At 46.0% G+C, this 122,084-nt stretch overlaps 7 protein-coding genes across 9 annotated transcripts; 5 read left to right on the top strand and 2 right to left on the bottom strand.

The window, feature by feature from the left end:
- The first annotated feature begins 6,845 nt into the window (after positions 1-6,845).
- Anxa9 (annexin A9) lies at positions 6,846-16,909 on the top strand. Its single transcript, XM_051199127.1, has 13 exons — positions 6,846-6,962; positions 7,157-7,247; positions 7,591-7,687; positions 10,089-10,183; positions 10,385-10,498; positions 10,728-10,818; positions 12,154-12,233; positions 12,399-12,458; positions 12,972-13,056; positions 13,196-13,291; positions 13,397-13,455; positions 16,289-16,411; positions 16,742-16,909. The coding sequence occupies exons 2-13, from the start codon at positions 7,173-7,175 to the stop codon at positions 16,802-16,804; spliced, it is 1,038 nt and encodes a 345-aa protein (XP_051055084.1). The 5' UTR covers positions 6,846-6,962; positions 7,157-7,172; the 3' UTR covers positions 16,805-16,909.
- Positions 16,910-17,605: 696 nt separating this feature from the next.
- On the bottom strand, positions 17,606-28,471 carry Mindy1 (MINDY lysine 48 deubiquitinase 1). Its single transcript, XM_051199324.1, has 10 exons — positions 28,247-28,471; positions 23,076-23,820; positions 22,408-22,465; positions 21,909-21,973; positions 21,323-21,481; positions 20,864-20,966; positions 19,876-20,018; positions 18,698-18,889; positions 18,275-18,424; positions 17,606-18,101 (listed from the first exon to the last, which is right to left on the bottom strand). The coding sequence occupies exons 2-10, from the start codon at positions 23,526-23,528 to the stop codon at positions 18,021-18,023; spliced, it is 1,404 nt and encodes a 467-aa protein (XP_051055281.1). The 5' UTR covers positions 23,529-23,820; positions 28,247-28,471; the 3' UTR covers positions 17,606-18,020.
- Positions 28,472-28,755: 284 nt separating this feature from the next.
- On the top strand, positions 28,756-55,905 carry Prune1 (prune exopolyphosphatase 1). 2 transcript variants are annotated; one of them, XM_051199326.1, is made up of 8 exons: positions 28,756-28,866; positions 43,937-44,029; positions 45,878-46,080; positions 47,863-48,047; positions 49,491-49,649; positions 50,633-50,727; positions 51,463-51,621; positions 54,195-55,905. In XM_051199326.1, the coding sequence occupies exons 2-8, from the start codon at positions 43,991-43,993 to the stop codon at positions 54,621-54,623; spliced, it is 1,269 nt and encodes a 422-aa protein (XP_051055283.1). In that variant the 5' UTR covers positions 28,756-28,866; positions 43,937-43,990; the 3' UTR covers positions 54,624-55,905. The 2 variants fall into 2 exon arrangements, with proteins under 2 accessions (XP_051055283.1, XP_051055282.1); XM_051199325.1 differs by lacking the exon at positions 28,756-28,866 and adding an exon at positions 29,976-30,272.
- A 2,068-nt stretch (positions 55,906-57,973) lies between these two features.
- Bnipl (BCL2 interacting protein like) lies at positions 57,974-66,592 on the top strand. Its single transcript, XM_051198906.1, has 10 exons — positions 57,974-58,101; positions 58,815-58,910; positions 59,135-59,199; positions 60,111-60,335; positions 62,777-62,959; positions 63,563-63,665; positions 63,825-63,956; positions 65,523-65,609; positions 65,783-65,881; positions 66,447-66,592. The coding sequence occupies exons 1-10, from the start codon at positions 58,058-58,060 to the stop codon at positions 66,481-66,483; spliced, it is 1,071 nt and encodes a 356-aa protein (XP_051054863.1). The 5' UTR covers positions 57,974-58,057; the 3' UTR covers positions 66,484-66,592.
- Positions 66,593-66,620: 28 nt separating this feature from the next.
- Positions 66,621-71,490, top strand: CUNH1orf56 (chromosome unknown C1orf56 homolog). Its single transcript, XM_051198907.1, has 2 exons — positions 66,621-68,329; positions 71,379-71,490. The coding sequence occupies exons 1-2, from the start codon at positions 67,316-67,318 to the stop codon at positions 71,397-71,399; spliced, it is 1,035 nt and encodes a 344-aa protein (XP_051054864.1). The 5' UTR covers positions 66,621-67,315; the 3' UTR covers positions 71,400-71,490.
- Positions 71,491-76,121: 4,631 nt separating this feature from the next.
- Cdc42se1 (CDC42 small effector 1) lies at positions 76,122-80,641 on the bottom strand. Its single transcript, XM_051199272.1, has 6 exons — positions 80,614-80,641; positions 79,912-80,266; positions 79,606-79,696; positions 79,169-79,435; positions 76,248-76,358; positions 76,122-76,127 (listed from the first exon to the last, which is right to left on the bottom strand). The coding sequence occupies exons 1-6, from the start codon at positions 80,639-80,641 to the stop codon at positions 76,122-76,124; spliced, it is 858 nt and encodes a 285-aa protein (XP_051055229.1).
- Positions 80,642-88,966: 8,325 nt separating this feature from the next.
- Gabpb2 (GA binding protein transcription factor subunit beta 2) lies at positions 88,967-120,827 on the top strand. 2 transcript variants are annotated; one of them, XM_051198940.1, is made up of 8 exons: positions 88,967-89,069; positions 101,495-101,634; positions 103,929-104,096; positions 104,607-104,801; positions 109,591-109,741; positions 117,185-117,370; positions 119,334-119,464; positions 119,563-120,827. In XM_051198940.1, exons 2-8 carry the CDS (start codon positions 101,527-101,529, stop codon positions 119,860-119,862), a joined length of 1,239 nt encoding a protein of 412 aa, XP_051054897.1. In that variant the 5' UTR covers positions 88,967-89,069; positions 101,495-101,526; the 3' UTR covers positions 119,863-120,827. The 2 variants fall into 2 exon arrangements, with proteins under 2 accessions (XP_051054897.1, XP_051054896.1); XM_051198939.1 differs by lacking the exon at positions 88,967-89,069 and adding an exon at positions 89,191-89,342.
- The last annotated feature ends 1,257 nt before the right edge of the window (positions 120,828-122,084 follow it).

The following is a 122,084-nucleotide window of genomic DNA, read 5'->3' as shown; positions in this document are numbered from 1 at the left end:
ATCACTGAGCCTGTGCCAGAGGCTTGCTTCACAACATATACAGTCAAGTACCAGTGCTTGGCCAGTTGTGTTAAAAGAGGTGTGGCTGTTTGAGAGTTTGGCTGTGGAGCTTGTCTCTTTGGGTAGGTGTAAAAGGAGGCAGTAGATGACATCCAACCTGTCTACTTGCTCCCTGCCGGGAAACCCAGCACAGACTGACTATAAGCCACAAAAGCTTGGCTGTTCCCTGCAGGGTCCCCTGCACTTTGTTCTGTCTCCCTACAGTATTCTTCCCAGAGTCTTCTGCAGCGCACACCGTTTTCCCAGAAAGTTCTTGTGTCTGCTATTTGGGCCCCAGCTAACCCTCTTCAACACCCCACACCTATGGGTGGATTGTCCCTCTTCTTATAGTTTATGACTTTTTTTTCTTTGGTTTTGTTTAGTTGGTTGTTTCGTTTGTTTTTTCTTTTTTCCTTGCTTTCCCCTGATCCCCAACAGATTTTTTTTTTTTTTAATTCTTCAGCTGAGATAGGGAGAAAGATGGTTTGTTGTACACAGGTCACACTTGGTCACAGTGAGAACAGAATGAGTCCAGAATGCCACAGGCCCAGGGCAGAGGGCCAGCAGGACTGTTTTGGTTGTAATGAAAGCAGTGGAGTCTCTCAGGTGGTCCCTGCAAGCAGATGGTGAGGTTCCAGGTCCATTGAGACTTACACACACCCACAGTCCAACAATTTGTGCCAGGTCCCAGCCTCGGCATCTCTTACTTCTGCCCCTTCAGCCTTTGTGTGTGGACACGGTTTACTTGGACCTCTGCCTTTTCTTTTGCGCTTCAGCCTGCGCTTTTGCCTCTAGCTCCACTTCGCCCTCGCCGTGCAGGAAGGAGTTTCAAGGAAGATGGCGCTAAGGCCAAGAGCCAGATGTTTGTTGTTGTTTTGTTTTGTTTTGAGACAGGGTTTCTCTGTGTAACTTTGTAGCCTGTCCTGGAACTCACTCTGTAGACCAGGCTGGCTTTAGAACTCATAGAGATTCCCCTGCCTCTGCCTCCCCAAGTGCTGAAATTAAAGGCAAACCACCGCCACTGCCTGACTTTTGTTTGTTTGTTTGTTTGTTTTTCCAAGACAGGGTTTCTCTGTGGCTTTGGAGGCTGTCCTGGAACTAGCTCTTGTAGACCAGGCTGGTTTTCGAACTCATAGAGATCTGCCTGCCTTTGCCTCCCCAGTGCTGGGATCAAAGGCATGTGCCACCAATGCCTGGCTTGGCTTTTTTTAAACTTTTTATTTTATGTGTATTGTTGTTTTGCCTGCATGTATATCTGTGAACCACATTCATGCAGTACTCTTGAAGGCTAGAAGAGGCTGAAATATATGTGTGTGTGTGTGTGTGTGTGTGTGTGTGTGTGTGTGTGTATGCAACCAACTGGTATTACAGATGATTGTGAGCCATCATGTGGGTGTTGGGAATTGAACTCAAGCCCTCTGCAAGCACAACAAGTGCTCTTAATTCCTGAGTCAACTCTCCAGTCCCCCTGGATATTTATCCCTGATCCCTGTTTTTTTGTTTTTGTTTTGTTTTGTTTTGTTTTTGAGACAGTATCTCACTGTGAAGCCCAACCTGGTTTTAAAGTCCTGAGTTCTAGATTTGCAGGTCTGAACTATCACACTCAGCCCCATCAGACTTTTTAAATGGTTCCTCTAAATAAATGAAGTTAAGTTTAAAAGCAAGAAAGAGAGAAGGAAAAAGTAGGGGGGAAAGCAGTGGGGAGTTTTATGGGCAAAAGGTGGATATCGAGGGCCTGAGAAATGTAGATAAGAAGGTAGACAAAGAAGAAAATGGAAAGAGGAGGAACTTGGCCTCAGCCAGCACCAGGATGATGTCCTCACACACCCTCCCTTGGGTGGACCAGTAGATTAGAATCACCCGCCTTCCCAACCCATCCCCCGCCCTAAGCTGGCATTGCCATGCCCACAATGCCCCAAGCGTGCCCTGCTTGTGGTGATTCACTTCCTCTGCACAGGCTGCTGAGGTGTCTGTCCCAGAGCAGTGAACTGGCCATGGGGCCAGAGTTTAGGTATCTGAACGGGCTCCTGGCGAGACAGACACATGGACTCTAATGGCAAAAAGGATATCTTTCTAACTGTAACTGACCCATAAAACGCAGAACTTGCCCACCATGGTGACACACTGTTAATCCAAGCAGGGGCAGGTAGATCTTTGGGAGTTTGAGGCCAACCTGGTCTGCATAGCATAGAAAGTTCTGGAATAGCCAGAGCTGCATAGTAAGACCCTGTCTCAAATATACACATAAATATGTATTTTATATATTGCATATACGTATATAACATATATAACATGCACACACAAATCCACAGAAGCCACAGTGCCACATGGGGGCCAGTCTGAGGGCTTTGTGGTTAAAGGTAATTGCCCCTAAGCCTTATTATCAGAATAGAAGTCCCAAGATCCACATGGCAGGACAGAATGACTCCTACAAGTTGTCTTCTACGTGTATGCTGTGACACATACAGGCCCACACATGTGCACAAAAATAAATAAATAGTAAGTGTGGAGAGGGAGGAAGAAGTGCTCTCGAGTGAGGCGCTGGACAGCACTGCTATGCCCTAGTATGCTACTAAGTGCACCCGAGCCGCCTCTTCCTCAGCAAAAGATGAAACAAGCAGGCAATGAGATGCCTGGGTTCTAGTTCCCACTTCATGGGGGTGGGACCTCTACCCTCCTCAGTCTGTAATGATTGTGCAGAGTAAGTTCTCTCTGAGATGGCCTCCAAGTTTACAATCCTAAACTTGGAGCACATGCGTTGAGGGTGGCCAGTAAACCTGAAAACAGCCAGTCTGTCCCCAGTGTTAAACAAGACAAAACCAGCCTGAGAGTGGTGAGATCCCCCACGTTTCAGCAGAGCAGCTGTGGATACAGCACACTCAGTCCACAGGCTCACTGGAAGGGTTTGCTTCTGCCACATGACCGGATTCCTGTGTGACATCTACGAATTTAGAGTTCAGCTTGCAGGGTCTGGCCAGGAGTCCCTTGGGAAGCTTTGGTTAGGACAATCAGGTGCCCTTCCCTCCCTCCCTCCCTTCCTCCCTCCCTCCCTCCCTCCCATTCCCCACACTCTGCTTGGTACAGGTAGCCAGAATTGAAGACTCTGAAGAGTCTGAAGGAGGAGCTTTGTGGGCCCCGTGATACATAGCCGCCCCCAGCATCAGTGAAGCAACAGTCTCCAGCCTGTCTTCAGAGGTCACCCCATCTGCTGGTCCTAAGTAATTATCTCCCTGGGGCTCCTTCTTACCTTAGCTGCCACCAAGTTCACCCAGAACCTGATGTTCTCAAGATGCTGTACTTGTGACAAGCGGATTATGAAAACCCATTGAGGTAGAGCTAGGGACTTCACATGGCCCTAGGTGATTCATTAATAATACTCTCTCTCTCGATGGCTGTTGATGCCCTCTTGTGGCACTCTTGGGAATGGCAGGAAAGAAGTAGAAGCCAGACAAGATTGGATTTAACAGGAAGAAGCAAAGTTACTAGTATAAAATAAGATTGTAACAATACTTGTTGCCACATGCTACCTTTTCCGTCTTTCTTTTTTTCTTTTTGGTTTTTCCAGACAGGGTTTCTCTGTATTGGTTTTTTTTTTTTGACATGCATACATGCATACATAGTACTCTGATCAGCAGAGTATTTTCTAAGTATTTTATATGTATTTAGAGTTGGGCTGCTAAGGACAGAATGTGGGCCTCATCCTTGAGAGGCAGTGGCCACACCTCCATACCTCCATCTCTCCATATGTACCTAACTCTCACAAGTTATAACATAAATTCTTTTTAAATTTTTTATTTTATTTTATGGGTATGAGTGTTTCACCTGCATGTTTGTGTGCTTACTTGATGTTTGGATCTCCTGGTTCTGGAGTTATGGATGACGGTGGGTTTGGGGACTGAACCCAGGTCCTCTGCAGAGGCAGTAGCGCTGAGCTGAGTCTGCCGCCTTGCCCCCAGGCTCTGCTCTGAGGATAGGGAAACAGCACAGGACCATCAGACACCTGTCCAGCACCATGCAGGAAGTCAGAGTTCTGACTTTGGCTCAGTTTTAACCGTAATACAGAGATTAAGCCCTATTTGGGAGGTGTCAGGTAGAGCACAGGCTATCCCCTAGAGTAGAATTTCAGGCAAACAATAAATAAGTGTAACTATAAACAATAAATAAGTATAAGATTAGAATAAATAATCACATTAAATATTTGGGCCATACTTACACCAACAAATAGTCAATTTATATTCATTATTTATCTGAACTAGTTTAGCCTGGGGTTGTATGTTTTTATTTATTTAATCTAACACCCCTAATTCGCAAGGTGATTTTCACACTGCCTCATGCTGTCATACACATTGTCTCATTTATTCCTCCCAGCCGCTCCTCTCTTCTGCCCTACAGTGTCTCCCACCCTTTCCATTTAGCTAACATTACAGAATATAACAAGTGACAGACTGGGGGTGATGGCTCACATCTGTAAACCTCAGCACTTAAAGCTAAGACAAGAGACTTGAGAGCTCAAAGCCAGCTTGCGCTTCATTGTGAGTTCCAGGCTAGCCTGAGCTATAGAACAAATCCTGGTTCTTTCCCACAAACAAACACGCAAAAACAAAAAAGGCAAGCAAGAGAGCTCAGTAAGGGCACTGTCCTACAGGCCAGACCTTGGAACTAACATCCTTGGAACTCATGTCCTAGAAGGAGTGGATTGACTCCCATGAGTTTTCCTTTCACCTCTACACATGCTGTCACATGTATGTACACATGCTGTCACATGTATTTACACATGCACAAAGAAGAAAAATTTAAGGATCCAAGCATGGTGGTGCACACTTTTAATCCCAGCACTCAGGAGGCAGAGCAGGTGGATCTCCATGAATTTGAAGCCACCTGGTCTACAAAGTGAGTTCCAGGACAACCAAGGCTACACAGAGAAACCCTACCTCAAAAAACAAAAAATTATTTTCTTTGTGTGTGTGTGTGTGTTGTTGTTATTGTTGTTGTTGTTGTGTGAGACAGGGTTTCTTTGTGTAGCCTTGGTTGTCCTGGAACTCACTTTGTAGATCAGGCTGGCCTTGAAACCACAGAAATCCATCTGCCTCTGCCTCCTGAGTGCTGGGATTAAAGGTGTGGACCACCACTGCTCAGAAAGAAAAAAATTAGACATTGTTGGGCATGGTGCTATGCCTTTAATCCCAGCACTCAGGAGGCAAAGGCAAGGCCAGGCTGGTCTACATAGTGAATTCCAGGGCGGCCCAGACTATATAGAGAGACCGTGTTTCGAAACAAGTAAGTAAATAAAACAAAAATTAGAGATTGATCATGCTCTGATTCTAAAGCTGGAGTATGTTTTCCACTTTAATGAGGAAGAAAATCAGAATATGATTGCCATCGTGGAATTTCATTACCAGTATCCCCAAGCTTATTTCCCCGTGTTGGATAGCAGTGGCTGTATGCTGTAACTCTCCCCTTCGGGGGTTCTGGGAGATCGCAGAGGGCCATTCCTGGGTTTGGAGAGTGGTAGAGGACTAGAAGCAGGAAAAAGATGTCTCCCTGAGCCTTCAGGGGCCAGCCCCGCGGTTTAAGCAACTGTTTAGGCTCCCAGGGACTGAGCACCTGCTGCTCGGTCCTGAGGCTGTGTGCTGACAGCCTCCTCGGGCTCAGCTGTCGGGATTGCATCACTGGCAGCTAAAAGGCAGCGGCAGGAGACCGAGAAATCCGGGCCCTGGGATCCTCCTCCATCTGCTGGCTGCCTTTGGGAGCAAGGTGCTCCCACGGTGCCGGTCTGCAGGGAACACCCTCTGCATTTTTCTTTCTTGACTCTGACTCTGCCCTCACCCCTGATTACCTGTGCGCCCTTCCTTCCCCACAAATATAAACAATCGCCTTGCCTCCCCACCCATTCTGGCTGGCTTTCCTAAGGCATAATCACAGAAACTTCAGGGCTGGGACCCCCTGTGGGGAGCAGGCTGGGGTGCCCTAATGGTATGTGTCCCAACAGGTTTTTCTCTATCAACCTTGAAATCAGCCTGGAGTCTGCCTGACCTACATTCCCCTTACCGCCTCCCCCCTTTACCCCCAGGGAGCTGGAGCCTGTGGTAGAGCCAAGTCAGAAGCAAGACTCAAGAGACTAGGTTTCCGTGGTCCCAACCTGGCCCCGCAGGGAAAGCAACACACAAAGCCTCCTGTGTCCTCCTCGGCTGAGTTGAGAGGCTGAGCGGAGTTCGCTTGCGTGGGTTAAGGGCCAGGTCCTGGGAGGAGAGATGCTAGGCAGGGAGGTGTTTGCTTGTAGACCCTGTACAGCCTGGTCCTCTCCCACGTCTGGGAGGGGCCGAGTCAGAGACAGCTGGACTGGTCTGCAAGAGAGGTCATCTGACTGGCTGTTCAGCCTGGGCTCCTCACTCCTCCTCTCCACCACCAGGCTACACAGGAGCTGGTGCCTACACAGGCAAACCACCAGGCCTCAACACCCACCTCACCTTAGCACCTTTGGGGTAAGTCCTGCAACCGAGCCCTTATCTGGGGGAGGGAGAATTTACCGACTGAGGGAGGAGTAGATTATTCTTTTTCCCAGCATCATGCTGGGAGAGTCTAGTCAATCCAGGTACCCATGTTCCTACAAGGACACATACAGGTTACACCTGGTGATCTAGAGACCCCATCTGAGACTCCTGGGGGGGGCAGATAGGCAGGAAGCCTTGCTATAGGCAGGGTTGCAGGAGGAGGGGTGATAAGGAGCTGTCTCCCACCCTGCCCATCACCTCAGCTGCCTGAGAATCCAGGCCGGGGAAGGCAGGGATCTGAGCCTCAGAAGGGGGCATCATCTCAGACCAGGGTTCAGGGGCCTTGGGTGGAGGGAATCCATTGGTGGATGCTGGCTCCCACAGTCTCCCCAGCCAAATCTGGCTTGCAAAAGAAAGGCCAGAACAGAGAAGGTAGTCTCTTCCTTCTTATTGCCCTCATCTTCCATTCTCACACCTGCAAAGAAGTTTGATAGTCTATCATTCATTCATTTATTTTCTGCACCAAAGGAAAGGGATGGGTTGAGAGAGTCCAGGCTGCAGATTAGAGGCCATCAACAGGCCGAAATGGGACACTCCCCTCAGCTAACCTCTGTTTCCTCCCACAGGGAAGCCAGCAGAACCATGTCTGTGAGCAGGGGAACCTTGGGAGCATCCCTGACCCAGGAGATCCTCAGCTCCCTGGGCCTTGCCAACAAGGTACAGGCTGTTGGGACAGAAACATTGATTTATTCAGTAGGGCTGGTGATTGGGCTTGCCTTCCACCTGCCCAGTTAGTGCCCTGCCACTGAGCCACATCACCAGCCCCAACAATAAATTTCAATTCGTCCACTCAAGAGGAAAGTGGAAATGGCATTGGAGAGAACTCTGCTGGGTGAAAGCCTTGGTGACCCGAGTTTGTCCTTAGAACCCATCTGGGAGCAGACAACGCAGTCCCTTGGACTGTCCTCTGACCTCCCATGCACACACAATAAATGAACAAAACAGAAGTAGGAGGAGGCAGGCTCCCTCCTTCTGACGCCACACTCTCATGCTCTTGCAGACTGCAGCCTGGGGGACCCTGGGCACCCTCAGGACTTTCTTGAGCTTCAGTGTGGACAAAGATGTACAGAAGCTGCTGAAGGCCATTACAGGCCAAGGTAAGCCCCTGCCCTGGGTGTTGAGGGTCTACCTTTCCTTCTTGATATGATTTTTATTTTACTTTATTTTGAGATAGGGTCTCTTGTTTGTAACACTAGCTAGCCTGGAACTCGCTGTGGAGACCAGGCTAGCCTCCAACTCAGACCCACCTGCCTCTGCTTCTCAAGTGCTAGGATCCAGGGTGTGCACCACCACACCTGACAGGGCCTCACTCTATCTCAAACTGGCTTCAGATTTGCAGAAATCCCCTACAGCAGTTCCCCAAAGGATGGAATTACAGGCAAGAGCCATCATGCCCCGTTACAGGTCTATCTGCCTTTCTTTTTCGCTCTTTAAAAAAATATTATTTATTTTATTTTATATATATGGGCATTTAGCCTGTATATATGTCTGTGCACCACAAGCAAGCCTGGTGTCCATGGAAGCCAAAAGAGGGGGTGAGAGCCCCTGGAACTGTACTTTCAGAGGTTTGTGAATCACCATGTGGGTGCTGGGAATTGAACTAGGGTTCCCTGGAAGAACAGCTGATGTTCTACTCTCCACCACTACACACTTATTAAATAAGTGTTTAATTTTTTTTTTTTTTTTGCAAAACAGAGTTTCTCTGTCTGTCTGTCTGTCTGTCCTGGAACTCAGTCTGTAGACCAGGCTAGCCTCAAACTCACAGAACTGCCTGCCTCTGTCTCATGAGTGCTTAGATTAAAGGTATGAGCCACCACCACATGGCTTTAAAAAAATCTTTCTAAGGAGCAAGGAAGGTAGAGTTAAGGATGTTCTGGGAGTATCGGTGAGCTATTTGATTCTAGCATGTCAAGTTCTGTGATGGTGTGTCATACCCAGTCTCACAACACCTTGTGAGGTCAGGCTTATTATTTCCATTCTGCACAGGAGGAAACTGGGGCTCAGAGAGATTATGAGGCTTGCCCAACGTCACATAGCTCATAACAGAATATTCGGGGTTCTAAGCCAAATTAATGTGTCCCACCCCAAAAAAAAACTTTTTATTTAAAAAATTTTATTTCCTTTATGTTTTGTTTTTCTTTCCTTTTTGAAACCACTATACTAGGCGACTTTTGTCTGAATGAGGATTTGAGTCATATTTATTTATTTCCTTCCTTTTTGTTTGTTTGTTTCAAGACAGGGTTTCTGTGTATAGTCCTATCTGTCCTGGAATTTGCTTCAAACTCATGGAGATCCATCTACCTTTACCTCCCAAGCATTAGGATAAAAGGAATGTGCCACCACCTCCTGGCTCTATATGCCTTCCTTCCTTCCTTCCTTCCATAACCCAGGCTAGAATCAAACTCACTCTGTCCCTCAACATGACTGAACTCCAGATTCTCCTTCCTCTATCTCCCTGGTGCTGGGATTACAGGCGTGATTTATCACATCCAGTGTCTCATGCAATACATTTTCTTCCCAATTTTATTTTATTTTATTGGTGTTTTGCCTGCATGTATGTCTGTATGAAGGTGTTAGATCCCATAGAACTGGAGTTACAGACAGCTGTGGGCACTGGGAATTGCACTGGGGTTCCTCTGTAAGAGCAGCCAGTGCTGACTGATGAGCCATCTGTGCAGTCATTATTTAAGCCAGTGTGTGTATGGACACATGTTGTTTTGTCTTTGGCACAGTGGCTGCACTTTACTGATATCTCAGCCAGCAGTTGCAATCCGGTTAGTGGCCTCCCGTTCTGGCAGTGTTCTGGCTGCTCAGGCTCCAGCCTGGTGGGAATTCCTCCCTCCCTCCCTCCCTCCCTCCCTCCCTCCCTCCCTCCCTCCCTCCCTCCCTCCCTCCCTCCCTCCCTTCCGTTCCTGCAGCAGCTCTGTCACTGCTGCTAAAGGCAGCTTTAACTAAATCCTTATCATTCTATTTATAAATAAAACTTGAGATTCAAAGGCTGGGGTGAAAACTTGCTAGCTCAGAGAGGTTGAGTAGCAACTAGCTAATCTTCTCTCCCTTGCTGGCATCTCCCAAAAAGCCTGTCCTTCCTTTCCACCAAAACAACACCTAAATCCCTGCCTGCTACTTCCTGTCCCTCTGCTGCTCTGTGATTACTTTCCGTTACTAACTCAGCCTCCTGACCCAAGGTTAATTTTATTTAATGAAAATGCTAACTTGGGGTTCACAGCATTATCAAATATCCCCCAACATCTGCATATGTGAGTGCAGTGCCCATGGAGGCCAGAAGATACTGGATTCCCTGGAGCTGGAGTTACAGGTGCTTATGAGTCACCTGACCCTGGACTCAGGCCCTCTGAGAAAACAGAACGTGTTCTTAACCTCGGGGCCCTCTGAATGGGTCTTCCCTTCCCTACACTTAGGTCTCTTCCTGGGGGAGTCAGGAATTATTCACGGCTGTGAATTCCCTGGTTGCAGCCCAGGTTTGTCTTGCTTCAGGTGTGACCCACAGCGCCATTGTGGATGTACTGACCAATCGGAGCAGAGAGCAAAGACAGCTCATTTCTCGAGCCTTCCAAGAGCGAACCAAACAGGTGGGACCGATGACTTTCCAGGAGCTGTGCACAGGGCAGTCTCCCTCGAGGACTTGAGGCCTAGCCATGGCCAGCCCCTCCTTCCTGGCTAATCAGGGACTTGGTAGCCAGGCCTGGGATAAAAGTCAGCCAAAGTTTCCCATGATTTAGGGCCTCCCTTGACCTATGTCTGTCTGCCTGCCTGTCTGGGACCTACTGCAGGATCTACTGAAGTCCTTACAGGCAGCACTCTCTGGCAACCTGGAGAAAATTGTGGTGGCTCTCCTACAGCCTGCAGCCCAATTCGATGCCCAGGAATTGAGGACAGCCTTGAAGGTACCAGGAGAGGACAACTGCTGTGCTGTCTGGGGGAAAAGGATACCAACTGAGAGGAAGGACAGTTAACTGGCCTAGACCTCTCCAGACAGTGGACCTAGAGATTTCTATACCCCATTGTGACCGATAGATGGAGAAAGGTCTTGTGCCTCCCCTCCAGCCCTCTGTGGGCCATCATGCTGGGCTAATGATATGGCCCAGTGTCAAGTGGCTTCACAATTTCTTGTAGGCCTCAGGTTCTGCTGAGGACGTGGCCTTGGAAATCCTTGCCACCCGAGCAGCGCCCAGACTGCAGGAGTGCCTGGCAGTATATAAGCATGGTAAGAATGTATGAAGGCATCGGGACAATCCTCTCCTCTCTTATAGTCCTTGAAGATTGGGAACCCTGACTGACCAAATTCTATCTCCTTAAGGTCTCTGCTCCCAGACTCTGCCCTCCCCCCCACTACTGCCAGTGCCTCAGTCTCCCCAGGGGATAGAGCTGTATGCAATCATTAAGGGAAGAGAAACAATGATTAACATAGTCTGGCGCCCCAGGGCAAATTTCGCAGTAATGACATTAGGCACTGTAACAGTCCCAAAGGGCCCCTTGTTACCTTCCCAGGTCTCGCTGCTGCCTGGGGGACAGGTGGTAACCTTTTTTTAAGTCATGCTGTCCCCTATCAGACCCTGCCTCACCTACTAATTTGTGAGCAGCCTTTCCCACCCTCACCTTGCCACAGGCATGTCCTCGTGACCACGTGTACCTCTTTTCCTTCAGTTCTCATTAGATGCCTAATGCCGGTCTGTGTTCTTCACCCTCTCCCTCCTCCTTTCATCTTCTCTTGATTCTGTTTTCATCTTCCTTTTACCCCTTCTCCTGAGACATTATAGTTTCATGTAGACGAATACTTGGAATTCATGATCCTCAAGACAGCCCCCAAGTGCTTGGCTTGCAGCCTCCATGGCTGACATGTTTTGGTTTCTCTCTTCCTCTCTCCCTTCTCCCCCACACCCCTGCCTTTCTTTCTGCACTTGAGATTGAACCCAGGGTTTCAGCACATGCTAGACAAGTGCTTTAGTCCAGACTCTTCTGTCTCTCCCACGCCTGCTCTCTCTGCTTCACACCCTACCTCATCCATCACCTCTTGAATATGGGATACAGGGCTAGGCCCTAACCATCTTGCTTCATAATCAGGGATTCCCTAACTCTAGTTACTGCTGGTTGTCTAACAATGGATGGAATTCCCAGTGGGAAGTTCTGGAGATGAAGTAATTTTCACTACTTGCTGCTTAGGAACATTTTCAGGGTGACCATGATGGCACCCATCCTGGGGACCATCAACCATCAAGCTTCTCTGCATAGGAGATAGATGGATGATTAGGGGGCTGGGGAGACAGCTCAGCAGCTAAGAGCATAAGGAAGACCTGAGTTCAGATCCAGCATGCACATTGGATGGCTCACAACTCCAGCTCCAGGGGATCTGATACCTATTGTCCTCTAGCCTCCTTGGGCACCTCCCCCCCCCCAATACACATAAATAAAAACATAAATCTTTGAGGGAAAAAAGAAAGAAGACTCTTAGGGTCCAGTTGGTCAAGCACTTGGTAAGTCCTAAAGCTATCTACCTCGGGAAAATTCAGAAGGAGTCAAAAGGCCCCTGCTCCTGCCCCAGATTTCCAGGTGGAGGCTGAGGAAGATATCAGGACTGAGACCAATGGCATCTTGCAGGACCTGCTTCTCACCTTAAGCAAGGTGAGGCTTGGCCTGCCAGGGAAGGGAGTTGTGCTCCTCAGGTTGGGGACCGACCAGAGTAGGGAGTTTTGTTGTCTTGTGACAAGGGAGAGCTTGAGAGAGACCAGGGTCTGGACAAAACTCTGCCCCTCCATGGAACCCCCTAAGAACAGTGTCTCCTCTTAGGGGGGCCGTGAGAGATATTCTGGAGTCATTGACTACAACTTGGAAGAGCAAGATGTGCAGGTGAGGACTTCAGTGTGCATAGCCATGCAGTTGGTACAGACTCCCTCCTGGACCATATCTTAGGGCCCAGATCCCGTACACCCATCTGTGCTGGAGACCTGCTCCTGCCTTCTTTGCCTTTGCCTCCTGAGTTCTCAGAATATAACGACATCTGCTGGCAAATTCTCCTCCTGTGGGCACTGGATCAAGCAACACTCCCAAGACCTTATCTTAGGGATTAGCTCCTTGTGGGAGCAGTTGAGTAGAGCCCCTTTCTTAATCCTTCTTAATCCTGCCTTTTTATTATTACTATTATTATTTGAGTCAGGGTCTGTATGGCTCATTATGTAGACCAGGCTGACCTCCAACTTAGAGATTGGCCTGCCTCCACCTCCCAAGTGCACAGAATAAATTATCCCTTTTCACCCTCAGTCCAGTTCCCTTCACCACAGATTTTTGGGGACATTAGAACCAAGGCTTCCAGGCTCCAAACAATGCTACCCCACTCCTCACTGATCCCTTCCTCTTCCCTAGGCACTCCAGCAGACCAGAGGATCCAGTATGGCAGGTCAATGGGTCCGGATCTTTACACAACGAAGTCCTGAACACCTCATCCGAGGTACCCAAGCTTCCTTATCCCCACCCAGCTTGCTCTACTGATGAGTGTGGCAGCCAGGGGTGGAGAGGGCCCTCTTCCCTGTGCTAACAGCCCCACACACCAACTTACCTTTCTAACCACTCCCTATACATACCAAAAGTATTTGATCAGTATCGGAGATGCACTGGGCAAGAATTAGAGGATGCTGTCCAGAACCGTTTCCATGGAGATGCTCAGCAGGCTCTGCTCAGCCTAGGTAGGTACCTACTCAGGATGTGTGGAGGGGTTTTACTGGGATGGGAAGCTGTAGCTCTAGACTTGGCTCTCTAACCCTTTTTATTTTGTTTGTTTTTGCTTCTAGTGTCCATAATGAGAAACACAGCACTATACTTTGCTGACAAACTTCACCAAGCCCTTCAGGTAAGAGGCACACTGCTTCCTCTTTAGCTGCAAAGCACACTCTTTAGATGCAAGCCTGGTGGAACCTATGTGGAACCTACAAGCTGCCATCTTCCCTGTGTTTACAGATTGTCTTGTCATGGGTAGTGAGCTCTGCTTAGAACTAAGTTAGTTACCCACGAAGCACTAAAGTTTGTTTGCCTTAATGTCTATGTACCAAAAGAAGAGCTTGCTTTGTCCAGTATTTGTCTGAGAGAAAGGAGGTAACTGTCACAGTGGTTCTCACCCTCCCCAATGCTGTTCCCCTTTAATACAGTGCCTCACGTCACAGTGACTCCAACCATAAAATTATTTCATTGCTACTTCATAACTATAATTTTGCTACTATTATGAATCATCATGTAAATATCTGATATGCAGAGTATTTGATATTTGACCCCTATGAAAGGGTCCATAGACCCCCAAAGTGGTCACAACCCACAGGTTGAGAACCAGTGCTGTATAAAGAATAATAGGTGGGCATGGTGGTGAAAACCTTAATCCCAAGACTCAGGAGGCAGAAGTAGGAGGGCATTGTGTAAGGCCCAGGTCAGCCAGGCCTTCCTGTCCTTTGGAGCTGTGTCCAGCGTATTACTTACATTTGAATTAGCCCTCACAACTATGCACTGTCCTTGTTCAATTAGATGAAAGACATGGTAAATGCCCCGAGCCCCACAGACCTTTCTCCACATTGGCTAGATTTATTCATTTACTTGGTTTTTCAGGACAAGGTTTCTCTGTGTTGCCCTGGCGTTCCTAAAACTATATAGATCAGGCTAGCCTCTAACACTGCCTTCCCCAAGTACTGAGTGGGATTAAAGGCGTGTCCCATCATGCCTGGCCACCTTGGCTGGATTTCATTCCTGCTATTTATCCTCAAGCTTCAGAGAGAGCTTGATGGTACAACCCTTGCTGCATATGTCCAAGGCCACAACTGTCATCTTCTCTTTTTTTAGTTTTATCTTATTTTTCTTTTTATTTCAGACTTTTTATGTATTGTATTTAACTTTATTTTTATGCATATTGGTGTGAAGGTGTCAGATCCCCTGGAACAGACAGTTATGAGCTGTCATGTGGTTGCTGGGAATTGAACCCAGGTCCTTTGGAAGAGCAGCCAGTGCTCTTTACCACTGAGCCATCTCTCCAGCCCCTAACAGCTGTCTTTGCACCACTATAAACGATGTCTGGTGAGCATGTTGGTGCACTCCTTTAATCCTAGCACACACAGGCAGAAGCAAGCAGATCTCTGTTTGATACCAGCTGGGTCTATATAGAAAGTTCCAAGACAGCCTGGGCTACATTGTGAGATCCTGTTTCAAAAAAGAAAAACAAAAAGTGCCCGGTATATAATTGATCTACAAAGTGATCACTTTGGTTTGAGTAATTAACCAACAGAATCTAGTAATTCTGCTAGAAGAACTATGTCTACTCTGAGAATATATGTGCATGTTTAAAGGAAGTGTAATAGCCAGGCAGTGGTGGCACATGTCTTTAATCCACTGGGAAGGCAGAGGCTGTCAGACCTGTGAATTCAAGGCCAGCCTGGTATACAGACCAAGTGCCAGGATAGCTAAGGCTACACAGAGAAACCCTGTGCTGAAAAAAACAAAAGATAAAAATAAAAAAGGAAGTGTAATATATAAAAGGTGGAGTTATCACATCTTGGTAGACAGAGAAGCCTTCAGCATCATGCTCAACTGATGACTATTCACAGGACAATCTATATACACGCCCTTGTTCAATCATCCAGAGATTTCCATCTTGACAACAGATTATTATACTTAACTGAGAAAGCCTGGTTCATTATAATGAGTCAACACCAGGATTCATTTGAAGACCTGTGGTTATCTGTCTGAGTTCCTGAGATAAAAACAAATCTGTGTGTTAGGAGTGGCTCGGTGGCAAAACACTTGCTTAGCCTATGAGCACACACATAAAAAGGAACAAACACACATCTTAGTGTACCGGGATTCTGCGGAGTCAGTAGAGTCAAGAGACATATACTTGCAGCCGGGTGGTAGTGGTGCTCACCTTTCATCTCCAGCAGATCTCTGTGAGTTCGAGGCCATCCTGGTCTACAGAGCTAGCCAGGACAGCTAGGGCTATTACACAGACAAACCCTGTTTTGAAAAACTAACCAGAGGCATACACTTGTAGTCCCAGAACCTGAGAAGTAGAAACAAGAGGATCAATAGTTCAGGGCTTCTCAAGCATGGTGGTCCACACCTTAAATCCAAACAGTCCAGAGGCAGAGAGGCAAGTGGATCTCTGTGAGTCTAAGGTCAGTCTAGGGTACACCAGACACTGTCTCAAAAACACAACCATGCAGCTGGAGAGATGGCTTGGTGGTTAAGAATTTCTTGGTCTTCCAGAGGATTCAGGTTTGGTTCCTGCCACACATGTCTAGCAGTTTGAAACTGCTCCAGGGGATGTAAGACCCTCTTCTGACCTTCACAGGCATCTGCATATGCGTGGAATACACTCACACAGACACACACATGGGCTGGGCACGATGGCTAGTACCCTAGTCCCAGCACCCTGAATTTAAGGCCAGCTGAGATCGGGGATGTAGCTCAGTGATAAGTAGCAAGCTCAAGGCCCTGGGTTTGATTCCCCAGAAAAAACAAAAAACAAAACATTTATTTGTTGTCTTTTTGTGAGTACAGACAGTGACTCTGGCTCTGAAATTATTGCTTCCCCTTAATTCTACCTTGCCTCTGCTTCCCACCCCCCCACCATGCCATTCTCCCCCTGCCCTCAATGAGAATATCCCCTAAGTACCTGCCACACACTCCCGGCTCTATTCCTTTAACAGGAAACTGAGCCCAATTTCCAAGTGCTGATGCGGATCCTTATCTCCCGAAGCGAGACCGATCTTCTGAGCATTCGGGCTGAGTTCAAGAAGAAATTTGGGAAATCTTTGTATTCTTCCCTGCAGGTGAAACTCTTTCTCTCTCAAGACAGGGTTTCTCTGTGTGGCCCTGGCTGTCCTAGAACTCACTCTATAGACCAGAGTGCCTCAAAATTACAAACCCACTTGCCTCTGCTTCCTGAGTGCTGAATGCACCACTATTACCAGACTAAACTTGGCTATTTCTTCATCTGGAGCCCTGACATCCTAGCTCTCCCCACCCCTAACGTTTCCTTTGGTTGAGCGTGGGACTTGGCAACAGAGAGGAGACTTTCCTTGATGATGAGCTGTTAGAATGCTTGGACCATGGTGGTGGAAATGAGTTTTTCTAACTAACACTGATTCCCTCACCTGCAGGATGCAGTGAGAGGGGATTGTCACTCAGCCCTACTGGCCCTGTGCAGAGCTGAAGACATTTAAGACCTTCCAGCCACACCCTGACATGATATCCAAGAATCTGAGATTCCCATATTTGGTTGAACACATGGGAGACTCCCAAAGGAACAGCATATATCCTAACTTCTTTGCTCTAAATTTCTTTGCTATCCTTATATTTCCCTCATCTCAAAGTGATGTCTTCTACCTCCATTTTGGGGAGGAGTATTAAGATGTCCTTGATAATGTCTGTCCCACTCATCAATCCATACCATGGCTATGACATCTCCATGGTAGTTGAACCTTTTGGCAAATTCACTGTCTTTTTGTTTCTGGGTTAATTTGGTTGGATCAGGACATGGGCCAAGAAGAGGCTTGGAGATGGCGGCATCTTTGAAGTGTACTTAGCCATTCAACAGGAGCCCTGGTTTTGCCCCAGCAGTCACTTTACCACTTATCAACAGGCCCCCACCCTGGCGCCTCCCTACTAATTTCATTATTCTCCCCAGGAAGTCTCAGGCAAGACAATTAAGGACACACACCAGGGCATCAGAACTAGCAAAGGGCCATCTAAGGGCCGTCTCCATGAACTCCTAGTCTTGGAAATCTCAGTAACATTCCCCTAGTTCATCTGTCCATGCAGGGATTTAGAAACTCACCTCCAACTAGAGTTGAGAACAGTACTTCTCACAAAACATCTACCAAAACCAGGGAAGAGGCGACGTTTGGGTTCCCCCTGCTGGCTCTGTGAGAAATGACAGGCAACTTCTCCCTGCCTTTCCCGGTCACATTCTTCAACTGGGTCAAATATTTAACCCCACTGCCCCAGGGTAGGAAAACAACAAATCTCAGTAAAGAAGTTTTTATTTCCAGCCCCCTAGGAAGGCATTACAAATAATAAAGATAGAAACCCAAATCAAACCCTAAAACAAACCGAGATGGGCCTGTGCGGTAGCCAGGGGCAACCTGGCAGGCAGGGACACAGACATTCATTCCAGTTATGTTTCTCAGCTATCAGCCTGGGTGGGTATAGTCGTTGGGAGTTGGGAACCAGAGACTATCCAGCCCCACATCCCATGTGGCCCTGGCTCGAAGAGAAGACAGCAACACAGAAAGGCAAGGACCGAACCAAGTTTGACCTTGGCATCTGTTGCCTGCTCTGACCCCCAGCGGCACATAAGTTACCCTGTATGCCTCAGGGGTTGAGGTGGGGGATCCTGCCTCTGAAAGAAGGGGTGGGTCAACGATGGGTGGGGCAGAGTTAGAGCAGAACACAGTCTGACTCAAGCTTCGACCTCTGTCTCCGCTCTCCAGCTGGGCGTCCAGATGTGGCTCCTCTCCCCTGTGTGGGATTTAGCAGCTAGTTATTCGATAACCTTGGTAGAGGTCAAAGACATCAGGGGTCAAGTAGCTCAGAAGGGTTTATGAGGGAAAACTTGCAGAGACCTGAAACCATATGCATCCTGCACCAAGCAAAGCCAATACACCCCTGCCTACCTAGAGAGGCAGGCTCACCTGGGGCGAAGGGGCCCTTGTTGGCACAGGTTGAACTGCTTGCTGCTGTTGATATTCTTCTTGTTGAAGTTGCTGGGCCAGTTCCAGGTCGCTAAGGCCCAGCATGCCTTGTGGCTGTTGCTGCTGCAGGGACAAGGCAATAAGATAGTCCTAGAGAGAAAAAAGTCACAAGATGGGCTAAGACCAAAGGATGCAGATTCAGGCTAAATTTCTAAAGCATGTTTCCTTTAAATTCTCCTCCCTCTAGTCAAACACAGTCAAGTCTATTATCTGTGGTGCCAGGAAATACACCCCAAACAAGGCCATGACCTAAGGTAACATGAAGAGGTGTGGCTGTGGGGCAGCCTTCAGCCAATAAAATGCATGCAGGTCACTTCTAGGAAACAGCTCAGGTGCCAATGGATTCTGAAGGGCCCCACACACCTGGTCCACCTGCAGCTGCTTCTCGGGAGAGCCACCCGCACCCTCTGCTCCATGGCTTTTGCCTAGGGAATGACTCAGGTGGAAGTCAGAGTCGCAAAAGCAACTGTCGCCATCCACATTATGTAGGCTCTCCCACACCACCTGCTCCTCCTGTAGAAAGCCCTGGTCAGTGACCAGTAGGTATAAGTGACTCTGCAAGAAAAAGACATTCAGGGCTAGTGCACTTGTCTCTCGGTAGCCTGGCAAGTCCAAGTTCCCTGGATTTGGTCCTCAGCATATATCCCCTTACATACCCCTCCCTCCCACAAGCCGAAAAGACTGAAAATTGATGGGACAGGTGATACAGAGGCAGTTTACAGCCAAGGGCAGTCAAGAGACCCTCTGAATCAGTGCTGACTGGAAATTTCTTAAGTATGTGTGGCTTTGGGAACCAGGGAAGGACGCCGGAATGTAGGTGAGTGTTCTGTAACACTCCTGGTTAAGGAATCCTCGGGGTATAGTAGCACACCAAATCCAGTTTCCTCCCCTCTTTCCTCTGCTTCTCTGTTTGCTGATGTCTCTAGAGATAAACCCTTTTGAGAGCCGGAAAAACTGGGCGTGATGACACGTGACTACAATCTTAGCCACCCCCCCCTCCCCCAGGAGGTAGAGGCAGGAAGATGAGAAGTTCAAGGAAAGGCTAGGTGCACACCTTTAATCCCAGCAGACCTCAGAGTCCCAGGCCAGCCAGGGCTGTATAATGAGAGTCTAGGTGCAGGTAGGGAAGCAGGACAGGACCAGCCTCTCCTACTCAATTCCTAGAGAGCTGCGGCTTCTAAGTCTAAAGCGCCACTGTCCCGTTTCTGTCCCTTGGCAGCAGGCTTACTCCTCATGGCCTGCTCTGGCCAGTGTCGTTCCCGGGCAGCACTGAGAAGGAGCGCACTGTATCGTTCTCTCTTCTTGCACATATTCCTACATATATAGATTTCTTTTTATCAACCTGAGTCCCACAGTGAGGACGGACTGAGGCAGGATGCAGCCAGTTGGCACTGGACATACATCATGAATTAGAAACAGACACTTGTGGTAAACCACAAGGATTTTGGGGGGTTATCTGTTACCGAGGCTTAACCCACTCTATCCTGCCTGACACAGGGAAATGACACTGTTCCTGCTCCCCTCCTCCAAAGCCCCATCACCTTGTGCTTAGTCATCGTGCTAAAGTGGTTGTTTCGAAAAAAGACACTGAGTTCATCTTCCTTAGCAGTGGCTGTAAGCTCACACAGGCCATGGTAGGTCAGCTGAGCCGCAGTGGTCTCCAGGAACTGCTCTGCAATCAAGCCTGCCAGAGGCATAAAGCTGGTGAACCTTGGATTAAATCCAAACCCATGATAGGAAAATGCAAAACAAGTAAGGGCTGGGGGTACTCTCAATCTTAGATGTTTTGGCAAGCATGTAAAGATCCCCACTGCAGCCTTGGGTGTGGTGGCTCACCCCTCTGGTCTCCTGGGGAGGCAGAGGTAGGCTAGGCTGATGTCTGTGAGTCTGAGGGCAGCATGCTCCACACAGCAATTCCAGGTTAGCCAAGGGTTAGCTACATAGAGACCCTGTGCCAAGACAACTAAAACCCCACAACCCCCAGCTTGGCCCCAACGCAAACAAAACAAGGTTTGTCCAAAAAGCCCCAGAAGCCTCCAGAGCCCCATTCTGAAAAGCCCGACCCCCACCCTGGGGTAAGGCTTCAGATTTAGATTCTATGCTTAGCATGTACAAGGCCCCAGGTTTGATTCCCAGCATGGCATACACATACAAGTTGAAGCTTGATAATGCTTGTGATCCTGGTACTCAGGGGCTGGAGGCAGGAGGATCAGAGGTTCAAAACCACCCTCAGCTACAAAGCCACCCTGAGCTATGAGAGATCTTATTGGCCCCAGTCCTCAGGGTTGTGATAAAACCCCTTCCTAAAGCCTGACTGTATTCACTCAATCACTCAATACAAGTGTACAGCTGTGATTTGAGCTCTCAGAAGGGCTATGTGGTGATTTCGAGGCCAGCATGAACAACATGAGCCCCTGTATCAGGAAAAAAGGAAAAAAGTCACCTCTCTGTATTAAAAAACAATACTAAGACTACTCAGCCGCCCTTCCCTTCACATGAGATCACAAGGAAAGAGAGCATCACCGTCACCTTCTGTCACGAGGTTGGGGTCACCGGAGTGTTTACAGGTGATGATTTTCTCTACCAGCTGGTTGTAACTCAGTTTCCCAACAGCACTCACAGCTTCGGGACTCTGGGGAGAAGGATGGGGTGGGGCAAAAACAAACTGATGTTTTTTTAAAGGAAGGAAATGCACCAAGCCCATTGGACTGCGACTCTATGATCAAAGATTCCTGAACTTCTGATGTTCAAAGACCTGATCTTATTTGTGTATGGTTTCCCTGTATTGGGATGAGACTCCACCCAACAATATTACAATGCAAGGAGCCCTGCATCAGTTCAGGCTCTAAGTCTTACTACTCCTCAAACTAATCAAACTAATCACACCCCTCCCTAGATGCCCCTGCCTTTTTTTTTTTTTTTTTTTTTTTTTCCCCTCATTCAGGCAAGCTTGAGCTAGTGGAGATTCACAGGACCTCCTGTCCTCACCTGTGGATCAACAAGCCAGCCATGGTACAAAGGTATGCCCAGCAAGTCAAAGATGCTGCATTCGGGTGTGTACTCAAAGTCAGAGACGCCTGTGAATCGCACATTGACATCCAGACCTGTGGCCAGTTTAGGGAGCACTGTCATTGCATCATCCACATTCTGGTGGGAGAAAAGACAAGGATGGCTAGTCTAGCCTTCCTACTTCTCACCCCCCACTCCAGACACAAATCAGAAATCCTCTTTCCATTGCTGGCTTTCTTACAGCCCATTTATTTCAATCCCCTCTATTTTCCCCCCAAGACAAGGTCTCACTATATAGCCTGGTTGTCTTATGTAGACCAGGCTGGCCTTGAACTCACAGAGATCCGCCTTCCTCTGCCTCCTAAGTGCTGGGATTAAAGGCATGCAATACTATGCTGGGCTGCCTGGATCCCTCTTTACCTAATTTCTTTTTTTCAGGACAGAGAGATGCCATTCCCCAGGGAGAAGACACCAAGGTTAAGGAATCACCCGCAAAGGCTTTTCAATAGGTTCAGGGTTCTCTTGCAAGTCTGCAGACCCTATGTCCACTGCCCTCTTGCCTCACCTGCTGAAAGTTAAGTTGAAGGCCCTCAGACTTCTCCTGGGGCTTGATGGATAGGAGGCAGTTTCCTGTAAGACAGGAAATGTATCAGCCTATCCTACCCTGCCAGTTGTCCCAGAAGCTCAGCTTCTTCCTCTTCTGGAGAATGGGGGAAATGTCTCAAGATCATGGATTTTCAAACTCTAATCCAGAACTTTAATGTCTCAGAGGAATAAATAGGTTTATAGAGGTGAAAGACCCACCCAACTGAAAGCTAGGGACAGAGGCCAGGGCTACTGTTTGGTGGTAGAGTGCTTACGCAGTGCAATCAAGGCTTATGTTTGATCCCCAGCACCAGGGGTGAGGTAGCAACTTCAGGCAGAATTGGTGCTATAACTCCAAGATCCTGATACCTTGATCTTTGCTCTTTACTCTACAACTTTACAGAAAAGACACAGGCTCTTCCTTACCCTCAATGCCATATCCCAGCTCCAATGAGCATCTCCCCCAGTGAGTCACCTACCAAGATGTGTCATGAGCTCATCTGATGTGATCATTTCCTTCTGAGGGGGCAGCTTCACCTGAAGGGAGAAGGGTGGTAAGGGAGCATTTACCTCTAGCAGCGAAGGAGGGACACATAGAGAGAGAAGGGTCCAAACTAGGCATGGGGGCTCATGACTGCAGTTCCAGTATTCAGGAGGCTGAAACATGAGGGGGTGAGGCCAGCCTGGCTTATAGTGTAAGACCTTGCCTCGCATCTCCCAAAAAGTCTGGCTTCAGAGTCCCTCAAGTTTTCGGTAACAATGCCCAGTTCACATATGCCCACCTATCAGTGCTAGCTGCTGGCCTGGCCAGTGCTCTTAAGGACCTCCTGGGACCGCCAACAAAGCCACCCTCCTGGCCTCCCACAGATGTGGGAGGACCCACCTCACGTCCAATGTACAAGCTTGAAAAAAGCTCCCAAAGTGCTCTTACTGGAGAGGAGTCCCCAGTGGAACCCTGCACCATTATCTGCCCAACCAACCATCCCCCACTTGGTTAGATGCCGTGTGAGACTGCAGTAACCGTTACATCGCATGGCATTGTAAGGAAGGGTGGTGTGAATAAACCAAGCACATCTGAGAGGCAAATCTGTGGACATCTTAATCGTCCAGTGCCTCACAGCTCACGGGCTGAGCTCTCTGGTCTTACCTTCCACTGAAGAAAGAGGATGTTCATGATGGCCAGGAGAGGACAAGGGCCATTGGTACTCTGGGTGATAATGGGGGTCCGTTCTCCCTTCCAGGGGATCCACTTGACACAGTAGAGATCCAGATCAGGCTGTTGGGTCCTGGGGGACTGGGGAAGTTCCTGTGGCTTAGAACACGGCTCTCTTGTCTCTACTTCAGGTGATGTTCCGCATGGACTTGAGCTAGCTTCAGGAGGAGGACACTCAAGATTGTCCGCATCCTGGGCTGGTGGCAAAGCCTGGTCTCCTCGCTCCTGTTGTCCAGCTGCCTCATCAGGCCCTACAACACCCTCGTCCTGAGGGTTGTCCTGTGGGTGTTTTTCTGGTCTGGACAGAGCCTCATGGTTTTCAGATTCAACAGCTTCTGCACTGCTGGCCTCACTGGGTGCTGGGGGCTCTGCCTGAGGTGGTTCCATAGTGAGGTTAGGTTGGTGAGGGGGATGAAGGTGTCCCTTGACCTCAGGGACCTTGCCTAGATAACTCTGATAGGCAGAAGAGAGACCTGGACAATAAGAAGGTCATTGAGTTACAGAGCAAAGGGACAAGAAAAGTCTGGAAGTGAGCAGTGCTGAAGGCCACTCTGGCTCCAGCTTCAGCTGTTCTCAGCGTGTGAAAACAGAAGGCTTCGGCTCATTCTCCCTCCAGCTTGCTGTGAGCAGATGGGATTGCCAGGGCAGGGATGGAAGACACTGGGTGGAACTGGCTTCCCTGAAACAGAAAATGATAGGGAATAAAGAAAGGTCAGAGGGGTTTGAAGAGATGCCTCAGAGCACTGGCTGATCTTCTAGAGGACCAGGTTCAATTCCCAGCAGCCACATGACCCTCACAACCATCTGTGACTTCACTTCCGGGGGACCTACTGCCCTCTTTGGCACAGACACACAGGCAAAACACCCACACACAAAACAGAATAAGATACTTGAAAGGTAAGCGCAACGCCCAAACACAGAAGGAAGAGGGCTGGAGAGAAAAATGTTAAAACTATCCTAAAGTAGGTTAGTGGCATAGTGTTTCCCAAGCATGTGTGAAACTCTGGGTTTGATCTCTAGCTTCTCCAACAAACAAACAAAACAATAAACAAAAACAATCCTTACGGTTACTACGTGATGCTTAGCCTGCCTTGTTAAAGGCACCCTGTGTCAGTTACAGATAACAAACCTTGACCCTTCCCAGAACACTCTAAGCATGTAGGCTGTTCGTGTCCTTGGGGATACCTTTTCTCTGATCACTCCAGGGACCAGAGAGTAATCATATGATTTGGGGATGAAGGTGCAAAAAGATTAACACCATGCTCCTAAATTATGTGCCAAGATGATAAGGTAGAAAAAAATCCTGTTCCTCAAATGACTGCATTTATTTAGTTTTGAGACAAGGTCTTACTATGCAGCCTTGGCTGGCCTAGAATTATGTATGTGGACCAGGCTGGCCCCAAATTCAGATCCACCTGACTCAGTGCTGGGATTAAAAGAGTGTACTACCTGTCTCGGGAAAACAAAAACAAAACAAACAAAAAAAGTGTGTACCACCACGCTAGGCTATTTCCTAGAATTTTCAGGGAGGTTCCTATGTCAGTTACCCATGTGCTGATATCAGAGGCGTGCACCATCATGCCCAGCTCTCGGAAGACGTGGTAGAACCTTACACAATCCCAAACCAAGTACAGCTAAAAGGCTAGGGAGGGGTTTCCTGTAGTAAAGGGAAATGTAGGTCACAGAGCTTGTCGAGTTAGATAAGCAACTCTGTAACCTGGGCATCCCTGAAAAGACTGAAAACATTCTACACCAGCGACCTTTAGAATAGTTCATCATGTAGTAGAGACCTCCAACCACAGGGTTATTTTTGATGCTACTTCATGACTATAATTTTGCTACTGCTGTGGATCATAAGGCAAATACATGTGCTTCCCTATGGTGTTAGGCGATATCTCTGAAAAGGTTATGTGACTCCGTCCCCAAGGGGTCGTGACTCACAGGTTGAGAAACACTGTTGTAAAGAGATGCTTTGTGCTCCATCTCATTGTCTGTTACATCACTGAAACAATGGACCCAAGGAATTGAAATTTCCCCCAGGAATGTCAAGCTGGGAGGAGAAAACACTGATGCTTGCAGCCAGACAGACAGACAGGAACTTGTATCCAGGAAAAGAGATTTCACAGACTTCTAACATGTGTCCAACAACCTTGCAAGATAAGGATAAGGCAGGAGCACACAGTGACCTACCGAGACTGTTTAGCTATGTACAACTGTGGCTCTACTTAAACTGTACCCTTGATTTAGGGCTCTGTAGATGGACTTAGGCGTGTACCCAAATCACTTTGTTGCTAGACCTAATAATGTGGTCACATTGAATACATCTCTGTAGTTGCTGTTGTTTTTTCTGCTTTTCATTACTATTATTATTTTATTACATTTATTTAGTGTGTGTGTATGTACACACTCGGTGGCCAGAAGGAAACTTTCAAAAATTTGTTCTCTATTCCACCATGAGGGACCTGGGATCAAACCCAGGTTATTGGGCAGCAAGAGCCTTTACCAGTTGAGCCCTACTCTTCACTATTAATTCAGCTCTTTTAATAGGCTTATTGAGGACAAGAGGCCAAACCTAGCTTATTAGGAATGCCCAAGGCACAGGCTCTGATCCTACCACCTTAGAATATTTTTTGTTTTGTTTTGAGACAGGGTTTCTCTATGTGACAGTCCTAGCTGTCCTGTTACTAGCTCTGTAGACCAGGCTGGCCTCGAACTCACAGAGATTCACCTGCCTCTGCCTCCTGAGTGCTGGGACTAAAGGCGTGCGCCACCACTGTCCATCTCAACACCACCTTTCCTTCCAGTAGATTGCTCTCTCCATCTAGAGTTGGCAAAACAACTCTTCAGTTCCTATTTGTTTCCAGCAGCACCTGCGCCCAGAGAGATCCTCTCGCTCGGATATTTATATAAAACAGGAAACTGCTGATTATTGACTTACATTTAAAATACCCTCGGGTTGGAGAGATTGCTCGGTGGTTAAGGGTATATACTATTATTCTAGACAATCAAGGTTCAATTCCCAGCACCCACAGAGGGGTTTACAAGGATCGATAACTCAAGTGGCAGGGGATTTGGTATCCTTTTCTGGCTTCTGAGGGAACCAAGAATATGTGGTATACATACATAAAGGGAAGCTGCTGTGGGCTATTTGTACACTGTGTGAAGGTATTGCTGTGATTGGTTTAATAAAGAGCTGAATGGACAATAACTAGGCAGGAGGGGATAGGTGGGACTCACAGGCTGAGAGAGGACTCTGGGTAGAAGAAAGGCAGAGTTGCCAGTCACAGGCAGAGGAAGCAGGATGAGCAGTATGGAGATGAGGTAACAAGCCTTGTGGGAGAACATAGATTTAAAAAGTAGTTAGAAACACACCTAAACTAAGACTGAGCTTTTATAATTAATAATAAGTCTCCATGTCATCATGTGCATGTTGGCAGTCCCAATGAGAAAGTACTACAGAACACAGAAAACACACACACACACAATGCTCATATATAACATGTTTGCAAGATATATTATGTATGCTCACATATTATATCTGTAAATAATATATATATGATCCACCCACTAGTTGTGTATAGTGACAAAGGCCTTTAATTTCACTACTAAGGGGGCTGAGGCAGGAGTATCTTTGAATACTGGACCTTTTTACTTGCTGCTATCAGCACTAAGCATCAAGTGACACACAGATGAGGCTACAGATAGAGACAAAAAGCCACAGTCTCTCTTCAGTCTCCTCACTCCCTTCCCTACTCATTATTGGAGATAAAAAAATGGGGAAGTCCTGGGGGTATAGCCTAGTAGCAGGTCACATGCTTTAACACGTACGTGCAAGGCCCTGGTTCCATCCCCAGCTCCCTAGCTGAAGAAAAAGAAAAACAGGGAGGAGTTAAGTCTATTAGGAATCTTGTCTTTTTTTCTTTTAAATGACATTTGAGATAGGTGTCATTGTGCATGCTTGCACACACCCTTGATTCCAGCACTTGGGGGACAGAGACAGGTGAGTTCTGGTTGCCCAGGCTAGCCTCAAGCTTTTGGTAATCTTCTCGCCTCAAGTTTCCCAAGTGAGTTTTAAGTGGTTTGTGACATGCCTGACCTGAACGCTGTGCTTTGTCTTAGCTTCTCCTTCACCTGCTTCTTATAAACCTTCAGGTCTCGGGGCTGGGAGAAACCCGGGGGGGACAGGAATGACATTAGCTGGTGGCATCTCGGGTTTGCCAATCCCTGCCACTGGGGGACTGAGGCAGGAGGGCATCTAGTTCAAGGTTTCCTGGGCTATGGGGAAACATCAAAGTTACTGAAAACAACCCAAGTTTTGTCACCCAAATCGGTCATTCTCCTGATCAAATGTAATTTGTGCTAGCTGCAGGTAATTTATATTTTATTAATTTAGAATCACACTAGCAAAATTTATCTGTTTTTTGTTCCTCTCTCTCCCATGGCACTTAGGGTGAGTATTGAGTATTGAAACAGAGGCCTCGCCTGGGAAATTTTTAAAAGCTTAAAGAGAAGAAGTGAGGCTCATTTTCTGCTCAAGGTTAGAAATGATCAATAATTAAGTGGGGGTTGGGAAAGCTAGCTGACCAAAGAAAGGAGTTACAAGAAACCACTGGAGGGGAATGGGGTCTCACAGAAAGTGGGATGGGCAGGGAGAGGATGCAAGGGAAGGCTCCACCTTGCAAGGCCCAGGGGTGGGAAAGTACCTGTGGGGGCAGGTGAGGGGGTTAGAACCCCAGGCCCCGTCCTAGTCAGCAGCAGAAATTACTACACAGTGGAAGCTGCATATTAAATAGGTACATACTCAGCTTCAAGAAGACATCACCCATTCTCAGGACCCTTCTCCCCTGAAGTCCTTTTCTGGTCTCACCCAGTCTCCTCAGCTGAAGGCAAACCTTCACGGAAACAATACTTTGAGATTTTCTCTAGAATAACTCTAACACTGCAATACTTGCTCCCCAGGAGAGGGAGAGACTTTGCAGGGATCCTATAAGCGACCGAGATGGAGACCACAGACTGGGAATCAGGTGTCAGCTCCCCCCAGCCGGAGAGGGAAAGGAGAGCTGCGGGAGGAGGTGAAGAAGACAGCTCGAGAACAAAGTTTTTACCTTAAGGAGGTGGATGCGGTCCCGGGAGTGGGCGAGGACTCAATTCTGGCGGGTCGACGCGGGAGGAGGGGACATCGTCGAGGGGCGCCGCCTGCGCCAGCTGCCTCCCAGCTGTCAGCCCGGGAGCTTACGCGGCTTGACACGGGTTGACTCGCGCGGCGTCCAGCCTGGGTCGTGGCCACTTCCGGACTCACGCCCGGCACCGGGGACGCCGGGGGGGGGCGGGGGGCGAGGGCCGGCGGCGCGCGGTGGGTGGGTGAGGGCGGGCGGGCGCAGCCCGGCGCTCCCAGGGCCTCCCGGCGTCTTCAGGATTCGCGAGCGACCGAGTCTCCGGCGTGCGCTCCAGGCCCTGCCTGCAAACTGGCTTTCAAAGGAAGTTTGTGGTTTTTCTTGTTCTTTTTTCCCCTCTCTCCTTTCCCTCCGTCGGGACAAAGACGCATCAGCCGAGGACGAGGTCCCTGGAGGAGGAGGGGGCCTGATCAGCCGCGGAGGGTTTCCATCAGGGCTGTCTGAGCTGGTCAGCAGCCCGGTGAGCGGCAGAAAGGAAGAGAGGAAAACAACAGACCCTTTCTCTTCCCTCCGCCTGCCGCGGGAAGGGACGGAGCGCGTGTGCCTCTCTGGTGAGAACCGGGAAAAGCAGGCGGCCTGGATGAGCGGGGAGGAGCCGGCGGGACGGCAGCAGCTGCTGGGACCTCCCTGGATGCCTGCCCCAGTCCCCTGCTCTGGAGCCAGGGAAGCAGGGAGAAGGAGCTTCGTGTTTGCATGTGTACTCGTTTAATATGAAAGGGGAGGGGAACTGCTTCTATTTTCCTGGAGCTCCCCCCCCCCGGACTCGTTTCCAAGTCTTTTTTTTTTTTGGCTAGAAATGGAAATGATTGAGCTGTGTACCTGGTTAATACATTCAGGGTGAAGAAGACGCCCCCTCGTCCCCGCTCACCTTCCTGAGGAGCAGGAAAAGCTGGGGATAATATTAAAAAGCGAGGGATCATGTTATGATGAAGGGACATGTCTCCCCTCCCCCCGCAGTAGTATGCGCTGGGGCACAAAAGTGGCAGTTAGGGAGGGGTGTTGGAACCTAGCCTTACATTCTGAAGGCTCCTCTATTGGCGTGGCTGCCACGGGATGACTTCAAACAATCCTGAAAGCTGAGCGAACAGTTGCAACAGAGGAAGCAAAATCGCGGTTGCAACAGTCCAAGAATGGCGTGAGGAGAAACTTGTCCAGGCTGTAACGGAAAGGAGGCTACAGAATGATGAAGTTAGAAAGAGTTGGCACGACTGTAGGTTTTAAGAAGACAGGTAAAAATTAAGCTAATGTTCTCCTAGCGTGAAGAAACACATCGCTGATCACAATTAGGTTAGTTTGGGAAAGGGGGAGAATTAAAAGCTGTTTTAATAAGATATAGAGATATGTTGTAATTTAAAGTCCCAACCATGAGGGTTGTGAATCCAGCATTCAGGAAGCTGAGAAGAAAGACTAGATTGGGCTACAAAGCAAGACCTTGTATTAAAAAAAAAAAAAAAAAAAAAAATTGAGGGATTAATTTACATTAATCTCAAACAGATCCTTGGTGTAATATATGGAAAGGTACTATACCTATCCCTATCTGAAAGAGCAAGTGGTGCCATAAAGGCGAGTTATTGTGACACATACACAATTTGTATGTCATAGCACTCAGAAAACTGCGCACTTGGGGGGGACACTTAGGAACTTCCGGACTACATTTCCCAGGAGGCATCACGACATGCTCCTCCTTGACCTCCCATGAGTCTCTGGGCTCAGAACTCAGCCTCCGCCGCTGGGGGCGGGGTAACGCCGGAGTGCCGGATTACGCACTTCCTCCTGGGGTTCGGAGGCCGAACCCTTGTGTGGCGGGTTCGAGTCCCGCCCCCTGACTCTCGGCGCTAGCCCCTGAGTCTGGGGCGGGGTGCACTCGGCCGGGTTACCTCTCCTAGCCGAGGGGCGACGGCACACCTCGGGCTTCACCATGGAGGACTACCTGCAGGATTGTCGAGCCGCTCTGCAGGTAACGGGTCCCAATCAGTGACCGAAAGGAATGCAGCGTGGGGTCCGGGAAGGACGAAGGTGTGGGCTCCGGGGAGGGATCACAGAGGTGGACGCGGGGGAGCTGGGGACCAAGCCCGTCGCCCATGGGTGGGAGAGCCGGAGAAGTGAGTCTCCTTTCGGTCTCCTGAGTCGGCTCCCTCAGCCGGACCAGCGAGGCGGCCGCCAGCCTCGCCGGGCGAGGTGTGTCTGTCCCTCTCTCCCCGCCCCTCTCAGTTCCCCACCGGCAAGCCCAGCTCCAGCCCACTGGCCTCCGGGTGGACCGCGGGGATGTAGAGGGTACCTGGGTGCACGGCGTTATGAATGGCGGTTTGCCTTCTTTTTCTAGATAGAGGCGTTCACAGTGTGTTTTACTTTAAATCTCTGTTTTTAAGCATCAGGCATATATGTTGACCCACAACTTACATTCCTTTGCCTCCAGGGTTTTCCTTTAGTCTTCTTCATACACAAATACGTAAAAATACCCGCTCCTTGCTTAGGGATAAACACAAAGTGTGTTTGGAATCTAAACCATAAGCTCGGCCCCTGAATGCTTTGTAGCTTATTTTTGGTGCTTCCTGAACCAGCTGGACTCACCCAGCCGCGCTGACAGGCCATGGCAGCTTTGGATTTATTCCCATTAGAGGCTCCAAGTCACCTGGCTCCCTGCTGTGAGCTTCTCTGCCCCTGTGGAAACCTAGACAGATGGCTGTCTTCCTTCAAAATAACTTAGCTGGGTGTGGTAGCCAGCCACATGCCTCTAGTTCCAGCACTTGGGGGGGAGGAGGCTGAAGGTTCACCAGTTCAGGCCAGCTTTGGGCTGGAAAAACAAACAAACAAACAAAAAACCCCACAAAAATAGAACAAAACTTAAAATTCCTGAGCAATAGATTTTCGCTTTCATAAACCCTGAGAGTCACCTAATTCGCTGTAGATTCAGCTGCTGGTATAAATGAATATTCTCAATTTGATTTTGGGGTGAGTTTCAATTTGATGCCAGCTACACTAAAATTTCCTTTTGAAAACATCTGACCAGTCTGAATATCTGTAATCTCAGTGCTCAGTAGGTGGAGGAAAAAGGCTTGTTAGCTTACGTGTAGCGTGGGCCACACACTGAGGTCTGAGGAAGCTTGGACTCCATGGTGAGGTGAGACTCACCCCTCTTCAAACCATAGAGTGGGGAGGGGAACCCGCCATATTTGGGGGAAGTTGTTTTAATGCAAAAGGCAAATTGGAACCAATTCTCTTTCTGAGCCTGTCCTGGAACGCACTCTGTAGATCAGCTTGCCTTTGCCTCCTGAGTGTTGGGACTAAAGATGTGGGCTACCACCACCTGCTTGTTTTACTTTATCATGTGCTTCTTTTTGAGATGATCTGTATGTAGCCCAGGCTGGCCTTAAAGTCCCAATATACCAAGGTTGACCTTGACTTCCGTTCCTCCTGGTTCTACTTCCCAAGTGTTGGGATTATAAGAGTCTACTGTGATGCCCAGTTTGGCTATCCTTTATTTGTTTAATTTTATTTATATGAGACAGGGTCTTACTAGGTAGCGCTGGCTAGCTTGGTACTAAGTAGACCAGACTAGTCTCAAACTCAGAGTTCTACTTGCCTCTACCTCAGAGTTCTGGGATTAAAGGCATGCACCACCTTTAAAGGACAGGCCCTTTAAAATCGTCAGGCAGTGGTGGCACACTCCCAGCATTCAGGAGGCAGAGGCAGGCAGATCTCTGTGAGTCTGAGGTCAGCCTGGTCTCCAGAACAAGTTCCAGGACAGGCTCCAAAGCTACAGAGAAACCCTGTCTACTGTCTACAAAAACAGTTTTTTTTTTTCTTTTTGGTGTGTGTGTGTGTGTGTGTGTGTGTGTGTGTGTGTGTGTGTTTAAGTGTACTGCCCATGGATTCCAGGAGAGGACATTGGATTCCCTGGGACTGGAGATAACAGGTGGTTTTGTGTCTGTCACCTGTGTGGGTGCAAAGTCCTTTGTAAGATCGGTACAAGTTCTTAAGCACTGAGCCATTTCTTTAACCCCTGAAAAATTGTTAAATTAAGTTTTATTTATGTTGGGGAGGAGGCTTATCCGTGCAATGGACACATGTGGAGATCCGAGGAAACATTGGGGAGTCTGTTCTCATTTCTCCATGTGGGGCCTAGGGATCACTTTCAGGTTATTATGCTTGGTGACAAATGCCTATATCTGCTGAATCTGCTGAATCATTTCATCCCCTTCTTCTCTCCCCTTCTTTCTATGTCTCTCTTTGCACAAAGCAATGGGGTTTCCATCATAGCATTTTCATGAGCGCACACACGCGCGCATACACACACACACACACACACACACACACACACACACACTTAAACTTTCCTCTCATTTGTTCCCCTACATTGCTGGCTCTTGTTTCTTGAGGTAGACTCTTTCTCTGTAGCTTAGGCTACTCTGGGACTCTTGGTCTTTTTTTCTCAGCCTTCCAAGTGCAAGAGGGCAGGCATCAGAACCCATTACAGATGGTTGTGAGCCACCATGTGGGTGCTGGGAATTGAACTCAGGACCTCTGGAAGAACAGACAGTTTTCTTAACCACTAAGCTATCTCTCCAGCCCTGAGAGTATCTTCTTGTTTGTTTGTTTAAAGACCTACTTTTGAAGATTTTGGAAAAGATTTATTTATTTTTGGTTTTTGAGACAGGGCTTCTTTCTGGGGATAGCCCTGGCTGTCCTGGAACTCACTGTAGACCAGGCTGGCTTCAAACTCACAGAGATCCACCTGCCTCTACCTCCAGAGTGCTGGGATTAAAGGTGTGTGCCACCACCACTTGACAAGATTTTTTTTAAATTTTTAATTGTGTGTGTACATGTGAGTGTTGGTGCCTTCAGAGATTAGAAATGGACTTGGTTCTTTGCAAGAGCATTAAGTACTTTAACTGATGTGCCATCCTTTTAGTTCCTAAATGTGTGTGTGTGTATGTGTGTGTGGGGGGGGTGTGGGTGGGTGGGTGGTGGGGGAGGGAGAGGAGGAGAGTGTGTATGTCTGTGCACATGCATGCAAGTATCCAAGGAAGCCAGAAGAGGGTGTTGGATCCCCTGGAACTGGAGTTACGCCAGTTGTGAGCCCCCCTGACTTGGGTCCTGGGAACAAAATTTCTGAACTCTGAAGTACAAGAACTTTTAGCTGCTGTGTCTCCAAACACTAGTGTACTTATGACATCATTTTAAGTGGAGGTTTTCCAGCTTCATGTAAATAACTGCTCTCGTTCCCACCACTTAGTGAAAAGCCCTTGGACCTGAAACCTCACCCAAAAGCAGGGATCTTCTTTCCAGCATTTACCCTTGTCTTAGTTAGGGTTTCTGTTGCTGTGAAGACACACTGTGGTCACTGGAACTCTTGTAAAGGAAAACATTTCATTGTTGTGGCTCACTTACTGTTAGAGGTTCAGTCCATTATCAGCGTGGTAGGACATGGTGGCCTGTAGGCAGACGTGGTGCTGGAGGAGTAGCTGACAGTCCTGCGTCTTGCAGGCAGCAGGAAGTGGTCTGTGACACTGGAAACAGCTTGAGCACAGAAGAACTCAGGGCCCACCCCCACTGTTATACACTTCCTTCAACAAGGTCACAACAAGGTCACACCTCCTAACAGTGCCATTCCCTTTGGTGACCACCAGAACCCTCCTTACCCATTCCCCCCCAGATGACAGCTCACCTACACTGTTAGATGTTTGGCAGTAGACTTGACTTTTCCAGTATCATTATCCCAGGGCTTCTCCATATTTCTCCTCTAAGGAGCAAGGTATAGCTCCTCTGTGAGCCTGTGTGCTCCCTCCTGAAGGTGACTGAGCCTTGGAACTTTCTCAGCACACAGGCTCACTAGGGCAGGGAGTAAATTGAGCGTGAGCCTCTAAGAATATTAGCTTATAAGCCAGTAGCAGTACATGCCAGGGGATGCCAGTAGTTTTAATTCTTTTTAATTATAGAAATATTACATAAGGAAAATATTGAAGCACAAAGCAGATATGAAGTGAAAAAGATAAAGGCCTTTTTTCCCCTTTCCATCCAGTTCCCCCAAGAACTGTTAATTTCCTTTTTTTTAGAAGTGTGTGTGTGTGTGTTTGTGAAAGTATTTTTAATTATGCTGGAGCTGGAATTACAAGCTGTTGTGGACCACTCCATGTGAGTGCTAGGAACTGCTGAGCTATCTCCAGCCTCCTGTTAATGTTTCTTATAGAGAGAGAGAGGGCCTAATCCCAGCCTGGTCTATGTAGCAAATTCCAGGACATTAAGGGCTACACAGAGAGACCCAGTGTCAAACAAACAAGAGCTTGTTTGAAGGGCCAAGCAGAGGAGGACAGCCACGTGTACATCCTTGACCAAAGAGCAGTCTTCTGATAGAGAGGCGTGTCCTCTTCGAGGGCCAGTGCATCTTCAGAGGGATGTATGAGAGGTGGAGAAGGAAGAAGCTGGACACTTCCTGGCAGAATTAGTCCTTGTGGTCAGTGGAATGACAGATGTGAATGCTTGGCTTTTGCACGGGCCAGAGACAGCTGACAATGCAGTCAGTTCTCCTGCAATACCATAGTTTTAGTGTGTGACACCAGAGAACTTTTACAACAGTGTGTTCCACTTTAAAGAATTCTACATGGCTGGGCTTGGTAACTGAGGTTGAGGTGGAAAGGCTAGGGGCTAGCCTGGATTACAGAGCAACTTCCAGGCCAGCCTGGGCTGTGTGAAACAAACAGAAAGAAGCTGGGTGTAGTGGCCCTCACCTTAAATCCCAGCACTTGGGAGGCAGAAACAGGTGATCTCTGAGTCTGAGGCCAGCCTGGTCTACCTAGAGAGTTCTAGGACAGCAAAAGCTACATAGTGAGACCTTGTCTTGAAAACAAAAACAAACCAACAAAAACAAGAAAGTAAGGGAAAGAGAGAGAATGGAGGCCTATTTTTGTTGTTTGTTTTGTTTTGTGTAATGGGTTCCTAGTCCTAGGGACTGATTCATCCAGTAGGAAAAACTCTTTCTTTGGGGTGGGGCTACTTCTCAGGCTGAGCTAGGAGCAAAGGTACACTTCTCAGGCATGAAGCTGGCTGAAGTTGGAAGTGACTGCTTGCTTGTTCTTATCAGAGTTCTCTCATTTTCTCTGGGTGAAGGGGGTAGGGAGTGAGGGTGTTGTCTGGCCTGCCCCTCCCTTTTGTTAATGTTGTCTAGAGTAGCTAGCAATCAGACCATCCATATTCAGCTTCAGAGGGGAAGTGCCTTCTTCCTTTCTTATGTTTTTGTTTGTTTGGGCTTGTGAGACAGGGTTTCTCTGTGTAGCCTTGGCTGTCCTGGAACTGGCTCTGTAGACCAGGCTGACCTGGAACTCACAGAGATTCACCTGCCCCTGCTCCCTGAGTGTTGGATTAAAGGCTTGTGCCACCACCACCACCCAGCTTGGAAGTGTTTTTTTCTCAGCCCTAAACCTTCTTCCTGCCTGCAATCCAGTCCATAAAACAAACAAAACATATTAGGATGTGTTCTTTTAACTAATGGGTATCTTAATATCCTTCCTCTCCCTTCTCTTTAAAAAAAAAAAAATCTTTTTAGATTCATGTACTTTATTTTATGTGGATGAGTGATGCCCTTAGAGGTTAAAGAGGGTGTCAGATATCTTGGAATAGATGCTATGGACAGTTGTGAGCTACTGTGTGGGTGCTGGGAACCAAACCTGGGTCCTCTGCAAGAACAAGTGCTCTTAACCACTGGGCATCTCTCCAGCCTTCCTCCTTTAAATTTTTTGTTCATATTACACTAATTTATTGAGTGTATGCACACACTTACATGCCACAGTGCACACTGTAAAAGGACAGTAATGCTCCATCGTGTGAATCCCAGTGATTGAACTGGGCAGACTGGACAGCATACACCTTTACCCAAGGAACCATAATCTGCCCCCCTTTCTTTCAGAAAGTTTTTTGGCTGGGTTTGGTGGCTCACACCTTTAGGACGAGCTGGAGGATCTCGGTGACTTCAAGACCAGCCTTGTCTGTAGCATGTCAAATTCTAGGACAGCCAGGGCTATATGTAGAGAGACTATGTCAAGACAACAAACTGGGCATGGTGGCACATGCTCTAATCCCGCACTTGGGAGGGACAAGTGGCAGAATTACCAGCAGTTCAATTACCAGTTTGGCCTACATAGTGAAAACTAGGTCAGCTAGGGATGCAGGGAATGTAGGTAGGTTTGGTGGCACATGCCTGTGGTCCCAGGTAAAGGCAAGCAAATCTGTGAGTTCAAGGCTAACCAGGTCAACATAGCTAGACCCTGTCCAAAAAAAAAAAAAAAAAAAAAAAAAATGTTTGTTTCGGGTGTCTCTCAGATTCTATTTCTTCCATTGGCAGGCAGCTCAGGTTTCTCATGCTGCTAAGTTTAGCTGTATTTCCTTGAACTCTTCCTCTAGTGAGAAAACAGACACTGTTTGGCCTGTGTATTCAGCTGGTGGAGAGGTGGGTTGGAGATGAGAGTTACATATTCTTCCTAATTGAAGAGGACGGTGCCTTCCAAGTCGGGGGCAGCCATGCACCCAGGAATCTTCATTTTCTGGAGCGTAATCATGAAGAGAACCCCTTTCCACTCTCGAGGATCTCCCAGTTTGGACCCTAAGCTGTCTCATGCATCAAGGGTACACATTCATGAAAACGTATTGAGCCCCTTACGGTTCATCTTTCCTGAGAACTGCAGCTGCAGGAAGCTGGAGAGGGAAGACCATGTGGGGACACCGGGGAAGGCTTCACAGAGAAGGGGGCTTTGTAAAAGGTGGCTCTGGTTTGAGCAGCAAGGAGCAGAGGAAGAAGTGCTCCGCTTACAGAGGAGCTCTCGGGTGGTGTCTCATTTAATCTGTACATGGCATGAAACAGGCACAGGGTTCCCTCCTGTTGCTTTTTGCAGTCTCATCTGTAGTCCAGACTGGCTTGCAGCCGTTTCGTAGTTCACATTGGCTTTAGAGTTGCTCCAGTCCCTCTACCTCAGCCCCAGAGTACTGGTATTAAAAATGTGCACCAACACACTCAACTTCTTCTCCTTAAAAAATATTAGCTGAAGCCAGGTAGTGATGGCACATGCCTTTAGTCCCAGCACTCAGAGGCAGGGGCAGGTGAACCTCTGAGTTCAAGGCTAGCCTGGTCTATAGCTTGAGGATAGCCAGGGCTACACAGAAAAACCCTGTTTTTGTTTTTTTTTTATTTAATTTTATTATTATTTTTGTTTTGTTTTGTTTTTCGAGACAGGGTTTCTCTATATTGCTTTGCAGCCTGTCCTGGAACAAGCTCTGTAGACCAGGCTGGCCTGCGAACTCACAGAGATCCACCTACCTGGAGTGCTGGGATTAAAGGCGTGCACCACCAACACTTGGTTCCTCTCTGTCTTTTTAAAAATTATTTTTAATTATATGTATATGTGTGTGTAGGCATGTACATATGAATACAGGTGCCCTCGGAAGCCAGAAGAGGGCAGCAAATCCCTTGGAGCTGGGGTTACTAGCCATTTTGAATCACCCAATGGTGGCTGAGAGCCAAACTTGGGTCTTCTTCAAAAACACTACCTAAGCCATCTCTCCAGCCCATAAAATAAAAATGTTTAATGCTTATTTGTATATTTTGTGGGGGTGGGGAAGCATGCCTCAGCATATCTGTAAAGGCCAGAAAACGGCTTGCAAGACTCCAAACTCTCCACCATGTTGGCTCTGGGGACTGAACTCAGGTTGCCACCGTGGCAGCCTTTGCCCTTGCCCACTGATCATCTTGCTAGCCCTGCCTTCATTTTCACATAGGAACCAGGACCCCATATCAAGTAAGGGCTGGACTAGGGCTGGACTCAACCCTAGTGTTGGATTGTCTACGTGGTCTGCTGCTCCCGAGGCTGAATAGAGGGTCTGGCGGGACACACACAGCATGGTTTGGGTGGTGCATAGTTCAGTCAGTCCTGGGTAACCAGGGTGGGGGGTGGGGGTGAGGGGTGGGGTGAGGAATTCCTGCTGCCCAGGGATGGGAAAAGGAGAAAGGGCTGTACATGTTTTGTCACCCCCGGTCCAGGATCTGCTCCAAGTGGCAGAGCATCCCTGCTGTCTGCTTCTTGCTTTGGCTGAGCACCAGAGTTCGTCTCGTGTTGGCGACCATTTCTCCTTCCCTCCTGATGAACTTTGGTCCCTTCCTTCTGCTTTTCTTTACCTTCCTTCCAGGCTGGGGACTTGACTGGCCATGGTTCACTGCACTGTTACGGGGATTGGAAACGGGTCTCTGATGTCTTCCTAGAACCCCTTACTCAGCCTGTCCCTTGTCCTCTTAGCCCTCTCTCCATGTTTACAAGCCCCTCCCTGCTTCAGTGAGCCAGTTTTCTCTGAGCCGCTTATCTCTAAGGCTTTCCTGTCGCTTTGGTCCACAGCCATCTGGATGATCCTTGGTGTCTAGGAGTCAGAGGGGTTTTTCTCTAGTCTCAGAAGTCAAAGGAGATACTATGTATGTCATATGGCAGGGTCTTGAGTTTAGAATTATCTTGTTTGTGTAGAGCTGGTGTTGCTATGTGGTGATCTACATATGGGATCCCAGCATCAGGGAGGCCGAGGATGGGTGAAGCCAGACTCTATCTTAAAAAACAAAACATTGGAAAGGGGTGGAGGGATACAGCGATGGCTCAGTGGTTAATGACACCAGCTGCTCTTCCAGAGAACTTGGTTCAATTAGCAGCACTCATTTAGTGGCAAACAATGGCATGTAACTGTGGTTCAGAGAGATACTACTTCCTCTTTGGTCTCTGTGGGCAATGCAGTGCACACATGTGGTACACATTCAAGCAAAATACCCAAGCACAAATAAAAACATCGGGGGCTGGAGAGATGGCTCTTCCAGAGGTACTGAGTTCAATTCCAAGCAACCACATGGTGGCTCACAACCACCTGTAATGAAATCTGATGCCCTCTTCTGGCCTGAGGGCATACATGCAGACAGAATACTGTGTACATGATAAAAAATAAAAATAAAAACATCTCCAAAAAACAATTTTAAAAAGAAAAAATTGTTTAAAAATAAAACAAAACTAGCCCTTCCATGGTGTTTTTTGATATAACTGGCCCACATTGTACACACACAGTGCACAGCCATCAAATCAGGCTAGTTGGCATATTGATTATTCAGACATTTATCATCTGCTCCTGTTTTTTGGTTTTGTTTTCTCACTATAGCTCAGGCTTCACTATGTAGACCAGGTTTGTCTCAAATTCTCAGAAATCAGCCTGCCTGTTGCACCCAAAAGCTGGAATTAAAGGTGTGTGTCCACTATACTCAGCTCTTTAGTTTTCTTTTGACACAGCATCTCATGTAGCCTAGGATGACCTTGAGCTTGCATTGTAGCTGAACTTCTGATCCTCTTGCTCCCACATCTCATATCTGGGACAGGCAGGTGCTACCACCCTTGGCTCACATAGTGTTGGTCATCTACAGGGCCAGGACTTCTTACAGGGGGCACTCTGTTAACTGAACTGCATCTCTAACCCTGATGTGTTTTGTTGTTTGTTTCTTTGTCTTTTGAGGCAAGAACCCTCACATCGCATAGGCTGGCCTCAAACTCACAATGCAGGGGAAACTTCTGGTCTTCCTGTCTCCATCCCTTGAGTGGAATGAGATTGCAGGCATGAAACACTACATCAGCTCATTGTGTTTTTCTGAAACACGGTTTTGCTATGCTGTCCTGGCAGGCCTGCAACTCTATGTAGTCCAGACTGGTCTCAAACTGGTGATTCTTTGTCTTCAGCTTCCTTAGTGCTGGGATTGTAGGTATAAACCACCACACCTGCCAACGGGTCCATACTTTTTTAAAAAAGTAATTAACTTGTTTTGTGTATATGTGTCATACATATTAAGGTCAGAGGACAATATGCAGGAGTCAGAATTAGTTCTCCTACCATATGACACCTGGAAACTGAACTCAGGTTTTTGCACTTGGCAGCAAAGGCCTTCACTTGCTAAGCCACTTCTCTGGCCCAAGGGCTCCATACTGTAAAGTAGGCCTACAGAAATGGGCATGGGCAGCTCTTGAAGGCAAGCATCCAAAGGCCTGACAAATAACCTCTACTTTTGGTATCTCTGGTGATACAATTAAGAAGTGGGGAAGAGGGTAGATTGAAAGAAGAAGGCTGTCTATGGTTTGGGAATTAGTTTATGGCTCAGTGCTAGAGTGCTTGTGTAGCATGCATGAGTCCCTGAGTTCAGTTCCCAGCACCACAGAACAAAAGCAGGAGCTGTTTAGTAACTGCATATGAGGCTGGAGAGAAGGCGCTATGTCAAGAGCATTGGCTGCTCCTGTAGAGGACTTGGGGTTGGCTCCCAGCACCCACGTGGCGGCTCACAGCCATCTGTAACTCCAGTTGCAGAGTTTCCAGTGCCCGCTGCAGGCACCAGGATCACACATGGTACATCTACATAACCAGGAAAACACCCATAATGTACAATATATAAATCTTTAAAAAGAACAAAGTTTCCCATGGCTGAGGATCCCCCTAGAAGTCTAAACTGTTCTGGCAGAGGAAGGAGGGTCACATAGCTAAGGAGAATCCTAAAGTCACATTTCTTGATAATTGTCCCTTGCTATGTCTTAGTCTTCTAAACCCCCTTTCTAGTTTATAAACTGTGCCTGGCAAACTCCCTGACAAGAAGCCACAGTGGCTTTCCACCTTGCTGGCACAGTTTATCAAGCGCAGAAACAGTTTTTGGTTGTTATGACTGCAGGGCTATCTGTATGGGTAGAGGCCAGAGATCCTGTCAAATGTTCTGTGCCGTGCTGGACAGCCCCTGTAGCAAAGGCCCCGCCAGCTAAAATACCAGCGCTGTAATGAAGGAAGCTTGCACTGACTGGGAGGCTTTGCTTGACCTCCTTCAAGCCTGATGACCCTCTTCGCTCCATGCACTCACAGAGTAGATGATGAGAGTGCTGATGGTGATAATGTTTTTTGAGGTAGGGTCTCTCTGTGAGCCTTGGCCAACCTGGAACTCGAGGTGAAGACCAGTCTCTAAAGCCACGGCCTGTCTCTGCCTCCCAAGTGCTGGGATGGAAGGCGTGTGCCACCATGCCCAGCCCCTCCACCTTTAAAAATAAGCTAGCTTAAAGACAGAAGATGTAGCTCAGTTGGTAGAGCTCTCACACAGCCCCAGGGCTCACTCTTCAGCAATACAGAAACTGGACAGTGCATGACTGTAACCCTAGCGCTTGGAAGGGTGAAGTGGGGCGATGAAATGTTGAGAACTGTTTGGATTATTTAGCAAACCCTACCTCAAGGGTAAGTGATGTAGCTCAGTAGTAGAGAGCTTGTTCAGTGTATTCAATTCTCTAGATGCAATCTCCAGCACCCAAAAAACATGATTATAGTAATCCTTTTTTTTTTTTTATTTTTATAGACAGGAATTCAAATAGCCTGAGCTGGCCTGAAACTTATTATTTAACTGAGGCTGGACTTCTCCTGCCTCTACCTCCCAAGTGCTGAAATGTGCCATAACATCCAGCTTGATAATGCTTGAAGTATGTGCATGTTTCATTTGGCTGTTATAGAGACTAAATGATCAGTTAATAGGTATAAAAGTATTAGAATAATGCATGGCACCCTCAAATGTTTAAAAAACAAAAAGTCTGTCTGCTGTTGTCCACACTGTTGTCCAAATGTGTTTGAAGATTCTGAGAGCTCAGCAGATGAATGGGAATAGTGTTAATGTTTTCCATTTTCTTTCCCTCTGCTTAGTCAGCAGCTGGACCTTTCAAAGTTCTGTGCCAGACATGGTGGCGCATGCCTTTAATCTCAGCACCAGGAAAGGAGGACAGAGGCAGGTAGATATCCATGAGTTCAAGGCCAGCTAGGGCTACATAGTGAGACTCCATCTCAAAACAAAACAAAACATAAAGTTCCTAGTTGAGGAGATGGCTGTCCTAGTTAGGGTTACTATTGCTATGGCAAAACATCATGACCAACGCAGTTTGGGGAGAAAAGGGTTTATTTGACTTAAAAGTTCTACACCACTGTTCATCACTGAAGGCAGTCAGGACAGGAGCTCTCATAGGGCTCCTGGAGGCAGGAGCTGACCCAGAGGCCATGGAAGGGGGCTCTTTACTGCTCTTGATGGCATGTTCAGTCTGCTTTCTCATAGAACCCAGGACCACCAGCCCAAAGAAGGCACCACCCACCGATCCACAATGGGCTGGGCCTGCTGTGTCAATCACCAATTAAGAAAATGCCCTACAGGCTATCCTAGAATTTGCTCTATAGATCAGGATGGTCCTGCCAGAGATCTGCTTGCCTCCGCGCCTCCTGAGTTCTGGGGTTAAAGGTGTTTTCTTAATCAAGGCTCCCTCCTCTCCAATGACTGTAGTTTGTGCCAAATTGACATAAAACTAGCCAGTACAATGGCTGAATGAATAAAGTACTTACCATGAAAGTGTGAACAGAAGTTCAAATTCCCAGAACCATGTAAAGCCAGATGGTACAACATGCATCTGTAATCTTAGTGCACCTACCGCAAAGCAAGATGGGTATCAGTGAAAGAGAACCCCTGGAAATGTGTTTACCTGCAGTAGTGAACAAGAGACCCTCCCTCAGAAGAGGAAGGAGAGGGCCAACAAATGAGGTTGTCCTCTGACCACTGACTGCATGGCACTGTGACTTATTCAGACATGTACACACTTGCATGCACACACAAATTCATTTAAATAAGTAAGTGTTCAAGCCAGGCCAGTCAGGGCTACAGAGTGAAACCTCTCTAAAACCAAAACAAAAATACAAAGTTCTAGCAGCAGCAACTCTTATTGTGGGTTACATATTTACCTTTTCTTTCTTTCTTTCTTTCTTTTTTTTTTTTTTTTTTGAGACAGGGTTTTCTCTGTGGCTTTGGAGGCTGGCCTCATACTCACAGAGATCCTCCTGCCTCCTGCCTGCTGGGATTAAAGGTGTGTGCCACTACTGCCCGACTGTATTTACTTTCTTAGGTTAGCATACAAAGTAATGATTGTGGCTGAAGGTAGCTAAGTGGGTGAAGGTGCTCGCCCCTAAGCCTGTAAGTTCAATTCCCTAGACCACACGGTATTGAGTTTGGAGACCAGCTTCCAAGTGTTGGTTGTCTCTTCCCGCCATGTGGATCCCAGGGGTCCAACTCAGGTTGTCAGGCTTGGTTAATGGCAAGCACCCCTATCCACTGAACCTCTTGCATGCTGTGGGTTTTATTTTTGCCTTTATATTCAATGCCTCTTTGCTTATTTTTGTAGTGTAGAAATGTGAAAGTTACTCTTTCATTTTTAAAATAGGGGCAATGAGTGGCAAACTAGGCCTGGTATCCTTGAGGGTATGGCATAACTGTCCATTACCAGAACATTCTGTCTCTGACTACAGTGAGAGCCTGAAGAAGCATAAGCAATCAGGTAATTGTTTAGTGTTCTGAGAGTTAACACTCAGGGACAAGGTTAGTGGAAAGGAGAAAGCACCTTTCTGCCAACTGGATGTATATAACTGTTTAAAGCCTAGCCAAGCCACTTGAACCCTCTCTGTCAGTGATATTGTACCCTCTGAAGGGCAGGGAGATTACGTAATGCCTTGCTTGAGTGTAAGGTGACTGAAGTACAGGCATGGTTTTATGAGTTTCTCCTTTCCCTCCAGGAGTCCAGGCCTCTACATGTTGTGCTGGGAAATGAAGCTTGTGACTTAGACTCCATGGTGTCTGCTCTTGCCCTGGCTTTTTACCTAACAAAGGTGAGTACCAAGAAATAGTCCCTTAAGAGTTAAAAGGGACAGCTCTGCCACTTATTAATATCTTAGCGTTAGTGCTGGGCAATGGTGGTGCGTGCCTTTAATCTCTACACTTAGGAGGCAGAAATAGGTGGATCTCTGTGAGTTCGAGACCAGCCTGGTCTACAGAGAGAGTTCCGGGACATCCAGGGCTGTCACACAGAGAAACCCTGTCTTGAAAACAAAACAAGTCAAATTTTAGCGTTGGCTAAATTGAAGTTAAGTACAGCTAGGTGTGATGATACATATCTGTAAGGCCTTGGAAGGGGGAGGCAAAAGGGTAAGGGTTAGCCTGTTTCATAAAAAAAAAAAAAAAAAAAAAATAAGGGCTGGAGAGATGAGTCAGAGGGCCAGAGTTCAATTCTCCAGTACCTAATGGTAGTTCACAACTATTTATACTTCCAGTTCTAGAGGATCACATGCCCTCTTCTGACCTTCACAGGCACTAAGCACACATGTGATACACATATAATACACAGGCCAAATACTCAAACATAAAATAAAGTGAATAAATCAATAAAAAGGAAAATAAAGTTGGAGAGCAGTCGGGATAGCTCAGTCAATAAAGGTCTTAATTTACAAGTATGAGGGTCTGAGTTTGATCCCCAGAACCCACATAAAATAGTCAAACATGGTGGCCCCCCCTCCTCATGCCAGCACTAGGGAGGCAGACAGGCAAGCCCCTGGGGCTCGGTGGCCAGACATGTAGCTAGCCTACCTGTTGAGTTTCAGGCACCCTTAGGAAGGGGGGTACTGGTGCCTTAGGAATGAATGACACCTGAGGTCCTTTGACTTCTACCCAGGCTTGTGCAGGCAGGTACACATGCACTGTGCACAACATGAGATAATAAAGATCCCTTTGCTGAGTACTGTGTTACTAACTGGAATGTATAAATATACTTTGAGGATTGTCTTTCTATTGTGTGAGGAGACACTTGATTAATGCAGCTCTTATAAAAGAAAGCAGTTAATTGGAGCTTGCTTGCACTTCCAGGTGTTTAGTCCATTTTCATCATGGCAGGGAGCATGGCAGCATGCAGTAGACATGATGCTGGAGAGGAGCTGAGAGTCCTACATCCAGATCCACAGGCAGCTGGAAGAAAGGGAGCCACTGCACCTGCCTTGGGCTCTTTGACGCCTCAAAGCCCACCCCTAGTGTGACACACTTCTTCCAATAAGGTCACACCTCGAAGCTCCTCCCAAGTAGTGCAGTTCCTTGATGACTAAGCATTCAAACATATGAGCCAAAGGGAGTAAGGGTGGGGTGAATCTCATTCAAACCACACCATGGGGTTTGCAAGACCATATTTAAATAGCTTATTATTGAATTTCTTATGGGTACCAATGATCTAGTAGTTGTCTTCCCAAATTAGCTTGCTTTCATTTTTGAGACAGGCTTTCATTTATTTCCCAGTGACTTTGAACTCATTAGGTAGCTGAGGATAATGTTGAATTGTTTTGTTTATTTGTTTTTTTGAGACAGGGTTTCTCTGTGTAACCGGCTGTCCCAGAACACTCTCTGTAGACCAGGCTGGTCTCGAATTCACAGAGATCCACCTACCTCTGCCTCCTGAGTGTAGGCATATCTCAACGAGTTCAAGGCCAGCCTGGTCTACAGAGTAAATTCCAGGAGAGCCAGGACTGTTACACAGAGAAACCCTGCCTCAGGGGAAAAAAAAGGATAGTAGTTACTTGTGATCATGTCTCCTTTGGACTTATGTATGTGTGGGAGTAAACTCAAAGCCCAATATTGTTACTTTTTCTTGCTGTTTCAAAAACCTTATGATGTCTTCTTTTCAATCTGTTAACTAGACGGCGGAAGCAGGAGAAATCTTTATACCAGTTTTAAACATAAATCGTTCTGAGCTTCCTCTACGAGGGGACAATGTCTTCTTCCTCCGGAAGGTTCAGATTCCAGAGCCTTTGCTGATTTTCCGGGATGAGATCGACCTCCACGCATTGCACCAGGCTGGCCAGCTCACCCTTATCCTTGTTGACCATCACATCTTACCCAAGTAAGTAGATGGAGATTAAGTCAATTAAGTGGATACTCATCCTACACTGTTAGATATGACGGATGACACAGAGAGGAAGATTTGCCTTCTGGAGTCTAAGAGGCTAATTTTTTGTTGTTGTTTTTGATTTTTTGTTTTGTTTGTTTGTGTGAGACAGGGTCTCACTGTACAGCATTGGCTGGCCTGGAAATCACTATGTATTCCAGCCTGGCCTCAAACTTAGAAATCCACCTACCTCAGAAACTAACTATAATTGATGGATTCCATCAGATATGAAAAACCTACTAAAAATAATGTCGTTTCACCAGGAGGTAGTGGTGCATGCCTTTAGTCCCAGCACTTGGGAGGCAGAGGCCAGACTGGTCTATAGAGTGAGTTCCAGGACAGGCTCCAAAACTACACAGAGAAACCATGTCTCAACCAAAAAGAAAGAAAAAAAAAAAAAAAAAAAGTATCATTTCTCTAGTTGTATTTATGATATAAAGAAAAATATATAGTGAGTTCAAACTAAATAATCATTCAAAATCACTTAAATCTGCCTTCACTGTCAGAACTTTTTGCTGTTTTGCAACATAGGAAGATGCTATAAATACCTCAGTAATGTCTGTTCAACAAATATGTACATCTATAATAATTCTGCTTCTAATTTAGGACTAGAAAAAGCTTCCAAAGAGCAATGTGAGTATGAGATTTGCCTACGTGTGTCTGGCTCCTGCTGTTCTTACAATTGTGTATTTTTCCCTTGAGCACCCTGTCCTTATAGCAAGAAATGGGTACCTGAGGGCATCCCTGAATTTACTCGTTAGAACCTTTTTCTGAAGTGGATGAAGGTGACAGTCCCCATGCATTTTTCAATCAGGAAGAGGGCAGTAAGCAGACAGATCATTGTAGCAGAGACACGTGATAGCTGTCACTCTAGAGGACAGTGGGACTTGATGGAGTGGACATGGACTAACCTCATCATACTGCAGGGAAGCTGATGGCATCAGGATTCTGTAGAGGAGTTGACCCTTGAGCCCAGTCGACAAAGAGAATGAGGTGTTTGTTCCCTGCAGGGGTGGGAAGGTGGTTGAGGGAGCCTTTCAGGCAGAGAGGAATTAATAGAAGCGAGCCAGGCAGGCATGAAAATGCACACTGAGTTGGGGAACTGGCACTTGTTTTGCACAACTGAGCATGAAATATGTGGGGAAGGTAAGGCATGAATTGATGAGACCGGGGTGGGCAGGGGTGGGTCGTGGTGGCCTTGTAGGGCCTTCTTAGGAGGATGGTCTTTACTGTTTATTATATTTATTCCAGGTCCTAACAGAATCAAGTTTTTTATTGTTTTATTTTTGTTTTCAAGTGATCACCCACAAAGCATTTGAAGGTTTTAATGAGCCTCTAGTTGAAAAGTAGATGACTGGTGAAGAGACTTGAAGCAGTCTAGAGAGGGGATACTGAGGGTGTAGCGTGGAACTGGACGGGAATGCATGGGTAAAAGCCCTAGCCTGGTGACCTACATGGGATTTGATTGTCAAGAGAACAAGGTTCTGTGTTGAGTATCAGAATTCAATTGGAGTGGCAACCCTAAAGACAATAACTATGTAGATATTTATAGTAGACACTCACAAAGTTCATTACATGCCATTTAGATACCACATTAAAGAGGAGTAAGGCAGGGGTTAAAGTAACCTCTATATATTTGCCTAAGACACTCACACTTTCTTTATGGTAGAGACTGGTCTTGCAGCTGGAGCACTTTTACGTACTTCTCTCTTTCTGTTTTCTGTTAACCCTCTCCAGAAGTGATGCTGCTCTGGAGGAGGCAGTAGTAGAGGTGCTGGACCATCGACCCATTGAGCAGAAATACTGTCCTCCCTGTCATGTTTCAGTTGAGCTGGTGGGGTCCTGTGCTACCCTGGTGGCAGAGAGAATCCTGCAGGGGGCACCAGAGATCTTGGACAGACAAACTGCCTCCCTACTGCATGGTAAGGGTCAGTTTGGGTTAGGGCCTGATTGGTTCCTTTGCTCCCATCTTTAAGGGGCAGTGAATGTCTAGAGGCCACCCGGTCGGTCGTCACAGAGGGCTAGTTGTTCACCGTAGTTGGATATTGTTTCGCTGCCTGGGGGTTTGTGTTGGAGAAAGTGGGAAGGAAGCACAGGGCAGCTGACCTTGGCAGTTCCCATTTGCAGCTCTGTTTAATAGGAGGAGGACTCTGAAGGAACAGGAAGCAGGCTCCGCTGTCAGTCCCAGCGGGAAATGGCTGTGTGTCTGAGCAGCTCTCTTCACCTTTCCTCTCATTCCTCCATGGGGTGTGTACGTGCTGAGACTAATTAGATTAGACGGTGCAGCCTCTTCCAATAGTAAGACTGATGGAAGACAAAATGCAAACAGAGGGAAGTAGGCGCAAAGCTTCATCAAGAAGCTATTTGAAATTCATAGCTGCTGGGAGAGGGGAATCAGTTTTTTTTTTAGTGGAGCGACACTAGTTATATCAAACACACTCCAGGACAGGCTCCATTCTTATGAGTAGTTGCCCAACAAAAACACCAAGTTGGTGTTTTGTTTTTGTCTTTTTTTTTTTTTAATTGAAAATTTTTATGTGGATGCATGTCTTGCCTGCATGTATGTGTGTGCACTAATTGTGTGCTTGGTAGCCTCATAAACCAGAAGAGGGTGTCAGAGTTGTGAGCTGCCATGTGGGTGCTGGAAATTGAACTCAGATCCTCTGGAAGAACAGCCAGTGCTCTTAACCTGAGCCATCTCTACAGCCCCTACCTTCTCATTTGAGAGAGAGAGAGAGAGCAAGCAAGAGAGAGAGCAGGCAGTTGGGTGGTTAGGGAGGTGGAGGCAGAGCTGAGGGAGGAAAAAGAATATGAAATTTTCAAAGAATAACTAAAAATGTAAAGGAAAAAAAGATCTGTGATGGAGTTTGGCTTACAGAAGAGCTGAGTTTTCTCTGAGGTTGTGAAATCCACAAGGCCCAGGATGCTAAGGCTTATTTTATTTATTTGCATTTATACGTTTGGGTGTCTTGTCTGTATGTCTGCAGAATGGACATTCCTGGTACCTAAGGAGGCCAGAAGAGGCTTCAGATCTCCTGGAGTATCAGTTGTAAACTGCCATGTTGGTTCTGCAACTCAAACCTGGGTCCTCTGCAAGAGCAGCCAGTGCTCTTAACTGCTGAGCCACCTCTCCAGCCCCAGGCTCAGGCTTCTTGGCCACCTTCCCATGCTCTTCATTGCATTTTACTTTGGGAGGTCTCACTTAGGACATGGTCAGGCCCAGGGTATTGTCTTGTCCTCATGGGTTTGCCCTGGATGTACCCTCCGGGTTGTGTCCATTGGGTGTGGAATTACGTGTGTGCATGCTAGTGGCTGGAGTGGAGGACTCGCTCGAAGGATTCCTGCTGTCCCTTATCCCTTCATAGGTACCATCATCCTGGACTGTGTCAACATGGATGCCAAAATTGGAAAGGCAACCCTAAAGGACAGCAAATATGTAGAAAAGCTAGAGGCCCTCTTCCCAGATCTTCCTCAGAGAAAGGACATCTTTGATTCTCTGCAAAAGGCAAAGTTTGACGTCTCAGGTATGATAGATTTTCCACATGAGAAAATCAGTGGGCGAGCTTTGAACATCCTATCTGGAAAGCCGCAGAACGATGTCAGCACATTAAAATGGCTTGCTTACTCTTTATACCAGAGAGAGATGAGTGGCATCCATGTCTTCTCATGAACGATCAGTTATCTGCTAGATGATTCCATCCTGAGTTTGGAAGAGGATCCAAAGGGCTGGGGGTGATAGATAGCCCATGCTGTAATCCCAGCGCTGGTGAAACCACGGCAGAAAGATAGGAAGTTCAGAGGAACCTGAGCTATAGAATGAGCTGAAGGACACCTTGCTCCTATCTCAAAAGGTGAAAGCCATGCAGAAAAACCAAATAACAAATTAATGGGCTTTAAAAAAATCCATAACTTGGGCTGGAGAGATGGCTCAGTGGTTAAGAGCACTGGCTGCTCTTCCAGAGGTCCTGAGTTCAATTCCCAGCAACCACATGGTGCACAGCCATCTATAGTGAATTCTGGTGCCCTCTTCTGGCCTGCAGGCATACATGCATACATAATAACTAAATAAATTTAAAAACAAGCTGTGGTGTCTGTGTTGGGAGTGTGTATATGAGTATAACTCAGCTCAGAAGAGGGTACCAGATTCACAGAGATGTAGTGACAAGTGGTTGTAAGCTGCTGATGTGGGAACTGTGTGCAGGTCTAGTGCCCGCAGAAAACAGAAGAGGGTCTCCGATCCCCTGGAACTACAGTTACACACAGTTTTGAGCTGCAGTGTAAGTGCTGGGGATTGAAACCTGGTCCTCTGAAAGAGCAGCCAGTGGTCTTAACTGCTGAGACATCTCTCTGGCTGGTGACTAGTACTCCTCTATAATAATTACATCTTCACTTACTGCCCCTGTTCACTGCCCCTAGGAGAAACTACTTTACTTTTCTCCTTGTCTTCGCCTTTGTGGTGTTGGGCCAAGTCCCCTGCTTGACTCCGGGTTTCCCGTCTATTTTCTAGGCCTGACCACTGAGCAGATGCTTAGAAAGGACCAGAAGACCATCTACAGACAAGGCACCAAGGTGGCCATCAGTGCAGTCTACATGGATTTGGAGGTAAGAGCATGTTGGCATGAATGTGAAGGGAACATGGATTTCATTCATACGCCTCTGTCCTGCATTCCTGCTCACTCTAGAGTACGTTGGGACCTCTCCACCGGTCTCCATCTCCTCTGGGATTCTCTGCACCCCACACCCCTCGCTGTGTCCTAGTATTCACCTGAGTACTAGTTTCTCTGTATCCACATCAGTTTTGCATCCCTACAAATCATTCTCCATAGAGTAATCAGTGGTTTTCTGTATATGTGATTTTTTAAAAATATTTTTTAGGCCAGGTGTTGTTGGTTTACACCTTTAATCCCAACACTTGGGAGGCAGAGGCAGGTGGATCTCTGTGAGTTTGAGGCCAGCCTGGTCTACAGAGCTAGTTCCAGGACAGCCAGAGCTATACAGAAAAACCCTGTCTCAAAAAACAAACAAATAAAGGAAAACAATTGTCTGGTAAATGCTGTCTTCTTACTTCATGGAGGAAACTTAGGCCCAGGGGTTAATACCACTTCTTGATCTTATTCCTAAGAGGCAATATAGTAGAGCAAATTTTTAAAACAACTGTGTTTTAATCCAAAGCCTATATTCTCCCCCATTCTATGCCAGTCTCCTGCGTAAATACTACATACTTACTGTTTTAGTGGTGCAAAAAGTGTGAGTTACATGCACAGAAAACCTTCACACTGGCTTGTTAGTAAGAAGACATATAGCTGTAAGCTTCCATTACTTATTTTTCCTTTCCAGGACTTTCTGCAGCGGCTTGACCTCTTGGAAGATCTCAGTGCTTTCTGCCATGAGCACAGCTATGATGCCCTGGTTGCCATGACTATCTTTTTTAACACTCACAATGAACCAGTCCGGCAGTTAGCTGTTTTCTGCCCCCACTCGGCACTTCGAATGACAGTGAGTTTCCTTCCCATCAATCTGAGGGTCAATGGCCCAAGTGTGCCTTTGTGTTCTATAGTTCTGTGCTGTTAAGCCCTTGCCTCAAGTTGTATCTTTATATATCTTTATACAGAAGGGGTGTGTGTGTGTGTGTGTGTGTGTGTTTTAAATTTTTATTTACTTTTGTGTCCATGTGAGTGGGTGCCCATGGATGCCAGAAGATCTAGTGTGTGCATGTGTGGAAGTTGGAGAAGAGCTTGCAGGATTTGTGCACTCCTGCTCCTGTAGATCCTGGGGTCAAACTCAGAAGGTCAGCCTGGCAGCAAGTACCTTTGTCTGTTGGCCCTATTTTTGTTTTTGAGACAGGGCCTCACCCTGTAGCCCAGGCTGCCCTAGAACTCACAACAATCTTCCTGCCTTAACCTCTTCAGTGCTGGATGTGAACCCCCATGCCCAGGTATCCAGAATCTCATAGATGTGGACCCAGGCGGGCCCCTTGCCTGTTTTTGTTTGTTTTAGCCACAGTCTCTACAAGGGACTAGCCTTAATCATACAGTTACTGAAAAAGGCTGTTCTAAAGATTAGAAACAATTTCTGCTTGACTCAAACTCTGCTTAGAAGGAAATATCAACCTGGAGTTGAAACTTGCTCTTAACTGGGCGTGCTGACCCTATCCCAGTGCTACCTAGTAACAGTAAAACTATTCCAAAAACCTAAGGGCTAAGGACAGATGTGTTGCACACAACTGCACAGCAATAGGTGTCAGGCAAGAGGATACCATGAATTTGAGTCTAGCCAGGTATGTGTAGTGTGAGGCCCTATCTCAGAAAAACATTGAGAGAGCCTGGGGATTAAAACCTAAAAGAAAATCAGTTCTTTCCATTGCTTCTCATTTATGGACAGAAGAGACCACTGGGGTGTGGCCCAGGGGTGAGGCCCCAGATTCAATCCCCAACACTACAAAAAGTAAAAAGGGGCCATGCTCTCCTCCTACACACACAGTAGGACTCCACTCCTGCATACACAGTGTGGAGCTTTTCAGCTGTGCTCCCTCTGGAAACCACGCGCCAGATAAATGTTCTCTGGGGACCAGGTCAGCTCCTTTCCTGACCTTCCTTTCTGTTTTTTGTTGTTAAAATGACATAAGATTCTGGGTTGCATGTGCTGTGAATATGCTAAGGACAGCCCAGCCAGAAGTTCTTTGCACTCAGGAGAGGCATGTCTGCCCTTTGCGGCCACTTCCTGTTTGCTTCCTCTCTTGGGGTAGTGGGTAGAGGGTAGCTGGCACTAAGGAGTGACGTACGTTTTATAATCAGGTAGACATGCTTTTCTGTCTCAGGTTCCTACCTGCTTGCCCTTTGAGCTAAGCCAGAGGACTTACAGAGTCGGTGACTCAAGTAAGAGTCGTGACTGCACAGTCTGCCGTGGTCATTACCATAAAGTGCATTTTGAGTCAGAGTCCATGTTCTGAACATGTGGCTCTTAGTAGCCATGTTAAGGGGAAGGTACTTGGGCTATATAAGAAAGTACCCTCCCGCCTTCTGGAATCTAGTGCCCCCTCCACCATGTTGTCTGATGACAGTAACTACCCATGTTCTTGGTGCTGGGAGGCCACTCAGCCATCTCTTCCTTGCCTTCTGTTAGGGGTAGTATAATATATTTAGAAACTGATGGTGACAGTCTGGGGTCCCAGTGTCAGTTTTGCTTCATGTAAACTGTGACTTATTCAATGTAAGCATCAGTTAACCATAAGTGAATGTAGTAGTTGTACCAAAATAATGAGATATTTGTAAACATCCAGATGGGCAGCCTGTTTGGCCTGTCCCCCTCCCTCATTCTGCTCTGTTTGTTTGGCCTCAGTCCTATGATGTCTATGTGGGTGCTAGTCCTGTCCTAGCTAAGAGTGTGGGTAGACAGACACATGGAGCCCACATTGTAGTTAGTGCCAGGGATCATGGCCATTATCCACATGATTCCACTCAAGAAAAACCTCGGGCAGGGTGGGGCAGTGGTGGTAGCACATGCCTTTAAAAACAGCACTCAAAAGGCAGAGGCAGGTGGATCTTTGAGTTCCAGGGCAGCCAGGGCTATACAGTAAAACCCTGTCTTGGGGGGAAAAACACGAAAGAAAACTTCTGTGCACTTTGATTTCTTCATTAATGAAACAAAATATGACATTAATTAAATGTTCCATCCATGCAGGGCATCTTATAATATCAGCACATGGGAAGCTGAGGCAGGGGGATTACAATGCACTCAAGGCCAACCTGAGCTACTTAGTAAATTCCAGGACTGCAGTAAGGGTTAAGACCTTGTGTCAAAAAAAGGTGGTGGGGAGGTGGTCTGGGAATGTAAATCTCAGCATGCTCGCTAGATTTGATCCCAAGCACCTCTTCGTGGTGGCACACAGTAATCTCAGCACTCAGGAGCATGAGGTGGGTGGATATCTGTGGGATCCAAGCCAGCCAGGCTACATAGTGAGACCCTGTCTCAACACACACACACACACAAACAACTTTTCACCTCTGTTGGAAACTTCAGCTCCTTGCTATGCTGCATTACACATCATCCCCTGTTCTTGTCTTCCATAGATCTGTGGGGTCCTGGAACAGTCCACCTCCCCACCCCTGAAGCTGACCCCTATTCCAAGCATCTCTCCTGACCTCCAAGCCTATCTTCAAGGCAACACCCAGATCTCTCGGAAGAAACTTCTGCCTGTGCTCCAGGAAGCCCTGTCAGCATATCTTGACTCAACAAAGATGCCTTCAGGGCAGCTTGGGGTAGTGGGTACGTCCAGAGAGCAGGTGGACAAGGAATTGAACAGGGCAGGTAACTCCCTGATTTCCGGACTGAGTCAAGATGAGGAGGAGCCTCCGCTGCCCCCCACGCCCATGAACAGCTTGGTGGATGAGTGCCCTCTGGATCAGGGGCTGCCTAAGCTTTCAGCCGAGGATGTCTTTGAGAAGTGCAGTCAGATCTCGCTGTCCCAGTCTAACAGAGCCTGCCCATCAAATAAGTGATCATTGGAAGGAGGGTGGGGAGGTGTGGAGGAGGTGATTGGCCACCTCAAGTGCATGTGTTTGACATGTTTGACCATTTCAACAGCTGTGTCTATTGCTCCAGGGTCTGGTGTACTGTTCTCATAAAACTGGGAGGAAAGAAAGCAGCTGCTGGAAGAATGGCTTTCTGCCTCTCCTACCCGTTCTCTACCAGGCAGACAAATTTATTTAATTTTATTATTTAATCTGCACTGACTTTCCTTATTCTGTTTGCAATGGGTATGGTGTGATATCACTGTCCCAGCAGAGCAGGACTAACAGAATGTAGACCCTTTCTAAGTGTCTTCAGAACGACTGTGAGCAGAGACAGTGTCTGTCATGAAACCAATTAACTACTTGTCTCCATGAATTCACCATTTCATTTTTTAAAAGTTCTTTTTGAGACAGAGACCCATGTAACCCAGACTGGCCTTGAACTCTGTGTGTGTTGGGCTAGTCATGAACTCCTAATCTTCCTGAGTGCTGAGAGTAGTCATGTATTACCATGCCTGGCTAGTCTCTTGTCTTGAACATGTGGCAGGACTTCCTAGTTCTTTGGCTCCTTCTGTCCCAGCGTCACAGGAAAACAGGAGAGACCCTGAGGATCTAAGGTAGAACCCAGACAGCTGATGCACCTCATAGGCGTTTTTTTGCCAAGAGGGCAGAACTTGGTTGGGCTATGGATGTCCCCTGCCTCAGTGGGTCTGGCAGGTTCTTGTGTTTTTCTGGTTTTGCTCATATTAAAGAAAGAAATGTCTTCTGGTGAGACATTTCGCTGTTCTAGGTCTCATTTTCCCCATCTGTAAATGAGGGTTAGGAGTAGATGTTCCCTGGTATTCTGTGACCTGCCTCTTCCTGTCATCCTTGCCCGCCTCTGCTTCTTTGTATTTTTCCTTTGGTCTTCCCTGGGAGTGCTCAGGGTCACTGGATTGTGTGTGTTTATGTGTGATTGTACCAAGGGGCTTAGCCTCATGTAGCATGTACAGAGCTACATGGTGACCCAGCAGGAGCTCTTTCCCAATGACTTGTCTGCATGTGTAGTCTCTCCCGCCCCCCTTTCCCTGTTCTTACCCCATATAAATTGGAAGCACTGTCAACAGACTGTAGGGTGTGTGGTGGTTTGGGGCAGTCTGACTTCACTTTAGGGTAGCTATCGGGAACGTGGAATATTGGTGCGATCACTGAACCAAAGGGAATATGTCCTGTGACTTTGGTACTTGGTTTTGCATTTTTGTTTTGTATTAAATACTTTATTCCTGTTTGAGGTCTTGTCTCTTTTTGAAAATCTAGTCGGATCTTCCCTCTCATAATGGCTGCACCTCCTACAGACTCTTCTCCCGTTCTCCCATTCCTGCTTAGTTAACTCAGCTGTCTCTGTTCATCCTCAACCTTTCCTTGATTCCTGTCCCCAGAGCTTTCCTTAAAATATTCAGTTGTAGTCTCAGCTTTTTTTTTGAGACAGGGTTTCTCTGGGTATCCCTGGCTGAGCCTGCTCTGTAGACCAGGCTGGCCTCCAACTCAGAGATCCGCCTGCCTCGGGCCTTCCCAGTGCTGAGATTAAAAGCATGCGCCACCACCGCCTGTTCTGTTTTGTTTCTTTTTTTGAGACAGTCTCCCAAATTGCCCTTGCTTATCAAGTAGCTAAAGCTAACCTCTAATGTCCATGCAGTAGCCTCTCCCATGTTGGAATTGCAGGTGTGGGATGTCTAGTCTCCCTTATGCTGGAGAAGGAGGCCCAACATGGACTTAAACTGAACTTGCAGTCCTGCCTCAGCCTCCTGAGTAGCTGAAATTACAGGCCCTCACCCGGACCAGCCTTTAAAAGCTAGCTGTTGGGGTTGCAAGATGATGTGGACAAAGGCACCTAGTACCAAGATGACCAACTGAAGTTGATCCCTAGGACCTACATGGTAGAAGGAGAGTACCAATTCTCAAAGATGTCATATACACACATTCAAAAATAAAATGTGGCACACCCCCTTTAATACCAGCAGGTGGATCTCTGTGACTGTGGGGCCATCCTGGTCTACAGAGTAAGTTCCAGGACAGCCAGAACTACACACAGAGAAACCCTATCTTGGAAAAAAATTACATTTTAAGGGCTGGACAGATGACTTGGTGGTTAAGAGTACTGGCTGCTCTTCTAGCAGACCTGGGTATGTTTCCCAGAACCTACAGGGCTCACAACTGTCCGTAACTCCAGTCCCAAGAGATCTAACACACTTTTCTATCTCCGGAGAGCACCAGGCACACACGGTGCGTAGACACATATGCAGATGACACTCATGCACACAAAATTAAAAACAATATTTTTAAAGCTTCCAAGGCTAAAAAGATGGCTCAGCAGTTAAAAGTGCTTTCTTCCCAAGCCAGGTGGTGGTGGCACGTGCCTTTAATCCCAGCACTCAGGTGGCAGAGGCAGGTGGATCCCTGTCAGTTCGAGGCCAGCCTGGTCTACAGAGGAGTTTCAGGACAGCCAGGGCTACACAGAGAAACCCTGTTAAAAGTGCTTTCTTCTCGATCCTTAAGCCTAGATTTCAGATCCCAGCACTGTTGCAGTTCTACAAAGGCCAGTATCCCCAGCTTCAAGAGAGACTAAAGAAAACTGCTGTAGGATTCCAGCTTAACCAATGCAAAAGCCAGGATCCAGGGTTACAGAAGAAGCCGCCCTCTCCTGGCCTCCTTGCACGTGCGAGGGTGCACACACCCACTCATACACTCAAAAACACACTGAGGTGAAAGATCACCCACACATTCCATATTAAACTGTTATAAAATGTAAGACACTGGAAAATAAAGGGTTGGGGGGTTGGCTTAATGGATAGGCACTTATTCAAGGAAGAAGACCTAAGTTTGGCTGGGTAGGTGGGGCATCCACCTGTAACCCCAGCTCTCAGGGAATCCCTGGAGTTAAAACTGACTAGCAAAAACTAGACTCGGTGAGCTCTGGGTTCAGTGAAGACACCCTGCCTCAGATTTCCTGAATAAGATATCCAATGTTAGCTCCGGACTTCTCCAGGAATGTGCGCACACGCACATGCACACGCACACACACACACACACACACACACACACACACACACTCACTATCTTGTAATTACCCCCACCCCCCTTAAAAGGGCAAAATAAAAGGCTTCCAGGTTATAAAGAATCTGGACTGGAGAACAAATCGCCACCTTAGAAATCTCACTCTCACACCCGAAAGCCCGCCCCCACACAAGAGGCTGGGCTTTTGGGCAAACCTGCTCCTTGGGAGGGGAGGTAGCAAAACCTGTTTGAAGATGAGGTTACCTCCCTTCCACACCTCCTGTTCCTTAGAGGCAAGAGCACAGCTGAGACAGGAGAGCAGTGGGGGCCAGGACCACAGCCTCCTACCCTGCGGAAAGTGTCCACAGAGCACAGGGCGACTGGTGAGGATGGGAACTATACAAGAAACAGGAAAAAAGACTTTAGAAGTAGGGTAAGTAAGGGCTTGGCCTGACAAGACGGAGAGAGGGCGTTTCCTACCACCCAAGCCTTCCCGGGTTCCTCAAGGAAGAGCATGAAGAGCAGGAATTTAGAGACAGGGTGGTTTGGGGCCGGGAAGTAATACAGTATGGAACAATTCCACGGTTTAAGGTTCCTATCTTATGTCTGACAGACCACCTTCTCTCTCTCTCTCTCTTTCTCTGTCTCCCTCTCCCTTTCTGTCTGTCTCTCCCCCTCTCTCTAATCTAAGCCCAAGCCCCACCCTCTAGAATGGCCACTAGGAAACCTGGCCCAGAACGGAATTTCTACCCCGGTTGCTTCCCAGTGGATCTCCTTTCTTTCTCCCCGGCTTTACCTGTGCCATATTTCCCCAGCACAGTAGAAAGGCAGGGCTGACTCGGTGCCATCTGCTACTGCTTTGCTCACGGCTAACTGGGCAGGTCTGTCTGGGTTCCAGCCAGTTGTCATGTGGGGTGCCTTCTGCTCCTACACTGTAGGTGAAGCCACACGCTGCCATAGAGGCCAAGGGATCACGTGATGGCCCTTCCCCTCAGCAGCAAGTGAGTGGGAAAGGTAGACATAGACAAGTGCCCTCTGTGACATGTTCTTCACTCCAGTGTCTGCCACCTACCGTCTGGCTCCCTCAGGATACTGTCTAGGTTGTCTCATGATCATTTCTTCTGGGGTGGGGGGCTCTGATGTCAGGGCTGGGGAGAAGGCAGGCGTCGCAGAGCCAGGAGCAGCCCTGAGACTTGGAGAGCTGGAACTGAGGGAAGAATGGCAGGATGAAGAGTTCCCCAGGTAAGGCCGAGAGCCCTTGTCTTCCAGAGCACAGGCTTTGACTCTCATAACCTACACGATGGCCCACACCGTCTCTTAGTCCAGTCCCAGGGGATCTGACACCTTCTGGCCTCCAAGGGCACTGGGCACACCACACACACACACACACACACACACACACACACACACACACACACACCTGTCTGGGTGCTTGTGTGTAAGTCCTGGTTCAATCCCTACTCTAGATTGCTTCCGGAGGAGGCTGGCCCAGCTGGAGATCCCGAAGACCCTCACACAGACTCACAGGCAGGTAGGAAGGAGAGGGGCAGCGCGGCCTGGAGCTTGAGTCTGCTTGTGGGCTGGTTTTAAGGCGAGAGCCTTCGCTGTAGCTTCTGTCCTTGGCAGTCCACTTTCTCCCTTTCCACTTGCCCTGTGTCACTTCCCTGTCTCAGAATGCACAGGTGTGATCTCCTTTAAAATTTTATTTTAGGTGTTGTTGTTACTATTGTTGCTTGGGTTTTCTGTTTGTTTGCTTGCTTGAAACAATGTCTCAGTCCAGGCCCTGGCTGGCCTGGAACTCATTTATAGACTAGACTGACTTTGAACTCAGAGAGCTCTACCTGTCTGCCTCCCTAGCACTGGGATTAAAAGTGTGCACCACCACACCTGAGGTATTTCTGACAGTCTCTACTCGGAACTCATATGTAGCCTGAATTGGCTCAAACTTGAAGTTATCAGGGCTGGAGAGATGGCTCAGCAGTTAAGAGTACTGGCTACTCTTCTGTTTGATTCCCAGAAGCCACATGGTGGCTCATAACCATGCTTCACCCCAGTCCCAGAGGATCTGACACTCCCTTCTGGGCTCTGACAGTACCAGGTACACATGTAGTACACAGACAAACATGTATGAGAAATAGCCATACACACAGAAAAAAAAAAAAAAACAAGCAAACAGACAAAACTTCATCTGTCCTCCTGCCTCTGCCTCAACGCTGTAATTGCAGATGTGAGCCCCCAAGCCTGGTTTCATGACTCCTTATACAGAAGTCCTTGTTTAATATAGAGGCTCATGTAGCCAGGCTGCCTGGTGGTCCTCTTGTGTCTTCCTTTGCAGTGGCAGGGGTGCAGGATTTGGTTCCACCCTACGCAGGCATGTTGAATCGCCATCAACTCACGTGGGTTTTCCGCTTGGGTATTTCCCCTCCTATCTCCCAACCTCAGGTACCCCCAGCACTCTGGCCCTGTGTGGCCAGCGCCCCATGCGAAAGCGTCTCTCTGCCCCAGAACTGAAGCTGAATCTGACTGAGGGAACAGGAGACACTGGAGCTTCTCCCACCCACTCCGAGTCTTCCTCTTCGGATGGCAGCTTGGACCTGGAGGTGGATGAACTGGAGACGCCTTCAGACTCTGAGCAGCTTGACAGTGGACATGAATTTGAATGGGAAGGTGTGAACAATCCCAAGGATGGGGCTGATAAAATAGAAGCTGATAGAAAATGCAGGGTGGATGGATGGGATGGGATAATAGGACAATAAGGGGAGGCAGAAGTGTTGGCTCAGTGGTTAGGAGCACTGGCTGCTCTTCCAGAGGAGCTGGGTTTGATTCCCAGCACCCACATGGCAGCTGTCTGTAACTCCAGTCCCAGGAAATCTGATGCCCTTTCTGACCTTCAAGGGTACCAGGCACACACATAGGGTGCACATGCATACATGCAGGCAAAACACCCAGGCATATCAAGTAATAAATCTAAAAGAATTAAGAATTAAAACCAGATGATGTAGTGGCTGAGAGAACAGACCAGAAACATTGATTTCCTTAGAAAGGAAAGGGACAGCCTCCACAGTGGACAGGAAATCAGCCACAGTCTGGGAGGGAGATTTATGAAGAAAAAGATAGAAGCTTGACATGGTGGTCAAGCTTCCCAGCATTTGGGAAGCAGAGGCAGGTGGACATCTGTGAGTGTGAGGCTAGTCTAGAATACATAGTGAGACTTATCTCAAAAATAAAAAGCAAACAGACAAAAGAGAAAAATATTGAGGTTAAAAAAAAAAAAAAAGAGCAGCTGGGTGGTGGTGGTGGTGCATGCCTTTAATCCCAGTATTTAGGAGGCAGAGACAAATGGATCTCTGTGAGTTCGAGGCCAACCTGGTCTGCAAATCAAGTTTCAGGACAGCTAGAGCTATTACACAGAAAAATCCTGTGTAAATGCCTGTCCATGCTTTCCTGAACTAGGATTGAATCTTATCACTGTTGTGTTTGGGACAGGGTCTCTCTTGTAACCCAGGCTGTTCTCAAACTCAAGATCTTTCTTGTCTTGACCTCCCAAGTGCTGCGACTACAGCCACCAGCTGTCACCTGACAGGCCTGAGGTTATAAGGACAAAAAGCTGAGGTGGTGTGTGTGTGTGTGTGTGTGTGTGTGTGTGTGTGTGTGTGTGTGTGTGTGTGTGTGTTGTAGCTCTTAGGCTAAAGACTCTGGGAAGATTGCCAGGAGTTTGAGAACAGTCTAGCCTACAAAAGGAAGCTGTCTCCCAAATGAACTAAATAAACAAACAGACACATAAAGTGCCCTGCTCTTAGGAAATAGTGTTTAGTAGGAAACAACTGCCTATAAATAATTGCAGCTGACGTCAGGCTCTCGGTGGATGTCAGGGATTCAGAGGAGATGCCAAGTCAAGTTCTGAAGTTAAGGGTTGTGTTCATCAGGTTTGAAGAGGAGGTGTTCTAGGTAGACATAGCAAGTCAGGCCTGGCACACGGGGAATTCAAGCACAAAGCTGACTAGACATGAAGGGCTGGGAGGCAGAGTATGAAAAGCTAGTGCTTGGTTACACTGGCAAAGTTTGTGTCATGGTGGCCGATATGCTAAGGTGTAGACTAGACAATGAGGAATAACTGAAGGCTTTTTCTCCTGGTTTTTTGAGCCAGGGTTTCTGTGTATAGCCCTGGCTGGTCTCTAGAGATCTTCCTGCTTCTGCCTCATGAGTGGTGGGATTAAAGGTGTGCGCCACCTCCACCTGGCAACATGAAGGTTTTAATCATGAGATGTCGGGTCACATTTAATGGCTATAAACTGAAAACAACTTGGGCTCATACCTCCTTTGGCAAAGCCCTTGCCACACAAGCAAGAGGCCCTGAGTTAGATCCCTATACACATGTTTTAAAAAGCCAGAACTGTACGTGAGCCTGTGTTAAGAAGAGGGAAAGAAGTAAGAGTGTGTGAGTTGGAAACTGTGAAGCAACTTGTAATCCCAGCTATGGGGGACCCTGGGGTGGAAGGACTGAGAGCTCAATAGCTACATGGGATGCAAACTGAGTTTAGTTCAGAGTGCTGCTTGCCTATCGTGCGTGGAGTCCTGGGTTTGATCCCTAGTAGAAATGGTTGTGCTTACCTATAACCATAGGGGTTGGGAGGTATGGACAGAAGTTCAAGGTCATCTTTGGTTACATAGTGAGTTGAAGACCAGTCCAGGCAGCTTGAGACTGGGGTGGGGGGAATGAGCACCCTAAGGGGAAAGGGGAAGGGAAAGTTAAGGAGTAGTAGAAGAAAGAGGCACAAATTGTTGAGTTAATTGGATAAACTGAGAGCCAATGGAAATATTGAAACACGAGAGATTAAATAGTAAATTCAGCCAGATGGAGTAGTGGACACCTGGCATCCTAGCACTCTGGCTGGGCAGTAGTGGTGCTGTGCATTTAATCCCAATACTCAGGAGGCAGAGGCAGGCGGGTCTCTGTGAGTTTCAGGCCAGCCTGGTCTACAGATTGAGTTCCAGGACAGGTAGGGCTACAGAAAGCAAGCTTGTGTCCAAAAGAAAAAAGAAAAAAAAATTCCTAGCACTCAGGAAGCTGAGGAAGAAGGACTGGATTCTTCCCTTCTATGTTTTAGATGATTTGCCTCGGGCAGAGGGCCTGGGGCCCAGTGAGGCAGCTGAAAGGCTGGGCCGGGGTTGTGTGTGGGATGTGGCTGGAGAAGATGGTCATCGCTGGAGAGTGTTCCGAACTGGACAGCGAGAGCAGCGAGTAGATATGACCATCATCGAGCCCTATAAAAGAGTGCTGTCTCATGGAGGTAATGGCAAAGGCAATACAAGAGTAAAAATTGTGGCATTCTAGGCCAGAGGGTAAAGGCACTTGCCATGTGTGCCTGGTAACCTGAGTTTGAACCCCAGAACCCACGGAGAGGTGCAAGGAGAGAACTAACTGCAAAAATTGTCCTCTGACCCCCACCCACATGGACTCATACAGGCACATACACAATAATAATAAATGGAAACAGCAGCTATGGCAACAGTCATGCTGGAGAGATGGTTCAGCAGGCAAGAGTTCTTGTTGCTCTTGCAAAGCACCGGGGCTTGGTTTCTAGCAATCACATGACTACTCACAACTATCAGTAACCCTGTTCCCGGTGATCTCACAAGCTCTTCTCTTCTCCATGGTTTATATACATACTTGCAGGCAACACACTCATAAGAAACCACCCACCTACCCACCCACCCCCACACACAAAACCACTCTGACAGCTTGACTGACATCCCTTAGCTGGAAACTCAACAGGTTTAGCATCCTTTTTGTGACTTCCAAAGACCCTCTGTGTCCCTCATCCTAAATAGAAGTACTGTCTATTTACAGATTTGTAAGTAAGTGAATTTTCCTCATATTGGTTGGTCCCTAGGTTACCATGGTGATGGCCTCAATGCTGTCATCCTCTTTGCTTCCTGCTATCTACCCCGAAGCAGCATTCCCAACTACACCTATGTCATGGAACACTTGTTCAGGTGAGGTGGAAACACAAACAGGCTTGTAAAGGGGGTTAAGGGAGGAGAGTGGAAAAGACCCATGTCCAGAACCAGTAGCTGACTGGAGGATCTCTGTATTCATGTGTCTGAGCTCCCAAAACTCAGGGCACACACCTTCCCTGCAATATTGTTCTCCAGGTATATGGTGGGAACTTTGGAGCTGCTGGTAGCTGAGAATTATCTGCTTGTTCACTTGAGTGGAGGCACAAGCAGGGCCCAAGTGCCACCTCTGAGCTGGATACGCCAGTGTTACCGCACCTTGGATAGGAGGTGAGACCCAGGACAAGAGGGACACAGCTCTCTACTTCTTCCCCATTTTTCTATCTTTTTCTTCTTCCATTTGATTATTTTGTTGTTTCCTTTTTTCCTTTTCTGAGAATTAATTGCTATATAGCTCATGTTGTCCTCAAATGCAAGGTCCCCCTACCCTAGCCTCTTGAGTCCTGGGATCACTGGCCTGAGTTACCATGCCCATCTCCTTTCTTTGTCCATCTACCTCCCTTCAGAAGTGTGTCCTGTTGTATCTTGTTCAGTCAGGGACTATAGCCCTTAGGACTTAGTAGCTACAGTTTGGACACGTCACTTAGCTTTCCCGTTTAGATTCCTGTGAATTCCCATGGATGTTACCTGGTGCATGGAGTCACTTCCCTTTTCTCTAGGCTTGACACTTCCTTTCCATAGCTCTACTGCTTTCTCTTCCTCTTCCTACATCCCTGATGTATAAACCATTCCCTACTCCGGAGGCAGAGGCAGGCAGATCTCATTCCCCACATCATGTTCCTTTCTTTCTCTTTGTTTCCTCATCATTTGTTTGTTTCAAAGCAGGGTTTCTCTGTGTAACAGTCCTGTCTGTCCTGGAACTCACTCTGTAGACCAGGATGGCTTCAAACTCGCCTCTGCCTCCTTTGGGACTGAAGGCGTACACTACCACCACCCAGCCATTTACTTAATTATTCTATTGGAGATAGGATCTCATATAATCCAGGCTGGCCTTGAACTATCTATGTAGCCAAACAATCTTGAACTACTGGTCTTCCTGCCTCTCTAACTCCCCAATGCTAGGATAAAGGTGTTACCACCTTGCCTGCCTTGGGCCTTCTCGCCCTTGCTTAATTTTCTTTCATGCATCTTTTCCATTTTTTTATCCTTGCTGATCTTTTTCCTACTTAAGAGCTTTATTGTTTCTTGTTTGGGAGAGGGGCTTATTTTATATAGGGGCTCATGTAGTCTATGTTGACTTCAAACTCTCAATGTAGCCCCAGTTGGCCTTGAATTCCTGATTCACTTGGCTCTGCTGGGTTACAGAGTGCTGAGATCATAGGCATCACTACACCTGACTTCCTTGGAGGGGTTTTTTGTTTGTTTGTTTGTTTGGTTGGTTGGTTTTGGTTTTCCGAGACAGGGTTTCTCTGTGGTTTTGGAGGCTGTCCTGGAACTAGCTCTTGTAGACCAGGCTGGTCTTGAACTCACAGAGATATGACTGCCTCTGCCTCCCGAGTGCTGGAATTAAAGGCGTGCGCCACCAATGCCCGGCTCCACTGGGAGTTTTCTGTCACCAGGCTGCATAGTGGAAAAGGTGGAGAAGTTTGCAAAATGAATTTGTGTGGGCTGGAGGAAAATGAGTTGCAGAGACAGGGGAACTGTTAAATGAACATTCCCTAAACATGGAGTATAGAGAGCTAAATAAATTGGGACAAATTCAAGGCATGGGGATTAGGCACAGCTGCTGGAGAAATTTGGAAGAGAGAGACACCAAGGAGCCTGGAGCATAGAAGATAACCCACCTGCTCCCAATGGACAAAGGTGGAACAGGGATCATATTGGATTCTTCCTCAGGCTTCGGAAAAACCTTCGAGCTCTGGTGGTTGTCCATGCTACGTGGTATGTGAAGGCATTCCTGGCACTGGTTCGGCCCTTTATCAGGTACTAGTTCAAGGCACAAAGACATCTCTTTTTCTATTGTCACTACTGACATTAAGGAAGTGTTACTCTACTCTTTCTAGCCTTACCGTTCGGCTTGCTACATTTCCCTCTATGACATCCTCCAGGGTCACTCTCCAAATACAAAACATAATTGATTTGTTCTTTCTCCTCAGTTCCAAGTTCACACGAAAGATCCGATTTCTGGACAGCCTTGGGGAGCTGGCCCAACTCATCTCCCTAGATCAAGTCCACATACCTGAAGTTGTCAGACAGTGAGTCCTGCACTCAAAGATGCTGGTTTGGGATGAAATGTCTAAAGCCAATCCTGTTTCTTAATGTCTCTGGGGAGATACAAAGAACTAAGACACACAGGTCCTACTTTTGGTTCTCTTAGTGGGAAAACTACATACACCTGAAGCAGTAATTAAAGACACTATTAGACTTGTCAGTAACAAGTGAAGGGGGCCCAGTGATATGACTCAGTGGGAAAGTACTGGCTGACAAGGTTGACAACTTGAGTTTGACCCCCAGAACCTACAACCTACGTGGTGGAATAAACCCATGCCATGCATGTGTGCACATTCATAAATAGAATCAAACAAAATTTAAAGAACAAATGAGAAAATTATTCAAGACACCGAGAAAGACATCAAAGAGTAATCCCAGCACAGAAGATACAGGAGGTTCAGGATAGCCTTACAAGTTACAAAAAGTTAAGCCAGCAGCAAAGAGATAATGTCCAGTGGGGAGTGTTAGCCAGCAGACAATGGGAAGGGACTTAAGCACCCAATTTCTAGCTCCTCCAATTCACCTTGCTTCTTTCCCCCAACTCTGTAGGCTGGACCAGGATCTCCATGGCTCAAAAGGCACCTAATAGGAAACTGGGCAGAAGGCAATAGACTAGGGCCAAGATGGTGATGGCTCTGCACAGTGGAACTGTTATGTAAATCATCTCATCCTGACCCCAACTCCAGTCCCACCGGATCCTCTATTCTCCGTGTGATACTTCTGGACACTGTCTTCAAGCTGAGATTTGAAGATGGGAACCCTTATGTGGGTGGCTTGCACTTCCAGTAGGAAGACTGTGTAACATTGGAAATGCAGAACTCTGGGTTTTAATTCTCCTTTAGCTATAAAATATGTGGATCTCATTTTCCTTCTCTGTACTCTAAACCTTTGGGATCCTTCCCATCTTGGTTGCCTTAGCAGTTTTTTGAGGGAAGATGGAGGGAAAGTTAGGGCTTAACCAACAGCCACAGCCGGCCTGTCTGCTAGGAGCCCGGGAGTCAGCTTGCAAAATCTTGAAGAATCAACCCCTGTGATTCTGCTGCCTGTGATCCTGGGAAGGACTGCTGTCAAAACCTGTGTTTTCACCTTTGTTAGTAAATTCAGACCCGTGGCCTTTAATAAACCGATGAGAAATTTAAGTTGAACAACTTTACCCCCAAGCCCTTACATCATAATCTACCTTTCAGTTCTGGCACAGAATTCTTGCTTACCAGGGTTCCTCGGGATTTTCAGCTCAGCCCCTGGGGCTGCTGGCCCTTCGTGGGAAGAGCACTTAGGGGAGGGGCGTGCCACGCGCCTTGGAGCACCCTCCCGGTCAGTTCAAACGACCTCGAGACCTGGCGGGTTGGTGGAGAGCAGAAGGGAGGGAGAGAAGGTAGGAGCCTGGGCCTACCTCTCGACCCCAAGCTCCCAGCTCCATGGTCCCCGCCGCCTGCATGCTGCTCTGGGCCCTGCTGCTTAGTCTGGGGTCCCGGGCGGCGGGGGCCCAAGACCAGACGTCAAACCCAACCGCCACCCCGACTGGGGTGCAGCGGATCAGCTTCCGCTTTGGGGGCCCAGCCCGCAGCCTCCGGAGCACAGGCGTCACCAGCCGGAACAGTGTACTCCGGAAGACGAGGGTAACTCTGGAGGATGAGAATGACGCCCTAGCCACTGCTGACCGCCTGGCCGCCCCGGCAGCCGCTGAGCTCCTGTCCACTGTGACAGGCATTAGCCGGTCGTCATTGGCCACCTCCGATTATGAGGATGGCTCCTTGGAAGAGGGGGTTGTGGTTGATACCAAAAAACCCACTGTGTATTCGACCCCCAATACGATGGGAAGTATTAGCACCAGTAGGTTTACAGCCAATAGCCAGGAGCGAGAGATTAGGATGACCACCGATATGCCATTCGTCACTTCAAAGTCTACTACTGTGGACCTGACTTCTGAAACCACCCTGCACCAGTGGTCATCGACACCTGGGTCCACCCCAAACTCGTGGCCGTCATCCTCACCCACAGCCATGCCATCTCCCGAGGATCTACGGGTGGTGTTGTTGCCTTGGGGACCGTGGCACTGCCATTGTAAGTCGGGTACCATGAGCAGGAGCCGTGCTGGAAAGCTGCATGGCCTTTCTGGGCGCCTTCGAGTTGGGGCACTGAGCGAACTCCGCACAGAGCACCGGCCTTGCACCTACCAGCAATGTCCTTGCAACAAGCTCCGGGAGGAGTGCCCTCTGGACTCGAGTCTGTGTACTGAAAATAGCTGCAGCTCTCATACCACCGTGATCAGCACCGCCTCTCTTCGGGTCCCTGTTCACCTGAGACGCAGACCCATCCTCCCATCCACTAGCCCGAGCCCTAGCCCAGCTCTTGCATTTTGGAAACGTGTCAGAATCGGCCTAGAGGATATCTGGAATAGCCTTTCTTCAGTGTTCACAGAGATGCAACCAGTAAGTTGTTTTGCTTATGGGCCAGGACTTCCCTTGATGAATCTGAAAAGTCCCGATGTCCTAAATCCTGTTGCTAACATAGCCAATATACTTGTAGGAGGTGTTATGACTTTCCTGTTTAGTTACTGAGTCATAACTTGCACTGACTATCCTTGGCCCATTTTGTGTTTTGTTTGGTGTGTTTGAGGTGCACATGCCCATGGCACTGGGGCCTGAGTCCCTACCTCACTTACGGTAGGCAGTAGGCAGTATTCTACAGTTGAACTGTACCTCCATCTCCACCTTGCTTTTTCCCAAACCCTGACTGATTTTCTTGTTTTGGGGGTTTTTCTGTTTTTTTGTTTGTTTTATTTTGTTTTGAGACCAGGTCCCCACTATCTTGTCTACCCTGGGCTTTGACTCCTGGGCTGAGGTGATTCTACCAACACCTCAAACTTCAGTATAGTGGGAAGCTCAGCTAACTCACAGATATTCACCTGCCTCTGCCTTCTGAGTACAGGGGTTAAAGCTGTGATACCATGCCCAGCAAGACAGTTTCTTGGGGTTTTTTTGTTTGAGACAGTGTTTCTCTATGTAGCCCTGGCTGTCCTAGAACTCACTATGTAGACCAGGCTGGCCTTGAACTCAGTCAGATCCTCCTTCCTCTGCTGGAATTAAAGGTGTGTGCCTCTGTGTGTGTGTGTGTGTGTGTGTGTATGCCTAACCCTAACCCTACAAAGCACTTGAGGTCACAGGACAGCTTGTGGGAGTTAGTTCTCTCATTCCACCATGTGGTTTCAAGGGATCACACTCAGGTTGTCTGGCTTGGAGTTATCACACAGCCCAAGACAGTCTCTTATAGACTCACTGTGTAGCTAAGGATGTGACCACTTCTATAGTGCAGGGATTACAGGCCTTGTCTTACTACTTTTTGAACATATACTAGTCATTTAGCCATGTCTTACTGGTCATCAGATTATTACTCACCAAATAAAGTTGTCTTTTCCTTTTTGAGAGTCTACTTAGTAGAGTCCTGGCTGACCTCCCCAGTTTTCCCAACATTCATAGACAATGGACATGGGACTATTAACTGATTAATAATTAATGGAGTTTTAAAAACCATTGTGTAAGGGTATTTTGCTTGATATATGCCTGTGTACCATATATTCTTGGTGCCCATGGAAACCAACAAAGGGATGATTCCCTGGAACTGTTGTTACAGATGGTTGTGAGCCGCCATGTGAGTACTGGGAATTGAACCCAGATCCTCTGGAAGAGCAACCAATGCTCTTAACTGCTAAGCCATCTCTCCAATTCTAATAACACACTTTTGACTTAATGAACTGTAACAGTAACAGCCAGTATCTAAGGTCTCACTCCAGATAAGGCACTTGGGTCTGTGCTTAGCTTATAGGGTCCTGTTCACAGATGAATAGGCAGGTTTACAAGCTAGAAGGGCTGGGGTAGTTCAGTGGTCTTGCCTAGTACATGCAAAGGCAATAGGTTCAGTCGCATCACTGAAGAAACTTTTCTAGTTATACCCATGTTCCCAAAGGACTGCCCTTTTTTGGGACTCTATTCAGCAACTTAAAGTTTCACAAAGAATCTGGGTGTGGTGGTGCCACCTTTAATTCCAGTGTTTGGGAGGCAGAGACAGGCAGACCTTTGAGTTCAAGGCCAGCCTGGTCTACATAGTTCCAGCACAGCCAGAGCTACACAGTGAAACCCTGATTCAAACAAACAACAAACTTAATAAGGGTTCAGACTGACTCTGGTCTCAGTTGCTAGGGATGACGCAGGAGGAAAAGACAATCAACACAGGGCATACTTGGTGATTTAACTGGTTTCTATTTTTGTTTTCCTCCTGGTAAGTCCAATTCTATTTTTAATATAAAAACAAAGCACTTTGAGGCTGGAGCCGTATGTAGTTGGGTTAGTAGAGTGCTTGCCTAGTATTGGAGAAGTCATGGACTTGATTCCCTGCACCGCAGACTGGGCATGTGATGTACACTTATAAAGTCATGGGTTGGTAGGTGAAGGCAAGAGAGTAGGAGTCCCTGTCGTTGGACTGGAAACACGGCTCAGTGCTCAAGAGCATTTACCTCGATCATCCAAGGGACACTGGTTAAATTTCCAGCACAACTATCAGGCTCTCACAACCACCTGTATAACTCGTGCTTGAGGAGGGATTCAACACCCTGAACTCTGCAAGTACCTGCATTCACATGTATGTGCACTTGGACACACATGCAACTAAGAACAAGTTAAAACAAAAACCCAAAATCCAAAAAACAGTTCCAGGTCAGGCCAGGAACATGACTCAGCAAGTAAAAGTGCTGACTCAGCAAGTACTGCACCGGCCTAATGACCTGAGTTCAATTCCCAGAAGCCGTGTGAAAGCCCAGGCGTGGAGACACATCTGTAATCCCAGCACTCATATGGTGATGGAAGACAGAAATGAGATACTGCCTGAAAAAAACACCTGAGAAAATACTCCCAAAATGCTGACCCCTGAATCCACACGCGTGCCACTGTACAGCCAAGCCCCCATTCCCACAATTTTTTTTTTTCTGAGACTGGGTATATACAACCTTGTTTGGGCTGGAATTCACTATATAGACTGGGTTGGCCTCAAGCGCCCACTGCTGAGATTAAAGGTATGTGTTACCATACCTGACCAGCTCAAAAATCTTTAAAAAAGAAAAAAACTTCAAGATCAGCCTGGCCTACACGATATCCTGTTTAAAAAAAAAAAGGAAGAAAGAAACCTAAACAAAATAAAATGAAGAAACATAAAGCATAAAGAGAAAGCAGAGCTGGGGGTGGTTCAGTGGGTAAATGCTCGCTGGGCAACCATGAGGAAAGTTCAGATCCCCAAGCACCTCCATAAGTCATGCATGAGTATAGTGGTCAAGGAGACAACAGACAACTCCTGACACACACGAGGACGTGTGCACTCACACACGCACACCAGCAGGATTGAGGAAATGGTTTGTAGAGGGTAAAGCAAGGAAAAGAATGTAGATATGATTATAATCTCTCCTTTCCTCTATTTTCTTGTCCTCTCCAGATAGAAAGAACCCAGAGGTAATGGCCACATCGCCTTCAAGAGAAGATGTCTGCATTGTAACCTTCCTTTTCAACCCCAGCACCCACTACATATTTTTAATACAGAAAAAAAAAACATTAAAAATATATATATTTTGGTCTGATATTTCTTTTTGGTGGTGACTGAGCCAAAACCAAGGGCTCCGCACATGCTCAGCGACCGCTCTTCCACTGATCCTGTGTCTCTTTTGGTTTTTTCTAGACAGGTGACAGGGTTTCTGTGTAGCTCTAGCTGTCCTGGAACTTGCTCTGTAGATCCGGACGGCCTGGAACTCAAGAGATCCACCTGCCTCTGCCTCCCATGTGCTGGGATTAAAGGTGTGTACCACCACCTGGCAGGTTTTGTGTCCTGACAGAAGTACTTACTCAGGGAATTTAAAGCACTTGTTCCTCTACTCCCTGTCTTCCAAGATAAAAATGTTCACACTGCTCATTTTCCTCATTTCCAGCACTGTTTAAACAAATACATTGATTTTTTTGAGGCAGGGTCTTACTTTGTAGTCCCTGATAGCCTGAAACTTGCTGTAGAGATCAGAATAGCCTCAAACTCAGGGATCTTCCAGCCTCTTGAATACTGATTAAGGGTGTGTGCCATCACACCTGGTCAAAATAAATAGTTCTGAAACACCAAGGTGGAACTAGCAAGAACAAGGAGTTTGGCCTCTGAGAACTGGTGGCTTTCTTTATCTACCCAATACTCAGTCCTCTTCAGGAAAAGCCATGCTGGAAGAAAACTCCATCTCAGCCACTTTCAAAGTTTTTCATCAGCACCCCCTCCTCCCCCTTTGAGACAGGATTTCTCTGGGTAACAGCCCTGGCAGTCCTGAAACTCACAGGGATCCACCTGCCTCTGCCTCCCAAGTGCCTGGATTAAAGTGTGTGCCACCAGGCCCAGCTATTACTTTTTTTAATGCCCATCTTTTGATCTAACACACATTTGTAGTGATTACTCTGCAACTATTTTGCTTAAGTCTTTTATTGGAAAAATGTATCTTAAAAGTCCATCAAGTTTATAATATAAATTATGACTCTCAACCCTTTCCAATCACCTTGTTAAGTGGTGGTGGCATATACATTGGGGAAGGTAGCTCAAGGCAGGAGAGCATCAGAGAAGGCTGTGCCCAAATTAGTTAACAAAGACTCGGGGCTCGCCCATACCTCGTCCCCTCCTGGAAACTCCTGGGAGCCCACTGCCCAGTGGGCACAGGTCCACTATGCCTGCAAGTGTTCATTTGGCCCCCAACTAATTACACCTCCAGAGCAATGAGTTAAGCCCCTTCGAGGGGCAGGCCTGCCTGACAGGAGCTGCAAACTGTGGAATGGATGTCCACAACCAATGGTAGAGCCTGAAAAACCACAGGGAGCACACCAAGCTTTGTACAAATGAAAATCTCAGTCACTAGGTGAGGAGTAACTGGATGGAGTCAGCAGGAGTGGATCAGTTTCCACAGCCCTGACCCATTACCACACAACAAGCTTCCTATTACAGAGCTAATGAGACCCTAGCCCTCTTTTCTAGCATGGGCAGGAGCTCATCTGTCTTGTTCTGCCTTTCTAATCAGCCTGCAAAGAAAGGACCAGAACAAAAAGACCTGAGAAAACAAAGGACCCAAAGACTCTGCTCCCACAGAGCTTCCCATCTAAAGCAGGATGTTCAGCCACGTGGTGAGTGACACCCGATCTCCCAACTAAACTCCCTGAGTCTTATGCTGGGTTTAAGGACACAGAGGAGCTCAGCACACGGACAACATAACCCGTTCTCCTCAGCGTCTGGTCCCTCGTCTCATCCCAGCATACCCTGTCATGTCTATGCACTGTGGGAGGCCCTCTTACTGAGAATGTTTGCACAGACTTGAGCCCATGCAAGCACACGCAATGACATCTGGAGAGAAAGGTGTGCAGCTCTGCCGAGCCTGCCATGGCTCAGGATGAGTAACCAGACTAGGGGTGGGGGTAGGGACATGTGGAAATCACTTAAGAAAAACCTATCTTGACTCTCAAGGTGCGGCTCTCAACTGTGGGTAATTTGGTCCCTGGGAGACATTTGGCAATTTCCTGGAGCATTTTGGTTGCCACACTAGGGTGGGCCAGAGATACTGTAGTTTATTGTGTGCAGAACAGCCCTCCATCACAAAGAATTATGCAGCCCAAACTGTCTTCAACTAATTGAATTGAGAAGCTAGACTCCCATAAAGGATCCTAAGACCTGTGGGAAGGGCGCCTTCAACCTATTTACCTCACCACTGTTGAGTTCCTAACAGGAAGTCCATCCTGAGATATAGCTAATTTCGCTACATCCTGGCTTTTTATCTGAACCCTCCTCTTCCTTTCACCTGGCCTGCAGGGAGGCTGACAGAGGGTTAGCCAGGACTTCCAAGTCTTAAATGGAATGTGGTCAAATTAAGATCCATCCCTCACCTCTTATCAACAGGAAACAACAAGATTCTTAACAGGGATGAAGCAAGGACAGAGATAGCATCAGGATGGGGGTAATTAAAAGAACTCAAATTAAACTTTTAATTAATTAAAAAAAATATTTCTGGGACACTATTAACACTACTGAAGCATGGGATTAGAGGCCTAACTGGAGCAAGACCCTGGTGCCGGCAGAGACATGGAGCGTTGTGAGCTTAAGGTCTGAAATCCAGCGTGGACTGGGCAGTGCTAACCCTGCCCCTTGACCTCTGCATTGCTCATTCCAGAAGGACGAGAGGGCAGGGAGGCAGCTGAGGTCCCCTCACCTACCTGCCTCATTTAAAGAGTAAAGGCAAGAAGTTTAAACAGGTGGCACCCGACCTTCATTCAGGAGCAGGGAACTCATTCCAGGTTCCCAGAGAACCCCAGCTCAGATCTAAGGTGCCCAGGGTTGCAGCTGAGCTCCTCTGGCCCACCAGTAGTCACTTGGTCAGTCCTGCTGCCCTGACCCCATCTCCAGGAGGGGCAGAGGCCAGAGGGAGTAGAGGGAGTCCAGCCCCCATGCCTTTTGAGGCACTTGTTAGGAAGAGGGGAAGGAGAGGGGCTCTCGGGTCACTGGTTGTAGAAGGGATCTGGTGAGGGTGGCATTTCTTCTGGGCTGGACATAGAATGGGAACTTCAAGACTGCAGAACCTGAATTTAAATTAAAAAAAAAAAAAAAAAAAAAAAAAAAATCAACTGTTGGTCTCACACTGTAGCCCAGGCTGCTCTTAAATACACAGGAATCTTCCTGCCTCAATTTCTAAAATGCTAAAATTACAGAGCAAAGGAAGATCTAGAGACTGACACAATAGCACACGTGTAGTCCTAGCTCTTGGAAGTTTCTGGATGGAGGATACTGAATTTAAAGTCAGCCTGGGTTACAAAGTGAATTTAAGTCACTTCAGCTACTTATCAAAACCCTGTTGAACAAGAAGAAAAAAGCAGTCTGCCCTCAAAGAAAACAAATCCTGAAGAAGACACTATATAGTACACATCTTTGTGGGGGAGTACTAGGAGACAGTCTCACTTCACAGTCCTAACCTCAAATCTGCAGAGACCCCCCAAGTGCCGGGATAAAGTGTACACCACCACGCCCAGCCTATATATAGTGTACATTTACAATTTCCATAAGCCTCTTTCCTCAAATTTTGTTTTTGAGACTAGATACCATGTAGCCTTTACTGACCTTGACTTCATTATTTGTTAAAGAGAAGCTTGAACTATTCCTCTTGCCTTTACCTCCAGTGTGCCAGGACTATGGGTGCCACCATGCCGCCACCCCCAGCATTCCTGTAAAGATCCTACATCTTTTGATCCTGAGTTCCCAAACTTTCATTTTAATGCTTTGTTTCCACCAATTCACTTCTAGGTCTCACATGGAAGGAGTAAAGGTCTGAGGCAAGGCCTCAGGGTATGCTGGCACAGGCACAGGGTCAAATGGATTTCTCTTGTCACTTACCAGTCCCGTAGGAGCTACAAGGCCCTAGAATTGCTCCATGGTCTATCTCGGTTTCCCTTGGATCTCATCTGCTCCTGAACTGCACCTGTCTGTTGAAAAGCACGTATCACACAGTCGCCTAACTCTCCACATTGCACAACAAGCAACAATTAACCCAGTGCCCCCAGGAGGGGCTTGACCTCATCTCTCTTTTCTGACAACGACATCCGTCTAAGACTTTAAACCTGATCACCATTGTTCTCAGAGAAATCTCATGAAGACAAGGTAAAAATGAGTCATTTACTAATGAGATACACACACACAAACTCCACTATTTTTTCTGTGAGTTTTGTAACCAGTATTAAAAACTTTGTCCAGACCCATCTCCCTTACTGGGAACAGAAATGCATTTAGACATTTAGAACAGTCTCTTTCATGGTCCAAGACTCCCAGTCACAATATGACTCACTCTGACACTGATTCAACAGGTTTTCCTTTTCTATTCTGGGACAGGGTCTCCAGGCCAGGGTGGCCTCAAACTCCCTATGCAGGATGACCCTGAGCCTGTGATCCCTAATTCCTGAGTGCTGAAGTTACAGGTACGAGTCACCACACCCAGTTTCTGTAGTGCTGGAGATCAACCTAGGATTGTGCATTCGAGGAGAACACTCTACCAAATGAACTACAAGTCTAGCTCTGAGTAGTTCTTAATAAGGAGCCATGGTTTGAGAAGTTCTCCAACTATTACAACATATATACCCCTCACTCCAATGAAGAGCCATATGTTAACTGTGAAGAGGGGAGCTAGAGCTAGCCCTAAAGATAAAAAATGCACACCATTGGGAACCAGGCCCACAAGCTAATATTCTTGTTTCTCCATTGAGTATTGTTACTTGGCTACACCCCCAAATAAACACTCCTCCCTTCCCTTATTACCATGGCAAGTCCATCTCCAGCCCCCATCTCTCCTGAGCCGATGTGAGTCAAGTGGACAAAATTCATTGGTTCCCCGATCATGGTGCGGTCAATCCGTCTTCTCCTCTTCTTCTGCTTGGAGAAGACAGGGAGTCACATATGCAGCCATTCCACCATGGAGGATGGGGAAGGAGTTGTGAAAAACCAGTAAGAGTTAAAGGTTGATTTGGCAGCATAATGGGCAAACATCAGAGTAGGAAAGACAAAGTTGGAATAACAAATCAGAGACAATGTCACCGGAGTGGTAAGGACAGTGGCCTGCTGAGTGAACATACAAAGAAAGGCCAAAGTAAAGTCACCTCTGGATGACAAGGGGACAATGACAGGTCTTAAGTTCTATCTACAATCCCTGCCCACCTCAGAACAGGAGCAGGTGACAGCTAGAACCAGTCAACTCTTCTGTCACACAGTCTCCTTTATTGCACGTGAATACCTGTCCTCCACAGAAACTCCCAAGAGGTAAGCAAGAAAAGGGTTTTTCAGACAGCAGATCAGAGATGGCGTGCCCACTTCACAGCACATGGTAACTAATTCCTGTGTGTCGGGTGGGGACAGAAGACTTACCGGCTGAGGCTTCTCTACCACGCAGCAGCCCAGTTTGTGCCAAAATTCACTCATATTCCCTGATGGTTCCAGCTTCAGGCCTCTGCCAGAGGCCCCAGAGGGCTCTTGTTTTGTTGTTAACCACCCAGTTCTCACTCTCAGAGGTAATAATAACCTGGATTCACACAGCTGGATGGCTCTGGAAATGTGGGAATCCTAGAGACCCTTTGCCTTGCAGTGAAGGTTAGACTCTCAGACCCGAAGCCACTAAAAGCATCAGCAAGAAGCTTGGGCAGGCAGGCACAAGGTTCTGTCTTCTTTAGATGTGGACGCCTGAATTTTAGCAGAAAGAAAAAAAAAAATGGTTAGTGAGAAACCATCCCTCCCTATTCCCATTCCCCAGAGATCTGGTAAGCCTCCATCTTCTCATTTGGAGGCTCTGCTACTGTACCCCACTCCTGACCCCCTTCAAACACAGGAGGCTCACAATAAATAGTACAAAAAGATCATCAACAGGGAAGGGGCGACGAGCACTGGGACCAAGGAAGAGGGGAGCTAAAGGGACTTTGGATGAGACAGTGAGAGAAAACCAAAAACGACAGAAATGAACACAGGGTGCTACCAACTTCAGCTCCCCTTTTCCTGGGCTTAGGGCGGGAGGGGAGGGGCATGTAAGTAACCCTGAAGAGGAAATAGTGGTTTTTGTTCTCACAAACAAGGTCTCCACCCTGTCCCTCCCGTTCTCTTAACTTTCTTTAAGGACCACCTAGTTCCTAGGAGACTAACTGTAGTAGTGTGGACCTCAAATACTCCTGGAGTGAGGAATTTCTTCCTTCTCTCTCACTCCTCCCAGCTGAGGTCCAACGGCCTCCCAGAGCCCATTTAGAGTTAATATCTGACCTCGCCTTTCCCGAAAGCTATGTAGACTGTGTGCGTGCCTATCCGTGGCCCTAGCTCCACGGCTTGCACACGTAATGTGTGGGCTCACTTTCTGTTCTGAGGAATCACTTTGCAGCCTCCCCACCCGTGTCCCATCGTGTAAAGTTCTGCAGTTTGGTGTCTTACACCCACGTGAGGCCCCCCCCCCACAGGCTCTCTTCCTTCTCCACACTACTTCCAAGCTCCATCAGTGAACCAGACACAGGAACTTTCCAGTAGCACTTGTGTCCAAGCAAGAACCTTCTCCCCCTTCACTGCTGCCATCCTGGGGTGACGGCCCATCGGAGTTTCCTCTGTGCAAACTGTACTTCCCTCTATTGCACAGTCCAATAGGGCAGCTCATGAATATTAAAACATTAGCATGAATAGGAATGAGCCTTTCCCTCTAGGCTGGAGGCTGGGTGCTCCAATAGCCTAGACAGAAAAAAAAACAGTTTTGTTTTTTGAATGTTTTTCTTTGTTGTCTTTTAGAAGCCTTGAGATGAGATCACTCAAGCAATGGATACAGCTTCTGGGGAGGAAAGAACCCAAGAGTCTGGGCTTTCTTTCACTTCCCTTCCCACCCCTGGAAGGGAGGAGTAACCAGGACTGGTCAGAACATAGCTGCCCAGAGAGGGGAGGCTTGGTCAGTGGGAAAGTCAGTCACAAGGCTTGTCATGACGGTGGCCGGTGGTAAGGGTTGGGGGAAATGGAGAAAACAATAAAGAATCAGAGGAAACCCCCAACACTACCAGACAGTCCATGCTGAGGCTGGACTCTACCCAGGATTCTCCACCCTGCTCAAAGCTGAGTGGACAGAGGTGGCCAATGCCGGGAGCAGGGAAGAGGAGGGAGAGAGGAAAGGGGGCCTGGAGGGAACAAGGACGTTTCTGTTTCTCTTCCAGGGACCTGACCAAGCTGGGTGGAGGGAAAGTGTGTGTGGGACTTGGCATGAAACAACCAATGATGATGAGAAGTGACCAGGAAATTCCATTCCCCAGGACATCAGGGTCTCTGAAACTTGGAGGCGGCGTCAAGAGTGTGAAGACAGGCCAGGGTCACTGTGGTAGTGGGGGGCGGGGGAGGAACAAAGCCAGAAAAGGAAGTACTAGGCATTGGCTGTCACTCTGTTTAAAAGCGGCCAACGATTGGGATGGGGACAAATGAGGCCTTGGCTGGTTAGCTGAGGAAAAAGTAATGCTGACTGAATCCACTGCCCACTACTTCATCCCCACAGAAAAAAAAGGAAGGAGATGAGAAAAGAGAAGGGATCGATGGTTAGACAGCATAAAGCCACATCCTGACATCGGCCCCCACTCAGTTCCACAAGAAATCCAGAAGCTGGAATGAGAATCTCTACAAGCCATGGTCACGGTCACAGTGGACCTTGAGGACCTGAGAGCTGGGGGGGGGGGGGGCGCAAGCTGGAGAGGAGTAGGGAAAAGGAACCGGGGAAGGAAGGATGTACACAGGTAGTTCCCCGGTCCTGTGGTAGCCCCAAACCGGTTTTCCCAGTCCCGCTGCCTCAGCCCCAAGGCCTCCAACCCGCTGTCTGACAAGCCTTCACAAGAAGCAGCTGGAGAGAAAAGCGACTTGAGAATGGTGTGGGCAAAATCTGGCTGTAAGCCCAGCGATGCAGCTGGTCCCTGTGTGGAGACCCTCCAGACACCGCGGGCTGCTGAGGGGCCCTGGAGAGAGAAATGGCCCCATTTTCAGCCAAGTGACAAACATTTGTCCTAGCACCAACCCTGCCCTAACCCCAGGGAAGGGCTTCTGGGGACTTAGGAAACAGGAGACCCTAATTTGTTCCCCTCCCCCAATATTTTCCACCAGACTCCAGCTGTCCCCCCACCCACACCGAAGTAGGATGGGAACCTCGGTGGATCGTTCTGGCTCTGTCACGATTCTCCGTGGCTGCCTCGGTCTGGCTTAGTACCACTTCGTTTTGTCTGGGACAGCAGATCTCTGAGGTTAGTGAGCGGGCGAGGAGCCCCCGTCGCTTCGCACCTCCCACCCGGCCCCACGCTGCAATCTCCGCGCCCCTGCCTCTCCCCGGCTTGCGCCGCCCGCGCGTGGACCGTGACCGCGACCTCCTCCTCCCCGCCGCCCTCCCCTCCTTCCCCGCCGCCCGCACGCACGCAGCCGGCCCGCCCGGCGCTCTCACCTGCGGCTCCCCGGCGTCCAGGCGGTGGCCGCTGCGGGCGGGGGCTCCGCCACTCCGGGTTCCGGGGCTGCTGCTCGGCACGGCGGGGACTCGAGGGCGGGCCGGCAGAGGTGGGGCCGGCCGAGGGCGGAAACGCCGGCGACGCGATTACGAAACCCGCGGGCTGCGAGCCGAGCGCAGCGCTCCGCCCAGGCCTGCCGGGGCACACGGCGTGGCCCGCGGGGACAGCGGGAAGCACCGCGCTCCCGGACACCCGCAGGACCCCAAGTGTCTGCGCTCGGTCTGTCCACCTGCTGCAGGTGCAGAGGCGACCACGCGCGGGGCCCTTCCCGAGTCTCCCAAAGTCCCCTCGGTCCTTACGGTGGGGAAGAAGACTTATTAACCCAGACGGCTAAGTTAGAGGACAATTAACTGCTCAGCCATTGCGCCCCAGTCAGCACAAGGGTGCTGGAAAGGTGGGGGTGCCGTGCGTGCCCGTGGAGAGGCCCTAGGCTGGGTGGCGTGTTCCGGAACCTATCATTGGAATTAGCCGAGTCAGGGAGAGAGGGGGCGGGGAGCGCTTCCGCTCTTGCTAGGAGGGGCTGCATTGCAGGGGAGACCCAGCGGCCGACTCTGTCACAGACGAGGGAGAAGGCGTGAGGAGACAAAGCTGCTCATCCCCAACATCTTCAGCAGCCTCCTCCTGTCCAGTCCAGAGCTGACCCGCGAGCCCCTGAGGCATTCTCTCCATCTTCGGAACACGCTAGTCATTCATTGGTAACAGGTAACCTAGATGAGGGGCAGCTTCACAAGCTGCAAAGACCCCCATGTAAGACTAGGTGGGGGACAGTTTAAGAGGAGAGAAGGGGGCGCTATGAACAATGGGTAGCTGTTAGCTACCAGATTTTTATCTCTGTTAAGATCTCCATCTATGCCTTATCATGGACCTAAGCGTTCATTTCTGACACTTTACCTGTAATTATTTCTCGGCATTTAGCTCTTCATTTCATGTATCCATTTTCCTATAATTTTTGCCCTGTGCATCTAATGACTTCTGTCTAGCATCTAGTTATCTGTATCTTCCTTTTCAAGCTATATAATTTTTGCTACCAGTTATTTGGTGAATCTTTATTCCTACTGTAATTCCTGTAGCATGTATTTCGTTGTATCTCTACCTCCCTTTCTGTGTCTGTTGTAGGGAGTTTTGGGGAGTAGGGTACACCTTTTTAATTTTCTTTCTTTTAAAATATGGTATACTGTTGAGAGTGATTCGAACCTTTAACAATCCCCTCCCCTGTCTCAGATTTTTACTTCAAAGAGGCTTGAGGTAGGACAGGTGGGGTTATCTGTGGATTGCCCGATGGCATGTTGCAATCAGTGCACACACGGGAAATACTGATGACAGCGATATGTTCTTTGCAGCCCCTCCTGATTAGTGGGGAAGATTGTGGCTAATAGGAAAGTCATAGAGCAACATGAGAAATACCAGAAAGCTGCCATTGCTATCCTCCACCCCTCCTTAGGCTGCATGGTGGCAGCATGACACAGCAAGACCCTGTGGAGCAGGCCTTGGATGCTCCTGGGGGGGGGGGCTGTCTGCACAAAGGGTATTTGGGTGTGTCCATGTGACTTAGAGAAAGTGTCTCTTTTTAGTGTGTGTGGTGATTAATCATTGTATCTAAGAATTGACAATGAAATTTACAAGTCACTTTGTCTAAAATACCTGGATAGTTCAAAATGTATGGCACTGGGAAACATTTATAGAACATTATTATGACGTCAGTCACCATCTAGAGCCTTTAAGGTAAACAAAAATAGGCAAAAAGGTGGGTGAAGAGCATTTACCGAAGGAAAAGGGAAGCCAGTTTGAAAACAGCCTGTCTTTTTTAATTTTTTATTTTAACACCCATATGCCTATATGTCTGTTTTCTGGACAGAGGGCTGGAGATTTTCAGCTTTTTAATAATTCCACACAGTTTCCTTTAAATTGTTTTATTTCGAATTGGTTTTGTATTTTGTTCATGTTCTTTTTGTTATTTTGGTGAGGGGCCCTGGACTCATTATGCGTCTCCAGGCTAGGTTTGAATCCGCAGCCCTTCAGTCTCCTGAATGCTGGGATTGCAGATGTGTGATGTCATGCCTGATTCTAGCTTTTTCATTTGGATGATAGTTCTGCTAGTCTCTGATAAACTGTTTAGGCACCTTTTATACATTTACATTTGTAAGGAAAGGAGTTAGTCAATGCTGACTTAAATTCTAGCTTATTCTCTATTTTTCAAGACAGAGGTCCTTGTAGCAGGCTACATCAAACTCCTGATCCTCCTCCCTCTACCTGCCAGATGGTGGGGTTACAGAACTCAGCACCTTATCCAGCCCTCCTACTATTCAGATTAGAAACACAGAAAGTAGTCAACAGACTATACTAAGAAAGTAATTATTTTGAGGACTAAATTCTTAGCTGCGAGTCCCTACACATGCCTGTAACCCCAGGACTCAGGAGCAGAGGCAGGGGTTCCAAGTTAGAAGCCAGCACTTGAGCTACATGTCAAGACCTTGCTTAAGAAAGAAAAATAAAACCACAAATAAATGTCTTTTTTTAGACACTGTGTAACCCTGGTTGGCTTGGAACTCACAGAGATCTATCTGCCTGCCTCTGTATTCTGAGTGCTGGGATTAAAGGCATGCCCCACCACTGCTGGGTCAAGATTTTTTTTTTTTTTAATGATTAAAAATTTTTTTTTCTTTTAAAAGTTTTTATATGTATTGGTGTTTGGTGTTTAGCCTTGTGTCTGTGTGATGATGTCAGATCCCCTTGAACCAGACTTACAGACATTTGTGAGATGCCATGTGGGTGCTGGGAATTGAACCAAGGTCCTCTGGAAGAGCAACCAGTGCTCTTAACCTCTGAGTCATCTCTCCAGGGCCCCACCCCTTACCCCCACCCCTATTAAAATTCTTAACATGCTGGTACATGTTTATATATATTCCTGGCTCCTAGGAAGTTGAGGCGGATCTCTGAGAGTACCAGGCCAGGGCTGGGCAGAGAGATGGCTCCGTGGGAAAAGCCATCTTTACCCACCCAAGTGTGCGGACCTGAGTTGTAATCACCAGAACCCACATAAAGCCGGGTGTGGGAGTGTAGCTGTAACCCAGCAAGATAGAAGGCAGAGGGGGAGAAGCCCCAGGAGCTCCCAGCCCAGCTTGCCTGGTTTACAGGGCAAACAAGGGAGAAGGCAGGGACTGGCAGCTGGAATTGTCCTCTCACCTCTACATAGGCGGATATGGACCCCATATCAAAATTTAAAAAAAAAAAAATTTTTTTTCTCATTTTAAGCCAGGTGTGATGGTGATGCCTGTGATCTGAGCACCCGGAAGCTGGAAGCGGTGATTAGCTAGAACCTTGAGTTCCAGGCTAGCCCAAGTTATATAAGTTTCTACATAGCCTGGGTTACATGGCTAGACCCTAGCTTAAAAGAACAAAAACATTTTTTGTTTCTTTTTCCTAATGATTCTTCTTTTAAAGAGCATATTATATAATCTGGATGTCCAAAGGATCAGATGTTCAAGGCCAGCCTCTGCTACTTTGGTTCATGGGCTACCTAAGACATTGTCTCTGGAAAACAGTTTATTATATGCCCAGCATTATCCAGTGACTCTGTAGGAGACTTAAGAGAGGAGTTTTTTTTTTTTTTTTGTTTTGTTTTTTTTTGTTTTTAAAGTAAGCTAGCTAGGCAAAACGTGGTGATATAATAAACGTCCCTGCTAATCAGAAGACAGTAACAGCCTGAAGCCTAAGGCTTGCTCATTAGTCTCTTTGGTTCAAGACCTAAGCAGGGATTGGTTGGCTGAGAGGTGTTATAGGTGTAGTCATGTTTGCTGGCTCTCTGCAAGTTACTATGGAGATGATCAGAGCTGAGTTCATAGGGCAGTGACCTCACCTTTCTACAAGCTCTTTGCCCTGCTTCAGTCCCGGCATCACGCTCTTGTTAAACTGCTTCTCTGTTGAGTAATGTTGAGTTCCTGGGGGCTTATTTTGGAGTTTGATGAAAGATAGAGAAGGAGGGAGGGATGGATGGTGGGGAAAAGGAAGGAAAGGAGGGGGGAAGAAAGAGTAAGGGAGAGAGAGGATGGATGGATGGATGTGTGGGTGGGTGGATAAAAGAACCCAGAATTTGCTTTTTTAAGCCAGGTATCTTGAATCGTGCCTGTAATCTCAGCATTTGGGAGATGAAGGCAAGAGGATCAGTAATTTGAAGCTAGCCTGAGCTATAGGACCTTAACTAAAAAAATTTTCTTTTATTTATCATTATTATTTTGCTTGTTATGTTTGAGCCAGGGTCTTGCCCAGCCTGGGCCCAAACTCATACTCCTCAAACTCTTGCCTGTGTCTCTTGATTGCTGGGATTATAAAGTGGCTAGTGCTAGTATTTTTTTAAATTTGTTTCACTTTATTTTATGTGCATTGGTGTGAAGGTGTTAGATCCCCTGGAACTGAAGTTACAGACAGTTGTGAGCTGCCTGTGGGTGCTTGGCATTGAACCTGGGTCCTCTGGAAGAACAGCCAGTGCTCCTAACTATTGAGCCATTTCTCCAGTCCCACTAGTATTTTTTTAAATGTTATTAAAAGGTCGTGGGATGGCCTGAAGGTGGTTTCAAACCTTTAATCCCAGCATTCAGGAGGCAGAGGCAAATGGATCTCTGCGAGTTCGAGACCAGCCTGGTCTACAGAATGAGTTCTAAGGCAGCCAGAGCTATACGGAGAAAGACTGTCTGGAAAAATCAACTAACCAACCAAACAAGCAAAAGAACCTGAGTTCAAATCCCCAAATAAAAAGCTGAGTGTGGTTGCCTACATCTGTAGCCCCAGAAATAGGGGAGGTGGAGACAGGAGGTTCTCTGGACTTGTTGTCCACCAGCCTTGCTCCAGGTTCAGAGACCTGTCTCAAGGGAAGAGAGCACATACTGATAGATCAGGACACCTTCTGTCATCCCCTTACCTTCTTCCACATACTCACGGGTGTGATGCTCTTATGTACACCTGTGTCTGTTTATCCTTGCACAAGATTTAGGGGGGAAAGCAAAGTCTGAAACTGAGTGTGTGGTACTGAGCTGGAATCCCAGCTCTCTGGAGACTGAGACAAGAGGATTGCCAGAAGTTTGAGGCCCAGATGCACTCCACACTGAGTTGCAGCCAGGGTTACAGAGGAAGACCCTGTCTCAAAAAGACAGCTCAGAAGTCCCCACCTGGTGTGGTGATGCATTCCTGCAACCCCAGCACTAGGGATGCCTCCGAATGCACCATGGCTTTGTTCAAAGTTAGCCTGGAGACTCAATACTGAAAACCCACTTCCCTCTACCTGCCAACCCTTAACCCCTGCACTTCCTGCAGGTTGTGGTCAAGGCTAATTTTCCTGCTTTGGTAGAGACATTTCACATCATAGAGGGACACTTTGGGGCCTACTTAAGGCCACTTTTTTAGGAGTCATGGGCTGCTAAGAGCTGAGAGCTAAGACCTTCCAGAAAGGTCTTTTGAAACTCTGGCTTCTATTTTTGGTGGCAGTGGAATGTTCTTTTTGCTCCTTTGGGAACATTTCAACTAAAGTTTCTTGCCCTTTCCCTGGCTAGTAAGTAACCCATGGAGGCTCCAGAGAGCTCTACTAGTCATAGAGTCAGGAGGTGTGGGTTAAGAGGCAGAGGTACTACAACTGCTTGTTAAAACATGGAAAGAGTAGTTGGGCATAGTGGTATATGCCTTTAATCCCAGAACTCAGGAAGAAGAGACTGCCAGCTCTTGGTCAGTTTAAGGCTAGCCTGGTCTGCATAGTGAGACCCTGCCTTGAGAAAAAGCTGAGATTCTGTCAAGGTACCATTTCCTTCAGATACAAATTTTGTTTCCTTACATGGTTGGTCTCTGATGTCAGATTTACTCTCTAGCAATGCGGATCCTGGTTAGTTGAAGGAAGTTATTCTAGCATCTGGGTTTGTTTTGAGGAGAGGCCAGGAGACATAATGAAGATTGTCACTCTAGGGACAAATATGTGAGAGTAACAAAGTATCCACTGAGCTAGTAAGGGCAATTTAATGTTTATATGTAAGGCCTAGCTCCTGCCTTACCCCAAAGTAGATGTGCTTTTTGTTTTTGATTTTTGATCCTAGAACTGAAAGATCACCTGCCTCTGCCTACCAAGTGCTGGGATTCAAGGCATGAACCACCAAGCCCAATCTAGTAGGTGGGTTTTTTACCCAAAGAGGAATTTTTGGTCTCTTTAAGGAAATAATACATAAAACATATTCAGCCCATTGAGATCTGTAACCAAAACATGATGGAGTCAGGTAAAGCTGCAGGGTGCCAGGGAAGGGCACGGGGTGGGGGGGCAGCTGGGTAGATGGAGATCAACTGCTTTGGGTGGGGATGATGTCCTGGAAGAGGTGAGTTTGTAGTTGAGTTTAAAGGCAAGAAGAAAAATAGAACATGTTGTGGAAGACCTTTCCAGAAGCATAACTTTTTAAACAGACTTGAAGAAGCCAAATATTTAGTTCTGGGAATGTATAGGGTCTGGTACTTGTCTTAGAAAACTTGGCTTATTCACTAGAGCAAATAGAAAAGAGCAGCTTAAGCAAGGGACGGCTCTGGGCAAGGACCTTGCATTAGCATGAAGCTAACAAATGATTTGCTCTTCCCAGGGAATTATGAGGGACCCTGTGAGTAGCCAGTACAGCTCCTTTCTTTTCTGGAGGATGCCCATCCCAGAACTGGATCTCTCGGAGCTGGAAGACCTGGGCCTGTCAGATACACCTACCTACAAGAGCAAAGGCAGCAACATTGGCAAAATGGGTGGTCAAGCAACCAGAGCAGAGCAGAAGAACCCTGAAGGCGATCTTCTCCTTGAATACAGCACCTTCAACTTCTGGAGAACTCCCATTGCCAGCATCCACTCTGTCGACTTGGACTTGCTTTAAGGCCAAAACGTCTCTCTCCCACCCTTTATCCTCATTGCCTTCCCTTTTGAGTCCCTTCCTTTCTAAGCCTTTCCCACTTTAATCTTGTTCTCTTCCCTCTATTGTGCTGGTGGTGCTGATGAATCTGCCAATTGAATTGTATGTATGTTTGTACGTATTTATTTTTATTTATTTGTTTATTTATTTATTTATCTGCCTGCCTACTCCATTTCTCTCAAAAGCCTTCTAGGCACAAAGTTAAGGGTTTAGGCATTGAAATACTATCGCATAGGATTTCCACCCCCAACCCTGAGAATATTAACTAGTCCCAGAAAACCATCCTTAGTGGGGGCATTAGAGAGAAGTACAAAGTTGTGCGTAATGGAAACTTTTTTTTTTGGTTATATTTTAATCAGCCTCAAAGATTTCCTTGATCCTCCATAATTCCCTGCATGAAGCTAGTAAGCAAATATTTCTTCAAGAAGTAATGAGAACCTGGAAGTTTTGAGATGCTTTCTACAAAACAGGATTCCTAAAAGGCAAAGGTAGTTAAGTTCTGTTTCTTCTTGTAGCACAGTCTCTTCCCCAGAAACATGGGGTACAAGAGAAAATAACAAATCCTGGAGAATGAAAATGAGGAAAAGCATGGAACCATTTCAGAAATTGTTTTGTTTGATTTTGGCTTTTTGAGATAGGGTTTCTTTGGGTAGCTTTGGAGCCTGTCCTGGAACTAGCTCTTATAGATCAGGCTGGTCTCCAACTCACTGAGACCCTCCACCTCTGCTTCCCAATTAAAGGCATGTGCCACCACCCGCCTGGCTCAGAAATAGTTCTTTTAGCATCCACCTCAACTCTGCTCCCAGCTGTGGGTTAGAAACTTTTCAGAAAAATCCATCTTCATGTGGGAAACCTTAGTATTAGGATAATCCATAAAAGGTAAAAGATTTATATGATCTAAAGAGAAACCATATTAGGATAATTTATATAAAATTGTGATTCAGTCACGGAACAGGCAGAGTGTTTTGGTCTTTAGTATTTCAGCTTTGCCTTTCTGTAGTTGCAGTATGTGATAGGGATCGATGGTTCCTGGGCATAGTTCTTCGGCTACTATAAGACCATCAAATAAGCAATTATATTCAGACCCTACACCTGTCCTCATCCCTTCCAAAATTATTGCTGCTGATTTGTGCTGCCGTTTATTCATTTATTTAATAAAGATGTTGAATCCTGTCTGGGTTTTGGTTTTCTCTTCTCAGTTAGGTACTACAGATCTCAGAATCTGCTTGTGCTTTCACATCCAGCATTTTGTTTCATCTTCCTAATATTGACTTTGAGGAAGAAGGATTTGGGATGGATGTAGCTTGAGGTGTAAGTGCTTGTCAGGCATTTACAAGGCCCTGCTAGAGTTCCTCAATAACCAGCCAGTGCTCCTAAACCCTAAGCTACATCTCCAGACCATTTTTTTGTTTGCCACACCGGGTTTCTCTGTGTAATAGTACTGGCTGTCCTGGAACTTGCTTTGTAGACCAGGTTGGCCTCGAACTCAGAGATACATATGACCACACCTGGCACCCCAGCCCATTTTTAACTTTTATTTTTAACTTATTTGTGTTTTGCTTGTTTATTTATTTTTCTGTTGTTGGTTTATTTTTTTTGAGACAGGGTCTCATTAGTTGTCCTGGTACTCACTATGTAGACCAGACTGGCCTTGAACTCACAGAGATCCGCCTGCCTCTATAGGAGGTGTGCCTCCATGCCCAAATTGTTTGCAAGTTCATGCTCCATCCTCTTCCAGTCTCCCGCTCCCCCCCCCAAAAGAAAGGTTTGAGTGTGTCTTTCCTGAGATGAGAATGTCTTTATATTCAGGCTATAATTGGCAAAGTGTCTGGTCAGGCAGGTGTCCAATTCACGTGCATAGCCAGGAATGTCCTGAACAGTATCACTGGGGTTGAGTCATGGAGGCAAGAGTCTCCCACAACCCTAAGGCTAGCCCTGCGGAGGACCAGTGGAAAGGTAGAACGCAAACTCCAAAAAGACCCACCAGTAACCTAATTTCCTCTTAGCCCTGCACGCGTTGGCGCCAAAACCTCCACCTCGGTCCGTCCCCCTCCGGAACTATGCCTCACGTAAGCCACGTAATCAATGATCCTGCGCCTCGCAAAGTAGTCCCGTTCATGATGCTCTCAGTACACGCTTTTCCAGTTCAAGAGGTCTTCAGTAGGAAGAAATCAGCCTCACAGGTGCGTTGCGGTCGTGACCGAAGGGCAACGTGGGTTTTCTAACCCATTTCCTCCAGATTCCTCCGCCAGGAGGCATAGTCTCCGGGCCTTCACTTCCGGGTCCGCCATTTTATCGCCTCCATTTCTCCGCGAGGGGGGGTGAAGGCCCCCCAAATATGCATATGTGAAGGGGCCAAAAAGTGACGGCCACTGGCAAGGAGTCTTAACTAGAGAAAGAAACGGGACCAAACTGGCGGTCTCAGTGGCAGCGAAGCCGGCCGCGCTCCGGACGAGGTGAGGGGGAAGGAGCGTCCGCACCGCCGTGGAAGGTGCCGTGACAAGTGCCCAGCCCAGCCCGGACCTGTGGGCGCGGGCCAGGAGACTGCCGGAGCGGGGGTGGCAGCGGGGGGAGAGGGACAAAGAGGAAGGGGATGCTGTCGGGAGGAAGGGGAGGGGACTGGGAGGAGGTGAGGGGGTGGGTGGAAGACCTGGGGCTGGGGAGCCGGACTGCGGGAAGCCAAGGCCACAGGGGTGACCGCTAGGGGGCAGCGTGGGGCGGAAGCCCAGGCTGCTGCGAGCCTCAGACTTGGGGCTCCCGCTTGCAAATTGGTGTCCCTCTTTTTGGCAGACAGAGCGCTGGTGTGGAAAACTGAAGGATAATTGAGGAGGAAGCGAGCGGGCACTCTTAAGATATCTGGGTCTAGGAATAACGTCTAACTCATAATCTGAACAAGAGCAGTCATGGCCTTATATCCAATTCTTACAAAGATGTTTGAACAGCTGGCCGCCCAGTGGGGACGTGTGCATTAAAAAAAAAAAAAAAAGAATAAAATTATCCATAGACTATGCATTCTTTAAGTGCTGTTTGTTTCCTAATAAGTGTGCTCCTGGCATCACTCCACTTGCCTTCCCCGTCCGTAAAGGCTTTGAGCCTCACTAAGTAGCTCAGACAGACCACCTTGCAGCTGTCCTGAAGTATTGTGATTCCAGAGGTGAGCCACTATGACTGGCTAGTCATGAGGGTTTTTTTGTTTGTTTGTTTGTTTGTTTTTTGTTATTGTTTTTTAAAAAATGATTTCTCTGTGTAACAGCCCTGGCTCACATAGATCCACCTGCCTCTGCCTCCTGAAATCAAAGGCACATTCCACCATGAGCACTGCTAGCCCTGTTTTTATCCATGCTTTGATAAGGAAGAGCAAACCTCACATCCAAATTGTGAGATAAACAGAAGTGATTACTTTTGATTATTTGTTAGTGGGGGTCCTTTGTCAAGTGCCCAGGCACTCCATGCCTTTAAAACATTTATTGAAAGAACATTCTAAAACTAAGTATGATGCCATATACCTGTAATCCCAGAGCTCATTTGAGAAGAGGAGGTAAAAGGATCCAGGTGTTCAAGGCCAGCCTGACTTGAAAGAAAAGAAAAAGACAGTTTTCTGGTCTTGCTTTGTATTTTATTCAACTGCAGATGTCCTGGAGGCAGGACTGGGAGTGTAGCTCAGGGGTAGGTGTGTGTCTAGTATGCCCTTTCCCCTGGATTCAGTCCCTAGCACAGAGCAACTAGAAAGAAAAGAAAAGTTAGGCTACAGATTAGACCAGATTCTGTGCAGATTTTAATGTGGAGGCATACCCTATACAGGAGAGATGGTTCTTTGTAATGTTCAGAGTGTTAGAATTGTGTAGGTGGGGGCCAGTGAGATGATTTAGTAGGTAAAAGCTGCTCTGGGAATACCCACAGAAGTGCACACAAGGAAATAAGTTTGACTGCCTGCGGTATTTTCTAGACTTAGGATTCACATACCCTGATGTGGTGGTGCTGTTATTTTCCTTAAAATTGTATTACAATGTATGTATGTGTATGTGGAGGTCAGAGACTACTTCGAGTAGTCAGCTCCTCATGATGTGGAAACGAGCTCCAACTTAAGGTTATCAGGCTTAATAGCAGACCTTCACCCACTGAGCCATATATTGAACGGGCCCACAAGATACTGTTATCTACAGGTGCATTTTAATTCAAGTGGGTACTTCAGGTTAAATCAGGAGTGACAAGACAGGAAGGAGAGCCTCCAGAACAGATTTCTAGATCATTTTTCCCAGAATACAAGTAGGAATCAAGCTTAGAAGACATTCCCACATGGGTAACCAAATATAAGAACTGGTTTCCCAACTGGGTGTGGTGGCACACACATTTAATCCCAGCCATCGGGAGGCAGAGAAAGGTGGATCTCTGAGTTCGAGGCCAGCCTGATCTACAAAGTGAGTTCCAGGGCGGCCAGGGCTACACAAAGAAACTCTGTTTCAAAAAAAAAACCTGTTTTCCCATAATTTTTGTTACTGGTAACTTTTGGAAGGTCTGGCATAAGCAACTGCATTCCCTCGTTGGTTTGAAACAGGATTTTCTGATACTTAGGCCAGCCTCCAACTCACCATTATCCTCATTCAGGTTCCCAAAGTGCTGGGATTACAGGCAGCTGTCATCATGCCCAGCATGACTTTATTTTATTTTGACTCCCTCCTTTCACCATGCTTGCCTCTAAACGGTTTTCTCTGTATATCCCTCATTACCATGATGATCTGTTCAGATTAGTCTGATCTGATCCCATGTTGGGAGAGTGACAGATGTCGAGGAATTAGTACCGTCAGTTAATTTTAAGCTGAAGAGATGGCTCAGTGGTTAAGAGCACCGGCTGCTCTTCCAAAGGACCAGGGGTTCAATTCCCAGCACCCACATGGCAGCTCACAACTGCCTGTAACTCCAAGATCTGTCACCCTCACACAGACATGCATGCAGGCAAAACACCAGTGTTTATAAAATAAAAATAAATTTAAGCAGATAAGAGATATAGATGAAGTGGTTTTTAGGTCAGTTTGCATGAAGTCTACATGTTTGAATTCTGTTTCCCCTGTAGATGAAGCCCTAGCATCTCAGAAATGCTTCTCGCTTTTTTTTTTTTGTTGGAGGTTGTTGTTCTACAGAATATCAACAGGCAACAATTAAAAAGCTTCACAAAAACACCAGTAAAAACACCAGTAAGAGCAAATAATTAATGAGAACTAGCTTGAAAATTCAATGTTGTTTATAGGTATCTCACTTAAGTCATCAGTGTCCAATAGCTTTGAATTATTAGAAGCACTGCTTGGAGTGTGATGTTACAGTCTAATTATCTTTGTTTAAAGCAACTAACTAGTCAGTACAATTAGGAGCACATAACACAGACTTCAGAACAGGAAGTACCACTAACAATTTTAGCTTGACCCCTCCAAGCAGTTTGATCCTAAACTATGCATCTTAGCTTATACAATATAGCAGGCATGGAAATACATTTAACACGTAAAGGAGCCTGCAACATTAGGCATCATTACACAGAACCATACAGAAATCCTGTATATAGTCACTCAGCGTCTGCTCATTAAGCAAAAATTAAAATCTTTAGTTCTCTAGGTCTACCACACCAACAAAATCCAATGTTAGACCTCCACAAATTTAGCAATTTAGTGACAGTGACACAGACTTATTTCTGGTGTGTGTTTCATATGTACAAAACAAAATATTTTCATTCTGAGGCCAATAGATGGAGACCAAGGTTTGAAACAGCAGTATTACCCAAATGGCGTGCTTTTTTTTTTTTGACCAGTAGGGAGCTTTTTAAATTTATTGTTTAATGTAGGAGTGCTTTGTCTGCTTGTATGTCTGTAGACCAGAAAGGGGCAATCCCATTATAGATGGTTGTAAGCCACTATATAGGTGCTGGGAATTGAACTCAGGTCCTCTGAATGAGCAGCCAGTGCTCATAACAGTTAAGCCATCTCTCCAGCCCAAACAGTATTAGCATGCGTGTGTGTGTGTGTGTGTGTGTGTGTGTGTGTGTGTGTGTATGTAAATGCACACATAACTATGGTGCATGTGTGGAAGTCAAAGGACAGTCTTCCTGAGTCAGGTCTCTTCTACCATAGGGTTTCAAGAAATTGAACTCCAGTCCATCAAGTCTGTGGCAAGCGCTCTTACCCACTGAGCCTTCTTTTCTGCCAGTGAACAGTACTCATTACAAATACCAGAAATGGCTAGGCAGTGGTGGCGCCACTGTGAGTTTAACAAAAAACAGAAATGAACTGGCTTTGGGGACAATACTCTTAATACCAGCACTTGGAAAACAAAGGCAGGAGATCTCTGAATCCATGGCCATCAGGGGTTATTTAGTGAAACTTTGCCCTTATAAAATTAAACAAAAAAGCCCAGAAATGTCAAAGAATTTCATTGGCTATCCCACATGTTGACAATCCAGGTATAATGCACATTGCATAATACAAAACACTTAATAGTCACTTTGCATGTTCTAAATTTGCATTTATTTAACTCAAATGTCTACATAATATGTGTAGGTTACACGCTACATATTTTAGTCACAAATACATAGGGTGTTAAATGTACTAAGATTACCTTAGAATAGTTGCTTGCAAAGTAGTCATTTAAAAGACAAAAACAGAAACTTAAAGGAACTGACTGCCCTGGGACTCATAGTCCAGGCTGGTCTTGAATCCCAGAGACACCCCATCCCTCCAGGGCTGGGATTAAATACATGTGCCACCATTGCCAACAAGATTTTTTTTTTTCTTGGTTTTTCAAGATAGGGTTTCTCTGTGTAACAGCTCTGGCTGTTCTGGAACTAGTTCTGTAGACCAGGCTGGCCTTGAACTCACTAAGATCCGCCTGCCTTGGACTCCCTAGCTCTGGGACTAAAGTCACCACTGCTCAGCTTTTTTTTTTTTTTTTTTTTAAGACTTATTTTCAACTTTAATCCCAACACTCAGGAGACAGAGGCAGGTGGATCTGAGTTCAAGGCCAGCCTAATCTACAGAGCAAGTTCCAGGACAGTAAGGGTTACACAGAGAAACCCTGTCTAGGGGGTAAAAAAAATTAAGACAGGGTTTCACTTTGTAGTGACACTGAGATCCATCTGCCTCTGCCTATACATATGTCTGTATCTGCTTGTCTGTATGTATACTGTGTGTATGTGTTGCTCTTAAAGACCACAAAGAATGCATCAGATATCCTGGAACTCCAATTCCAAGGGGTTGTAAGATGTCTAATTGTGTGCTGGGAACTAAACCCAGGTTCTCTGCTAGAGCAGCAACTGTTCTTACTCTCCAAGCCATCTCTCCAGCACCAATATTTATATTACTTTAAATCATGTACATGTGTCTGTGTGTAGGTTTGTGCAAGTGACTGCAGAGTTAGGAGAGGGTGTCTGGTCCCATGGGACTAGAATTACAGGGTGCAAACTGGAGCCCTCTGAAAGAACAGAGCATACCCTTAGCTGCTGAGCCATCTCTTCATCACTGTAAAACAATTACATTAATTAACAGGTTGAGACGGGAGTATGCATGCGTACAGTATTCATGAAGAAGTCAGCAACTGCACTCTCCTTCACCATGTGAATCCTGGGGATAGTGCTGTAGTTGTCAGGCTTGGTGGCAAGTTCCTCTAAGTGCTGAACCATCTTGATCTCCCCAAGCAGTTAGCTTGATAAAATATAAAATTGTTGTTAATTTTATAATGAAAATACACACTTAATTGGACATTAAAATACCCACTTTCTGGACTGAAGAGATGGCTCAGTGGTTAAGGGTTTGTACTGTTTGCTGATTTTAGTTCCTGGCAACCAAATAAAACAACCCAAATCCTCCTGTAACTACAGTTCCAAGGGACAGACCCCTCTTCTGGCCTCCAAGAGCATATACCCACAGATACTAGAAACGCACACATACAATTTTTAAAGTAAATGTTAAAAAGATAAAAATAAAATATCCACCCTCATTACAACAAAATGTAGTTTTTATTAGCAGTTAGGCTAATAGCAAAATTAGCACACTTTGACATTCAGAAAATATATGTATATTCTATATGGATTAAAGCCCAGAAGTCATGCAAAGTAACTCTATATTGTATATTTAGAGCCAATCCTAAAATGTATGTTTTATGTTTACATTTTTAAATTTTCAAGCAAAGAGTTGTTTACAAGTTTTCTGACAGCCAGGCATAGTGGCACACACCTTTAATCCCAGCACTTGGGAGGCAGAGGCAGGTGGATCTCTGTGAGTTCAAGGCCAGCCTGCATAGAGAGGTGTAGGACACACAGAGCTAGATAATAGAGAGACCCCATGTCATAAACAAAAACAAAAAACCTTTTTTTCTGAGCAATTAACATTTTTTTAAAATGTAAGCATCCTTTAAACATAAGACATCAGAGCCTCCCCTCAGATAAAATAACAGACATTTTTTTTGTTACATCCAGCATATGCAGATGCTCATTGTTACTGATCATAGGGATTGTAGCTCCCATAGTTCCCTTCATGAAATTTATGAGCTGAGAAAACACTCTGCAGGTAAATTGCTTGTAACTAAAACTGAGGACCTGAGTTCTGTTTCTGAGACCCACATGATGGAAGGAGAAAATTGACTTCAAGTTGTTCTCTGACCTACACACACACATGCACGCAAGCGCGTGTGCGCGCACGCACGCGCACACACACACACACACACACACACACACACACACACACGTAAATATAAAAAGATGAAATAGTCCTGAAAAAGGAAGTCATAGCAATAATCCCACAAAAGCATTTTTTATGTGCATTATTTATAGGTATTTCTATCAACACAAATATTTTTTTATGAGGCTAAGGATGTGGCTGGGAAGGTAGCTTTTAATTATGTCCTTTTAAGTACCTTTCAGGTACTCTTGACACCAAAGTGTAAAACTTAATTTCTTCTCAAATTTGTTTTGAAAGGAAATCCTAATCAAAATCTGTTTATCTAATAGAAATTTTATAATTTTAAACTTTTGTGTCTCAAATGAATGTTATTTTAAATACATAATTTGTACTTTCTGTATTTCAAATGTCTCTCTATAGCATTTCTTTTAGAAGATCATCTATTTCTTGTAAATCCTGTAACAATATCTTTTTTCTTAGTCTATTCCAAGAATTAACATTTGGAAATATCAGGTTCAAACCATTCCCATAGGGAGGACATTCTAAGTAATATTTCAGTTAGTTAACACTTTAATTAGGTCTGACAGAAGTGTAGTCCTTTATAAATTTGATTTTTAAGATCTAGTGCCCACCGGGCTGGAGAGATGACTCAGTGGTTGAGAGCACTGGCTGCTCTTCCAGAGGTCTTGAGTTCAATTCCCAGCAACCACATGGTGGCTCACAACCATCTATAAAGAGATCGGTGCCCTCTTCTGGCCTGTAGGCATACATACTGGCAGAATACTACATAATGAATAAATAAATCTTAAACAAATCATTAAAAAATAATAATTGCTAATTTTTAAAAAATCGAGTGCTCATTTAGGAGTCAGGCAGATGAATTTCTGTGATTTCAAGAGCAGCCTGGTCTATAGTGAGTTCCAGGCTAGCCAGGTCTACACAATGAGAACTTGGGGGAAGGAGGGGCATCATCTAGTCCCAATTTATATGGTTAGCTACTTAGTCCTGTATTTTAGTTTACTAACCAGAGGGAGTAGCTCCCAAATCTGTCCTCAGATAGGCCAGGGAGAGTAGCTCCCAAATCTGTCCTCAGATAGTATTATGGATACCCACCTTTTAAAGCAGGGATGTCACAGATACAAAGTTCAAAAGAAAAGTGCATAATGAAGGGGCCAGGGCCATGCTACTGTTATTTTTCGGGAACTCTGCAGAAAGATTAAGTTCTGTGCCATGAGTTTACAAAAGACTAATCAGCTAGAATTTCCCAAGGGCCATGAAGGTAGAGTTCTCAGCATGCTTGCTTGGCCAGCAAAGAATAGCCACAAAATACTGACACATTTTAACCATCATGTGTGAATTTCCAGATCCTTCTACCAAACTACTGATTCCGTCACAAGAGCTTTGAAATTGCCAAAGCCTCAGGCTAGAGAGGTGGCTCAATGGTTAAGAGCACTAGCTGTTCTCTTAGAGGACCAAGGTTTGAGTCTAGCACCTACATGGTGGCTCACAACCATGAACCTATTTCCAGGAGATCCAATGCCTTCTTTGCCTTCTTGGGTTCCAGACACACATGTGGGCACAGACATACACAGACAAAACATACACACAGTTGACAAGGCCCCTAATGTACAAACAGTATAATAACTCAAATAGTTCGAAAGAAACAAAATAGTTCAGAACTACAAAAGATAAAGCCTTGGAAAAAATTTCCAAGGGCCAGGCCAGTCCAAGTGCAACTCATTTCTCTGTTTCACTAAATAGAGGTAAAAGAACAACAGCAGATGAAAGCTGAAGTGAGAAGACAGAATTCGCTATCTGTTGAGGCATGGTAGCACATGCCTTTTAATCCTAGCACTCAGGAGGCAGCACAGGCAGGTGGATCAATGAGTTTGAAGCCAGCCTGGTCCTTTTAGTGAGTTTCAGGGCAGCCAGAGCTTTGTAAAGAGACGCTGTCTTGAAAGGAAGAAGTCTCTGGAATAAAGTGACTCTAGCAGCTGCTGTACCATTCAGCCTTTCCTCTCCATTGGGAGAGAGTGGCTGACTGTTTTCTCCTTGCCATAGTTTGCTAAAATTGTTACCATACACATTAAGTTCAGAGCTTGGGCCCTGACATCTCTAGCAAGCTGGGCTTGGCCACCCATCATCAAATATGTCAATTAAATGCACCATTAATGATGAAAAGCAGAAAAGGATTTATTCAGTGTGGTCACACTGGAAAGAGATCCATTCCGCACACCCCTGTCTGTTTTGGGGTTCTGAAATACATGAATTTTAGGATGATAGAAGATGTGTATGAGTAGGATGGTGGTGGTGCCTGCCTTTAATCCCTGCACTCAGGAGGAAGAGGAAGGTGGATCTCTCTGAGTTTGAGGCCAGCCTGGTCTACTGATGAATTTCCAAGACAGCCTTCAAAGCTACAAAGAAACCCTTTCCCCCCCTCCCCCAAAAAAGGTGTGTTCGAATAACTAACCATTCCTGGTCAAGGTATGACTACTATCATTAGCTTCAGTCTCCTGCAAGGTGGTCTGACAAATTGTTAGAACTTTGAGATCTTTCTGAGGTGACAATTTTCTCTGCCTGTCTTCATTCCTGTGAGGATAGTTACACAGGAGTTACAGGCATGAGCCAGCAGGTCTGGCCACACCTAGATTTTTAATACCTTTTCTACCTGATGGTAGGTATTCTTTGATGCTACACCAAAGCTTGGCAAGTGGTAATTTATTTTGTGGTTCATATGGCCTCATGCATGGTAGACAAGCACTCTGCCATTGTATTGCATCGCTCACAAGATAGGTGGTAATTTCTTAAAAGCTAGCTGCAAGATTGATAATTTAGCACAGAAATACCCTGGGTTTGGTCCTCTGCACTGGCGTGGAGGTAGGGGGGGATAGTTGCAAGGGCTGAAGATATGGCTCAGCAGTTAAAAGTATTGGGTGTTCTTTCCAAGAGCCTAGGTTCAATTCCCATCACCCACTTTACAGCTCACACCACCTGTAACTTCTATTCCAGGGGATCTGATGCTCTTTTCTGGCCTGCATTGCATGAAGGCAGTACACAGACATACATCTGGGCAAAAATAGTCATACACACAAGTAATATAAAAATAATAAAATTAGTTGAAAAGATAAATCTAAAACTATATCAAAAGAATTTTTGTTCTGTGTACCTAAAAAAACAACTGTATGTCTTATATTTCTGGTTGTGAGCCTAGCCTTTAACGGCTGAGCCATCTCTCCAGCCCCAGCTGTCTGTCTTATACTTTATTTTTGGCTGTACTGGGACTTGAATCCAGAGCCTTGCACATAGTAAAGAAGTTCTACTACTGAGCTGGTTTTTACTATTCTTTAATTTGAGGCAAGTCTCACTAAATTACCCACGCTATGCTTGAATTCATATTATAGTCCAGACAGGCCTTGAACTTTTGCACCATCATTCTCAGATCAAGCCCCTCGCTTTGGCACTAAGCAACCCTCTACAAAGTGAGCCTTTGATTAGTTTTTTATGGCCTAGGTTGGTCTCAAACTTGGAATCTTCCTGTTTCAATCTTCAAGAAACTGAAATTACTGAGATTATAGGCCTTTGCCACAAGGCCCTACTTTGAGATTCTTACTAATTTCTTGGAGGGGTGATTCTGAGCACTAATGGTGCATATGTAGAGGTCAGAGGGCAACTTTCTGGAGCTACTCTTGTGCTTTTACTGTGTGGATCCTAGGATTAAGTTCAGGTGGTCAGACTGGAGAGGTGAAGCCAGATGACCTGAGTTCAATCCCTAGAGCGGAATGGTAGGCGGGGAGCACCAACTCATGTAAACTGTTCTCTGATGCACACACACAAGAGAGAGTCGGGAGAAAGAATGGAAAAAGAAAATTGAGACTGGCCCTCATATAGCCCGGGTCCGTGTAGAACTTAGTGTAGCTGGCTTTGTGTTTCTCATCATCCTACCTCCACTCCTGAGTACTGGTGTTACAGGTATGTACCTCCTGACAGGGCAAGGGCTTTTGTTTTTCAAGACAGGGTTTCTTTGTGTAGCTTTGGAGCCTGTCCTGGAACTCACTGTAGACCACACTGGCCTCAGACTCCCAGAGATCCACTTGCCTCTGCCTCCCAAGTGCTGGGACTAAAGGTGTGCACCACCACCACCCTAAAGTACATGGCACTGAATACAGTAAGTTTATTTCACAATGTGATTTGGGCAAAGGCAATAGCAATTATACACTCCGTGCTAGTCTCACTATCATTGAAAATGATAAGCTGCTTAAATAAAACAAATAAAATGTCAAATGATGCCTTAGTATTATAGCAAAAATAGCTTGAACCACATGAATTCCTGTAAGGTTATTAATATGGCTCAGGAGCCATAAACCACACTTATGAACTGCTGTCCTAAGCAAATCATTGGCCAGTGGGAGTTTATTCTTGCCATGCTGGCTAAGGTATCACTTGCCCCTAATCTCAGTACCTGGGAAGTGAAGACAGAGGACAGTCAGGAGTTAAAAGTTATCCTCATCTACATGGTAAATTAAAGGTCATCTTGGGGTGCCAGAGTTCCTTCTCAAAAAAAAAAAAAAAAAAAAAAAAAAAAAAAATCTGTTTGCTCTCTGTAAACTTTGATTAGCATTGCAACATTTTGCCATAGCTAGAAAACAAAAAGATTAATAGTTGTAATTCATTTTAGAAAAGATGCTTCTTAGTAGGAAAAATGAAAAACTCCCAAGAGTTTATTGTTGCTTGGGTATGATGGGTACAGGGGTTGAACTCCACTGTATGCATACAGAGGACAATTCTGTCCTTCTACCAAGAATTCTAGGGGATAGGACTCAGGTTATCCAGCTTTTGTAGAAGGCACTTTGGGGCTGGAGAGATGGCTCAGTGGTTGAGAGCACTGGCTGTTCTTCCAGAGGTTCTGAGTTCAATTCTCAGCAACCACCTGGTGACTCACAACCATCTATAATAAGATCTGGTGCCCTCTTCTGGCATGTAGGCAGACATGTAGGCAGACATGTAGACAGAACACTCATACCTTTAAAAAAAAATGTACAAATACATAAAATTTTTAAAAAATTAATTAAAAAGAAAAGAATCACTTTGGCCTGCCACGCCATCTCACAGGCCCTGCCTGGTGGCCTTTTATATTTTACAAAGGAATTGGGTTGAAACGGGGCAGTCGTTATTGAAATTGGTCAGTTTTTGAGCTCATCAAAGGCTGGGTCATGAGTCTCCACACCCTATACAGGTTCTCTTGGCCCAACCAGAGAAATAATCATGCATTTCTCATCCAATCCAGTCATGAGCTACAGGACTAGCTCATGGCCCTCCAAGGCCATGCCTAAGGGTGATTATTAACTCAAAATTTCTGTCAAGCAGCATTTTCAGGTAGGTATCCTTGTGCCTTGCCTGGAAACCAGGGTGCATGTTTTGAACTGTACACTTTAAAATTATATTTCATCACTGGGTCTGGTAATGAAAACCTGTGATCCTAGCTGCTTGGGAAGTTGAGGTGGAAAGATCACAGGCTTCCTGAGCTGTGGCGTAAGTTTCACACCAGCCTGAGCAATGTAGCTAGATCCTCTCTCAAAATAAAAAACGGAAAGGGCAGGTGTGGTGACATTAGGCTGTAATCCTAGCACTTGGGAGGTGGAATCAGAAAGATCAAAAGTTTCAGGGCCATCTTTAGCTACATAGCAAACTTGAGGTCCATGTAGGCTACATGAGCTCCTGTCCCCCAAACAAAAACATCCAGTGAACACATTTCATTGTGATTATGGTGGCACATGTCTATATCTTAGCATTTGGTGGGTGGGGGAAGAAAGATTTTGAGTTTGCTGCTTTCATGACTGTGTAGTGAGTTACAGGATAGCCTGAACTGAATGGCAAAACCATGACTTAGAGAAAACAAACAAAAAGCAAGGGAACATTTATTGACAACTGCTTCCCTTGTGTTGGAATTGCAGCTACCTGGGTACTTTTGTTCCTATGTATAAAGATGTCTCTGGTGGATTTGGGGAAGAGGCTGCTAGAAGCTGCAAGAAAAGGCCAAGATGATGAAGTGAGAACGCTGATGGCCAACGGGGCCCCATTCACCACAGACTGGGTAAGTTGAGCAGGAGGCCCCAATCGTTTCCAAGTGTGCCTTAACCTGCCCTAAGGCTAACCAGGCCTCACCTGTTGGTTGCAGTTCCCCTCGTTAGTTTTCCATTAAAAGTTGCCTGTCAATATATAGGTAGTAACCGTGAGCTGTTAAATACTGGGAAATTTTTCCTTTCTTTATTTTTTATATTTTTATTTGCACCTGTGATTGTATATGCCTTTAATCCTAGAATTTGGGAGGCAAAACTTGGTGAGTTTGAGATCATCCTGGTCTACATAGCAAGGGCCAAGACAGCCAAAGCTACATAATGAAATCTTGCTCAAAAAAAAAAAAAAAAAAAACTCCCAAAAGTTATCTTCTGACCTCCACACATATATACCTACCTGTGTGTACACATACATACATGCAAATAAATATTACAAATACCAGCCATAGTTGTATACATCTTTTTGTTTGTTTGTTTTTGTTTTTCAAGATAGGGTTTGTCTGTGTAGCAATCCTGGCTCTCCTGAAAATTGTAGACCAGGCTGGTCTCTCACAGAGATCCATCTGCCTCTGCCTCCCAAGTGCTGAGATTAAAGGTGTGCACTACCACTGCCAGCCAGTTGTATACATCCTTAATCCCAGCACTTGGGAGGCAGAATCAGGAGGATTAGCTATGAATTGAAGGCCAGCCTGGTCTACATAGTAAGCGTCTGTACAGAAAAAAGAGGGTGGGACAAGCAGAGGCGATGGTGCTTGATTTTAATCGCAGCAGTCAAAAGGCAGATAGAAGTGGATTTCTATGAGTTGGAGGCCAGCCTGGTCTACAGAGTGAGTTCCAGGACTACCATGACTACATAGAAAACCCTCTCTCAGAAGAAGAAAAAAGCAAGCAAGCAAAAAAGAAAGAAAGAAATAAGAGAAAAGGAAAGGAAGAAAGAAAGGTTTAATATAATGAGCCTGTCAACCAACTCAACTTGGAGACCAAAGTGTTTTAGAAGTTTCAGATCCATGTAATAATGTGAGACATCTTTTTTTGTTTGTTTGTTTTGTTTTTGAGACAGGTTTTCTCTGTAGCTTTTGGAACTTGTCCTGGAACTTACTCTATAGACCAGGCTGGCCTTGAACTCACAGAGATTCACCTGCCTCTGCCTCCCGAGGGCTGGGATTAAAGGCTTGTACGGCCACAGTCTGGCAATGTGGGGCATCTTAACATGCACAATTTTTTTTCTTTTTTTTAAAGATGTATTTATTTATTTATTGTGTATCCAGTGTTTTGCCTACATGCCAGAAGAGGGCACCATATCTAATTATAGGTGGTTGTACCCACTGTGTGGTTTCTGAGAATTGAACTTAGGACTCTAAGGCCAGTGCTCTTAGCCTCTGAGCCATCTCTCCAGCCTGCATTCACAGATTGTTCTAAGCATTTGACTGATGTTAACAATTTTATGATGAGGTGATGATTATTATAATATGATTAATTTATAACTTCAGGATCCAACTGGTTCTTTCTTCCTTTTTTTCTTTCTTTTTAGTTAGTTAGTTTGTTTAGAGACAGGGTCTCTCAATGACACTCTGGCTATCCTGAGCCTCTGTCTTACAGAGATCTGCCTAAGTCTGCCTTCCAAGTGCTAGGACTAAAGGCAAATGCCACATACACAGCTCAGAATACTGTTTTGTTTGTGTGTTTGTTTCAGGACAGGGTTTTTGTGCGTTGTCCTGGCTGTCCTGGAACTTACTGTTCTGGAACTCACAGATCCACCCACCTCTGCCTCCTGTGTGCTGGGACTAAAGGCATGAGCAATCACTGCTCAGCTTAGAATAATCTTTTTGATACAAAGCAAAACAAAACAGAGGACTGGTAAGCCCTGCTTAAAATCCTATACTTTAGTCTTACCCAGTAAATCTACCTGACTTAAAATGATTACATTTTATATTAAATTAATTTGTGGTCCCTTTGACTGCTCATTAACATATTAATTTTATTTATTTTATTATGTATATATGTGTATGTCTGTGTGGGGACATGTGAGTACAGGAAACTAGGGTATTGGATCACGTGCACCTGGAATATAGCTATGACTCACCTAACATTCGTGCTGGGAACTGAACTCAGTTCTCTTAACCACTGAGTTATTTCTCCAGGCCCATTTATTAATTTTTAAATTGTATTATTTCTTCAGTCTTATCTGCCCAGTAAGATTCTTTCTCCAAGGATGAATACTATAGGATTCATTTCTTGTTCATATACTTCTACCCAGAAATGATACAGTTCTACACAGAGTGGAAATCAATGAGTATTGTTTCTCCCACAGCTTGGAACATCACCTCTTCACCTTGCAGCCCAGTATGGTCATTATTCCACAGCGGAAGTACTCCTTCGAGCAGGTGTTAGCAGGGACGCCCGGACCAAAGTGGACAGGACCCCTTTGCATATGGCTGCTGCTGATGGACATGCGCACATCGTGGAGCTGCTTGTCAGGGTAAAGCGGGAGTGGTGATAGCAGTGATGGGAAGTGCTGTAAAGCAGGTGTTGTTTCTTACATAGTGGTAGGAAAGTGGGCTGGAAAGACTTAACAGTGGATGGTCATTAAGTTGTATCTCTATTTAGATTAATTTATTCATTACAACCATGTTTCAAGAGTTGGGAAGATGAGTTTGTTTTCTAATTTTTTTAAAGTTTAAACAGATTTTATTGATTTTTCTTCATTCCTTTTCTGTAGGTGTTCTCTGTATATATGCTTATTTTTTTTTTCAGGCCCTACTCAGCTTTCTGCTAATAAATGCAACAGAATCTGTTCCTTCCCTCCTTCCTCAACCATCTGTTAGAATTTCCCTGTGATGTCCTTAGCAGACCCACTCAGTGAAAGCATAATGTCTCAGCTTTCATTCAGACTTGAAAATGTTTTCCCTTTGACATCCCTTAAGTAATGGGATCTTACACCTGGGCTCCTATAGTCAGCGTCTTCTGAAAAGCTGCTTCTCTCTAACAGAGTGGTGCAGATGTGAATGCCAAGGACATGCTGAAGATGACAGCTTTGCACTGGGCCACAGAGCACCACCACCGAGATGTGGTTGAATTACTCATCAAATATGGTGCTGATGTCCATGCTTTCAGCAAGTTTGACAAGTCTGCTTTTGACATCGCACTGGAGAAAAACAACACTGAGATTCTGATCATCCTACAGGTATGTTCCTTTATATCCCCAAGTACACCTCAACTTCTAGATTATTGTGAGAGAGTTAGATTAAAAGAGAATTTCCCCCATTTTATCAGAGTAGCACCTTTAGCAAACCTCTCTCTATCACACATACACCCAGTAGCGGCAGGGTCTCAAGGATCCCAGGGTGATTTCAAATCTTAGCTAAAGAAGACTGTTGATCCTCCTGTCTCTACCTCACTTAAGCTAGGATTACAGACTGGACTACTGTACCTGGCCTTTGTTTTGAGATAGAGTCTCACTGTGAAGCCAAAAATAGTCTCTCCAACCAGGTCTGTATTTTGGTTTTCTTTTGTTTGTTTTATTTTTTATTTTTAAATTAGAACACTAGAAAGTCCTGTATCACTCATGGTGATTAAAGAACTATTCCAAAAATACTCATTGCTGACATTGCAGAACAGAACTCTATAAACCGTTTCTGGTTTGAGAGTTGCCCAATTTATGAATAATTTTTTTTCTTCTATAAATGTGTTAAATTGAAAAGAAAAGTGAAGTCAGAACAGAATTAACATTTATTTGACTGTCCATTACTTTCCTCTCCATTAAAGTTTCCATTTGTAGTTAACTAGACTTGGGACAATCTTAGAAGTCACAGGCTGGCCAAATGGTGGTGGCACATGCCTTTAATTGTAGCACTCAGGAGGCAGAGTCAGGCAGATCTCTGAGTTCGAGGATAACCTGGTCTACAAAGTGAATTCAGGGCAGGCTCCAAAGCTTGCACAGAGAAAACCTAGTTTAGGGGGGAAAAAAAGGCACTGGTACTCTTATTTGATCCTAGCATTCAGGAGGGAGAGACAAGAAGATCTTAATGAGTTTGAGTTCCAACCCTCCTTATTCTACATAGCAAGTTCCAGTCCAAACAGGGCTACATAGTGAGACCCTGGGTTAAGAAAAGAAAAATAAATTGTTGTTGCTGGAGATATGGCTCAGGGATCAAAAATTCTTACCAATGAGAACTGTGGTGCATAACTTTAGTCCCAGCACTTGGGAGGCACAGGCAGGTAGATCTCTGTGAGTTTGAGGCCAGCCTTGTCTGCAGAGTGATTTCTGGGATAGCCAGGGCTGTTTACCCAGAGAAACTAAAAATAGAGAAATAACAATACTTCCACACATTAAAAAGAAAATGATTTTAGATAAGAAAGAAAGTCGCTCTCCAGGGCTGGGATTTAGCTTAGTTGGGAAAGTGTGTCTTATAGACATGAGGAACTGAGTTTGAACCCCAGAACCCTACAGAAAAGCCAGGTGTGGGCAGGGAGGTGACTCTGTGGGTAAAGGCCCTTGCTGCCAATGTGATGGCCTGGTTTCAGTCCCCAGTATCCATCCACCTTTAAGGAGAAAATCAACTCCTGCAAGTGTCCTCTCACCTGCTGTTTGAGTGACAGATTTTTCCTGGGGAGACATAATTCATGTGTCTACCCAATCCAGAAAGGGAGCACATGGCAGAACAAAGTAACCATATATTGCACCAAAATCCAATTTGGTGAAGCAATGAATTTTTATTGGGGTTATTAATGGAAGTATGGGTGAGGGGATCTTACAAGGAGCAGGGATAACACAAAAGCAGCTTCAACGTGCATGGAAAACTGCAGCCTTGGAGCACAGTAGCCACTGTCAGGCAGCACCACATTCCTAAGGCCTTCCTCTTTGTACTTGGCTGGTCAGTCTTGATCCCCACAACTATTGCTCCCTTCTACATTGTCAGCAGCGCCCTCAAGAGTCTTCCAAGCTTCTCTCGTATGTAGCTTTTTGCTGGCCAGACTCTCCTTCCTTCCTGGAGCAGATGTTCCAGTTTAGAGGGAATGCTGCAAATACGAGGAATTCATGCCTTAGATCCATGCATGTGTGTGCCCTGGCAAATGTACACATACAACAAAAAATAATAATTAAAATAATTGTGAAACATCTGTGGAAACAATCTGTTTATAATCTCAAGGGGGGGAACAGAGACAGACCTCTGGTGCTTGCTGCCCAGCCAGCCTTGCCTTCTTGATAAACTCCAGAGCAGTGAAAGACCCTACCTACCTCAGAAAAACAAGGTAGATCGCATCTGAGGAACAATACTCAAGGTTGTCCTCAGGCTGCACTCTCCCACGCATACATATCCATACAAAGTCACTATCCAGTCAAAGTGGCAAGTGCCTATATAATCCCACCATTATAGAGTGTGTGGAAGTTGGAGGAATAGAAATTCAAATTCATCTTCAGCTACATAGTAAGTTTATGTGCCACCTGAATTACTTGAACTTGAGACACTGTCTCCAAAAAAAAAAAAAAAAAAACCTCTAAAAAAAAAAAAAAAAACCACAATCCTGAGCAATTGTGCAATGCCCCATACTCACACAAAGGGAAACAGATACCTGGACCTGAAAGGCAGAGGCCCCCACCTCTCTACAAACACACACACCTTTCATCTCCACAAAGACAGAACCTGAAGCCATCAAAAGCTAAGTTCCAATAAATTAAGCTTAGGGAATTACTTAGTGGGTAAGTGTTTGCTGCCAAGCCTGACAACCTGCATTTAGTCCCTGGAACCTCCCACATGCTGGAAAGTGAAAACTGACTCCTGACAGTTATCCTCTGACCCTCCCATACACACTGACTCAAAAAAAGCATGTAGAGCCAGTCATGGTGGTGCACACCTTTAATCCTACCACTCAGGAGGCAGAGGCAGGCGGATCTCTGAATTCAAGACTGGTTCAATCTATATACTGAGTTCCCAAACAGCTAAAGCTATACAGTCTTTGAGGGGTAGGTGTTTCAATACAGGTTTCTCTGTGTAACTTTGGTTGTCCTGGAACTTGCTCTATAGATCAGGCTTGCCTTGAACTCACAGAGATCCACCTAACTTTGCCCTCTGAGTGCTGGGATTAAAGTCATGTGCCACAACTGTCTTGTTTACCCAAAGAGTTTTGTGGGTTTTTTTTTTTTTAAAGATTTATTTATTTATTATGTATACAGTGTTCAGCCTGCATGTATCCCTGCAGGCCAGGAGAGGACACCAGATCTCATTACACATGGCTGTGAGCCACCACAGGGTTTTTGGGAATTGAACTCAGTGCTCTTAACCTCTGAGCATTCTCTTCAAGCCCCTACACACAGTCTTGAATAGATAAACAAATAAGTGTGAAAAAAAATAATTGGGTCAGTGAAATGGCTCTGGTAGAGGCACCTGTCAACCCTAATGCTCTGAGTTGGTTCCCTGGACCCACATGGTGCAAGGAGAGAAAACTGACTCTAGACAATTGTTTTCTGCTCTCCACATGCATATGCCAACAACCCCCCCAACACACACACACACACACACACACACACACACAAAGAAATATGATTGAAAACATTTAATTGTGTTTATTATCAGGAAAAAGTTATTCTATACTAGAATAAGCACAAACTAAAAACAGAGAGATGTGAAATAACATGGAATGTTTAAAGAAAAAAGTAGTTATGTATCTAGAGAATGAGCAATGGACCTGGCCTTTGGGGATAGCAGTGCTTGGGAGTTATGCATGTGATCTTGTTACATGCTTAGTGAGTTCTTACGTGGGTAGTGAAAACATAGTAGAAACTTTTTTTGTTTTGTGAGTTTTTAAGACTGTGGCTCCTTATATAGCCTAGCTAGCTTTTCTGGACATGGCTTTGTAAACCCAGCTGGCTGTCCTTAAATTTACAGAGATCAACCTGCCTCTCTTAACTCCTGAGTGCTGGGAGTTTTTTGTTTTGTTTTGTTTTGGTTTTTTTTGTGGGGATTGAAAAATAAACTTGCCATGTGTGGCTCTACTTCCTGGAGTGCTGGGATGACAGGTTTGAATTGCCACATGTGGTTTAGAAACTCGAATTCAGGATTGGTGTGATTGTTTTAAAAAGGTGATTGGAGTTGGTACTCACATTGGATGGAGAAGACAATGCTAAATAGCATATGATTATTTTCATCAGCCTGAGCTGGCCTGCCCGTGAGTGCTTCTGCTGTGGAAAGAGCAGATTGAAGAAAGAACCTAACAGTATCCGGAGAATGAATAATCTATTTCAATTGAAGTTCTCAGTCAAGGGGATAATTACATATGAAAAATAGCTGCTTGTGCATTTTCAGTTTTTGTTTGTTTTTCATGACAGATGGTTTTCCAAAGACTGGTTATTCTCAACTTTCAGTTATTGTCCAAAGTCCTTTCATAACTGGACGTTTTAGTAGTTATCATGTTTGTAGAAAACTTCTGAGAGTAAAAATAAAAGATAAGCATCTTTTCACCAAATTGAGCAGACATCCTTAGAAGAAAGGATGTAGCATATGGAACTAGACTTCAAAATCTGCCACTCATTTATCTGCTTGTTATATGCTCTCTGAGGAATTTCTTCAGTGGCAGAATAGGACAGGTTGTAGAATAAAACTCTAGAGAGTATTTTTCTCTGCAGGGATCTTCTGCTAGCACCTTGTCTTGTAGATAATTGATCACAGAATATCAGTGCTGCAAATTACCTTTTAGACTATCCAGACCAGTTCCTTCCCTTTTTTTTTTTTTTCTTTAATTTAAAAAAATGCCAAGAGGCTAAGTAAAGCATGTAGAAGGCTTTGTGACTAGTACACCTTTGCTTTTGTTGCTTTAGTTTGAGAAAAGCAGCAGTCTTAGCTCCCTGGACATTGATTGTATGCTAGACTAGTTCTGTCTGGCAGAGAGCTCTGTGGTGGGGAGGGGCTGTGCTGGTCAGTGACCGTATGACTTTGGAAAGTTCTGACTTTGGAATATCCTGCTTTGTTTGGTAGGAAGCAATGCAGAATCAGGTGAATGTTAACCCCGAGAGAGCCAACCCAGTGACTAACCCTGTGACTGTGACTGCGCCATTCATCTTCACCTCTGGAGAGGTCGTTAACCTCGCTAGCTTTGTTTCTTCCGCCAACACCAAAGCAACCTCAGGTAATACTCTCATAATGAGATGTCTATTTTAGGCTTAAAAATGAGCAGAATCCATTTCCTAGACATGAATGGACATTCTGATGCCCACTCTTATAAAAAACATTCCCTAAATGATGCTGGGATTAAAGTCCTGAGATAGAACACTTGCTGAGTGTATAAGACCATGGGCTGAATCTCCAATGCCACAAAAAGGTAAAGTGAAAACACTTCTCAGACTTGTTTTCCTGTATAGACATTGAACTTAGGTCCTCACACATGCTGCTCTGTGTTCACAGCCCATTCCTTTTCTTTTTCTGAGTGCTGCTTGTTTGATCTACTTAAGACAGAGTCTCACTGTAATGCAGGCTGGTCTTGGACTCAGTGTATAGTTAATGCTGGCCTTGAACTTCAGTCCTTCTGCATCAGCTTCCTAATTGCTGGGGTTGTAGGTCTATACCACAGCCAGATTTATAATAACTTTTAAAGCCATGGCATTTTTCTTTCTGGGAAAAGGAAGATTGTGGGGAATTATATCAAGGGATTATAAATGAACACTGTTGAAAGGTTTTAATCTGTCAAAAAGTTGTGCCTCCAAAAAATTTTTTTAAAGAAAGGAAAAAGTTACCCCTTGCCATGCATGGTGATACATGTCTAGAATCCCAGCACTCAGGAGGGGAAGTAGGAGGATCATGAGTTTAATGTCAGTATCTGTTACATTAGACCCTGTCTCTGAAATCTAGGTGAGATGGTGCAGGCCTTTAATCTCAGCATTTAGGAAGCAGAGGCAGGTGGATTTGTCAGTCCCAGGCTAGCCGGTCTACATAATAGACAAACAGTTCAACAAGCAGCAACCAAATAGTTATGGCTTGGGCTGAGACGTACTTTGGTTATTTAAGTGTTTGCCTAGCATGTATAAAGCCCTATTATTATTACATAAACAACTTGATAGCACACACATGTGATACCAACACAAAGAAGGCTGGACAACCAGAAGTTTAAGGTCATTCTCGGGAGTTCAAGGTTAATTTAAGGGGAAAAAATAGCTATACCTCACTCTAAAATGAAAATATGACAGTTTCACAGTGTGGTACTGAGGGAAATAATTATTCTTAATTAAAACAGTAACAATGCTGGGCATGGTGGCTCACACCTTTAACCCCACTCTCAGGCCAGCCTAGGTTACATAGTAAGTTCTAGGACAGCCAGGGCTATACAGAGAAACCCTGTCTTGAAAAACCAAAAAAAAGATAAAAAAAGAAACAGCAACAAAAAATGAAAATAGAATAAAAATTAGTGACTGTTGAAATACTAATATAAATGAGGCACAGGTGATTATTTGAATAAAGTAAACTTCATTTGTTCATGAGCATATATGATGCTCGTGTGTGTGTGTGTGTGTGTGTGTGTGTGTGTGTGTGTGTGTGTTTTAGTTTTTTAAAGCAGAGAAAAATACTTGGTGTTAACCATTTTACACTGGATGCTTTTGGGCGGGGGAATTGGGAAGTGCTGAGACAGGGTCTTGTAGCCCAGGTTGGTCTTGAATCTGTATTCCTGCTGCTTCCACCCTCCCCAGTATTAGGGTTGCAGGTGTGTGCCCTCAGTCTACACGCCTAGCCTGAGGACTGCATATTTAAACGCTCAAAAGGAGCAAATGAGTTTATTTTCACCCTTCCTTTTATAAATATGTGTTCTGTGGTAGGAAATTTCCAATTCTTGACTTTTTTCTGTTTCTGACTTTCAAAACTTTAATACAAGGTTGGGTGTGATGATGTGACTTATGGCTCCAATCAGAGCACTAGGGAGGCAAAGGCAAGATCTCTGAGACCAGTCTGGTCCACACAATGAGTTCCAGGCCAGCCAGAGCTACATAATGAGAGCCTGTCTCAAATAAATAGAAAATGTAGAAAACCAAATAAATAAAAATAAGTAACTGGGCTGGGAATGTAGCTTACTGATATAGAACTTGCCTACCATGTACGGAACACTGGATTCAATCCTAGTACTTAAGTGGAAAAAAGGAATAACTATATTCCCAAATAAGTTGTATAATATAAAAAGGAACGGTCTTCTTTTGTTGTTAATTTGGGTTTTTTTGGTTTTGGTTTTTTTTTTTTTTTTTTGATAATTTTTTAAATTTAAATTTGAAACAATCTTGTTTTATATGTCAATCCCAGTTCCCTCACTCTCCCATCCTCCCCTATCCCTCCCCCCACCAACCTTCATCCCATCCTCTTTCTGCTCTCCAGGGAGGCTGAGGCCTTCCATGGGGAGTCTTCAAAGTCTGTCATTCTGTCATATAATTTGGAGCAGGGCCTAGGCCCTCCCCGTGTGTCTAGACTAAGAGAGTATCCCTCTATGTGGAATGGACTACCAAAGTCCATTCATACTCTAGGGATAAATAATGTTCCATTACCAGAGGCCCCATAGACTGCCCAGGCCTCCTAACACACACCCTCATTCAGGGGGTCTAGGTCAGTCCTATGCTGGTTTCCCAGCTATCTGTCTGGGGTCCATGAGCTCCCCCTTGTTCAGGTCAGCAGATTCTGTGGATTTCTCCAGCCTGGTCTTGACCCCTTTACTCACCATTTCTCCTTCCTCTCTGTAAGTGGATTCCAGGAGTTCGGCTATAGTGTTTAGCTGTGAGTGTCTGCTTCTGTTTCCATCAGCTACTAGATGAAGACTCTAGGATGGCAGATAAGGTTGTTATCATCTCATTATCAGGGAAGAGCATTTAAGGTAGCCTCTCCACTATTGCTTAGCTTGTTAGTTGGGGTCATCCTTGTAGATCTCTGGACATTTCCCTAGTGCCAGATTTCTCTTTAAACCTATAATGGCTCCCTCTATTAAGGTATCTCTTTTCTTGTTCTCCTCTATTCTTCCCCGGACTCAATCTTCCTGCTCCCTCATGCCCACCTCTCCCCTCCTCTTCTCCCCTTCTTTTTCTCCTAACTCCCTCTCCCCTCCCCCCATGCTCCCAATTTGCTCTGGAGATCTTGTCCCTTTCTCCTTCTCAGGGGGACCATGTTTGTCTCTCTTAGGGTCCTCCTTGTTTCCTAGCTTTTCTGGCAGTGTGGATTGTAGGATGGTAATCCTTTGCCCTATGTCTAAAATCCATATAAGAGTAAGTACATACCGTGTTTGTCTTTTTGTGACTAGATTACCTCACTCAAAATAGATTCTTCTAGTTCCATCCATTTCCCTGCGAATTTCAGAATTCCCATTGTCCCCCCCACCCACTGAGTAGTACTCCATTGTGTAAATGTACCACATTTTTCTTCATCCGTTCTTCAGTTGAGGGACATCTAGGTTGCTTCCAGGTTCTGGCTATTACAAATAGTGCTGCTAATGAACATAGTTGAACAGAAGACCTTGTATGAATGCGCATCTTTTTGGTATATGCCTAAGAGTGGAACTACTGGATCTTGAGGTAGACTGATTCCCATTTTCCTGAGGAACCGCCATACTGATTTCCAAAGTGGCTGTACAAGTTTGCACTCCACAGAAGTGGAGGAGTGTTCCTCTTCAGCATAAACTGTCAATGATGTCTTTGATTTTAGCCATTCTGACAGGAGTAAGAGGTATCTCAGATTTGTTTTGATTTGCTTTTCCCTGATGGCTAAGGATGTTGAATAATCTCTTAAGTGTCTTTCAGCTATTTTAGATTCCTCTATTGAGAATACTCTATTTAGTTCTGTACCCCTCTTTTTAATTGGGTTATTTGGTGTTTTGTTGACTAGCTTCTTGAGTTCTTTGTATATTTTGGAAATCAGCCTTCTATCAGATCTGGGGTTGGTGAAGACCTTTTCTCATTCTGTGGGCTGCCGTTTTGTCTTGTTGACTGTGTCCTTTACCTTACAAAAGCTTCTCGGTTTCAGGGGGTCCCATTTATTAATTGTTGATCTCAGTGTCTGTGCTACTGGTGTTTTGTTCAGGAAATGGTCTCCTGTACCAGTTCATTCAAGGGTACCTCCCACTTTTTCTTCTGAGATTCAGTGTGGCTGGATTTAAGTTGAGGTCTTTGATCCATTTGGACATAAGTTTTGTTCATGACAATAAATATGTATCTGTCTGCAGTCTTCTACACACCAGTATCCAGTTATGTCATCACCATTTGTTGAAGTTGCTTTCTTTTTTCCATTGTATAATTTTAGTTTCTTTGTTTAAAAAAAAAAAAAATCAGGTGTTTGAAGGTGTATGGATTAATTATCACAGTTTCCAATTCGATTTCATTGGTCTACCTGTCTATTTTTGTGCCAATTTGATTTGTTTTTTTGAGACAGGATTTCTCTGTAGCTTTGGAGCCTATCCTGGAACTCATTCTGTAGACCAGGCTGGCCTTGAACTCACAGAGATCCATCCACACCTGTCTCTGCCTCCTGCCTGCTGGGATTAAATGCTTGCACCAACACTGCCCAGCTGAAAAGTGTTTTCAGTAATTCAAAAACCTTGATCAGACATATAAGATGAAGTCTGTAATCCTGTCTACTTAGGAGGCTGAGGCAGGTGGTTCAGAATTTCAAGAATAGGGCAACAAATGGCCCAGTGGGTAAGCATATGCCGTCTGAGCTTGATGACCTGAATTTGATTACCCAGAACCCACATGAAGGTGGGAGGACCCAGGTGCAGTGGCATAATCTCAGCTCTTGGGAGGCAGAGGCAACTTTTGTTAGTTTGAGGCCATCCTGGTCAATATAGTCAAGGTTCTGTTCTCCGTGCCCACATCAAAAGGCTCATAACTGCCTGTTGTAACTGCAGTTCAGGGGATCCAGTACCCCATGGATCCTGAGGGTATCGGTACATAAACTCATTCTGGCACACACGAACATGCATAAGTAAGTTTTGTTTGTTTGTTTTTTTGTTTGTTTGTTTGTCTCAGTTGGGAGGATTTATGGATTCTTACATTAGCCCTGCTGTGACAGACTAAAAGATAAGAAACACAGGAACCTAACAACATTCAGGAGTAACAAGCAGCTGAGTCTAATGTGTTATTAGCAAGACTCGAGGTCCTGGGCATCAGGTACTATGCTCCACTCATGCCACTCAGCTCTCTAGATGTTTCGTGACATCCCCTGCCCAAGTCCTCAGGCAAAAGTGGGGGGGTTGCCAGAAGTGGTGGTGTACACCTTTAATCCCGGCACTGGGAGCCAGGGGCATCAGCCCCTTCTCCAGCACACACAGAGCCACAGGTGGTAGATGTCTGCTGGGTGAAGTACAGTTCCTTTTGTTACTACTGTCCAGTAGTTTTAAATTATATTAAATAGCAAAGACTTTTGCTGAGCACAGTGGAACACTCCTTTAATCCCAGCACTCAGGAGGCAGAGGCAGGCAGATCTCTGTGAGTTCAAGGCCAGTCTGGTCTACAGAGTGAGTGCCAGCACAGCCAGGGCTATACAGAGAAACCCTGTCTAGAAAAAAAAGTCTTGAAATACACCATAGATGTGTTCCTGCTATGTTCTCATGGTTCTACTTACTACATGTGCTTAAGCTTGGAGAAAATACAGTTCTGGCATTTCCAGTAGAGTTGGGGAGATGTGCTTCAGAATGCTCTTCTAGTAACTAAAACAAATTTTCAGGGACTGGCAAAATGGCTCAGCAAGTAAGAATTTCCACCAGGCCTGACAACCCAAGAACTCACATGGTGCATAGAAAACCAATTCCTAGCCAGGTGATGGTGGCACATGTCTTTAATCCCAGCACTTGGGACTGCCAGGACTGTTACATAGAGAAACCCTGTCTGGAAAACAAAACAGACAGACAAAAGAAAAGAAAAGGAAACCAATTCCTACTTAGATTGTCTTTATGACCTCAATGTGTGCACTATACACACTCACAAAGAAAAAAAATTTTAAAAATTTTAAGTTCCAAGTTACTTAGCCAGGGTTGGTGGTAGCCTGTGAAGAAAAACCCTAGGAATTCATATAGCTAGTAGCAGATAATTACAGATAGGGCTCAGTAGACTCCTCTAGAAGTTCTAGCCAACTGCTCTTTCATTAAAGAAAGTAACTTGTTGTGATGTCTTTCTTCCATTGATATTTGGGAGACGAGAACATTGCTCCATTGATAGTCATTTTTATTACCAGTACTAACTTTAAAGTAATTTACTCAGGTTGGACATGGTGACATGCTCCTTTAAACCCAGAACTCATTAGGAAGAGGCATACAGATCTTTGAGGCCAGTCTGGTCTACAGAGTGAGTTCTAGGACTACATAGAGAAACCCTGTAAAAGAAAGAAAGAAAAGAAAAGAAAGAAAAAGATATACTTGGAAATGTTATCAAGAGAAACATACTGTAGTACACTTATCAGTTTGCTTCCTGGCTTGAGGTAAATCATTTAAGTTTGCCAGGTCACTAGTTTCCTTATCTGGCATGGTGGTTGTGTTAGATTTCTATTACGACATTTGAACTTTGTGGTTTCTTTGGATGTGGATCATTGGTATGTTTTGGTTTTTCTGAACTAGGATCTCATAACTCAACTCCTGCTTCCATGTAAAGCATGGTGGCTCACACTTGAAATCCCGGCATGTGTGTGGTAGAAGCAGGAGGATCAAGGGTCCTAGATCACTCTCAGCTCCCCTGTGAATTTGAGGCTAGCCTGGACTATAGGAGACCCTGCTCCACCCCACCACTCCTTAGAAAGTATGTATATAGCTTAGTTTTGTTTTCTTTGAGACAGACTCATGTAGCTCAGGCTAGCCTCTAATACCATATGTAGCTTAGAATTTGCAACCCTCCTGCTTTGGCCTACCAAATAACAGGATTTTACTCATGCCCCACCACACCTGGAAAGTGTAAGTGTGTTTTGGTTTGGTTTGGTTTGGTTTTTCAAGACAGGGTTTTTCTGTAGCTTTGGAGGCTATCCTAGAACTCAAAGAGATCCACCTGCCTCTGCCTCCTGAATGCTGGGATTAAGCATGAACCAACGCCCAGCAGTTTAAGTATATTTCAACTAGCATTTCAAAATGTATTTGTGTGTAGGACCTATCTCTTTTTTGTTATTTGTTTTTTTGTTTGTTTCTTAGGACAGAATCTCATTACATGTCCCAGGCTGGCCTGGAACTCATGGTGATCCTCCTACCTCAGCCTCCTGAGTGATGTGGTTATAGTATATGCTGCCAACTGTGCCCTAGAACCCACCTTTATTGAACACTATTAACATCTCAGCAAGGACATTTTTAGAAACTATTGTTCTAACAGAGGTTTTTTTTCTGTTCTTTTCTCCTAACTTACTGTTCATTAAAGCTTTTCTGGATAGTTACTGTTGCTCAGTCTCATAATCCTGGCACACGGGAAACTGACAGGCTGAGCCTGCCTGGATACAGAGACCCTATCTCAAAATAAAAATCAACTAAATTTTTTTCCTTTTTCAAAAATATTTTGAGTATTATTTCAAAGAGGATGATGAAACTTGTATTCTTATTTTTTTTATAAACTTAATATTTTAAATTCACTTTTGTTATCTCTAGCTAACTTAGAAGAAATTGAAGAAGGAAATTCACTTGACTCCTCAGTCCAGCAAGTGGTGGGGAGTGGAGGCCAGAGGGTCATCACCATAGTGACTGATGGAGTCCCTCTGGGTAACATTCAAACCTCAATCCCTACTGGAGGCATTGGCCAGCCCTTTATTGTAACGATGCAAGATGGACAGCAAGGTAAGTTATATCCAGTTGACAAATACTTAATATTTTAGATATGCCATATTCCCTTAAGAATGAGACAGTAAGACAGGTTGCAGGAGTTGGAGGAAGGCTGGAGATTGATAGAACCTCTAGGAAGAAACACCACCAAGCTACATAGGCTAATTTAATTTCCCTAACAGATACATAATTTGTGAGTAAACATAAATGATCTCAACCACACATGGTGGCATGTGCCTGTGGTAACAACACCTTGAGCTACACAGAGAGGATAATCTAGGGGAAAAAAACTCAGATCAGAAAACACATTAGACCCTGGGCACAGGTCAGGAACTCAGCACTAGGGGGACAGAAGCAGGAAGTTCCAGACCAGCCTGATTGACATGAGCTTGTCTGATGTGCAAGAGATGCAGGAGATTCTGACAAAGTACAGAAAACTCCGAGCTCTAGGACATCTGACTACAAAAGGACTCAAGGCCTACAGGGAACAGACTGGGATTAAAGTCAGATTGCATTGAGTCAGCTGCAAAGGATGAATGGTTGCATGGAATGACTCCTAGATATCTATGTTCTCTGAACATATATGTAAGCAGCACATGCAGGGGTGCCCTCTTTTATAGCCTGCTAGAAATGTCAGTATAAAACATGACAGTGACGACAGGAGCCTTATAAAAATCTAGTTTCTGGAGGCTAGACCAGGGTGTGGCTTGGTTTCTTGTGAAGCTTTTCTCTTTGACTTGTGGATGGGCATCTCTTGCACATCAGACAAGCAGTCTACAAGCTGAGTTATCTCCTCAGCCTATTTTGTGAGCTACTGTTCCACTCTGCAGCTCTGGCTGGCCAAGAACTCACTATGCCTTTAACCTCTGCACTCAAGAGGCTGAGGCAGGAAGATGGCTCATAATTTGTGTCTTTCCAAGCCCGTTTTATTATTTAAAAGAGCATATGGGAGGTGGGGGGAGGGGACTGGGAAGAGAGAAAGGATGGGGTACTGGGATTAGAATATAAAAACTAATAAAAGTGTTTTAAAAAAGGAAAATAATTTGGGCAAGATCTTAATTAGGCCTGGCCTCAAATTCACTATGTTACCTAGGGGTTGCTGAAGTCAAAGCAGTCTGGGGGACACTGAAGTCAAAGCAGTCTTCCTACCCTTTTCCTGAGCGCTGGAGTTAGAGCTGTGACTACCACCCTCTATTTTATTTTTTTCCTTTGAAACAGTAGCTCTTATAGCATAGACTGGCCCCAAACATTACAAGATGGCCTTGAAGTCTGTTTCTCTTGACTCTACCTCCCAAATGCCTGCTGGAATTATTGGCATGAGCCATCATGCCAGGCTCAAAGTATTGATTCTCCCTCCTCCCTCCCCCCATCCAGGTCTGCTAGCTCACTGTGTAGGCCAGTGAGGACTTGAAACTGTTCTGCCTCAGCCCCGTGAATGCTGAGATCAGAAGCATGCACCACCATGTTTGGCTAAGCCAAAGGACTTTGTCTTAAAGTTCTTTCTGTGTATTTGTCAAAAAAAAAAAAAAAAAAAAAAAAAAGGAACCTGAGGTCTTCGGGGTTTCTGAGCTGCCATTCTGCCTTCCTGGGCTCCTCTTCTTTTCTGTTCTTTCTGGGGGCTTCACCTTCTTTTTTACTTCAGGCACTGTGCTGTGTTGTTTTTGGTTTTGCTTTTAGAGACAGGGCTACAGAGAGCCCTGCTGTTGACCAGGCTAAGCTCAGAATCGGAGCTCTGCCTGCCTCCTACTCCTGAGCACGGGCACTGAGGGCATGTACCCCCAGCTAAAGAGTCTAAGCTCTAAAAAGATGGCAGTGTATGGGGAGGGATGACCTGGTAGTAAAACACATACAAGAAGCCATGCCAAAATAATAATATTATTTCAATAATAACATTATCACTCTTTTCTAGTTACAATCAAACAAGTCTTCTTTGTATATTTTGTGCTCATTATCTCCCATTGGTGTGCTTGGCTTGTAGTTCTAACTGTACCTGCTGGTCAGGTTGCAGAGGAGACAATAATTGAAGAGGAAGAAGAGGAAGAAGAGAAGCTGCCATTGGCAAAGAGACCAAGGATGGCAGAGATGGCAAACAGTGCTGAGGAAAACAAGGTAATAAGGTCTTTACCATGAGAGGCAGAGAAGGAAGAGTAAGGAAATGGAAGCTATGGATGGGGATTCTTACTGTGCTGACATTGTTTGCTCTGCAGGAAGGCAGTGAGAGAGAGTTTCTGCAGCAGCAGCTCCAAGAGGCCAATAGAAGAGCCCAGGAATACAGACACCAGCTTCTCAAGAAAGAGCAGGAGGCAGAACAGTACCGACTCAAACTGGAGGCTATGGCCCGACAGCAGCCCAATGGAGTTGATTTCACCGTGGTTGAGGAGGTAGCTGAAGTGGATGCTGTAGTAGTGACAGAAGGGGAAGCAGAAGAAAGAACAGCAGAAGTGATGAAGTCGGCAAGGACCACAGAGCCTCACACTAGTGTTTCCATAGAAACTGTGTCATCTTAACACACAAAGGCCATGACTTGCATTCATTCATCTTATTCTTTTTAAGAAGAAAGTACAGAGGGTAAGCATCGTGCACAGATTGAGACTGTCTGTAAGAAGGTAACAGTAGCAGGGCTCAGTGCCTGGGCCCAGGAAGGCTGTATGTGCAGCTGGAAAACTCAGCCACCTTAGGGGCATCTAAGGGACCAAAGGACCGGGACCAAATCTCTCAGCTCCTATCATTGCTTTAATACTGGGCATTGAGGGTTTATTTTTTTTTAAATAACTTTATATCAAAAGATTTTAAGATAATACTTGTAATACATATATACCAAGAGCCTTAATAATTTTACCTGAGAGTTTCAAGTGACCTGAAATTTGCCTTAGATTTATGAAACTGATAACAGAAGTAGGAAGCCTCCTCCTGAGGAGGAGTAAGATACCATACATTCCTTTCTTTTTTTCCTTTTTTTTGGGGGGAGAGGGAGGAGAGAGGTTCCAGACAGGGTTTCTCTGTGTAGCCCTAGCTGTCATAGAACTTACTCTGTTGATCAGGCTGGCCTTGAATTCACAGATCTGCCTGTCTCTGCTTCCCCAGAACTGGGATTAAAGGCCACCACAGCCTGGCTAATGATACTGTACATTTCTAAGAGAGCAGACACACAAGCTATGCCTTGTTAATTCACTGAAAAGGAATCTATAAAGCTAGGAATGGTAGTACATACCTACCTATAAGGCCAGCACTCAGGAAAATGAAACCCAGCTAATGAGTTTGAGGTCAGCATGAGCTACAGACTCCTTCAGTGAAAGAGGGACAGGTGTGCTGTTGAACACCTTTAATCCCCAGCACTCTGGAGTGCAGACAGTCAGATCTCTGAGTTCTAGGCCAGTCTGGTCCACATATCAAGTTCCTGGCCAGCCAAGGCTCCATAATGACACCCTGACTCCAGATAAAGCAAAGCCAAACAAAACAGGAGTGGAGCAGTGGACCAGTGGTTTATTGTCTGCTCTTGCAAAGAACTTGAGTTCAGTTCCCAGCACCCATATGAAGCTGCTTACAACGACATGCAATTCCAGCTGCACGGAATCAATTGCCCTTTTCTGGCCTCTCTGAACACTCACACATATACATACAAATAAAAACTTAAAAGTCCAGTTAGTTGAATGCCAAGGTACACACTTAGGGAACACGAGGCAAGAAGATTATCATGGGTTTGAAGTCAGCTTGAGGTTCATAATCAATCACAGGTCAGCCTGGGCTAAATTATAGTACCTTAATGCAAGAAAGAAAGTTAAATCAAGTGTGGTGGTATGCACCTCTTCCAGTGCTCAGGAGAGAAGCAGGTGCATATCTGTAAGCTTGAGGCCAGCCTAGTCTACAAAGAGAGTCTGGGATAGCCAGGGCTACATACAGAGAGAGCCTGCCTCAACAAATAAATAAATAAATAAGAAAGCAAAGGAAGGTGACTTGTGATTGATTGATAAATTGTATGTTCATAGCTTAGACACCAGTTTAAAAAAATAAAATTAAACCAGCCATAGTGGTGCATGCTTGTAATCTGTGATCCCAGCACTGTGAGGCTGAGACAGGAGGTCACTTGCTAGCTCAAGGTCAGCTTTGGCTACAGTAAGATTTTCCTAAAAAGAGAAAATCACACACACACTCCAAAAACTCTGAGCTGGCTAGGCTCTGTGTGCTCTCGTCCCTGCACTCAGGTAGCAGAGGCAGCCAGGTCTTTGGGATTCTAACTGGCCTGGTCCACATAGTGAGTTCCAGGCCAACCAGGGCAACACAGACCTCAACTGACAGTAGCAAAAAAAGAGAGAAAGAAAAAAATGTGAGGACTAGCTCAGTGGTACTTAGCATGCAAGGAGGCCCTGGGTTCCTCCTTTGACACTGTACATACACAACAAAGTGAGGGGCAGGGAACAAAGAAAAAAGCAATAGACATCACACTTTGAAATGCCGGAAAGATCATTTACTTATGTGAAGTATATGTAAACCAGTGTCCTCCAGACTGCATCTCCTGAGACTGGGCCGTGTCAGAACGAGGCTTCTAAGCTGTGGTCCTGTTGTCATGGCATCTTCCTCCCAAACATCTGTTTATATAAAGTCAAGCTCAGACTCTTCAAATTATGTAACATTTGGTTGAGTATTCTGTCACATAGGATATTGGTGCTTTCCAATCTAAGACCAAAAAAAAAAAAAAAAAAAAAAAAAGAAGAAGAAGTGAAGAAGTGTA

Source organism: Phodopus roborovskii, unplaced genomic scaffold, assembly GCF_943737965.1.
Source record: "Phodopus roborovskii unplaced genomic scaffold, PHOROB, whole genome shotgun sequence".
Classification (NCBI taxonomy): Eukaryota; Metazoa; Chordata; class Mammalia; order Rodentia; family Cricetidae; genus Phodopus; species Phodopus roborovskii.
Note: the sequence above shows the minus strand (reverse complement) of the source record. Positions and strands in the feature narration are given on the sequence as shown.

What these genes read in the sequence shown, in the direction of transcription:
- Anxa9 (XM_051199127.1), top strand. Translation starts at nt 7,173, where the DNA reads ATGTCTGTGAGCAGGGGAACCTTGGGAGCATCCCTGACCCAGGAGATC. An exon ending in CCCTGGGCCTTGCCAACAAG is followed by an intron (nt 7,248 to 7,590) that starts GTACAGGCTGTT and finishes ATGCTCTTGCAG; the next exon opens with ACTGCAGCCTGGGGGACCCT. An exon ending in TCCAAGAGCGAACCAAACAG is followed by an intron (nt 10,184 to 10,384) that starts GTGGGACCGATG and finishes GACCTACTGCAG; the next exon opens with GATCTACTGAAGTCCTTACA.
- Mindy1 (XM_051199324.1), bottom strand. Translation starts at nt 23,528, where the DNA reads ATGGAACCACCTCAGGCAGAGCCCCCAGCACCCAGTGAGGCCAGCAGT. An exon ending in TTCAACTTAACTTTCAGCAG is followed by an intron (nt 21,482 to 21,908) that starts GTGAGGCAAGAG and finishes TTCTCCCACCAG; the next exon opens with AATGTGGATGATGCAATGAC. An exon ending in AGCAGCTGCAGGTGGACCAG is followed by an intron (nt 18,425 to 18,697) that starts GTGTGTGGGGCC and finishes TTTTCTCTCTAG; the next exon opens with GACTATCTTATTGCCTTGTC.
- Prune1 (XM_051199325.1), top strand. Translation starts at nt 30,234, where the DNA reads ATGGAGGACTACCTGCAGGATTGTCGAGCCGCTCTGCAG. An exon ending in ATTGTCGAGCCGCTCTGCAG is followed by an intron (nt 30,273 to 43,936) that starts GTAACGGGTCCC and finishes CTTTCCCTCCAG; the next exon opens with GAGTCCAGGCCTCTACATGT. An exon ending in GACCATCACATCTTACCCAA is followed by an intron (nt 46,081 to 47,862) that starts GTAAGTAGATGG and finishes AACCCTCTCCAG; the next exon opens with AAGTGATGCTGCTCTGGAGG.
- Bnipl (XM_051198906.1), top strand. Translation starts at nt 58,058, where the DNA reads ATGGGAACTATACAAGAAACAGGAAAAAAGACTTTAGAAGTAGG. An exon ending in GTCATGGAACACTTGTTCAG is followed by an intron (nt 63,666 to 63,824) that starts GTGAGGTGGAAA and finishes ATTGTTCTCCAG; the next exon opens with GTATATGGTGGGAACTTTGG. An exon ending in TACCGCACCTTGGATAGGAG is followed by an intron (nt 63,957 to 65,522) that starts GTGAGACCCAGG and finishes ATTCTTCCTCAG; the next exon opens with GCTTCGGAAAAACCTTCGAG.
- CUNH1orf56 (XM_051198907.1), top strand. Translation starts at nt 67,316, where the DNA reads ATGGTCCCCGCCGCCTGCATGCTGCTCTGGGCCCTGCTGCTTAGTCTG. An exon ending in TGTTCACAGAGATGCAACCA is followed by an intron (nt 68,330 to 71,378) that starts GTAAGTTGTTTT and finishes TGTCCTCTCCAG; the next exon opens with ATAGAAAGAACCCAGAGGTA.
- Cdc42se1 (XM_051199272.1), bottom strand. Translation starts at nt 80,641, where the DNA reads ATGGAGAGAATGCCTCAGGGGCTCGCGG. An exon ending in TGGACGCCGGGGAGCCGCAG is followed by an intron (nt 79,697 to 79,911) that starts GTGAGAGCGCCG and finishes CTGCTGTCCCAG; the next exon opens with ACAAAACGAAGTGGTACTAA. An exon ending in GAGGTTCCCATCCTACTTCG is followed by an intron (nt 79,436 to 79,605) that starts GTGTGGGTGGGG and finishes TTCTCTCTCCAG; the next exon opens with GGCCCCTCAGCAGCCCGCGG.
- Gabpb2 (XM_051198940.1), top strand. Translation starts at nt 101,527, where the DNA reads ATGTCTCTGGTGGATTTGGGGAAGAGGCTGCTAGAAGCTGCAAGAAAA. An exon ending in CAACACCAAAGCAACCTCAG is followed by an intron (nt 109,742 to 117,184) that starts GTAATACTCTCA and finishes TGTTATCTCTAG; the next exon opens with CTAACTTAGAAGAAATTGAA. An exon ending in ACAGTGCTGAGGAAAACAAG is followed by an intron (nt 119,465 to 119,562) that starts GTAATAAGGTCT and finishes TTTGCTCTGCAG; the next exon opens with GAAGGCAGTGAGAGAGAGTT.